Raw genomic sequence first — 144,179 nt, 5'->3', positions numbered from 1 at the left:
ACCGGTTCTTAATATGAGCGGCCGCTCCATTGCTATCGTAAGTGAGGCAAGAGTAGATTGATGTGTTGTCTTCGAGGTGTGACTTAACTCATGACTCGGCGCATGCCGAGTCATGAGTTAGATTGTCACAAATAGCGGCATAGCTCCGCGCGTAAAGATGCAGTTTTGGACCATAGGCTGAAAATCCCCAATGTGCTTTGGAGCGGGCACAACTTCAAACATGTTTCGTACATTCCTTCGTACAGTTGGCTAGCACCGGCAAAACTCTCCAGAAGTCCTTGCCCCCCCCCCCTCTTTTTTTTCGTTCTCTTTGTTTGTTCTTCCGTGGGGAGGGGCTGCTCTGCCACCGCACAAGTAATGACTTTGGTGTTTGTTTACCATCGCCACATGCCCGGCCGGTTATGTTTACACCGCGCAGGGATGCCGCCGGTGTCTAAACCTCCTCGCAACAATTGCTTTACTCCGGCACTTCACATTGTGTCATCTTAACGTGGATTAAGCGCGAAGGCTACAAGATTGAGCGGATAGCTTTGACAGGTGGCCACGCCGTTGAAGTGCTCGTGCAGCCGAGCTGCCGTTCAACTTGAGGAGTTCGCGCATGTAGCTTTTGCAATTAGTCCATGTTGAAATGACATGAAGTATAGGTGGTGGTGTTGTATAACTCAGATACTAAAAAGCGTAACCCGCCCCCCACTTAAATTATTCAGCTGCATCTATCCATCCATTCAAAACATCCAACGTAAATGTACTTCGTTGACTTCAGTTTAGTTGCAGCATCTAGTGCGGGAACATTTCTAGCCGCAAGCCCTCAACGCGATGATCACACTTCGTATGTCCGGCAAGGCTCTGACAATGCTGCTGGTGCCGCTGGTTCCATTAGCTCTGCACACCATCGATTGATATGATTTTGAATAGGCAACTGTTGACCACTCCGTGCTGATATTGCCGTCACACGGTGCTCTTTTGCGGCTTGCGCGCTTTCTCAAACAGCTTGTCTCGCTTGCGAAATATTGCTAACAAGCCTGCACAGCCATCTCAGCAAGACGCTGCTGGCTCCACGTGCAGAACTGAAATATGCAAACATTGGGATGTGGAGCTGGCAGTGCTGAATGAAGCCACCGTCTCGGAACGCTCATATCAACTGAGTCTTGGTGCAGAAATATTTCGGCTCGGCTACCGGGCGCGAGCTTTAAATAAAGTAAGAGAATAAATGCCTGATGTCTTTTTGGTGGAAGTAAATATTGGAGAACCAACCTGTTGCAGAAATCGTGCCCCTGGGATGCTGTTGCAGCAGCCCCCAGTTTGCTATAAATATGAGTAATAAATTAGAATGGTGTACCTTGCACCTACAACGCTGCATATGTGTAAACAACTGGCCTGTTGCTCGACTTGGAGGGGGAGGCATCTTGGACTTGCACAGCATTGACTCACTTGTACCGTTTCCTGGCTTTTGTTCACAACGGTGATGCTTGAATGCTGCATAGCAAACGAGAGAGTATATTAATGTCGGCTATGCTCTACTCTGCTGCACCCTATACAGTAATTCTAATCTAAGCAAGGCAAGTCCTCAAAAGAGATTTATCATGTTGCATTAAAAATACCTTGATTACCAGTGCCAATCACAGCATCTGTTGCAGCCGCTGTTGCTCTCTTGCCGCTAAATACTTCCTCATCTATTAATTAAAAAGCATTAAGCTTTACATCACTGCCTGCCCATTCCATTTTTTTGTTTCTAGGTCTAATACTGCTTATGCTTTACTTACCAGAACGGGCGGTATCTTTGTTGACACACAAACAAAAGCAAAGGGCCTTTACTTATGTCTTAACATTTTGGAGCTAAGAAGCGCTTGGTATCCTTTTAATTGTTCCTGGAGAAATAGATTATCCTCCCGGAGCTTTTTGCATTTATTCTTCCTGAAGTTGTCTTTTTTTGTGGATGTTGGAGCTCGTTGCTTATAGGTTATTACCTGAGGCGTTGGAGTCAGACGAGCTCTGAACCCTTTTTCGCTGGAAATTATTTAAAAGGAAAATGTTTACATTACATAAATTTATATCTGTGAGACTTCCAATACCAAGCTAAAATACATATGATTCCTGCATTGCTTCAAACCCCCAATTTGTTTTTTATGAGTTTGACTTATATGCTGCTTCAATATTTTAACGTAGCTGTCCTCTTTGGCAGCTGATTGGTTGGTTTTCTCTTCTTGGCTTCCTATGTGTTAATCAAATACATACAGGAGTAAGTTTCACTGCCGTTACCAACTTCCTCTGAACTATGGTGAGAATCGGCCAAATCATGGCACCTGTTTCCTTCTCTGAACCAGTCTCCTCATCAGAACTCTCTTTAACTGTAACCTTTGGAACCGGGACTCTTTTTAGTGAATCCTCCACTTCTTCTTTCCTAACCAGAAGTAGTATGAAAATGAGAATATCAACTTCGAATAACGGATAAATTACCAAATTTTTCTGTACTCACTTCCGAGTGCCAAGATCTGCACTGGGTAGAAAGCAGTATTGCCGTCCACAACACAGTCTCGCCAGGGGGCGTTGTAGATAGCCTTTTTGTCAAAGTCATTGGTGTCCACAAAGCTAAACCCTTCAATGTCACTAATATCACATGTCACATGTGGGGATCATGGTCTTCCAGAAATCTAACATGCGCATAAATGGCAGATTGCGACTTAAAAGAACACAAGTACAGGACAGGGACTAGCGGTGAGACAAGCTTACATTTATTTTATAGTATCAGAACTCCCCTCTAGCAAACTTTGGCTGGGAAAGAGAAAGCAAGGGCAAAAGATAAAAAAACGGTTGTAGTATACATTATGCGGCTCCCCCCCCCTTACCTCTCCCCCCTTACCCCCCCTCCTGCCCCCAACCCCACCCTTCTTTCAATGCCTTGGAACTCTGTGCGTCTTCACATTTTGCGTGGCCACGGTTCGGTCTGGGAACGCTTGGGCCAGCCATTCAACTTCCTGAGAACGCAGCCTCCCCTTTTTTTCTAGCCCAGTTACCGCCTTTGTGCAATTCCTCTTGGCAGCTTCCCTCTCCTAACGACGGCCAGGATACTCTTTGACAAGCGCAGGGTTGCTGGGGACATTTAAGCAAAATGCTAATTACAAACTTAAAAAAAAAAAATAAGACTGTCTCGTTTTTTGCTTTGCGCTCCATGGTCCGAAGGTCGGCGAGGGGTGTGACTGAGTGGTTTTGCACAGGGAACGGAGGTGGGAGGGCAGAGAAAGATAGGAGGCGAGGCTTGGCAGGCCGCCTGCAGTGTGTCTCTTGACACCAAACGCACTGGTGGAGGAGATGGTAGGAGGATGGCCATGAAGGGGGAGAGGGAGGACAAGGCTATTTCCATGACTCTGCCTTCTTATGCTCGGGGGAGGCATTAAAAAAGAGGAAAAAGTCCTTGGTCACGTCATTCGAGGCGCCGTTGAGCATCTCGATCTTGCCCAGCAAGTCTATTTTGAGATCTGCACCTACGCATAGCTTGATGATGAGCTGCTGTGCCACTCCCGGTATCCTTGCTTGAAAGCTCGAATGATCTCCTGGTCAAGCTGTTAGAGAACTGCTGTTGCGTTTGGTGGCAGAAAGCACAGCTCAATGTTTCTGAGGGTGGTGCCACAGTGATGTGCAGGGCAATTGTCCAGGAGCAAACAAATCTTTTGGCCATTTTGTGCGAGTTTGTCGTCCCAGTTGCGCAGCCACTTATCAAGCAAAATCCTCATCATCCATGCCTTGACATTGAACGTGTATGTCACGGGCAAAGGGCCGCATCCTCATAGACACACGAGGGACTTGGACTTTCCGATGACGAGCGGACACAGTTTTGACCAGCCGTCCATGTTGGCTGTCAACAATACCATGATGCGAGTTTTGTTCAACTCTCCGCCATGACACGTCTCATTCCAGTGCGCTAGGATCCTGCTTGGCAGCGTTATCCAAGACAAACCAGTCTCGTCTGTGCTGAAAATATCACTTTGCTTGTATTTCGCCGTAATGGCCGGCTAATTGTCGTCGATCCACTTTTTGACACCGTCAGTGTCCACTGCACATTTTTCCCCAGCCACAACTTTCCCAACAATTGAATACCGATGTTTAAACCACTGCACTCCTCCTCCTGAAAGCCCTTCACTCTCAGGAGGAATGCAAAATCTCTAGCCTTGCTTTGCAACATCGGTCCAAAGACTGGCAGGTTCCGTGCACGGATGTTGAAAAACCATTGGTACAGTGCTTTTCCCAGCTTGTCGTACACCGGCTTGCGGGTGCGCCTGTTGTCCGCTCGCCGTGTCTACCAAAACATCTCGTCACTCACTCTGCCAGATGTGGCCGATGTGTTCATCCTCAGGTTTGGCCCAACGCGTGGTCCAGATACCCGACACTGGCATAGCAAGTGCAGCACATTTCAGCCATCCCATCTCTTGTGCTCATTCCAAACTGCACTCTGTAAAGAATGCCAGTCTCTCAAGGCATCGGGCCGTGGGTCATGTTTATACAAGGCGTCGCTGCAAGCCAAGCACTCCGGCACCCCTGGACCACCCCTGGGCCTCGCCAATCCTTACAGGTGCTAACCACTTATGTTGAGATCCGCTAACTTTGCAACGACCGCATGAGGGACTGATCTCTCAATCCAGCCTTTGTCAGCTATCTCTGCAAACCACTTGTATTCTTGGTAACTGGTTAGAATTTGCATTGCATACTACACTGCACCTTGCACAATGAAGGCTTGTACTGCTTGCCATGTATGGTATACCCACACGTACAGATACGGCTGTATTGTATTCTGTCTACTGCTGCGAGATGTCCTGGCACAAAGTGTCAATGGCTGCGGGAAGGTGACTTGGTCTTTCCAAGAAGATTGATTCCTATGTGCTGTCAGGTGTTGTTTGGAAGCAAAGCTCCCTCACTTGTTTTAATGCCATAGATCACGTCTGGTTGAAGATTTTTTTTGTCCTTTTATTCTCAAGCAAAATGGCTGGCAATACTCATGGTTCCCATAATTGTGTGCAGCGCTCATTGGTTGCACTGGCATTTGCGAAATCGTCTATTCAAAGTAATATGAAAATACTTCTTATATTTTGATTTATAGCACCTATCGTACCTCCTCATGATTATACGAGGTCTGTTAGAAAAGTATCCGACCTTTGGCCGAAGAGAAAAACTGGCGTAACTGGAGCGCTTTTATAATATATTTTATATTGTATTGTATATATATTGGGTGATTTCAGATAAGATCGACCAAAGGATGGCAGTCGACATTTTCAAATCAACTGATGTTTTTATATGTTATTGTCTAGTGTCTGGTATGAACGAATCCAAACTTAGTTTTGACTAGAAAAAATACTTGGGGACAGGAAAAATCGTAAGGCATGAGGTGGTGGACAGTTGCATTAACGCGCACTGATGGAGGGGGCCCGTTTGAGAGTGAATAACTAAAGCGATAACATTAGGAGAACTCTAATACGTTTTAGGCACAAACTATGGGTATAACTTGCTTGTAATATAAAGTAATCATATTTATTTAAAATTTATTTATTTTTCTAAAAATTGACAAACATGCCTGCTCGAACGACAAATGGCAAACTTTGGAGGTCTGTATCTCATGAAATAATTTAATCATTATGATATAATTTGCAGATATTATTCTACTAATATATAGCTAATATTTAAAAAATAACTAAGGTATCTGTGTGATACAATAGTTAGGATATATTTAGTCAAACATGGAAAAAAAATCAAACAAAGAAAAATTCCGATGCGAATAAAAAAAAAAACACCACCCTCGATTTTTTTTAAATTTAGGTAACCTGTTATACTCTATTTCGGCATTCATTTCCATTAAAAACATGTTGCATCATTTTATTGAGAAAGAAGATACAACTCCCCAAAGTAGGGTCCTTTTTCAAAGCCTGCACTTAGCAGTGTTTTATACAAGAACTGACTCTGAGTTCCAGTTTCATGAAACCAACACACATTTTTTTTATATTTTTATTCAGATGAGGCCAATGATAACTAAAGAAATCGTTCACACACTTAAATTAAGGAGAAACTACTGTGTACAAAGAGGTATCATATTACGGACTAGTGATCCGAGAAAAGATCATGCAGCCATCGGCCACTAGGAACTTTGTTTACTTTATTCTCCTGCGACACTATATGCTATTCCCTCTTCCGCTCTACCTTCATCTCTCTCTCTCTCTCTCTCATATATATCCCTGATATATATCCAGAACAAAAACATGTTCAAGCATTCCCTTTCTGCGTGGTAGTGTTCTGTGGCTAGCAAAAATCATTTCCTCGCTAAGCTCACGATTATGGCAAAATAGTTGCCGGAAACCGCAGACGACACTCGTCGCTAGTTCTGGCAAAACGGCCGATACAATCTTTTTTTCGCATTTCCCCGCTCGCTGTCAAGGACAAGGGGGTTCGCTTCAACCAGCAAAACATGGCCGCCGACGCCTGTTTACTGAGCAGTCATGCCTGTCGCCATCTCACTCGCTGGCGTCACGGGCGATAATATCAGGCACAAAGGGGCACACCAACCGGCAGCATTATCCCCAAATACTCGAGCCTCGCGTAAATACATAGAGTGTAAACGCTGTCGCCATGTTATCGTAGTAAGACCGCCCCCCCCTCCCCTCCCCCAACGGGGGACTGCAGTACGCGACGGCGTACTAACACAACGGCGACGATATCGACATCGCGGGCTCCGAATTTTCCCATAGTTCTACTCCACGGGCATTTCTCGAAACGCTTGATATTGTGTACGCCCGCCTGGAAGGATTTCAGGCGCGTAGTTAAGATAAGGCGGTTCTCCGCGGCAAAAGAAAGCAATTTCACAAAAGCTTAAAAGCGGTGGCGACGCGTGTGCGGTGAACGCTTGTAGTTTTGGTGTAGACAGGGTGTGTGTGTTCTCGTTGTTGACACCAGCCGGCGATAAGGCACTGCAGGCGGTAGCTCAGTACAGCAAGGGCTAATCCGAGTGACCATCAACGTAACCCCACCGCCAACCCCTCGCGAACCGGTCGCCGACATGGCTCAGGCTGTGTCATGAACCACGTGGTAGAAGCTCAGGTGCTTTCATATCAGCGCGTGGAGGGACGACAGTGCGATTCCGGGAAGTCTTTTTCGAAGGCCGCAGACCACAATTTTTTGTCTGGAGACTTTCCCTCTTTCTTCCTTTGACGTGGATCAAGCTTTGCCGACAGCCTCAGTTGTGACCTCTCTTTTCAAATGTATGTTTGCAGTGAGTGAGCTCCTCAGCCTCGGACTTGTCACTTGTGCACCCAGTAGTTCTTTCACTTGGCAATTATATGCCATCAGTTGGGGTTTAATTTCTATTATTTATGTATACATTATGAGGACGTCCTGGAGCTCTGAACGAGTGTTTTGTGCAGATTACTTTTGCAAACACAAAAAGACTATACCAAAGCAGCGGAATTTTCGAAGTGTTGGCGAGTTGGACCTAAACTCGTTGAAGCAAATTCTTCCGCCTGACTGTTCCACCAAAGTGAGTGCGACGGACTACCTGTGCTACCATTGCTTCATGCACATCACTAAGGAGATCTCGATGCGAAGCTCAGAGCAGTGCCCTGACATATTTGTGCCAGCTGAAGAAGCAATTGAAGATCTAAATCGCAGCATACTACCTACAGATGTGTCGCCGCTGAGACAACCAAGCGTCGTAAGAAGTCGGGACAGGGCTGCCTATGTCAAGAGAAAGCAGACAGAACTGGAGCAGGTTGCTGTCAAGAATATACGCTCAAGGCTACGTATTGCGTACGACAGGGACGCACCATCGGGGTCGTCCGAACAACTGCTTACACTCCTGCCGTCAACACTGACGAAGAATGAGGTTCAAAAGATGATTCCACAGGCCTCAATGTACCTCATCAGTAAATCCCGAAAACTCAAGGAAAAGCATGGCGTGTGGTATGAGCCGGATCCTTACACGAGGTGCAAGGTGAGCCCTGAGAACCTGTCTGCTGCCCTAGAGTACTTCACGAAAGACGAGCTACAATGTTCGCGCCAAAGTCCCAACCAGAAGGACGTCATCTCTGTCATGCTCAACGGAGAGAAAACGTTCGTGCCAAAGCGCTTCATGACACGCTCAATACGAGAGGCCTTCCGTATATGCAAAGACAAGCATCCCGATTCCGGCGTTGGGCTAACGAAATTTTATTCGTTGCGCCCTAGATGGGTCCAATGTATTCCACACCAGGAAGTGTGCGTTTGTGTGCGCTGCGCCAATTATTATCTTTGTATTGCCGCTCTAGAGAACGTTACAGGCTCAACATTCAACACTGGTGGAATGAACTCGGCATTTCTGTGCGACCCAGCAACAGAACTGTGCTTCAAGGAGACTGTGATCACTGCCCAAAAGGCCAGTTTCTTACACTCCAGGAACTTGATATCCCGGAGGATGAAGAGATTGTGCTTGCAACATGGGAGTCCGGCGACCTTGTGAAAAAAACTTTGGAACCTGAGACTTTCCTAAAAGTCATCCAAGTGACGGTTGGAAGTTGGGTACTTCACAACCATATCCGGCAAACGCAAGGTTAAGCGATCTACGATGAAAAACAGTGCATGCAACGCGGGAGCATTGTCTTTCATTTTGACTTTGCTGAAAACTGGACCATCGTGCTTCCTGACGAAGTGCAAGCATATCACTGGAAAAAGAAAAACAAGTTTCGATATTTACATGTGTAGTGACGACAAGAAAATCTACAAACAGCTTTGCCATCATCAGTGAGGACCTGTGTCACGACGCCGCTCACGCTTGCTTGGCTCTAGAAAAAGTGAAGGAGTGGGTTGAAGACAACGTTGCGGTATACTCGTACGTGACGTACGTAAGTGACGGCGCCGCCAGTCATTTCAAGAATCGCTACCAGCTTCACCAATTTGCAAAGGACGATTGCCCACAAGCCCAGTGGTTATTTTCTGCATCTGGACATGGGAAAAATGCATGTGACGGAGTTGGCGGGCTCGTGAAGCACCAGGCCACGCTGAACTCTAGCAGTGGTTAGTGTAATGTGCTCACCAAAATGGAGTCGACTGTCCAGACACACTGCCAATATGCGCAGGTTGGTAACCTGCTGAAGAGGGACACCACCAAGGCAGAGACTGTGGGACTGAGAAGATGAAGGTCATTGTGAAGTGACAGTCATGGAGCAGCATTTGGATAGATTGAAGGGCAGGAGGTTCTCTAAGGACCAACGGTAACAATGGTCATGGTCGGATTGAAGGGAGGTGTATGAAACTGACGTTTAGATGGGCGAAGTAGGGGCCAGATCATCAGCATAGAGGAAAGGTGTGGACGATAGGTGGGTCGTGATGTCATCTATGAATATTATGAAAAGGGTAGGACCAAGTACACTTCCTTGAGGTTCACCAGATGCCACAAGACAGGGATCTGATAGTGCTCCCGCAAAGCGAACCGACTGAAAACGTCCAGTGACGAAACTGGACAGCCAGCTCAAGAGGCACCGGTCCACGCCAACACGGCAGGCTTTTGCACAAACAGATGGTGGTTGATCCGGTCAAATGCCTTGGAGAGATCCATCTGAACTATCTCGCATAGTGTGTGGGTCGAGATGGGCACTCGCAGTGTGTACCAGGGAGGCAAGGGCGGTTTCACAGGAGCAGCCGTGCCGGAAACCATGTTGGGATGGACTCAGGAGTACTGAGGACTCAAGATGAAAGAGGAGCTGCTTGTTGATAACCTGTTCCAATGGGCAGCAGGCAACAGAGGTTGAGGCCACAGCACGGTAGAGTCTGGATTTTCAGAGGGTAGGTGGGTTGCCTTCAGGATGGGGGGTCACATGTGACAACTTCCAAGCAGTGGGGACAGACCCCGAGTCAAGAAAACGCTGGAACATCCGGAGAGGTACTGCAGGACAGGCCAAGGAGGCCATCTTGAAAATCAAAGGATGGAGATTGTCGGGGCCAGCGCACTGATGAACACGAAGTAGGAAGAGGGCGTGTGACAGTTCATCTTCTGTGAGGGTAATATTGCTGAGTGTCGTGTTACAAGAGGAGGAGGTGGACACCATAGAATAGGCATCTCCAGGGCTTGAGCAGCCAGCTGACCAAAGGGAGGAGAAATGGCAGTTGAAAAGACAGGCTATATCATGTGGTGAGGATGCAGGGGCACCAGATGAAATGCAACAAGGATCCGTAGAGGAGTGCATACGCTGAGAGTTAATATAACTCCAGAAGAGTTTTGGGTCTTTCATCGCTCGGGCCGATATCCCTTCTACATATGACCTATGGGCCAGGTGGACAACTTTCTTGATAGTTTTTTGTAGCCTCTTAGCCTCGAAGTAGCTGCGGCTGCACTGTCGATGTCTGGCGTGGCGGAAAAGCCTTCGCTTTTGTGTGTGAGAGCAATTATATCGGGGCTGATCCAGGGAGGAGTGCGTTTGCGTTTTACATTATTTGACTTTTTTTTTTGCTTTGGGTGTTCGTGGTTTTGTAATAACCCAGAACTACAAACTCTCTTTCTTTATTTAGGCCAGAAGTCTGGGAGGCTGGAGCAAAAGGCGACCATAGCTACCTGACAAGGCTCCAGTCTCCACTACAGCACTACAGCAGCAAAGCAAAATTATATGTATTTACAGACATGCAACAAATGGTGCACCTGTAACAATCGCGTAATGTCAAACTAAAAAAAAAAAAAAAAAAAGGAAGAAAAATCTGTATAGTCGAACCTTGTTACCATGAATTTGGGGGTGCACGAGAAAAAAGTTGTAGCGAAAATTTTGTTGTTGAGAAATTCTCCAAAAAAATGTCATACCTGAACTGGTAAAGTACAACAATCTGTACAAACGTACAAACCATGTGTGCATAGCCTTGTCGAGCTCTTCGTGCGCCAACTGTGTCAATCTCTTTCGCTTGAACGATGTCCCCGATGCAAGAGCCTTTTCGATTGCATCTTTTGACTTTAGGATCGTCGGCAAAGAACTCGGAGAAATTCCTAACTTTTCTGCAATGACAGCTTTCTTCTGTCCTCTTGCAACTTCGGCCAAGATGCAAGCTTTATTTTCTAAAGATAAAAACTTGCGCGTTTTGTTTGGCGGTGCCATGTCCAAAAAGCCCACGTACGTCGCCCAAGGATCATCGACCAGGACCTTCTTGACGGTTGGCTGTATCTGAGAGACGTCATCCTTGCGTCACCTACGGCACAACAGTCGTGCTACAAGAGCAGGCGGTCAGGGAGGACGGCCCTTACAGGCGTTCAGCAGTGGCAGCAGACCGGTTGTCGTAACAAGCTAAACCGTCGCTTTCATCATTACAGGTTGATGTAATTTTCTTGCAAAACCATTTTTAAGGTTCGTAGCTGCTGCCACTGCTGAGCCGTTCTTTTTTGTGTGCGCCTCTGTGTCATGGAGGACGAGGGTCCTTGTTTATCATGTCACAAAACTTTACCAGTGAATGGTGTTTTTGCGAGATGTTCGGAATGTGGTCACGGTTACCATTTTGGGAATTGTGCTGGTACGGATGAAAAGACTTATAAAGCCAAAAATTGGAAGTGTTCGACATGCCGGAAACCAAAAGTCAGATACACCCAAAATCCCCAAAAGGGCAAGAAGGATCAGGAACCTGATGTCGCTACACTGTTAACCGAAATCAACGTGAAACTCACAAGCCTGGCGACAATTACGGAAAAGGTTGACACACTAATGATCATGAAAGAAACCATCGTAAACATCGAAAAATCAGTTCAGCACATGTCAGACCAATATGATGAAGTCCTTAAGCATATTAAAGAACAGGACAACGAAATAGCTGAAATAAAAAGTAGACTTGAAAACGTAGAGAGAAACAATGGTGGCCCTGACGTCCAACAACTAAGAATAAGTGTAAACAACCTAGAACAATACAGTCGTCGACAGAATCTGGAAATACATGGCTTACCGCGGAAAGAACACGAGAACCTTCTACACACTGTAAATGAACTCGCGGCCAAACTGGAACTTCCTGAACTCGCTGAAAGTGATGTCGAGGGCATGCACCGCTTGCCAGCTCGTGCTGATAAGATCCCTGTCGTGTTAATACGTTTCAACTCACGAGCAACAAAGGAAAAGTGGATTAAAAAGAACTCAAGCTTGCGGGAAAGGCAGTCTAGCATACGCTTGTTTGACAATCTAACAGCAGCAAACAAGAAACTGTTGTGGCTAACAAAGGCAGAGGCGCAAGAAAAGGACTATCAGTTCACATGGCAAAAAGACGGAAGTGTGTTTGTTCGTAGGAGACAGGGCGACCGAGCTATCAAGATCGAAAATGAAGACGATCTTCAGAAGATAAACTAGAAATAAAATAGCTACAGATAGCATATATCGGTTTTCCGTTTGAAATGATTGATAACAAAACAGAATGTTCATATTATGACTCTGCTTCCTTTAATCATTTTGTGAGAAATACTTCCACCAATGAAAGAGGACTATCTCTTTTCCACTTAAATGCACGAAGCCTGAAGAACAAACAAGATGAGCTAGATATTTCCTTGAATCAGTTGAACGTTATGTTTGATGTTCTGGCGTTCACCGAAACTTGGTATACCTGCAAAGATGACGCTGTTTTGTTTGATGGCTATCAGACTGAAAGTATGTATCGTAAACACAAAAGAGGAGGGGGGGTTTCTTTGTATATACGGCACAACCTTATCTACACTGTTTTATCTAAATATTGCTCAATCTGCTGCGATTATGAGTCTATGGTCATTAAATACGAACAGATAATTATAGCTGTGATTTATCGGCCGCCATCTGGTTGTACTGCAAATTTTTTGGGTTTTGTTGAGAGTCTATTGGATTACGCTACGTCTCTAGGTCTCCAGTTAACGTTAATTGGCGATTTCAATATTGATATACTGTCTTTAAGCCCAACGTGTATAAACCTTATGGCGATTGTACAATGCTATGGCTTTCATAACATAATTGATATACCTACAAGAGTTACGCTGGAAACAGCTACTGTAATCGATTTGTGTATTACGAATTGTAATCCTAATGAACTCACAGGAGGGGTGTTAACGTGGAATGTAAGCGACCATCTGCCAACATTTTGTTTATTTAAGAGACTTAGGAAAAGCCCCATGTATTTCCCTTGTATAACTTACCGACCTATCAGCAAGGAAAACCTTGACATGTTTTACTCCTCGGTGTCTAATATCAATTGGGACTTTGTATAAATGAAAGTGATCCAGACATATCATACAATCTTTTTATTAGCAAGCTCATATCTTTATATGACAATGCCTTCCCGCTAAGAACTTTGAAAAAACATAAGAAGTCAAGAAAGCCTTGGGTGACTCCTACGCTATATAAGAGAATAAAATATCGAGACTCCATATATGATAAATTTATTAAGCTAAGAGATAAAGATATCATTGTCAAGTTCAAAAAAGTTCGAAACAAACTAAACTCGGACCTAAAAAAGGCACGTCGCGAATATTATATAAATAAATTTATGAGCATCCTAGGTGACCCTAAGAAAATCTGGAGCACTGTAGGAACTTTGATTTCCAGGCCTAGTGATCCACCTCCTACTGAACTGAAAATTGACGGCAAAAGCTACGGAGGTAAACAGCTCTCAGACTTGTTTAATACTCATTTTCTAACATCAGGAGCATGCTCGTCTTCCCCAACCAATGCAGCTAATGTCATTTCATATATACGTAATAACGTAACTAGCTCAATTTTCTTTTCTCCTACGGACGAGGAAGAAATAAGTCCCCTGATTGCTTGCCTTAAAAACAGTACAGCCCCAGGTGAAGACGGTCTCAAAGCTGAACCAATTAAATGCATTTCCAGTCTAATATTAACTCCGCTAACACACATATGCAACACGTCACTGTTAACTGGTCGCTTTCCAGACAGAATGAAAGTAGCACGCGTTTGCGTTGTACTTAAGGGTGGTGTACGGAATGACCTCAATAATTACAGGCCGATTTCTGTACTTCCTATTTTTTCGAAAATTTTAGAACAAATAATTAATAATCGCCTGACTAGTTTTTTCACAAAACATAATATAATCTCCGAGCAGCAGTTTGGGTTTCAAAAAAATAAATCGACGGAAATGGCACTTGTAAATATTAAAGATAAAATTATTACAAACATTGAAAATAATCAGTTTACCATCGGAATATTTCTTGACTTCCGAAAAGCCTTTGATTCAATTAAACATCAAATACTACTAACAAAGCTAAACATGTATGGTGTAAGGGGCATAGCGAACAAATTAATTAATAGTTACTTAAGTTCTCGATTACAATTCACCACTTATAACGGCGTCAAATCAGACATCCATCAAATAGCATATGGCGTCCCGCAAGGATCAATTTTAGGACCATTACTATTTCTTATTTACATCAATGATATCGTTAATATTTCGCATCGCTCAGAAATGGTATTATTCGCAGACGACTCGAATGTATTTTTTTCCGATAGTAACCTCCAGTATCTCGAAAGCACAGCTAATGATTGGTTAATGGATTTATCACTGTGGCTAGTTGCAAACCAGCTTGAATTGAATATTTTAAAAACTAAATATATTGTTTTTAGGACAAGAAATAAGATGCTTAACTACGACTTAGATATAAAATTTAACTCCTACAAATTAGAGAAGGTTGAGTCATTAAAGTTCCTGGGTGTGTGGTTTCATGAACACTTGTACTGGACAACTCATGTGTCCAAGTTGTCTATAACACTCTCCAGATCAATTGGCACAATACACAAATTAAGATATTTATTACCAACATGGCTTAAGTGCCAATTATACTATGCACTTGTTCACTCTCATTTACATTACTGCTCATTGGTTTGGGGTACGACTACTAAAAATAACCTTGAAAAACTACTAGTGCTCCAGAAAAAAGCGATCCGTTCTATCGAGTGTCTAAGTTATAACGATCACACATCTGCTTATTTTAAAAAACATCGCTTGCTTACTATACAACAGTTAATAATGTTCAACCTTACAAAAGCCATCTTTCATTATCTCAGAACTGACACGGAGTCGTTTCACACCCAATTTCCCTTAAAAGAAACTAACTACAACTTAAGACGTGTGGATTATGCTAGAGGTCACACACGTACGAGCTATGGTGAACAAACATTAACACAGCAAATTCCCCAACTTCTAAACATGCATCCTCAAATTCTGGAAATAGCTGAAGAAGTAAATTCAATAGATACGTTCAAAAAAAGAATAAAGGATTATATTTTGAAGCTTGAATAATATATTGGATACAAATGTGTAAACAACCTTGTTTTTTTGTGTGTGTTTTTTTTTGTTTTGTTTTTGTCTTTTATTGTTTTTATCTGTGTTGCCGCTCTGAAACCTGTATGGGGCTCGGGACCTTGGTCAGGTGCTATTAAGCACCTTTTGTCCCTGCCACCCCACTTCAAAATGGTTAATAAATGTAAATGAAATGAATGAAATGAAAAATGTCCAAAAAGCCCACGTACTGTATTGACAAAAGGACAACTGACGAAACAAAAAAAACGACTGAGCTTCGGCTTTGGATAGCATGCAGCAGAAGATTATCAAGGCAAGAGCTAGGGTGCAACCAACATTGATGCAACAGCAAAGGAAGGCCGGAAAGGCCAGCCTTATCGCCGTTGCCATTGAGTAATGGTGGCCTGCACGCCCGGTCAACATTGCGCCCTCTGCGCTCAAGTTCCGCGGGTTCCGGTTACTAGTGGCAGTTTCTGGTGGTTGAACACATGATTTAAACTTCATAGTAGACATATTTTATGTGCCAAAATGCACCAAATTGCTCGGAGGTTCGTTTTTCATACGGAAAATTGAACTTTCAAACTTCGAATTGCTTTGTAAAATTTAGTTCAAGTGGAACGGCACAAGAAATTGTGTATGCTGTAGTGAGAATTTTTATTCTCACTACAGCTATTTTTATTCTCACTATTTTATTTAAACCGCACCATCAGCAACGTGCAGACCGCAAAGATAGGAGAGCGCACGAAAAGTCCAAAGGAACAAAGAAAAACGCGACGCGATATAGAAAAATAATAAAAATGCCAACCGCGACAAATCAACGTACCGAACACAAGTCCGTAAAAAAAATCAAGAAATTCAAAGTAGAAAATCAGGACAAACCGTCTGGCCGAGAAGATCACCGACGACGGACGACAGAATCCCCGTTGGGCGCCAGATGTGGTGTTCGACTTCCGCCATACGCCGCAGGTGATCAACCAGATGACTCGTTCCTTGGGGTCAACGAGGGTTTATTACCATGCTCTTCGGGGATCCAGATCTGGCCAACACTCAGGGCAGCAACTGCCTTCGGCCGCACGGGTCATCCCTTTTTAGCCTGTGGGCACCGGGAGCCGCCCCCTTGCTAGTCGCCGGCGGTTGGCCGCCGTGTGGCGGGCCAAGCGCCCCACAAGGTTAAAAACAATTGTATGGTGCTTCAAATATCTCAAGCTGATTCAGCCAGTGTAAAAAAGGCACTCTTTGGGGTCGTACCTGAGATGGTCTACACACAGCTGTCGTGCCTCAAGGTGCTGAACCTCCACCTAGAGTCGTCCCTTGTTGGCTTCTAGCCGCAGGATCTGTTGCTACATATGGGCAATCATGACATCCTTCAGCCCAAACCTTTCACATGTCCTAGACATCATTAAAAGGCTACTAATTGCAGCCTCCTGCTCCATCATTAAAAAACACAAACATTGTGGTATTTTTGCTTATCTCTTGTCCGGAGAAAGAGGCCAAGTCATGGCAGAAACTCTTTAATTCCGAAGCCTGACGTTTGGCGGATTCTGCTGCCATGGCTGAACTTTTTTTTCCATGCGTCCCGTCCCGTATCTTGTGCCTTGTACCGTGATCACACCCTGCACGCCTGCCGCATCTCTGACCAAGTGATCCACATGTCCAAATCCCCACTATATATATATTGATTTATGCAGCTTTTCTGCTATATTTCTTATGCTCTACCATTATATATGTCAGATTTGCACGGCCTTCTCAATTAACCTGCCTGTAATAGCACATGGAAGAATTTGGCTCTGATCATCAGCTATTCTCCATTAGACCTGGGTTTAAGGACTTTTGCCTATATTTTTAACATTGTTGATTGAGACTTCCTTTTTATATTTTGTGACCCTTGAACTTGAAGAAGGCACACAGAGGGCAGATTATCCTGCACATGCTTTAGTTAACTCTGCCTGTATGCATGTGTATGCCTTTCTCACTACAAGGGTCTCGAAAATAAGAATTTTTATAGTATTTGCTGGAATACTCTTTATTTATACACTGACTTGTGTTTACAAGCAATGCAATGCGTCCCCCAGTTCTGTGTGTGCGCAAGGAATGTGGTCAAGAAGCATGGCGCCCCAGATCACTGAATCCCTGTGATCTGTTTTCATCTTCAAATTCATTCCCTGAGCTCTTTGTTCTGCTTGTATTAGTAATATTATGCCTTCCTTCAAGTGTCGCCTCTAGTAGTTGCCTCAGAAAAGTGAACAAGGTGCTTTACACTGTAAAACTTTACATGAATGTTGCAAATCTTTACATGCTGGGCAGACAATGAACCTGTGGGCAGTATTGGGTTTCAGTGTATACAGTATTCCTACATAAATCTCTTGACAACCGATCTTCAAGTCGCATTCCGCCACCCTTATCTTTTCCTTTTTGAAACCCTTTCCTGGTGGTTGGCTAGCCTCCAAACTGCGACTGCCCCGGAACCAGGAGGCCCACCCCTATATATAGAGGCAGGCCCCCTGGCGTCGACCCTCGCCCTTTTCTAGGTATTTGTGAGGTGGAGGTGGTAAGGGCTGTCAGCGGGGTTGTGCTGAGTGGAAACCCACCTAACCCAGGATTTTTTTTATTATGAAGAAAAGTGTGGAAGCAAGTGCTTCACAACAAAAAAAGTTTGCCCATGGCCATTGGTGAGGGCGGCCACCACGGCCATGATGTCACATCTGATGAGGGTAGCCGGGGGTGCGAAAGACACTGCAAGGAGCACCGTCTAAAGTTCTCGGCAATAGATGGAGGTCAGAATGGCCAACACCATGGCCACATTGCCCTCGGGGAGGCAGATGTAGAGTCCTGTGCAACTTGCATCGGTGTATGCGCTTTTGACGACAGGCACAATGTTCGAGGGAACAGTCATGGAAATCCTATGACCATGGCCATTTCCTGGCACATAGTGAGGGTAGACCGCTGTGAAGAGGACGAGCCATCGGAGACTTGTGTGACATCAGTAGTCGCCAAAAGGTGGAAAGGACGGAGCGCATGGTATAATGGCTGCCGTAGAATAAAAAAATAAAATCCCCAAACTCCCATGATGCATTGGTAAACCTTCAAACCTCAGGGATGCATAGGACCTGGAGGGTGGCAAGGAGGTCTTGGTGTCAAGGTGGTATGTAGCTAGATCGTTTGGCTATCGGCATCAAGCGTAAACTTAAAAAACTTAATAGTCTGCTGGAGGATGGTCTGGGAATTTTTCTCATTAAGACGTAGTCCACAGTCTTTGTGATCCGTGCTGATCCCGAGAAGGAAAGTCGCCGACGGGTAGGCGTACCCATTGAGGGCTGCACCCCACCCCGCCAGGGCCACGTGGTAAAGAAGGTGGATCCTTTCGAAGATCCGCAACTTGGCCTGGCGGAGAGGCCCAGGCTTCGACAGTCCCACATTTCAAGAAAGTGCTTGAGGAGTTGAAGCGCTGTAACTTCACGGCGCCCAATGTGAGTGGAGTGTCTTGCCGTGCCTTGCACATGGGTGAACGCCTCTGCGACATCCCATCTAGTGGGTGGGTTGGCGACAGTAAAAACTTTTTGGCGCCCGGCGTTGGAGGTCATGACGTCGCTGATGGCGTCAGGGTGGTGACCGTGTACAGTTGACTTAAAGCATATACTTGATGCTGGTCGTAGCCGAGGGGTGTGAAGTCATGGAGCCGAGGGTCGGGGACCCCGGCGGCGGCCTGCTGGGTGCCTTGAGAAGGCTCAAATTCCACCATGCTGACAGGCAGCAGGACATCTGACTTCTCTCTTAGATTGCGGACAGAGGCTGAAAGGCCTTGGTCAGGGCTACAGCTAACCTTGCCAAGTGTATTTTATGTGGTATGTGCACTGGGCCTCGACGGCGGTGTGAGAGGAAGGGGCATTCACTTATTCTCCTTGGAGGGTAGGGCCTTCTTTCCTGCATCTCTTCTGCTTGTCTTGGTGTGCTAAATGTAACATTGTCGTGAAAAACTGGCCCTTTTGGGCCAGTTTTTCACGACAACGCTACAGATTGACTCAAAACTTGCAACACAGGCATGTCGTATGCTTCCTTCATAAAATAGCAGACGCACACAATTCAAGCTCGTGTTTGATTCCGTCACTCGTGGGATCTGATTTCTAGCAGAAGATCCACCTTTTGTTTGGTTCTGCTTGGTGGAAATGACTTCAGTTAGTGGACGAGGCCCAGTCTCCTCTCGTTCCTTGCCCAAGTGATGCAAGACGGGAGTGCATTCTGGTGCACACTTGATTCTCTAGGTGCAGCGAGTGCACACATTTCTGAAGTGCTGGCGCCGAAATCAACTCGTGGAGTGCTGGCTGAAGCAAACTCGCTCTGTGTTGCGAGGGGGGACGTATCGGCTCGAGCGCATTGAAACGAACTCGCTCTTAGTTAGTTTTCAGTCTTGCACTGTGCACGAGCATGTGGCTTCGTCTTGCATCTTGTTCGCATGCACAAGTTGCTTTGACGGCGCTGTAGAAACTATGCTAGCCTTGACAACGAAAACCGAAAAGCTTGACACAGAGTCTAGACACTGCTGCAAAAGACCGCCGAGCCAGAAAACCTAAACCGAGCCGCCAGGTTTTTTTGGCGCATTGCATTGCGATTTCGTACAATTTGTCCCTTTTTGGTGCAACAAACATATAGACAAATCGGAATTTTTCAAAGTGGCCTAATTGGCAAGACAGAACTTCTACTGGATGTGTTCTGTTGTAGTGCACAAAAGTATATCCCCCGACACGCCTGTCCAAAATATACTTACAATGGCTAGTGACGCCTCATAAAAGTCATGCAGTGACCCACTGCTTGGCCAGTTAAGCCACACGCAGTGCCATGCATGGTACAGGACAGCATCGGTGAGCCAGCCGGTGCGGTGAGCCAGGGCCCACCTGTTGTGTTGCACTGCTGTCTTGGAAAAGGTGAAAGCCAACTCTTCGTTGCCATGGTCCGAGAACCTGTGGCGACCATCAGCCTCAAATAACACTATACTCTTTGGGCGTTTCAATGCACCCAAGAAGCATTGCTGTGATTGCAACGACAGAAGGTTTCAGTTGTGCATAAAATTATGAACCATACCTTAGTCTCTTCCTCTGCGAAATTTGTTATAGAGAGAGCTGATTGGTTATTTTTTTATGTCTCTTTCATTACCTTCTCATGAAGGTGTCGCTTCCGGTCTTTAGTTTGAGAGCTGTTGAGGCTCCATGATGTTTGGTGGGGGAGAGGTCATTTGTGTTGGCGGCCATTGCGGAAAGGGGTGTTTGCGGTGCGAAGGAGGCACATGATGACGTTAAGAGTTCCATTTAGGTTAGTAGCTGCTCAATGCATTGTTCTAAGGTTGTGGTGCGTTTTTCAGTGGCTTCCAATTGGTGGCGTAGGAGCAACCGAGGTAGTGTGCATGGGCAGTGTGGGGAATTGGTAAAAAGCACTGAGTGGGGAGAAGGGGGGGCAACAGTAGCTGGTCGGCTCACCTAATGTTTGGTTGTGCGTTGGAGGTTCCGCTTCTCTGGTGAGGAATCGACTGCTTGGTGCTTGGGTGGGTTGTGGAAGGTCTGCTGCTTGGGGGATGCTCGTTCGCGGACATGCAGAGGTAGTGGCGGTGGACGGAGTCTTTTTCCAACAATCCTTGTTGGCCGTGGGGTGATACAGGCTGCAGAGTTGGCACGTGGGTGCACAGTCATGGTCAGGTGTGGGGTTTTTAGTGTGGCACTGGCTACATACAGGAGTATCACAAGTGGGAAAAACATCCTGTCTTTGTCCAAGTTCACCACACAGAGAGCAGCATTGCACAGTTTGTCGACATGAGCAGCATTGTGTGAAGAGGCTGTAAGCTTTTATCTAAGATGGTACATGCGGTCCTTCGAAAGTTACGCCTGCAGAGGTGGAGGTGCCAGCATTCGTGCATGCAGTATTATATGGGGTCCGTTGGGTGCGAGAATGTAGGGCAGTTGTTCCGTGGTGGTGCCCTGGTCCAATCCGTGAATCAAGCCACGGGCCATCCCTCTAAGTGACTTTAGGTATGGTAGAACTTCGTGGGTTGTTCTGCAACTGATGCTTGTTCGTTATCCTTACAATCTTCCCATAACACGACACAAGTGCATTAAGCACTTCAAGAGATGGGAGACCTGTAAACGAGTTCACATTGTCTTTTGTGAGGAGGGACGAAAAGCTTCCTCCGAAGTCGCCGCTCGAAACTTGTGTTCCTCTGTCTTGATTGCTGACGGGCTCAACTCCAGCAGTGTGTGCATACATGCCAGCCACCACCTCTGCCATTTCCCTTTCATTGGCAGAAAAAAGGCCATCTTCTTCATTCAGAAGGGGCCCCTCGCAAGGTTCACTGTTTTTCTAAGGAGACAAAAACATCATAAACATCTCATTGAATGGCACAAAGCGACTAGTTTGCTGTTTTTATCTATGCTGCTCTCACCATCCGGCTTCAATAACTAAAAGGTGCACTTGGTTGAAAGTCTCAAACAACTGAAGCTGCAGTTAGTACCAAACTGCATATTTCGAGCACTTGAAGCGCGGAGATACAAGTGGATAATATGTGAATTGGTAGCGAGCACGTTACCACATTATGTCTATGAGATAGTTTTACCTAGTGCCCCTAGATATGCTTTGCAAAGTAGCGACAACTCATCATACCAGGCCCTCTTCACCTTGCATTGGCCTGTACCCACATTCCGTTTCAAGTTGGGAAGAAAACGGCAACGATTTGGAGAAACGAGAGGGGGGATCCAGTGCACCAAAGGCACCGAGGGACTCGCCGCCTCCCTGGGTACGGGCCTGGATTTCGCAGTTTTGTTTGGAAAACTGTCATCTTCTTTCCAGTGACTTTCTTAGATTTGAAGTGGAGTTGGACAAGGGGCCTCCCGCTGTGATAGCGAAACGGGTAAAGCTAAAGGGAACAGTGTGCCCCAAGATGCCCGTTGCACAGTCGGAAGTGTGTGCCCGGAAGTGTCTTTCCTTGCCACGTAGAGCTGCCATTTTTCCCATGCAGTCTGAAACATCACATCAGACACTTCTGTCGCGCAAGCATTTTCCATTCAATGCTTCTGATCCACAGGTGCTTTTGCTGAGCTGTGATCCAGAAGAGAGCATGCTGTCCTCAAGTGAGATGAAAAAAGGCCAAACAATTGCCTGAATTCGCCGAGAAAGAGCAATGAATGGAGATAAAATTATTACATGCTGAATGCAACAATTTTGTTAGGAGCTCAACACGAAGAGAGCGAAGGGGGGATTTTACAAGTTTACAAGTATCAATGGCTAGGAGGACCCAATACATCCAAACAGAAAAAATTCTGAAAATATGGTATGAGCAATCTTATTGGTTGAGACCCGAAACAGGGTTTACGAGTGGCCCTGCCCGGTGGCATGATATTATGCCCTCTTCAGTAACACCCTTTCACAGTATCTTCCACTTCAGGCCCTATTCCTGCCTTACTGCTCTTCCTTAGTATGATTTGCCTCTTAGTTCTTGCCAGTTTATTTGTCAACGAATGCCTGCTGCAAACGTTAGCTAGCCTACAAATGACACAAACTGGTAACTATTGCCAGGGGAACAGGGAAGTCTCAAAGAGGAAGGTGCTAACAATGCGCCAGGTGAATTTTGCCTACCTCGGACTCACAGAAAAGAAAGAACCTAAAGTTGAAACTTCAAATGCATTTTCCTCAGTTTCACTTTTTGGCAGGAAATGTGGTACGAGGAAATGTATCATTGGACATTTTGAAAGTGCAAAGATTTCATTCAGTGGTGTCCTTGACTGAAATTTCCTGAGGAACAAGTTAAGGTACTCATAATCTGAAAAAGCTAAATTCTTCATGACAAAAACTGAATATTTTAAAACTCAGAAATTTGTTAAAATCGTTTGCTTTTTTTGGATGTTATTGTTTTTCTCTAGAATTGCATTTTCTACAATTAATTTTTACCTTAACTTGCACTGTGGGTATTTTACTTCACATTATACAAAACATTTTGTGGATTGCAATTTTTATTTTTCTTAAGTACATTTCCTAATAAAGTAACTTTTTTCTGAAGCTTGTTAAGCATAGTATGTTGTAGAATTGGCCTATAAGACTAAAACTTTAGATGTCACCAATTCTAGTGAGGTTCAATTCACCCTGAAAGTTTGAATCACTTTGAGACAATGGTTCAAAAGTTGACCCTCCCAGGCCATGTCCCCCCTTAACAGAATCAAAGAGAAGGTTGTGCACATTACAAAACTCATTCATACAGAATACAGAGGTCTGCCTAATTGAGAGGACTGGTACAACAGGTTAGCAACATGTAAGGCATACAAGATTTGGTAACACCAGCTGAACCTAGACTAGAAAAACAAAATGAAGGGACGAAAGATACACATAGCGATGTGCATTTTGCCGCTTATGTTTTTTGTCGTAACACTAACTTGCAACAACGTATGCTTCTCTTTGTAAATAGTTCAAGAAGCAAACAGATATCACAATCATTCTGAGATGGTTTTACCAGCTGTGGGAGGTGCCGTCAACCACTCCACAACACTCGCCGAGCTCAAACGAAGAGACTGTTGAGCAAGCCTAGACGACCTGGACTGGTTCAGCTTTTCCAAACGGGCAGCCTTGCGTGCATCAAAGGCTGACGAATTCGGCAGGTTCACGCTTGGGACTGCACCTTTCTTTAACCGCCGTGTTTTGCATTACACGCCTGTAGAAAAATTAGCCTGAATCACTGACGCACATATGAAGTTCGCTTGAAATAAGCAATAAAAGAATATTGCTGTTTAGATTACAAAGTGCACTCACTCATCCCACAATTAATAGCATAAATCAGCCTTTCAATGGACAGAGGTGAAGCTTCCGACACCTCTATTTATGATGCATTCATACTAAAATTCTATGTGAACGTTTTGCAACATGCTAGAGATTTTTTATATGCAGAGCTTAGCAGGGGTATAAACTTAATGGCTTGTTCCCCTTGCTCAGTTGTAAATAGAAAAGAAGCAGTTCTAGATTTTTAGCATTTGGTTTCGAAATCTCATGAAATTTGGGATGCATTCATAAAAACTTGTTTTCTCGTCCGTCCATCAGCTGATCTTATGTATCCGTTTTACAACGTGGTAGCGCTTGCGTATCGCTCGCCTGTGCCTTTTTACTTCCTTAACGTCTTGTGTTAAGCCGGATGAGGAAAGACCTTGAACGTTTTGTCTTGTAGTTTTATCAGTCACTTGCTTTTATTGCTTGCTGGCTGCTCCATTTCTTAATCACTCGGGGATACAGTGCAGCGCGGGGCTACGCACGGCGATCGCGTGCTTCAGCGCGGACACAGAAACAAAGAGCACTTACCCGGGAAAAAGAAGTCATCATCTATGAAGTGTTTTGAACACACCACCACAGAACCAGTCACTTTCTTGCCGATCCGTAACTTGTGGATCCAAACGCTCCGTCGCGGTATTCAATGGGCAGGGAATTTGTGGTAGGATGTTGTCACATCTTCCCATCTCGCTGATACGCAACCGGGGACAGAACAAAACTGTTTAGACGCCCTTAGCTTGTCTTGTTTCGCTCGAGGTGCCATAAATATTGCAATGAATCCACCAAGCCTCGAGAAAAACACTGCCCAACTGATAAGAAACTAAGACGCCGCCTCCGTGGGTAGGGGGGCAGCGATAGAACCTACTTTCACAGCTTCAGCGTTTTGCCGCTTGGTGGCGTCGATTTCGCTGGAGTCGCGAAAACCGCTGTTCATTAATTTTTTCGCAAAATAATGTTTCGTTGAACTTTTAAGTTAAAAAAATGTTTCACTTCCATCCACGCGACTACCACAAAGGAATAAATCTAACAATTGGTAAAACAAAACAGAAAACATGCCTTCTTAAGCTTCCAGAGGATGTGTACTGCGATCGCATATGGGATCTTTTTTGCCTCCTGAAACGTCTGGCGAACTAGGTGCTCTGAATATGCCTCGGCGTAACACAGTTTTCGCGCCAATTTTTTTAAATTCAATTGGTGTAAAACTGTGTAACAGAAAGATGTTTGAATGAACGAACAAATAAATATTACGACAAAATTGATTAAAATAAAAAAAAATGCTAATTTAAGGTTTTATTGTGCATTCAGCGGCAATATTAAGTTTTCCCTTAGGTTTTTCTGCTAAACTTAGCTCCCAACCCACAATGGCAGACGCACACAAACTTGCAGTTTTGTGGTCCTTAAAATGCTATTGTTCTAAAAAAAATATTAACTTTTGACGTGCCTGGGAATGTCCCATGTTGCCGAATCTTTGTATCATTGCTTCCTTCACGCAGTTCAGCAAAGTCTCGTATACGCCCACGTCGAAGCTTGCATTGCCACGTACGCGATTGGGTGCGCCTCACCACTCACCACCGCTTGGAGCTTGTAAAACTGGCCGGGGTTGGAGAACTCCCGCAGATGGTACTTGAAGTTGCCATCTCCAAGCATGTACTTGACGTTCTGCAGTGCGTCCAGTCGTTCTTGGCAAAAAATACAAGCATCCAGATTTCTCCTCAAGCTGAAGGAAGGGGCTGAAGTCCTTCGTCACCTGTAGCTGCTGTTAAAAGTGTGTTGCCTTTCAACACAGAAAACTGGCAGTTCCTGGACATCAAGTTTGTGTTCTCGGTCACCGTTTCGCTCTTGACGGCCTCCTGGTCATCAAGGCTCTGGTCGTTAAATCTTTCTCCAACAGGCAGAATGGCATTATCGTTGCATAGGTACTTTGGCTCTGTCTAATTTTTGTTCTCGCCTCCATCGTGAATCGAAATGCAAGAACCTTAACCACTGACACGTCGGTTTCCGGGCAGCAGCTGTATGGCATGGCTGGATATTCTAAATCTATTGTCATTACTCTATTCTCAAAAGTGAAGTGTGCAATTTGACATTTTTTTCCAAATTTCTTTTTGCTGAGCTTGCAGCAGCTACTGTGGTTCAATGATATTTTACCTTGCGGCTCCTGGGATTTGTTTCTTTAAGTAAAACTAAGACGACGTCCATTGACGACTTGGATATTGTAGAAGCGGCCACTTGGAGTGGTCATTAGATGCCACGAACGGAGGCGTCCCCAAGTTATGGCACATTGCAACCGATGGTGATTTGATCAGTTTGACGTCTCAAACACAGTGTGAAGCCTGGGGCACTAGGACTGCTCTTGCTGTCGGTACTCGCCAGGGGTGAGTCGGAGCTCGTCCAGGACGGTGGCCTTGATTGTGTCGTAGTTAGCTATTTCCTCCTCAGATAACCTCGTAAAAAGATATTGAACTCTTTCTGACAAGGCCGACATAATCAAAGGCACTCGGCTCTCATTTGGCACTCCGTAGGCTGCGAACATCTTTTCAACACCGTTGAACCCAACCAGAACTTCTGCTGCGTCAGGTGGCAGTTTCTGATTTTTGAGAAGTTTCGTGCATTGCGAAACAGTCCAGCCTGCTTATTCCAGTTGCCACAGCAGGTGCGCCACCAACACTCGGTCCACACTTTGCCGCGATTCTTTCCTCGCTCCCAAGTTTGAGCCTCGACATGGCAATTTTGTGTTCATGCTCCATGTGCCGTATGGCTTCCACACGCACCTGGTCAGCGCGCTTGTTGGCGGACCGACTTTCCAACCCTTCAGCTCCTCCGTCGGTCCCTTTGTCCTTTTCTGCAGTTTTCGCTTTATCCCAAGATTTCTTCATCATTTCCTGCCAACTGACTCCTACGTCTATGCACACACCAAAGAAACGTGAAGGTTCCACTCACCGCCACAGTAGAGTCTTTCTTCGACTGGATGGCACAAGGTGACAGTGGACTCCCTTGACGCTAGTTGGTCTCTGATGTGTGGGTTCTCTGCGGTAGCTGATTTGTTGCCGCTCGATGCTGTTTTTTTTTTCTGTTTTTTTATGTCGTCGAAACCAATCCTGTCGACTGCGCCAGTACGAGTTTTTTTGCTGGGTCACCTAGTGCCGTCCGGGTTATCCGGTGTGGGAAGCTGGGTGGGTCCTATCGGAGAGGAAGTAGCTTCCCTTGGCCGTCGACGACTAATTCAGTTAAACTTAGCAGTTACTTTTCAATAAACAATTAAATACTTTTATAGCGAATGAAAATACAAAGAGAAACAATAGTGCGAAAAGGTAACTTCCCTGTACGGGGTTGGGAAGGAGGTGCTCGGGTACCTGCTTATCCAAGCTCAGGAGTTGGCTGGCTCGTTTGATTACATCCTGATTACTGAGTTCCACGACTTGACTCGATTGTGGAGCATCAGCTCTCGAGCCCCAGCAGAAACTAAACTCATTTGCTGCTTTTCCGCTCAAAATCACTCGTGGGTCCATCCCCTTTTAATGGACCGGCGAATCCTCAACACGTCGTCGGACAGGTGTTTCCCATTGGCCGAAAGACCACAACCAATCGGCTCATTTTCTCATCATGGGGCAATTGCTTACGTTCCCGCATGAGACCCCGCGTTCTGCAATATTGCGACCAAACGTCAGCGGGTTCGTATGCAAAAACACTACATCAGGCGAGTCAGGCAGCCAACCCCGGTGTGGATAGCGTCGACCAACTGAGCCATACGCGGTGTGACGTTGCCATTTTGCCATGACCTTCAACACGCAGGCAAGAAAGGCTACACCGATGTGAATGGTGCCAGCCAGAATCACCGCGTTTTCCTGACCCGAAACGCACGCTCCGATTCTCTCGACAGAAACGAGTGTCCAGAACCTCGCGTCATTAAATATGCCTGTCTTTCGGGATCGCCTATCATGGGAAGTGCTTATGCCATCGCCTTCCTACCAGCCACGGCCCTAAGGTGCTAACGACCCAGCTGTGGAGCCCTCGTCGATCCTTACAGAGAGCTTCATTAAAGGGGGTCAGATACTTTGTCTGGACAGTTCAGAGTGGTTTTTGAGGTTTCAATTTGAGACATCGGCTGCTGTGCAAAATAAAGCCTTTCAGCGAGAAATTCATTGGCTAATGTAGGATCTGTGTCTTTATTAGCCATTCAGAAAGTCTAACCCTCTCTCACTATGTCTCGAAGCACTTTACATTTTTGTGGCCACAAGATAACAAACACCAGATAATGTGAATGGTAAGGTGGCCCGTACAAGAATGTCAAATAAAAATCATAATTGAAATTTATGAATAAAGTTTGGATCTGAAATTGGGTGTGAACAAATGTCAAGTTTTAATCAGGGTGGAACATTTTTTGTTTGTTTTGTTTACAGGCTTGTTTCTTTGTGTCCAATTTTAGATCCACTTTCAATCCCAATCCTCTTCCGATGGAGCTTGGGGTCCTCTCTCAACGGAGCAGTGGTCGACACTGAGCAAGAAACAATCGCTTCGGCCGCAGGCAAAATATGAATTTGTTAGCTCTTGGCGTTTGTTTTATCTTAATTACAAAAGCGCAAAGGACAAGGACAGGACAAAGAATGAGCAGGACAAGCGCTTACTAAGAACTGATTGTATAATGCATGATAAGAGAAAGACAAAAATCAGAGGAGATTTAATAAATTAAAATGCCAATTGTATTCCCACGTAAAATGATTAAAAATTATTTGAGAAAAATTAGGACTGATAGAAAAATAAAAATAAAGAGAAGTAGCCAGATTAAGAAAAAAGGGTTGAGGTACCCTATCTCTTTCCCGGACAATGAAATTGATGGTGTGCTAATGCACGTGTCTCCTTTTTTGATGATAGTTTTTGCCTCGAAAATTTCTCTGGCTCTTTTGCTCCGAAAGCGTTTGAGTACTTGCGTTTGATTGAATAGAGGAGTGTATTTACGGTTTCTGGCATGTATGGCCAAGCCTCCTGACGGTGACGCATGTAGGGAAAGCTCATGCTCTCGAGCGAACTTAATTGCCGATCTACCTTATTACATGCTTGGGCTGATGTCTTTTGTTGTTGAAAGAAGCCAACAGCCTTCTGCAGTACCTGTCAGCACTACGCCAAGTAATAAAATGTGCTTGCTTGTCGACTCTGCATTCACGCCAAATGTTTCGCGCCTTATACTCACAGCGCGACACTGTTAGAGATAGTCGGTTTCTCCTGCGTGTGTCTAACGATCATATCGCAACAACTTATTTCACGTATTTCGCGAGCTGTAAGAAAGCTGAAAGGATGCCTTACCTCGCTTTTTGTGGATACTCTTGTAATCGGCCCATTTCTTTTTCACATCGGCCACGTCTCGTCTTACGCCCGAAATGGCATATAAATCCTTGGTGATTTGCAGCCAGGCCCGCTGCTTGGCGGCAGAGCCATGCGGGCCATCGCCCTTTGCGTCTATCGCAGTCCTTCGTGCCTCGTACCCGTGTACTAGAGTTTCCAGTTCAGCCTCCGTAAAGTTCGGCATTTGTTGCTTTTTGCCCTCTGACTGCGTCGCCATCGTTCGCATAGACCACCCTCTGCACTACTGCCGTCGATGAGGCAACTACACGTGGGGTGGGCAAGGCGTCTCCTGTCGTCGTCAGGGCAACGCTTCGCTCTCGCAGCTCTCGTCGTTTGCGAGCCTCACGAGATACCGGAAGTTTCTCTCTTTCCCTCACTTAATTTTGACGTAGCCAGTCCGTTCGTAACTAATTCGTAAGAACCCGTTCGAGAATGCCGATTCCGGCACATCTTAAGAACTTCTTGAGTTACGAACTTCTTAGAAAAGGTGTCTTAAGAGAAGACATTTTTAGTGAATCTGGCCTGTGATACTCTTCGAAAAGGGAACTAATGATGTCGTCCAAGACGGAATGGGCGAAGATTCGTGCGTCATGCAGGTGACCTGGGGACCCAACGTGCATGTGTAAACACCATGCTGCTATTGCAGCAGCCCTTCAGCACAACGGAATGAAACTCTTTTCTGTTGAAGTATGCTGCCTGCTCATCTTTGGGGGCCTTAATGGGCACATGACAGCCGTTGACTGCAACCCACAACACCTGGAAATTTTCATTTGCATTCAAAGTGGCCAGCCACCGGCATCCTGCGTCGGCCACTGCATCATGGATGGTGCACATCGTGCCCACACTGACACAACCTCTGCAACTATGAAGTGAAGGGTGCTTTTACGCACTCCAAACCGGTCCGCGACACAGCAGTAGGATTCCTGGTTTTCCAGGAGCCATAGCGTCATTAGGACTTTAGAGGCAGTAGGTATCTTGGCTGCAATGGTCTTGTTCAGGTTGGAGTCAGTCAACTGAACCAGCACCTGGAATGTGTGGAACGGAACTTTTAACAAACGAAAAAGAAACCATAACACACTGTATGAAAGTGCTAGGCGATATGTTATTTGGCTATCTCTTTTAGCTAAAAGAAAATGTCCAGGTTTTTGGATATGCATGCATCTGACCTACAAGTGTGAATAATTGTTCCTCCATGGCATGCAGGAGGGGAAGTTAAAATGCCCAACCTATAATAATTTAACTGAAACAACCCCCCCGCCCCTTTCCCGAAATAAATTACGGGCCGTAATACTCTATACAACTTCCTTTTTACTGGCTCAATAATTAGCAAAAGTTTCAAGATGCCAGCAGTTTGACATCGGTGTATTCATATTTCTTCCTATAATCAATTTTTCTTGATTTTTTTGTTTTTTTCTTTCAATTTTCAAAAATTACTGTTTGCTAACTGCTATGATTTTATTAATTTAAAGGCTGGCACATGTGCCCCTTCCTACTGGCTGTCTTCCTGCAATAGAAAATATTAGTTTTAAATTTTAATACTTGAACCAAAATTTATCGCGCCTTTTTTGCAATTATTTTATTTTTTCCTGGAGCCTAAAAAGGAATCCTGACTACAGAAATAACTGCATTCATTCGGAACGTAGTGCGGTTACCTTGAACGTTGATCTGTACATCCTGAAGTGTTCCTTGAACTGTGTGTCCTTATAGCGTGGAACAACTTTGTCAACAAATCCTTCGATTCTCCGAATCCTTCCGGAGCCTGAAAGCTCGGCGGGATCTGCGGAAGCGTATGTTATTAGAATGTATCTTGTTGCACTATGTATGCAGACATACCTTCAGGGATGACTTGCTTGAGGGTGCCAAGCACCTGTTTCACTCTTCTTCGCTTAGCTTTTCTTTGCTGATAAAAAAAACTTGTTCAAGTGTCGTCAAGTTAAACATGAACGAGCAGGCTGTTTCCGTTCTGCCATGACGTAGCATGCGCTATTTTTGCAGCGCGCGCGTGAAATTTTGTTGGAAGCGGAAATAAGACAGCATTATTGCAAAACTTGGTCGTGCCGTAGCACGAGCGGCACCCTAATGGCCTTATTGAGCCGTTAGTAGGCACTCCGAGAGCTCTGACTCAAGTCACTCCGTTCGGAGGCAAGGGAGGCGCTACTGAATGCTCCCATTCAGACTACCGGAACCAAAACCAGAACTTGAAGCGCCAACTGGTTCTCATGATACATTGGGTGACACCCCACCGACAGGAGCGCTTCAATTCGGCAAAAAAGTCTATTGTGTCGTTTTGGGACTGTGGCCAGTGTCTGTTTTCTCTCTGGATCTTGCCAAAGTGAGGCTTGTTGCCTTACTACATATCTTCATGGCACACTCAATGCTCTGTCAGTCGTACTGCTTGAATGCTCTGCTATGCTATGCCGCTTCAATACTTCGCCCGAATTAACACTTGTCTGTCGCTGAACAAGATTGTAACACACGGGTTTTCTTCCTCCGTGGTTGTATGCCCGCAAGCATTAACTCCCAACCTTTTTTTTCATATATGCATGTTTTATTACACTGGCTGCTTTTATTTATACCAGTTTTAGGCTATTTTGCATGTACCAAGTTTTGTGAAATTAAAGGGATATGAGTTGGTTTGAAGCTATTTGTTTGTCGCATATAATATTATTTTATATTGTGCTACTTCGATCAACACTGGAGGTGGGCTAGGGCTTTGGGACTTCTGCAATACATTCTTTTTTAAGGCCATGGACCAGAGAATGGAGTATACCGGACGGTCTCAAATAATAAGGGCCTTATCCTGATGCCTTTAGTATTGTTCACAGTTCCCTTCTCTGCAGTTGATAAAAAGACATGGGACCTGTTTGTAGTTATCTAAAAAATAGATTTCACAAACTAGTTCAGAGGTGCCCTCTCAGCCTGAAGCAGTGCATAGGAATTAGAATGGAAGCTTTAAAGCCATTTTCAAAATGAATTGTGCACGAAATCCTGTTGCCCATAAGACATTTTTTTGGGAATTTGAAGTCCATGAACTTGTCCATGCTAGTGATAGACTATTGCTGCAGTCTATTTATTTCAGTTCCATCAATTTCCAGCTGGTAATGTCATCACTGTAATATGCTGAAGTTCTAAAAGCACTGTACATTAGGCAGATACAGGATCCATGATCCAGAGCACAACAAACAATGCTACTGGTTCTCACGACCAGCGATTTATACGCACACCCCCAGCATTCCCCTAACATGCCCCCAGGCTGAGTCCAACACCCCTAAGAATTGTCTACACAAAGTAGACAAACCTATGCTGTACACTTCTCCGGAGCCCTTTCCAAGAATTGGTAACACCTCAGATTGGCAATCATGGATAAACCCTTGGTCTCAATCCTAGCAGTGGTACAGCTCTGGAAGGCAGACACTGCAGATGCCTGTTCTGCTGCAGCTCGCTAGCCAGTCAGTCGAAGAAGGTTTAAGCAACTACAAGTTGGGACGTTGCCAGTACAGCAACATTTTCTTTCTGCACGCTCTCTTTGCTGGCACTTGTAGAACAAGCCACCAGGATTGAGATGATCTGCGCGAGTGCTTGGCGGCTCCTATGACGCTTTTTGCTACACTTTCATTCCGGCCACTATTCCTCAGCAGTTCTCACTGGCACAGTCTTCGGAAGGTAATTAAAAGAGCATACGTGAGCTATGCCAGAGTTGGAGGTGCAGTTCAGCCTCTGAGAAATATTTCTTGAGACATTCACCACATATCTTGATGAAAGCCAGTGTTGGAGGCAATCTCCTGTTAAGGAACCACACTTGATCATGCAGATGCTTGCTTCCCAGAGGTGGAATGTGTAGCACTCTATGGTAGAACCCGATCCTGCCCATCAAGTAGGCCTTTGGCACATTCTCTCTACTGTATAGCATTGCAGGTGCTTGAAGTTCTGTAGACTGCTTGCCTGATAGGGTAAGAAAGACTAGGCAGTGAATCCAAGCCACTCTTGAACCAATGTACAGAAAAGGAAATTCAAACATGGTGATATTCAAACATGCTGTATGCAAAGACATTTTGTTGATTAGTATGCTTGTTCAGAGGTGCGTCCTGATGATCCATTGAGTGGGAGACTCAACCTATGAAAGCTATTCATTCGCACCTGTAGCTTATGCGTTTGTAAGCTCAGGAAGATTGTGAGGAGCTCTCACTGTGGCTCTTGTAACTTTTTCATCAAGGAAATAATGTATAAATCTTTCCTTCGAGTTCCTTCCAGTAGACAGCTTACGACACATCAACTCTTTAACAGTCCATTTGCAGATCAGCTGGTGACAAATGATCACAAGGAAAAAAAACTCGTACACAAAAGACACAAAGGGTGACAATGACAAGTTGAAAATTTCTGGCCGGCGAAATAGCTGATGTTTCAATGGGTTCACCGGTCCCGTACATTCCCTGACGCTTGTTTCAATCGGGAACGGCTGCCAGTGGGTACGCCACATTATCATATATAGCAGACGCATTAGGTTATTTTTAATTCTATTTACTCGACCTTCGGCGCATCTTCTAGCTTCCAGTTTTTGCTGGCACAACATGCATGTGAGTCCAGCTCGTTAGGCTTACGACACAGACGGTGCGGCTGTGTCGAACTCTGATTCCAAGCTGGTTTGCAGCTGTCGTCCGACTCAGAGTCTGAGAAGGGTTCAAAATCTGAAGCCGAAGAGCCATTGCTCTAATCTCTGCGACCTCCGGAGCAGCTGGCACGCGCAGCCATCTCGAAAGTTATCACGTGCACAGAGCGTCCAGTTTCGCAATTTCAAAAACCCCTTCAAAACAAACATGACGGGAGATATGCGGTCGTAGTTCCCTACAACCCTATGAGATGGCAGCACGTCCCCGCGAGCGCGCCCATTCATGTAGAGGTGGGAATTTTTGAATAAGCAGTCGCGGACGTACAGGTACGTCAGCAACCATGCGGGACGCTCCCGCGCGGACGTACAGGTACGTCAGTGACCATGAAAGGGTTAATGAAATAAGTTACTTTCATTATTTGCACTTTATATCGTAGTTAGAGCACCCATTTCCTGCAAACACTGGGTTCCCAGGCAGATATTAAATTTTGGTTTTTGATTGCTCTTATCACTTTCCTGCATTAATAGTATCAATGATTGCGAAATGGTGGCCTTTATGTTATCAACAATGATGCCTCAGTGGCATGCAGGTTTCCTTCCTTAAAGTAGTCGGAAGACGTGATGGCTGGTGACGACAGCACCACTGATTCTTTAGGCCACTTCATGTTGCTGTGATGAGAAAATATACTCGGCGTAAGTGCAGTGATCAGGGGTGGAACGGCTGCGCCATTTGCGCCATTTTGCGCCAGACGCATATATCTGCGCCATTCTGCGCCATGTTGCAGAAACTGCGCCACAACCAATACCACAACCAATGCGCCAGTATGCGCTAAATCGCAAAACGTGCCCCCAAAAAATTTTATTTTTTGTCCTGGTTTCGGTTTTTATCGACTCGATTGGCAACAATGAGCACGTTTAGCTTGGTCTGCCTTGTAATCCTTTGTTCTGTTTATTCTCCCTGTGTATCCCGAGTTGGAAGCGCGTGAAAGAACTCGGATTCTAAGCGCCACACGACCTGCGACTGGATTGTGATTCTTCAACCATAAGCGGTCGGCCTAGGTGAGGTCGAGTCGTTCAGCGTCAGATTGCCTGAAGCTCTGTGGCCCGGGATCCAAACGTTAGCCTTCATCGTTGTTGGAACCGCATTCTCTCAAGATAAATTTTGATTTGATAGAGCTGCACGCGGTCTGATCCGAAACCTTGCTGGCCAGCAGCCCTCACGCGAGCGCTTCAGATATGATAACTCCGTTAATCATAGTCTGCTGCTTCGATATTGAGTTGCACAACTCGAAATTTGTTTCCCTGTTCCTCCGCGCTACTGCACGCCCGTCGCTTACGCATGCCACGTGGTTCGCAGATATACTTACTATGTTGAGCACGTGTGGGTTGTGCGATAAGCAGTGCTGGTTTGCATTTTGAGCAGCTGAAAGCCACTCGGAAATATCAAGGACGCTATCTTCAGAAACATATGGTACTTGCTTTTTGGTTCTCATTAAGGCTCACAAAGTTTCAAGTTTTCGCATCTGTTACACTGTTATCCCATCTACCTAGGTCCCTAACCACTCATGTTCATCCATGCTGCTTAGCACAATTGAAATTGCTCCCGTGCTTGTCTAAGGCACAAGCTGAAGTGCAATGAAAACTGAACTGAGCTGCTCCTAGCCTGCTCCAGAACGCAGTTTTAGCTGCTCCCAACCTGCTCCTAAACAGCTGTTTCAGCTGCTCCCGTGGCTGCTCCCAAGCGCAGTTCATGAGTTCCACCCCTGAGTGATTTATTTGGGTTTAGTTATCTGTACGTCTAAACATACATATGATGAAGGATGCATTTCGGGCCTCATATTTACATACACTATTGGCATTAAAAAAGTTGGGTCTTGATCTAGTCCAGACAGTGGCTGGTTTGAATATTGCTGCCCACAGAGTTGAGGAGGCAACGCTTGGTCACGGTCTTCTAGAAGATTCCCGGTCATTCTCGCAGCAGACGTAACTTTCCCTCTGCTTTGTTATTCTCGAAAGTGCCAGTTCATCCTCGCCCGAGCGTGCGACGCTCGAACCTTCTTTGCCGAGTAGATAAGCAGCTGCCCGCGACCTTGTCGAGTCAGTCTCCATCTTGCTCGCGCTCTGTTTCCCCGCCGAATCGCCGCCTGCTTTTCTGCTGCCTCAACGCTCTTTCGTTACTTATTTTTTATTGGCACAAGTTCGCCCATTAAATCTTTATTTCCAGTTTACTCTTTGCCTTCTCGTCGCCTTAATTCGTGACAATATGGTAATTATTTTTCATGTTAATGCTAAAAAAGTTGTTAAATGGGTTTGCCCATATCAGACATGTGGCACCTGAAGCTGTATTTACTTTTGTTGATATATCATTCATACCTCATAATTTGGTAAGACTTGGACTTTTTTATGTGCGTTGTTGCGATGCAGCCCTTCGTGCTTTGAAGTTTGATGCGTGACTTTTTCAACGTTTCTGCTGTCCAATCTCCATGGCACTGGTCACTGTCAGCAGCCTGGAAAAGAACCATTGGAAGAGTTTGTATTTCAAGAAGACATTATTTATATTTTTAGGCTACTTAGTAGCAGTAAGGATTGCAGCACCTATATCTTTTCTGCAAAAATTTGTATGTTACGACCAGGTTGGTATCGTACAGAGTCGTTGTATTTCTAACATATTGAAAAGTTCAAAGGTGCTGATATATGCTATATATTATCCACAGTGCAGTAAAGGGCTAAACTTTGTATTAAAACCAGGTTCGACCTAAAAATCCAGTTCGACAAAAGTTTGCGACATCCCTAATTTTGAGTTGTCGTCTGGCAGGTCCCATCTTGAATGTCATTTGAAAATTTGAATGTCATTTGGCGCAAATGCCAGTTTAGATGCCATCTGACAGGGGTATTGAACAGTTTAATAGGTAGCCGTGCTAGTTAAAACCATGTTGCTTTATGCAGCTTTGGAGTCGCTAAGGCACTAAACAGTAAATGTGTTGCTCCAAATTACTTTATTTCACACACTGTATCACAGTTTCACACACTTTCACACGCCATGCGCCATCATCCACGAGAGGCTGTTCGTTACTGCCGACAATCGAACATCAAATGCCGTGCATGTGTACCCTGAAAATAAAGGAATAGGTATTACAACATCGCATCAGCTTCGTCAGCAGGTTTCAGTCCACTTTGCAGCCAAAAGGCTGACAGCCACCGATCACCAAATCAGCACTTGGAACAAGCAGGCCCAATTCATACCATCTGGCTATAGGTGAGAGTGCCTCAGTTAAATATTGTCCAACCATTTAACTGACCCCAGATGAGTTTTGACATGCAGAGATAACTGCATCAATGCACAAGGTGTCTCTGCTGCCCCTTGAAGAACATAAAGGCAGACTGCTAGGTTGCATGATCCACAGAGAACTGAAAGACCAACAAGAAAAAAGGGTGCAGTCCGAGGCGGGAAGTGCTACGATAGAGTTTATGGCGAGCTAGTCGTCTGCTTCTTGCAGAGAAGGTAGAAGGGGTGTCAACAGTGATGTCATAAAGCCGAGGTCTGATTGGAGGATGCTAACGTGGGGAACCATTGCTCTGTCATCTGCTAGCTGTATAGTGGCTGCACCGCCTTGGCTATCCGAGATCCACCAATTTTGTATGAACTAGGACTTGCCTTTCATCAAACGATAGAGGAAATGGCTCAAAGGTTACGTTGGTCTGATCAAAAGAAATTGCCTCTACCTGTTACGCGCCCTCACAGGGGGTTCCAAAATGGGTCTTCGGCACAGCAGTGCCAACACCACCCAAAGCAGAGTAGGCCGCGGCAGCTCTCTCCCTCAGTGGGTAATTTGTCCGTCCTTTGTTTTCATCTGCATATTAATTTCGTGAATCCCATCACACTAAATGAGTTGTGCAAAGAGGAGTGGCACAAGGCGGAGAACTGGAGGTGTGGTGGCTGGAAACGCTATGGCAGTGCGATCGGTGCAGCTTGTGTTGCAGGTCAAAGCAAGGCCTACTACTCCGTCCCCGCTTGTTCACTCACGTTTCTCCCCCCAGCTAAGAGACACTCACAAAAACAGTTAGCGTACTCGGATGTGTGCTTGCGATCCAAACATACGTGCAAGCAGCGACCGAGTAAGAAGCTTTGATCTGCACACAAAAGTGGCACCGATAGAAGGGTCATATTGTTTCCTGCCATAACATCTCCGGTCCCCCATCATTTGCTGCTTGAAACAACTAATTTGATGTGAGGGGATTCACGAAGTAATATGCAACTAAAAATAAAAAAGGGACAAGACAACTTACCCGCCAAACTAAAGACCTGCCGTGGCCTGCTCTGCTTTGGGTGTTGTCGTCACTGCTGTGCCAAAGACCTGCCTTGGAACCCCCTGTGAAGGCAAATAAAGGGGCCCTGCGAGGACTTCTTTCACCAGTTTTTAATTTGCACTGAACCTAAGCGCACTGAACGTAGTAACTAAATGAAACTTTTTTTTTCTCGAATTTTGCTTTATTCTAGAAGTTATAGGCAAATTAAAATTACAAAAAAAAAAAAAGCAAAAACCAACCTCCTTCATGACGTCCTTGGTTGCTTGAGTGGCCGTGAACTAGACGAGGGGTAGTGAGCTCAGTGAGCGGTCACGGCTGCCGCACTCCGTGTCGACGGCGTGAAAGGGCACCACTAAAGCATGTTCTGGATAGGCTGTATACAGCGGGCAGCCAGAGCGGCTCTCATTGCATTTGCTGCGCAATTAAACACTAATTTGGCATGAACTTCTCATCAAAGTCTATCGTCTCGATATGCGTCATCTCTTTAGACTTTGCGTCCTTCAGGTCCTCTGTCCAGATGACAAAGTGGCACCACTTGTGGCCAGTCACCGCCATTTGACCTTGCACTTGGAAGGAGTATGGATGCTTCCTCTTCAGTCGCACCTCAAGTCCAACAACTTCGCAGCAGAAGTTCTGCTTGGCAGCTTCCAGGACCGTCTTTCCCTTCTGCGATAGGGGACACTTTACCTCCCTCAAGAAGGCCCTCGTCACCAGCTACCGTGATGATTCTGTCGGGAATGAAATTGTATTGTGGGTGTAAATGTAGTCCGGTTTCTCATAATTCAACTTCAATGTCAGCTACCGTCAAGAGCTGCACATAGGGGGCCACAGCGTCTGGCTCGTGCTCCCTCCCGTATGCCATCGCCTCACTCACAGCCCCCGGCTTAGGGTAAAACATCTGCTTGAGCAAGTAATCTGGCTTTTTTCAGCGCACTGCAGCTGCAAACTGCGATGCGGTTACACGACCCACTCTTTCTTGGTGCCACATTGGGTTGTCAGCCTGCCCTACAGTGTCTGCAGTGATCTGTCTCCTCTTGACACAAGAACACCGAAAGCGAAGCCATGTGCACCTGCACGGTGTCTGAAGCAGAAGTTGCCCAGAAGTCCTCGCCGTCGCAGATCGGCAACGGTGGCTTGGGCGGCACTGCCTGGCAGGCACCACCAGCGTACCTCAGCCAGAGCATGTTGGGAGCTGCCGCAGTAAGTCTCGCTTTCAGCTTTTCAAGGTTTCTGGATGCGGATGAGGATGAGGTGGCAGAAACTGACTCGCAGGGGTTAAACAATCGCTTTCGCTTGACAGATCCGGGCTTGTTGATGACAAACTTGCGGAACGTGAGGTCGTTTAGGGGCATCAGAGCGGCAGGCTTCTTTGCTGAAAAGACAGTTATTGCTCTTGTTAATTCAGACTGCATTGAAATATGAATTAATTCGGCTTTTATTGTAGTATTTAATCTGCATGAGTAACATTTTCAATGAACTATCACCAGGGCTTGAGTGCAGCTCTTTGCATTTGCTTGAATGCCACAGCTCTGCATTTGCTTCACAAGCAACCAAATGATATGACTGTATTTTACACTAACGCCTGCCTTAGTTCGAACAATCTGTACGATGACAGCCAATTCTATCAAATGTCAAACGCGATTCTTGTATAACTGCTTGATAGACCCCATGTCGTGATTCTCAGGCTTCACCACACATGTTTAACACAGGTGTATACACCTGTGGTCTAGTGGTAGTGAATACAAACCTTCTGATGGCACAATCCAAGCACAGGGGACGTCGGTGCAGGAGGTCTGGTGCTTGCTGCAGCTTTCTTCCGCAGAGAGAAACACAGCCGCAACATGCTGGCATCTCTGGCTCCGGCTACAAGTAAAGAGAAATATATATTGGCATAAACATATTTCTGCCACTTTACTTGGCACAGATGCGTCAACAGACCTATTACTTGACTCATCTTGTAAGTTGTAAACAGCACTCATAAAACAAGCAACGTATACCTGTAGTAATCAGCTGATCCAAGACTTACTGTAAGCTTTTTTCCAGTAGGTAGGGGCAAATGATTTATGGGGGGGGTGGGCTTTGGCGCCTCGCTTTGCACGGTTTTCCGGTGCGTGGTTCACAGCGAGGGAGGGAGGGAGGGAAGGCGGAGTTGGCGTACTACAGTGCTACGCACTTCGAGTAGGCGTGCAACATGGGGACAACTGAACCTGAGCCTAACCCAAACCCCGCCCCACCCCTCCTCTCTTCCCCTGTGAACTTCTCAGCCGAAAACTAAATAAAATATTTTTATTTACCCCGCCCCACTCATTTTAAGACACCCTCGAGACAAACCACGCGAGGCGGCAAACCCACAAGGATCACAGCCCGACAAGTACTGCAGCTACGGCACTTCGCGCAAAGCTTTTGCTGTTATTCTTTTAGATGCGCATCTTTGTAGCCGAAATTTCGAACTAAAAGAAGACTTAGCATCTTGATCAATAACATCCTTCACATTGAAAATCGAAGGCGTTTCTAGTCAGAATCCGGCTTCCATAAATCGGCAGCTCGATGCAGTTGATTTTAGCCGCACACGCATTAAGTGTTGATATTACGACCGCTATCGCCCACCGTTAAAACACAGAAAACGGAGGAAAATAAACGAAACATTCAACTCACCCTGCGACGCACTCGCATCTGGCACCCTCGATGATGCCAGTCTCCCTACTGAACCACGCTGTTGCGGTGTACGGAACTTTCTTCATTGAAGGAAGAACGACGGCTCGCACAAGGCACATGTTCGAGTCCTTGCACCAGTTCCACATCTTGTGTTGAACGTAACCTTCTTCCTTGAAGGACCATCCCCGATACGCTTGTCTCAATGAACTGTCCTTTTGGAGGTACCGTATTTACCCGAAAATAGGTCGACCACGAAAATAGGTCGACCCCTATTTATCGAGCCCACCGAGAATAAAAAAAAATAATTCAAATATAGGTCGACCTTTTTTTTTTTTTTTTTTTAAGGAACAGGGGAATTTTAGGGCAAAAGAAACAAACCTTTATTTACAGCACTCAGCTAAATCACAGGGCGATGTCAAAAAAGCTTAGTCAGCTTAGTCAGCAAATTGGCTACAAAACCTCACTGACACCGTCGTAAAATGAATGACGACAAGAAGAAACGAAAGAAGGTGGAGACGGGCGAGCGACGAAAGATCAAACACAAAGACACGAGCAACGCTGCCAGCCCCGTGAGCAACACGCGACCCGCCGAAAAAAAAAACAACTAAAGTACCTCAGTTTTTTTTTCTTTTGTTTTCCCGTTTTTTTTGTGTTTTTTTTTGTTTGTGCGTTTGCGAGGGAGAGGAATGGAGCGCATAGGAGGGCAAAGTGCGAAGTGCTTGGCGCATCGCGTTCCTCTACCTCCCCTTCCCCCTTGCCCAGCGAGGGGAACCCTACAGGTGTGATGGCGAAACTCGACGCCCGAGGAATGTGCGCGAGAGCCGTAGCCGGCGGACACGGGCTGTCGCTGTCGGCTGCTGCTGTTCGGTTTTTGTGCATCAAAAGCTTTTTGAAACAAGAAGCCGCGCGGCTCTACCGGGACACCGGGACACCGGCTAGGTGAACGATAGCTCCATACCCTCGGTAGGGTTTCAAATTATGGTTGCGAATTAGGTCGAAATTCTTTGGTCACGATTATAGGTCGACCCTTAATTTTTGACAACATTTCCGAAAAAAAAAGGTCGACCTATATTCGAATAAATACGGTAGCTCCATACGCGGTCCTGGGTAAGGTTCGCACGATCCGGGGGATGACGTACCCAGTGGTCCGCGTGAAACGCGAACAGGATGTTCTCATTCTGAAACATCACGACACAAAAAGCTTCAAAGAGCAGCGACTGTATGTAAAAAGAAAATGAACCGGTAGCACACAAGAAGCCTAACGTGCACACAGTGTTGCCATCTTTTTTTTGTGCGCGCAGCTAAATTGAGGCCAGTAAGTCACTAAACAGTCGGTAGATTTGCCAGGAAGTCGCTAAAATAGACCAGTGTCTGGGCCAATTCCAGGGCGCCGCTATGTTTATCTACGCTTGCGCCACCACGCGGAAAGAACTGGCAGGCAGGAGGGGGGGCTGTGTTGGCGGCGTTGCTTTGGGGAGCTGAATGCGGCAGGCTGTCCTTTTCTAAACTGTACAACAATGCACATAATTCTACAGGACAAAGTTATGGTTTGCACGCAAGTAGAGATGATTGATGGTACATATTTAACATTCAACCTGAGCCCCCACTCGCTTTCCTGCTGTACCTGCTGTTCGTTCGTTCACAATCGACTAAACCGAAACGAAGGTACCATTCATAGTTAGCGTACTTACACGACGTAAACGACCTGCCGACTCATCACGGAGAAGTGACCACCTCTGTTGTATCCATCACGCATGCCAAACGTATGCATAGAAAAAATTTGTTTCTACACTGGCACTCACTCTTGAGTTCTTGCTCGGAGTGAAGCTTTTCTTCTGAGTGCGGCTGTCCATTCTTGCCGAGAAGCTGCATCGGACGGAAATTTGTGGAAGCCGTAGACGTCGCATCTGCACTCGCTTCTTAGGCAATTGTGTGACGGGCAGTGGGTGTCCAAAAGAACCCTGTGCTTCCTCTGGTTGTTCGTACAACCAACAATGGCACAGTGCCGTCCGGACGAATTGCCCTGATACATTACACAGTGGTAAAGAAGACCAACGCCGGCAACGTGCTAGTACTGCTAGTACTGGGAAAGGTCGCGGTCTATCGCCCCCCTCCCCACACACACACACAAACACACACACGCTGCGAGCGTCCGGGTTCGAAACTACTGATTGCTGTTGTGGTAGGGGTCGCTACTATTAGGTTGTATATATATGAGAGAGTAAAGAGGCAGACGAAGTTACTTGTTTCGTTCCACCCGGACCAGGCGCGTGTGTTTGTTCGTTCCTCTCTGGCCTCGACGGTCGCCGGTCTCTACAGTTGCCAGTTCTAAAAGATGCATGGTACTTACTTGAAGTGGGAGCTGAAATTCTACGAGGTACCAGGAAACACTATCGGGCAACGAAGCAGGGCGCCTGTGGGGGCGGAGTCTAGGAACGCTACTGATTAATATTGTGACAGGTGATCAGTTATGATAACAGGCGAAACTTTGACTCGTTTGTTCAGAAGTTTGCGGTGATATTTTATTAGCTTTCGTTACAGCACACCAAAGATCTTAGGCAGTGAAATTCACATCACGCAGGCTCGTGGGTCATAGTCAAATGAGTACAGTCGACGACGAGGTGTTATGAGTTACAAAGCTTCACAAGGAAAATGCGCGTGAGAAAGAGTTTTGGAGGCAGTCCAAAACACCGATCCAGCAGACGCACATACGTACGTTTATTCCAGACGCCATGAACCCGACGGCGCAATATCAAAGAGGACCGCTGCCATTGCCACCCGGTTTTCTCTGCACTTTGCGTGACAATGGCACTGCAACGGAGAACACTCGCCTCGGCGTTAACAATCCGCGAAATAGGTTAATTTCCCACTCTTGAAGCCATTGCAAATGATAAATGAAATTACCTCGACTTTGTGGAACATCTGACGACACAACGGTGCCGAGCGCCTGCTCAGCATCGTCGTTGTTAGTGAAGGCCTGCTTATTTGTAGTTGAGACGATGATTTCACATCTCACATCTTTTGTGCCACTTGTATTGCTTGCAATAACTTTGAAGGGCAGGGGAATCTTCTCACGAGGACGTTGAAGACACGCAACACCAGAGCCATCAAAGCAATCATACAAACCGTCGCCATGTTTGCTTTTTCTTTGTCACTCGCGGCGCGGTCAACTCGTCGCGAGATGTTTTCTGGCTCGGCTAGATGTAAACCAACAGCGGCAAAGTGGCGTATGGACAAATGGCTCTCACATTACGGGCACTATACTCACATTCCGCGGTAAACAGGATCGATGCCGGCGAAACGGCAGTCGACACACCAACGAAGAAGCCCGCGGCGGGAAGCAGCGGTGCAGGCCAACGCAGCACCCCCCTCGCCGTGACCGTATGGGTTGAAGAATATTGTTCTCTTTTGCTCCTTGCGGTCGAGGCTAAAAAGAGCACTTCCAGACAAAGGTCTATATTCGCTGAGTTCCAAAGGCTTATTAAACCCTTTAAAGTAAGCGAACCTCAACTAATCATGTCTTAGGTATTTTGAGAGGTTAAACTTACACTGAAAAACAACTAGGACGGTTTTTATTTGTAATGTTTTATTTGGGAAACGACTAGGCGGTAAGTACGAAAGTATGAAAGAAACGGATACTTGCTAATTTGAACATGGAAATAATGACTGCTTTGTCTTCAAGAACAGTTCAACTGAACAGTCTAGAAGAAGAAGAGTTCTTCCTTGATGGTGACTGCATTCAAGTGACCTAAATCTGCCGATGTCGACGGTTCGTTGCCAGGTTTGTAGGCTTCAGCTGTGCCAATTCGCCGAACAACTTCTTTTAGAAGTTTGTAGTCGAACGCGAAAGCCAAGAGCGCAGCTGCCAGCCAACAGTGGCTGCGCTCTTGACTGGCAGTAGCAACATTTGGCGGAGAGCACGTAGGTACGTGGGCGCGGGAGAGATGGTCTGCAGTGTTGACAGTGTGGACATTCTTTTAAGCGCGCCGCTAAATTGAGCATATATCCAAAGCAGACTCAGCTACAGAAGCAAAATTGTTTAGCCCGCAAGCATATCTAAAATTGTTTGATGACGGTTGAACACCAAAGTCACTAAAAAAGTCACTAGCCGCTAAATTACCCCGCAGGGTGCACCTGTGAAAGCAGCTGTTTGGAGAGTTGCGTCTCCACAGACCCCAACCCTAGCAAAAATTCCCATAGAGAATTCCCATAGCCTATCGGTTTATTGACACCTATGGGTGTATCGGCCTATAGGTGTATGGGCCTATAGGTGTATGGGCCTATAGGTGTATGGGCCTATAGGTGTATGGGTCTATAGGTGTATGGGCCTATAGGTGTATGGGCCTATTGGTGCATTGGCATATAGGCCATCTGCATGAGCACAAAGGGTATGGTGTGCCTTTATACATTTTATTATGCAAAAAAGGGTCTTGGGGTACACTTGCTCCTGTTATGAAGGCATCTTGACGCTGAACACTGTCACAAACTGAGTCTTGAATGTGCCAGAGCATAGTAGCATACTTCTTGCTTGAAATCCTGAAATGAGCAGCAGAACAAACAAAAAGAGTTAATCGGCGGCATGACAAAGGTGGAGGATGATGTCACCACAGAAAAGGATTAAGGCTAAAGCCATTCGATAGATGACTCAAGCATGTAAACTCAGATCAATTCGGGAAAGTCAGGGGGTCGAAGTTTGCCTTAACAGTACCATCCAGTCCACTTTCATAACTTCAAAACTAGTCACATGCTGTCACGCGTTTTATAAAGATGGCTATTTTTTAACCATTTTGACTGCAAAGGCATAGTGGCTCTGCATGAACCAAATACTATGGAAGTGTAACTTCTCAAATGAAATTAAGTATGATCAATGTAATCAATTTATAGTGGGACCACTTCAGTCCACTGCTAGACCAGTAAGACATTTTCTAAAGAAACGGATTGAAGGTAGCATTAAGGAATTTAGTAAGTGTGCTCTGTTGACATAAGCTACACTTTCTCGGACCACACCCGGAGTGAGTGACAACTTTTCTCTATGCGACGCACTGTTCCAAACGTAAGAACAGGTAAAGCAAGCACAACTAGTTAAAAAAATAGCTTAACAAGCAAAAGTGAGCCGAGAAAATAGGAAGCTTTAGAATAACGAGCGCTAATTTATCTCGCGTTACGGACGGCAAAAGCGTTTCTGCCTAGCACCCAAAACGCAAGCATCTCACACTTAAAACGCCACCAAGATGTTGCGATAGCTTTTATTTTGAAGTTAGAATGTTATATCTTTAAAATTAAACAAGCTTATCGTCTGGAATAACATTTTTATAGTTGTTTTATACTCAATGCCGCATGTTTCAGTCACTGCCAAGCTGCTCTGTTGTACTTCCGAGGCCACGACGATCCACAACCCCGGCATGTTTACATTTCTGCCGCGATCGCAAGTACACGCGCTTTGATAGCTTTGAGCTCTGAATCCAACGGTATATTACATTTTCTGTACGCTATGACTATACCAATCGCGGTCGCCAAGTGCGACTCACGCAGTCCCAAGCGGGCGGCGGGCGTCGAAGACGCGATCAGCGGAATGTTGTGGGCGCCGCCATTTGCGGTATCCACGATATTTCCGAGAAATAACGGGCCCCAAAGCCCAAGCCCCAATGCTCGTTTTGGGTCTGCGCATTCGCACTAGCGACGACGTTATTTATTCGAGGTTGCGGACGTCATTCTGAAACTCCCTAATGTTCAAACTTCAACGCGTCTACAATGCAAACAAAGATCAAAAGCATGCTTACCAACTGTGTTCAGGTGCTCGCTAGACTGTCGCGTCGTGGATCTTCCAAGCTCTTCTTGACCATAATCAACATAAGAGGAGACTTCACAGATAGGTAAACTTGAATAAATGAGCACATTTCCATGTATAAAAGCATTTTCGTCCCCTGAAACACACCCGACGCACGACAAGACAATGGCGGATGGCGGGGTAAAAAAAAGTCTGGCGTCGCTAGCGATGGCGGTGCTGTAACTAGTACGAGCTCGATACGAATAGATAACTGGGCAAGTTGGTGAGAATTCATGTTGAGAGACAACGCGACCGGGATGAGGACAAAAAGGCGAAGAGAACACAGGACAGACGCTGTCCTGTGTTCTCTTCGTCTTTTTGTCCTCGTCCCAGCCGTGCTGTTTTTCAACAATATGAGCTCCTTACAAAATCGAAACCGAAACTGGCCGAATCGCGATGGTGGGGTGCCATAAAAATGTCTTTACAAACTTAGGAATAAAAGAAGGTGAATACAACTATTGTTATAAGCACATTAAATAAATCGGTAAATCATGACTAGTACCGACTTGCCATTTGTTTTGGGTGAAATGGAGTAGGAAGTAGATTTCTTCGTTTCAACCCATCAAGATATTTTCTTTATTTTTCGTAGAGATTACTTTTATTTACACTTTCCTTACAGTATTTTATTAGTAAATTATTTTGACGCACCAGGCTCCCAAGTTTTATTTAGAATATTGCCCTAAAATTCATTCAGAAAAGCAAGCATCTCAATATGCTATTTTCCTCTAAATTGTGACTGTACGTGAGTCTCTTATTCTAGCATTATTTCAAGCTACAAAACTATATGAATTTTTATAACCCATTGATTTACAATGATGGTGTGTTATGTAACCTGGGCTTAAACCATTTTTGCCATTCGAAAATATTGAGGAAAAAAAAGCGTAACATTGTTGCATAATTAACTTGACTGATGTACTTTTATGCATGCTGTTCTTGTGTGGACACATTTTTTTGCATTTGGAATAGATATTTGCATCACACAGCCCAGGTTACATAACACATGCATCAAAAGGGCCGGTGTATTTCTGACACGGACTATTCTGACAGACATATGTCTAATTTATTCCTATTGCTCAAATATAGACATGCACAATTGGTACATTCCTATTTGAATGATTCAAGGTTTCCACTAGTCAAGGAAGCATTCCTATTTGGCCAACAAAACTTTTGGTTTGACTGATGAAGATTCCTAACCGTCCGATAAAGTCCTTATGGGACCAGTCTAAGTTTCTATGGGACCAATAGGAATGCCTATTGGACCGATCGAAATTTCTATAGGCCCAATAGGCATTCCAATGGGACCGGTACACACTCCTATGGGACCGATACACACTCCTATGGGACCGATACACACTCTTATGGGACTGACACACACTCCTATGGGACCGATACACATTCCTATGGGACCAATAAAACTTCCTATGGGACCTATACACACTCCTATGGGACCGATACGCACTCCTATGGGACCGATACACATTTCCTATGGGACCAATAGAACTTCCTATGGGACCGATACAGATTTTTATGGGACCGATACAGATTTCTATGGGACCAATAGAAATTCCTATCGGACCGATAGAAATTTCTATTGGTCCGATACAAATCTCTATAGGAATTTTTGCTAGGGAAGCCATGCGGGTTCGCCCACCCACGTTTGGCTGTGCGTGACTTTCCCGTGTCTGGGGAAAAGGGCATCCTGGTGTTTGAACCGAGCCCAGGGTAGGTTTGGACCCTTCGGGGCCCCCTGGGTGAGGCAATACACCACTTCGGCCCCCGCTTCTCCTTGTAAGGCCCGGCCAGGATGATTCAGTCTAGTCGCCACTCCTTCTACTATCCCCTCCCTTGTAGGCTTTTATTTTTTATTATCACCGATCCACTCTGGGCGGTTGCGCCTGCACAAAACCGCTCAGAGTGAGGCGTCGCACTTTGTTTTCCAAACAAAACAGTTAATCAACGCTCGACTTGTCATCTTCGTCCTCATCTTTTTCTTGCTGTAACCCTAATGACCCCCTACCAACTTGCCTAACTTTCCAGTTTGTTTTGTAGTCTTACTTTTGAGTAAATAAACATGTAAACCCTTATTTGTTGTAATTTTTTTTTACTATACAATAGTGTCAATGAGAGGCACCCTTCATTTCCCCTCTTCCCTGACAGCATTGAGGCAGTCTACCTACTACCTTTTGGGGTCTCTTGACTCCATGTGCATACTCACAGTGAACGTGGTGCCACATTTACTAATAATAATATTTATTTTGTCCCGGGAGAGCCACGGCACTACACAAAGGGAAGTAGCCCGTACCACAGAGGCCCACGGTGATGCGTCTAGTGATGACGTCATGATAATTTACAAATGGCAGTGACTAAGAAATGAGGGGAAATTAATGATGATGGTGACAACGGTCTTCTTGAGCTGTCAGCCTCCCAGTCTTTGGTTCGGCCCTGCCGGTGCGAGTCGTCGATATACTACTAAATGTAGCAGGCCCTTGCATCCACCAAGATGTCTTATAGCCCTTCCCTGAACTAGTTACCAGGACAGCAATTCTAGGTTCTAGGAGGGCTTTAATTTTCACTTCAATGAACTCAATAGTATGCTTGGCAGTAGGCTCACAACAAACAAGTTTAAAAAGAAAGTTGACATACTCGCCTTATGCCCATGAAAATAGCTGGTAGCTAGATGATGGAACTGTTCTCGAATCATCCGCAGGACTCAACCTGGTAAACGGTGTCTTCGTGACTTTCCACAGTAGCCCCACACCCAGCTTACGAAGATCCGGTATGCCGTATACCTCAGTTTTCTGAGAGGGAGTGAGTAACATTAGCACGGAAATTTCTGGGTCAGCAAATGTAAACTTCATAAATACTTTGGTTGCTAGTAGCCTCCCAAAGTGCTCACATAACCACCAAAGTCATATCATCTACACGCATACCGGTTTCCATTGCACGTCTCCATTTCTGTTGGAGTGAAGTGCACCATGATCTGCACGTGAACCTCCATCCGGTCTCTTTGAAGGCATAACCTGTCGTTGCTCGTCACACACCTGTCTTGTAGTAGTGGGGACGTTCTCGCAATCTCCCCACAGCACAGGTCTTCATCCGGCAGCATCGGTTTCCAACTGCCACAAGAGCACCTGTAAGTGGTAATCAGCCCAAGCCACAAGCGCTCAAACGAGTGGAGCACACGCGTGTGCTCGCGGATGAAATGCATGTTCACGAAACCGAAACTACATGCGCGAATGATGTCTTAAACAACGCTTTTACAGCTCGAGAATGGAAATTGAGGTTACGAGGCCTTAACAATCTTTTGTCCCTGCGCTTGTGCCCTCTGTCCATAGGGAGTTTTCGTAGATAGTTTTCAGAGGCCCGCTACCACTCCGGGCGCGCGCGAGAGCATGCTTGGAAGTAGCGGCGCAATTTCGCGCCACGGAAGCGTCGCTTGAAAACACGGTCTACTAAAACCGTCTATTGTCAGACCCCAAGATATAACAAAAAGTGCCTCCAATTAAAAGGCATAACAGCAATCAGTTTTTCTTGACGTGCTAGCAACAAAAGCTGCCTTACCATTCCGCTTCGGAAGCGGCATCTGGGTCCACATGGCGGCGGATCATGACTGCAGCCGCCGCTGGCAGTTCCCTCGGAGGCGATGCCGGCGGATCATACGAGAATGGGTTATTGTCATCGTTCTCAAAATCTAGCAGCATATCCTCATTATTGCTTGATTCAGATGAGCTTGATGAGTCCATTTTTATCCATGGCACAAGCACAAAACAGTGACCTGCTGCCAGGCTGGCCAGGCTCAAACTGCACACGTGCGAGTGTTTATACCATATGTGACGTCACGTCAGAATGGCGGACCAGTCGAGTGGCAAGTTAGTTTCGGTATCGGTTTCAGTGTATTTTAACGATTATAAATTATGTATACAGTTTTAATGATTTAACCGCTGCTAAGGCTAAATTTTTAGTACCCTTTCCGAAAATATGTTTCGATAAAAACGCTCAAATTGACAGCGGAGCTGCCCTTTAGGGCACGAAAGCAACTATTGAGATATGCATACCGTATTTATTACAACATAGGTAGACCTTTTTTTCGAAAATGCTACCCAAAAATATGAGTAGACTTATCATTGTGGCCTGGAGCGGCTAGACTAGGTGCCCTGGGAGCATCAACACGATTTAGAGCGGTGCCATCTCTTCCATAGGAAGAGGTCACATACGGAACTATCTGCTGCACCGCCGCATTGTTTCGTTCCTGTTTTGCTTCCTTCTATGGCTGCTGGCGCTATTTCTTGGCGACGTTTTGTAATTGCTGTTGAGTTACGACAATGCTGCGTCGGATGAGCTAGTTTGTAGACATGAAGCATCCAATGATACTGTTTTCTGAGAATTTGACGTCAATGAGAAGCTGATTAGAACATGGCAGAAGAGCGGGGCACACTTTTTACTTATTGCAAACCATGACCTAAACACACCGGCAAACCATTGAACGACGAGTAATTTTCTGAATGTTCCGATTGTGGTGGAGCTTATGGCTCCGAGTATGGAGATTTAGCCGAGTATGCGGCTAATAATGGTGCGCCGTGTTCAGTGTTGCCTTTGCTTTTTTCTTAAAAGTATGGATCAACCTATAGTATATGATTTTTTTTGTTGTTCTCGTTAAATTCAATTTTTAGGGAGGTGTCCTTTATTCATGCTCGACATATTTTCGGGTAAATACGGTACATATACGAGCAGGTTAGCAAACAGTCCTTGCAAAAAAATTCCCGACAAGATGCGAACAGAACATACCTAGTAGGGCCTTTACAATGGTCGGATCCAGTGCTTCCTTTGCCTTGATGTCCTTATGAGCATTACTTTTACGCCCATGAAGGGACTTTCCCTTGCATGTGTCATTTGGGAAGAGCACCTTTAAAAGGCTGCGAGCAAATTTGCAGCCTGAAGACTTCGCAGCCTTGCGTAGCACTTTCAGAGTCGATGACTCAACCAGTACACCACATTCAGTGACAGTAGTGAAGAAGAGGGAAAAGAAATTGTTAAAGTAACACGAGAGAAAATGGTCCAGTACAGGATCCAAGAGAGAAATGAAACCCAATGTTCTTACCCGCATAAATGAACTACACATTGTAGAAAGCTCAAACCCCGTGTGAATGTGACGCTATTGTGCTGGTGATAGATTGTGGAAGGTTAAAACAACACTCTACTTGAAACAAGCTTTTAAAAAAACACGGCTTTCAGTTAAATTTAATATTTAGAAACTGGCGGAATGGCATTGTGAACTCGACTGATTTACTTCAGTACAAACGCATGTAAGAAAAAGGTAATAAGGTATATTTTTTTGGATTCGTTTTCACCAAAAATAAATATTGTAAGAGCTTCCATCCCTAAATACTGACTTGCATTGTCTCGTGTGTGTGTTTCAATTTGTTTGATTTCTTCTTTAGACTCGCACAGTCTCGGATGGAAATACAAGTAAACTCTCCTTGATGAGGAGAGTTCACCCTGCTATTTTTGTTGCTTAATTAGCAAACAACTCATTCAAGAAATGAACAATTACTGCAGCTTTTAAATGGTAGCGATAATGGAGATATAAACGAAACGATTGACCCATGTCTTGAACAGCCGCAGACAAATGGCGTAACCGTCTCAAGCGTGTGAGTGCTGTCCACGCGCGACGTTACCATGAAGTGTTGTGCTTCGGCAGGGAGAAGATAACGAAGAACATTCGAGATTGGAGAGCGATGGAAATTGGCACCTGTACCCGCCTTGGTGAGGAGCGAGTAACAAAGTAATAAATCGCTCGTTCTTTTCAGAAGAAAAAAAAACTTAAACATTGGGCCAACCGCACATGCTTGCCATATATAGTCTGACTACAATATAGAACCTATGGTTTAAAAATCTAATTGGTTTCTACCAGACATTTTTACCAAGCAAATAAAGTAGATGATACACGCCACTAGATACCGCATTTGATCACATAATGCTATTTTTTCTCGCCCACGCGCAATGAATTCACCGGCAATTTTTCATTGTGTGATGAGAGCGTTCAAATTTGTTTGTGCACCATTTTGAACAATAAACAGCTTATCACGTGAAGGTGCGTTTCCTTTATTCGCATGAGCAAGGCGCCAGGCAGCCACCAGCCAAGGCAGGATCGCAAGAAGAAACGAAAATTCCGCCATTTTGCGATGGTGTCTGGCTGCTCTGGCAGCACGGCTTCGACCTCGGTTCGATATGCCAGTTTCACGTGTGGTTTTAAGTTTGAAGTGGTGGTGTATGCTATTGAACATGGGGGTCGCGCTGCGGGAAGATATTTTGGTGGTAACGAAGTGCGTGTGTGGTTCTGGACGGCACTGAGGACCATCTGCTTTGGGACAACAGGTATGACGATGTGGCCCATTGTGAACAAGAATGAGTATATAGTATGTATCTAATGGATGTTCTTTGCTAAAACAGTCAACAAAGAAAACCGAGATGACAAAGTAAGGTTCCATTTGATGCAGGAGCAATGTTATGATATTCGGCCAATTTCCTACCCATTTCACCGTTCAGAGATATTTGCCCCCACATAATGAAAACACCCCCAAATTTGCGTAAACTTTTCTGGGAAAAAAATGTGCGCTCATTATTCGACTAAATACTCACAACTTAGCTGTTTTTTAATTGCATCTATGCTTGAAAAAGTGAGCTTGGTATTTCTTCAGGCAGCTGCACTGCATTGTATGAACAAAGCCAATAAACAAAGGCAGCTCAGAGATGAGTTTATCGGCAAAAATACACTTACAAAAAAAACTACCTAAGCCTATGATGTGGAAAGGTGCCGATAAGTTAGCAAATTAAAAAATCTAGCAGCTTGTGTTTACACCTATTATTCCCTCCTTTCATTGACATTATTGCATTGACAACATTAGAGCAGACATATTAGTGGCCTGGGCACCTCAATTCCACTACTCGAGTCAATCCAAGCCGTTGGGACACGGGTGGCGGCAGCGAGAGCCTCTCGCTAGTGGTGGCGCGCGTGCAAGAGGTGAAGTAAACTGCCACCGTCTGGCGTTTGGGTGCAGAGGGTCACGTGGTGCGCCGCCGGCACATTTCTGGTTGCCGGTTTCGCCGCCTCGGTTTCGCCGGCGATTGACCACCCGAATTCACCGTAAGAGTGTGAGATGTGCTGTATTGTAAACTCACAGGATCACTACCATTAAAACAATACACAGACTCGCTCTCACATCAAGCAAAGAACACTAAGCACACAAAAAGACATGGCCACATAGAAATAGAGAAAAAAAATCCTCAGACACCCTTTATAAAGATAACACAGCCTAGTGAGAAGAAGAGGGTTGTCACAAAGTGAGAATTTGAGCTATAATTAAGCGCATCTAAAAAGGTTGACAAGAGCATAGGTAAACAAGCACTATTTTAGCCAAATGTAGCCAAAGCTGGTGAGACCTTTGGCTACATTTAGCCGAAGGTAGCCAAATCTCTTAGCTACCCTAGCAAAACGACAGCTGCCACCTTGAGGCTTCCAAAATGTTCCTTCTATGCTACCTCGAAGCAGCAAAGAGAAAAAATGACATAAACAAAACTTTGAAAAAATAAGGTGGAAGTAATTGACAAAACAAAAAAATTAGTACTAGTTACTTGCAAGAATGAAGAGTACCAAATAATCTTATTTGGAAGCAATTGCAAGGTACTTGGTATGTTAAAATTGCTTTCAAGGTAATTGTATGATACTCTTTAGTTTACAAGTAACTTAAGATGAATAAGGTTGTCACGCAGATGCTAATTAACCCTCTCATGCATAAAGAAAAACTGTAGGGTATAAATTTTTAATTTCTTTCAGAGTTTGCTCAAGGACATCTAACGTCAAAGAAAAAAAAATATTTAAAAAAATTGAAAGACTTAGTTTGGGTAATACCATGTGTCCTCATATGAGGACAGCATGCAATAAATTATAAAGCATATATAAAATGTCTACATGTGGTATGTACTACAGAACAGAGACTATGTTTATTGAGTTTTCAAAAGAGGAAAAAGAAAGCTGCTGGTGAGATAATAAAGCTCTTAAAGGCCTAGATTTACCTTAGTTAGGTCATAAATATTACACAAAACGAAGCATTAAAAGGTTTGAAAAGCGGTGCTTTTCGAATCCCTCTTTCACAAAGCTTTGCAACATTCAAGCTTTTCTGTGAAAAGGCACGTTAGTCTTAATGCGATTGATTGTGCGTTCAACATGGATTCGAACCGACGCAATCCTTCCTGTTTTAGTGACTTCCTTCTCGCTCAACTGGAGTTTACCTCAAGTGAACGCAGGCACATTGGGCGTAACTCCCTTAGCTTCCATCTCGAGATCGAGAGAGAAACCTCGGTCAGCCATGACCTGGTCCCCATGTCTAAAGAGGGAAATAATCCCGGAGTCCCTCACAATGTGCTTGTCAGATGCTCGCTCACCATGGACCTTAGACACAAACATCAATCACCGTTCCGTAGGGAGCAATAGCAATGAAAAACTTCACTGTATTGTTGTTTTTGTATGCGCTATACGTCTGTGCTCGCGCGAGCACTTTTTTTGGTCACTGCAAGAACACTTCAGTGCAATCCAAGGTGCAAGTAGTGCCTGCAAAACCTTTCTCCTCAAAGGACTTGGGAGCATTCCTTGCAATTTATTCCGGGCAAGCCACACGACAACACTCCTTAGAATTCGGCCAAGTGTTGCAAGCATTGCACGAAAAATGTTTGCTGCAGTAGAAGTACAAACACCGAAGCTTCTGGAGAGGTTGCCATACACAAGGCCAAGCCGCAGCTTCATGAGTGTAAGCAACAGCTGCTGCTCAGCTGGCATCACAAAGTTGCTCGATGCAAACTGGCGTACAACCCCATGGAGAAATAGTGCAACTGGTCTCTGCTGCATTGCACGAGGACAGCTCAGCAGAGGTTGGGTGCACGATTTCTCCACGGGGTGCGGTGCCATCGGGGCCGAAAAGCGCTCCGATTGGAAACCGGAACTTAAAATTGCGTCGAAGTTGTGCTGTTATTCAGAAAGCTGTAAAAGTGAAGCACGTACCTTCAATTGCACTCCAATATTTTTATTTACTGTTTTTCGATGATCCTCATCAAGATTCTAATTGAAACCACGCCCTCGACTCAAGATTAAAAAATTAATTACGTGAGAATAATTAACAACCTAATTATTCCAAACTTTAATAATTTTCCTAAATAGGCCCTTGCCCTAGGGCCAAAATGACACAAGTCCGTTTTTGGTGAGATACATAGTGTTTGCAATATCGAATTCGTCCACCTTTCGTGAAACACCGTGTATATTTACAAATATAGACCACCCTTTTTGAGGGTAGAGAAGAGAGGAGGAGGAGGGTACGGTGGGGGCTCTGTTCGGGTTCGGTAGTGATGCTGACGCTGACACCGCTATATGCGGGAACGGTCACCTCGGAGCTGCGCTCTAAAAGGTTAAGGAACTGAGTGTTTGCTGCAGAGATAGTGCGTATCGGCCGTCGTACATTACAGCGCTCCCTACATTTGCTCGGCTGGATTAGCACAGACCTAGCGAGCGCCAAAGGTGCTGCATGTGGCCCGTTGTCTGCTACTGGAGCTTACTGCACCTGTGCCAAGCTCCCTTCGCCCCAGCAAGCATCATGGCGTGGATTGCCTTGTGTCACTCTGTTCCCCTTCTCCTCAACATTGGACAGCACTATACAGAGTGGCCCACCTTTGGAGGGAACACTCGAAAGCGTGACTGGCACTCCAAGTCATGATGGTTGCTTGGGTGAGGGGCAGCCTGGTGCAGGCGCAACAAGCTCCAGTAGCAGACAACAGGCCGCACGCAGCGCCCCTGGCACTGACCACATGTTGGCCACTTGTTTGCATGTTCCTCTAACAGTAGTTTGTACTTTACTCACCAATAACTGCTCCTTGCTCTCGGACAAAATGCTGAAGCCTCGTTTTCCATCCGGAGGGCAGCTTTTTCGTCCTGGAGTGTCGCGTTTCCCTCCTTGAGGGTAGTATTGTCTGCCTGGAGTGCCTCCATCTCCATGGGTTGCTTTGACTGTGGCCTCTTCGCCTGCAACAATGTCCTCCGTTAGACCAATGCAATTCTTACTTGCCTCCAATCGAGCATGTGCCAGCTGAGAGCGGATTTAGGTAAAGGTGCGGTTGTGGACAGTCATGGTAGTCTGTGGTAATATGGAGAAGCAGAACAATTTCTGCTTGGGTGTTCAGCATATCGCAAGACTCGTGCCATGTCCTTAGAACGAGCTAGTGTCCTTATAACGAGATATCAGAACCTGGTACAGATTCTCATTCAGAAATTAAGGCTTATTAAATAAGCAGGTTATAGAATTCATTTTAGGCGTTTCATGTGGTATCCACATATGCTGGCTGGAAAAATGAATCTCTCAGAAAGTCATCTATGCGCTGCTTTTATTTTGGACAGTGGTGGCAATGCTGCCACCACTGGTTCTCTTGTGGGTGCCTTTGCTGCGGCTGCCCTTTTTAACTCCTTCTTCAGCCTGCTCCTCTTGTCTTGCAGGTATGTTGCGACGTAGGAATTCATCTTGGCCATTCCTTTCTTCACAACTTCCTCTGGCCCTTCACCAATAAAGAGGCCAAAGGCGACTGAAAAACGAAAGTAGAATAGAATGCAGAACTATTACTCTCATACACGATTATAATGAACTGGCATAAGGAAAATTATGCCCTATATTGAACCAAAACTCGCCGATCGATATGCATGCAAACCATATCTCGAATAACGAACCATACATCGGATATATCCAACTCTTGAGTTGCGGGCCGCGCTCTCCTGATGCATGCAGCAGGCTTCCCCGCTATACACCCGCAAATCGCGGTGTACTATGTACGCTCCTGATGCATGCAGCAGGCTTCCCTGCTGTACACCCGTGGATAGTGATTTGCTGTGCGCGCTCCTGATATCATGCAGCAGGCTTCCCCGCAGGTAGCAGTGGCGCGCAGGCGCATGCGACGCCCACGCACAAGCACATGGTGCCGAAAGCACCATGTAAAACAGGGCAGCATAGTCAGACTCGTTCATTGAATAGGCCTATTCACCAATGTTTGCAAACAAGCTCGCTGCCGCCCACTATCGGCGGACCCCCGCGCGCTTCCGGTTTTCCTCTTCTTTTCCTCTTGTCACACATCCTTTTGTTATTCGTATTACGTTCTACAAAGTACGTAGGTTCTTACAAACCTATCACACGTACCTCTCCGAAGGAAAATCTTATTTTCCGATCGCTGTGTGTTACTGAAGAAGAAATAAATACACTACCGGAAGTCTACTGGGGCACCAAATACTGTGGCGCCCTCATGGTACCAACTCCCACCGAATGCGGTGAATAACGTTTGGGTCACAGGAATGTTTAGGGTCTTCCTGCGACTGGGTCGAAGCAACGCTTGCCAATTTGAAACCAGATCTCCGCGAGCTCAACAAAGCGCGGAGCAGGTTGGCCTTTGTGTAGGTGCTGCACAGTATCGATGGGTGAGCTGACAGACGTCGAAATTACCGCCGAGTTTGTCGGCAAGCGGCTTGTGCACAAGACCAAAAACTCGGTCTTGTAAGCATTAAGAACATCGCATTGCACCACTCTCGACCTCGAGCAAAGCAGCGTCTCATGGCGGCTCTGCTGTGGACTTGAGCACGCAGAACCGGATAGGGTAGATACCGTGGAGAGTGCCTTTGCAAGGTAGCTTAATAAACACGCTGTGCTGACTAAGTTCTCAAGACCCCAGTAAATGAATTAATGGTTTTAAATAAGAGTTCTAATCAAAGATGAGCCACGCAGTAGCTATAGAGATTGGAGAAAGCTCGTTGTGCCGTCTGGACTCCATTTACATTATTTTGTATATTTTAGGAGTTTCAAAGTGTTTGTTATAAATAAGTTCCACAGTAGTGCATGGTTTTAAAAAAATTTCACTTGAAACCTTTTCTTACATCAAATTAAGCAATGAATGACACATGAGCAAGATGCTTGCTGGATGCAGTTTCCAGCAGCACATATAGCTTTACATCAATTCTTGCTTTACGTTGGAAAGAGTTCTACAATCACAAGAGCAACGTGGCATTTGTCAAAGCAAAGAAATTAAAGAAGTCAATCGCAAATTGGTTGCAGTTACAAGTATGAATAAAGCTGATAGTAACTTTGGATGAAAGTGCAAAGTCATGCAACCTGCTGCCAACTCAGAGATCGGTTCATTCTTCAGAAAAGTTGTTTCTTCAAAACACTCTTAACAGACTGCATGGTTATTTTGTACAAGTGAACATCCCCCCCCCCCCCCTCTATCGTCTGCTTTTACAAGGGCAACCATGATTATTCAGAATATTTTGATAGTGAAAAGCAAGCTTGTACTTACCCCAAACTGCCTCCAGCTTCTTGGGAGTCATGGGTAGCTTAGCATCCTCCTGGACCCTGCTTCAGAAAACGCCGGGAGCAGTTCCCTGTCATGCTTCGGGCAAGGAGCTCATCTTCAGTCGACATTGCCAGGCAGGCATTTCTGACAAATTTTGAGTCAGTGTTAGATTTATCAGCGCAGTGGTTAAACGGCACTACCGTCATGGACACACCACTGCCCAGGTCAACCTGCATAAAAATTGAGAATTGCAATGGTTGAGGTTAGCAGTACAAAAAGCTATCACTGTAGAGCTTGACTAATACGTTTTACCGGATGCTAGATCACAGAATCCGCGTCCCATTATAGGGTCAAAAAGCTAGGTGTAGTAATTTTCCAGCTGTACTTTCAAGAAGCTCATGCAGCCATCTATTTCACAGCATCCTTGTTCATTCTAGCTAGAATATACACTCACCGAATCCACATCCGCACTGACGGTTTGTTAATTGTTTAAATTAGGTTAGATTCTTATAATGGCAGCCTTTAAAACTGCAATTATAAAAAGTTGACTAATAATTTTTGGTTAACGAGTGAAAATATTGTCACGGTTCTATATCCACCCATCTAATGTCCACCAGTCGCACCAACAGACTGCGGAGATGGCATCCAGATTGCACTGAGCCCTTATCTAAAAATAAAACATTGATTAAAAAATGTACACCTGTATACCGTACAACACCGAGCATGTGCCCATATCACAACAAAGGCCTAACCCCTACTTTCGGAATGCTCCCAAATTAAGCAGATGACATTGAATTTTATTTTAAGCAATGTTTAAAACAAAAAATCAAAGGATACAGCAAGCGCACAAGTTCCGTGGCGGCCTTGCCATGGTAGCACCGGTCGTAGAAGTAATGGCTAGCAGCACTTATTTCCCCGACCGGTATGAGCCACAGCACAGGCTTTACTGGGAACAATGAGATGAGCCAAAAAAGGTAGCACAGAAATAGGAGGCAAAAAAAGCGAGCAGACGCTGGGATCGCTGCTGTTGCAGCATCTCAACTTGCGACTGCTGTGGGTTCCGCCGACTGCAGAGATAGCTACAGTAGAACAAGCGCCTGCCGGCCCCACGTCAGTTGCTGCAACACCGCCAGTATTGCGGCTAACTACTAATGTGCCTGTGATGATGTCATTAAGAGGAAAACAGGAGCTCAGAAATAAAGACGTGGCAGGACCCCAGCTCCAGGTTTTCACATCACTCAGCGGAGAAGATATACAAAAAAAGAGGATAAAGAATCATTCTCACACGTATCACCATACATCACCATTAGGTAAAATATCAAGTTTAAAAATGAGAAAAATTAAATATTGGAGTACCAACTGCAGGTCACGAAAGGTTTAAAATATAGGTTACTAGGTTATACTTGAATGTCTTGAATGACCTATTATTTTCCATCATTTGAGTTATGGTGGGTTGTGCATTTAGGGTGTCTGGAATCAGATATGAGAGTTTATAGAAGCCATAATTAGTATGGACCTTGCTTTTTATGTAATGGCTATGTCGTAAACTGTAACTTCATTCTCCCCAGTTTATAAAGCGCCGGGAAATGGTTCCACCACAGTCAGCTTTCACGTATGTACTACTCATGCTCTACAGGGAACCGGTCCCGTCCTTGAGGGGCTAGGACATTTCAGTGCGCTGTTGGTTGAAGACAGGTTAGTTATATAAATGGTGAATGTGTACTTTGTACCTACACCCGAAGGCAGAAATTTAATCGGTCATCGATTCACGCTTTAAAGGGATACGGAAACAAATATTGAAATATTCAAATTTAGTTCGGAAATGAGTCAAGCATGATGGTTAATAACCGTAAATGATAATCGCAATTTTGTATCTTGAACGACTGGCTCTATTTTTTGTTCCAAACGGTGCACTCGAGCAAGCGCTCGAAGAGAAGCGAGCAGAGAGCGCGATGCGTCATGGGATGTCTGGTGCAAACAAAAACAAAGAAAATATTTCCCGCGTTCGTGGAGTAGCAAGGCAGGGTGGTTATGTATGAGCTTTGCCCTTGGTGACGTTGTCAGCGTTATGCTGGTGTCAATAGCGTCAGCGCGTTACAACCGAGCCGTTCGAAGTACCCGTGGAGTGACGAGCGTGTGGCTGGCCCAAGGAGCACGTAGCTTCCACAACACTGTCAGCTTAGGGCTGAACGGGGTGGGGAAAGCAACTTTTGTTCGAGTTTTGAGGGACGGGCTGATCTTCTAGGGGGAGAATGGCTGTTTCCGGTTGCACGAACGAGGGTTTAAGAAAGAGGAGAGTCCTTCCTTTCCGTTTTCTTGGACCGTTTGGTACAATGCGCGATTTGTGAGTTGAGGAGGAAAGCTAAAAAGGAAAATGTCGAAATTCCAAAAGGTGGCGCTGCTTTGAAGGAATCTGCTATGTCACAACTATGAGCAGATTCCACAACGTTGCTAGACTGCCTCCCAAATAGGCCCCGCATGCATCCACCAGGTGCACATTGAAAGATTGTTTATTTAGCTTTAAAATTAGTTTTCTTGAGCCTTTCAACGGAAGACTGGTGTTTGTGAGGTGAGGATGCAACATGCAACACATTCAAGCTAGAAATTGAGCGCTGGAATTTCGTTTCCTACCCCTTTAAACAGCTGCAGTGCGGATAAAAGCTGCACTTCCACACCGATTACAAAACGGGTCGGTTCCAATAGCCCAGATCCCAAAACACAATTAGACTCTACGCCCCGCATGCAGGATTTTTACCTACCGGCGGAATCTTCCGATACCTCCCATTGGGACTCCAATTGCTGACGACAGCACCAAATTTCCCCTAACAAGCGTTGGGTTTCTCCAAAAGCAATAATAAATAGACAAAACAATACACGCGCCGTCGTCATGGCAACCGCTTGGTTAGGGGAAAGGGTGTGAGAAGTGTGGTCCCTCCTCTTCCTCTCTCTCACCCTCGGCAACGGAAGGATGCAAGTTCTTTCGGAGTTCAGAGCAGCCTCCAATCTTTGAACGAATTTGCATCCTATACATAGTTCCCACATGACGTCACTTCCTCGACTTCCGGCCGCCATTGACCGGTACTGAGAAGCAGACGCGGACGCTGCTGCTGCCGCATGTGCGCCGCTGAACGACTGGACAACGTCGGTTTGCATGCCCAGGCGGCTCGATCGGCTTGATGGCGAAAGCCAATGACCAATAGTTTTGTACCTCATACTTTCAGGAGCTTGTGGGCCCTACACGGGCTCGCTATGAGGCGAAGATTAGTATGTGCAACGGCGTCGATCCCTACACACTACGCGTGGAAACGAATACGACATCGGATGTGGACTTGCTTCCAGCCACTACACACGTGGACATTATTAACTATCTGGTCTTATCGACAAGCTACATTTCCCTGCTACAAATGAAGGCGTACAAGTCCTTAGAGGCCCACAATTACTTCACAAGCGGATGGGTGAAGAGCCTCACAACAATGCAGCTACCATCCAAGCGGATCGTCGTTCTGAGCGAGGCAAGTTGATCGTCGTTCCTTAATCTGCCTGCGTATGTGCGTCTGTGTATATTTGTTCGTGGCAAATTATAATATTTGTTCCTGTGCTGTAAAATTTCTCGCTAAAGGGTGAACCGCATGTAAGCAATTTAGCGAGCGACGAGGCAAGCGTAGGTGACAGGAACGAGGGTCAGCAACGAGTGACTGAGAGTTCTCACGATCGCTCGTCGCGTCGCTTGGTTCTGGGATTTCTCGAAATTGTCGCTCATCGCCCCGGTCGCTTGCTCCCATCACTTTCATAGGGTTTGCCTCAACGCGCGAGTGACCTACCGACAGTGAAGCGGGTTGTCATTGCTTGTTTCGTCGCTCGCTAAATTGCTTACATGCAGTTCAGCCTTAACGCACCGCCCGATCCCCACAAGTTGACGAGATCCATTTACTGTTGCACATGTGGTCAGATCTGAGTTGCACTTCCGCTTGAGAGCAAAAGACCGAGCGACGCGACAGGCGACAGTGAAAAATCTCCGTCGCTCGTCTCGTCACTCGCTACATCCCTTGCGTGCAGTTCAGCCTTTAATTGCAGGAAATGTAATTGTGAACACAAACTGACAAGTTCGCTGTAAAGACATAGACAAAATGTAAATTCAGTATATCAAAATAATACATGCGTATCGAGGAGTTTTTAATCTGTCACTTCATTCTTAGGTCAACCACTCTCAACGGCTGCAAGAGGCACCACTGAAGGCCTGGTTGCTGGCCGACGCCGACGGAAGCGTTATCACAGCGCACTGCACCTGCATGGCAGGAGCAGGCGAAGCCTGCGTGCACCTTGGAGCAACACTGTTCGCTGTTGAGACAGCAGTGCGTCTCAGGAATTCAAGAATGTGCACGGAGGAGAAGAACGTCCAGCTTCCTGCACACAGCCCGGGGACGCAGTACAAAAGGCTTCGGGACATTGACTTCTCATCTTCTAAAAGCAAAAATAAACAAATAGATGGGGTTCACCAGAGGCTGAATGCTGAAGTCGTGCCACTATTGCACCCAGTTGTGCCACCTGCTCCTACAGAGGAAGAGCTCAGAATCTTCCATTCCAGACTTTCGGATGCTGGAGCTGTACCTGCACTCTTCATGTTCCACCTGCAGTACAGTGGCAGGTTTGAGCCACCTTGCAGGAGAGAACCAAGCCTTCTTTGCAACTTGTTATGTGCAGAAGCACGATCGGTGGACTTGCCAGCTCTCGTTTCCCGTGCCGACAAGGTGCTGGCCGAACTTGTCGTCAGTGAAGAAATGGTAACGAATGTAGAAAAGAGCACACGGGCACAGTCCAAATGTGCAAGGTGGTATTCATATCGTGCAGGTAGGATTACTGCATCAGTAATGAAAAGTGTCTGTTCAACTAGTGTGACCCAGCCCTCAATAAGCCTTTTGAAAAAGATCTGCTATCCTGAACAGAATACCTTCACGAGTGCAGCTACAGCATGGGGTCTCAAGCACGAGAATGATGCAGTCGCTAGCTATGTTGATTTCATGTTAGAAAATCACACCGACTTCACTCATCGCAAAACGGGTTTATTTGAGCACGCAGCACCCCACATCGCTGCCAGCCTCGATAGTCTTGTTTGCTGTGCATGCTGCGGCAAGGGAGTTGTTGAAGTTGAATGTCATCATTCCTTAGCCATCAACACGATACAGCAGGCAGTAAATGACTCAGACTTCTGCCTAAAGGATGTCGACGGCAACCTGCGCCTAGAAAGGAAGCACCCTTTTTTCTATCAGGTACAGACACAGATGGCTGTATGTGGCGTTACTTACGCGGATTTTGTTGTGTGGAGTCTACTGTCAAAGCCGCACATTGAAAGAGTGCTGAAGGATGACACATCTTTTGACAGTGTCATTCCAACTGCGATAGTCTTTTTCAGATGTGTAATCTTGCCTGAATTGTTTTCTCAGCACTTCACAAGAAAATGTACTCCAAAGTCGAAAGCGAGCGTGAGCAGCTTTTGCTACTGTCAGGGACCCGAGGTGGGAAAGATGCTTGCGTGCAATGGCCATCACTGCAAATATGGTTGGTTCCATTACAGTTGTCTAGGCATAAAGCGTACTCCAAAACAAAGCAAGTAGTTTTGTGAAGATTGCGTTACTGCAAACAGTAGTCAACAGTGAATTTCATACCCTGCAGAGTGAACAGCAACCTCTGTACATTTATTGGAGGACGTTCGGTGAACTGTAGAGCTTGAGTGGCCTCGGTGCCCTCTCGTTAATAAAATGTTACAGTATCCACATCCTAACAACATTGTTTCCTTTCAAAATACAGAATCACCGATTCTAATGTGTCAGATGAAACCATTTACAAAATGTATTGATGTGACCAAGACAGTAGAATGCTCCATTGTCCCAGAGCAAAACCAGATGAACAACACAAAAAAAAAAAAAAAAAAAAGAAAATTGCACGAACCCCAGAACTCTTGCTCGGACACGAACAAACAACCCTGCATCAGCAACAGATCGACAAATCGACAGTATGCAAATTGAGCGTGTTTCTGACCGGGAAAGGGTGACAAAATGCTGACCCAAGCTATTACTCAGTTTCATCTTTTTTCTATATTAGCAAGCTTCTATCATTTGATGTACAAATGAAGGATGCCAACTTGCAAGAAAACCTTCATGTGGGTATTTTGGGGTATTCAGGAACCACAGATGGACAGAGGTTTGTAAGGGCGCAACAGACTCACAATTTTATTGAGAGGCGTAAACTGGTCTCCTGGTCTGCAAATGACAAAGTCAATTAGCTGAACAGCTTTCATGATGATGTACTTGTTGCGTACTAAGCCAATAACCCTTTCAACACGAATTCGAACGTTCGCAAGTTTTCGAGTACTTTCAATTTCTAGGGCCGACAGTTGCTTTTTGCCTTTAGTGAAGGCAGGAACATGCAGCTCTGCACAGTACAGGCTCAGAGTATCGGCAATATCAAATCCCCTGTCGGCGAGAACCACATCCGCTTGGGATAGGAGGTCGAGAAGGCCACAGTTTTCTATTATGTGTTTATCGCTCGTTCCACCCCAGGCTTCCGATATGTACAGTAAAACCTCGTAACAAAGTTGAAGGAGCGGTCGTAATTATTTCGTGATAACCATTAGTTTGTTATAGCCAATGTCCATTTCTTCCCACTATTAGCAAGCAAGGGGAATTATGATTGCTTTGTTATATCCGTTAGTTTGTTATATCCCGTTTTGTTATAACGAGGTTTTACTGTATGTGATAACACCTTGAGGAGATAATCCAATTAAAAGTTTCCCCGTGTTACTGTTTTTGTACTGGGACCATGTCTCACTTCTTGCAAGTAAAGAGGATGGTCGCTCTATTTTTATCTCGAAGCAGTCGATGACTGCCACCTTTGGCCCGAAGGAGTCAAAGAATGCCTGTGGCATTGTGCTCTGTATGTCTCTCCTAGACGGCCACACAATTTGGTACTTCAGTCTTCAGAATTCTGCGTGCAGCCGCTTTTCGAAGATTCTGCTTACCGTTGAATCTGAAACGCCAAACCTGTGAGCAAGATCTTGCACAGGAAAGTTCCATTTGAGCTTCAATAAAAACACGAGGAATTCCTGCAATTTCTCCAAGCCATTTTGTGCAGTGTGTTTCACGACAGACTCTACAAACTGGAAGACTGCAAATAGTACTGAAAAGCTACCAAGATAAAAAAGAACTTTTGCGTTGTCTTCACGAAGCGATGCTTCTGTCACTTCCAGCTGTTGCTTTTGCTTCGTAAGTGTGCGGAGCTCCGAAGCAAGTCTTCGGATGTCCATGTCAACTGCTCGTGGGTCCTCTTCTGTCAGGTCCGTTTGCATGGCAGCTTCTGCCATAAAACGGAAAAAAAAAACAGTAATTTAGTGCATCAAATTATATGCGAAAGGAATGTCATTAAACTAATCATAAATGGTAAATTTTTGGCACAAACCTCTGTTCGAGGCTGCTGAATCCACGGAACAGCTTGGAGGGGGAGAACCCCAATCAAGCTCGGGGTCCATGCTGCGGTCTAGAGGCGATGCATGATCTTGAAGAGACTGGCAGGGGGGTCTACTCGCCTCTGACTGGACCGCCTTCTGGCGTTTCTTCGAACGCTGGTACTGAGCTGATATCTCACCCAAAGGCTGCTCGCCGCGTTCATAACCAAGGTGCTGGGTCGGCGCCCAGTCAGGATTAGCGTGGTCCATGAGACTCGATGGTTTGCCTGGGAATGAAGAAACGTGAACTCTCGTCGACGAACGACGAAATTGTCCGTCGCGTCGCTCGTTTCTAGGTTTCCAGAAAGCATCACCCATCGCTGCTGCTCATCGCGACGTGCATCGCTTGCATGGCTACGACGAGCCGAGCGACAGCGGGTCCTGTTGCGTCGCTCACATGTGATTCACTGATCCCAGCATCTGAACTAAACTCGACGTGTCCGCAGCCAACACCACAGAATTACGGAAACGCGGCTACAGCGATAAAAACAAATACAAAAGCAGCGGTTGCAACTTGCTCGTCAACTGTAAGGAGTTTCGATCGTCAAGCATTGGAACGTCGCGGCGTAAACATTACCTTGGCTGCTGCCCCGCAGGGGGCACCTGTGAAAGCAGGTGTTTGGAGAGTGGCGTCTCCACGGACCCCGACCCCCGCAGGGGGCACCTGCACCTTAGGTGCTAGGTGCTTGGTGAGTAGCGTCACCACGGACCCCAGCCACGTGGGCCACCATACCCGCACGCAGGGGGCACCTACTTTTGTAGGTGCTTGGTGAGTGGCGTCACTACGAACCCCGAGCCATGTGGGTTCGCCCACCCACGTCTGGCTGTGCGTGGCGTACCCGTGTCCGGGGAAAAGGGGACCCTGGTGGTTGAGCTGAGCCCGGGGTATGTTTGGACCCTTCGGGGCCCCCCGGGCGAGGCAATACACTGCTTTGACCCCTGCTTCTCGTAGACCGGTGACCTGGCTTGGCCCGACCAGGATGATTCAGTCAGTCGCCTCTTCTACCCTCTTCCTTCTTTCACTTTTCCTCCCACCTGATGTACAGGGGGAACAGCGCACTTGCAGAACAGTCATTCAAATCAACATACACACAAAAGAAAGAAACACTTACTCAGCGCTGACTGACAACTCTCTATATTTACACTTTCTCTTCTATTTGTGCTATATGCAAGGGCCAGGGAGAATAACTGGTCTTTTTTCTTTTCTTTCGATATGATGCTAAATAGTGAACTAAATTGAAATTAATGTAAAGCTAGGTAGTAACGCATGTGCCGTTATGTTTCGCAATGTTCTCTGCCTCGATAATTTCTCTTGTGAGCTTGTTATGGTGCTTGCCAAGCACGCCGCAGTTACTCAGCTGCACTGAGCACCCAGTCTCGACAGTGAATGCCTAGATGACCGGAGCTTTTGTTGGTGAATGTGTTGTTATGCTCTCGAAGGCGATCGTTCAGACACCTTCCGGTTTGACCTATGTACAGCTTTCCACAAGAGAGGGGAAAGGAGTAGACCACCTTTTCTGTACAAGGGACAAAGGTGTTCTTGCGCTTCTTTTTGCAGCCAACTGTTGTTATTGGTGGAGTATTTACCTTGCATAAGCTGTGAAGTTTGTTAGGAGCTGAGAAGATGACTTCCAAGTTTACTCGGTTAGCTATTTTCTTTAGTCCGTGAGAAAAATTATGAATATATGGCACAATGACGGGCTTCTTTGTTTTGTCTCTTTGCTTTTGTTGTGTGCTTAGGTCTTGCCTGCTTTCGTTGATGTGCTTTTCGGCCACTGATGTTAATAACGAGTTTGGGTATCCTGCGCGCTTTAGTCTTCCCCAGCTTCCCCAGCTCCCCAGCTTGCATTCAAACCCCCAGCTTTCATTCAAACACTGCTAACGCTTGCTTAGGTTTACGCTTAATAGCCCCAAAGAATATATTTTTCTTTTTTGCTCACTAGGGACAAGCACGTGCGCTATCTCGCTCTGAGGGAGTTTTTTTCCCTCAAGTACACGGCTGCGCTACGGCAAAGCACCTTCAATGATGGGCTTGTGTCACCCCTTGTCTCGTTTGGTTATTTTTTCTACGTGATATATCGTAACTCTTCATCGCTATGCAATTTTAATATTTAAACACAAGCCCATCACGCCTTAAACATTATTAAAATTTTCTCCTGAGTGGCCAAACAAAAATCCAGACCTCCCGCGCTGTATTTTTGTACTGAATGCCTAAAAATAAATTCTGAATGATGAAAGTAAAACTATATTCCGAACATATGCTTATGGGGTTACCTCGAACGTCGAACGGTACATCCTGAAATGCTCCTTGAATTGGGTATCCCCGTAGCGAGGGACAACATCGGAGACAAATCCCTCAATCCCCCGGATACGGTCGGAGTCCGACGGTCCAGCGGGATCTGCGGAAGTGTGTAGAGAGACACTGTCACGATAATTTCAGCCATTATCATGCATGCTTAACTTCACATATGACTTCTTTGAGGGCTCCAAGCACCTCGGTAACTCTTCATCGCTTGGTTCGTCTCTGCACCTCCATGAATTCTACAAAATCATCCTCCAAAACAACTTGGAGAAGCGCGTTGTCGGCGTCAACGTCTGCTGCCATAGCGCGTTTTTTTTTTTTTTTTTTTTTTTTGTTAGGGGCAGGATGTTTGCGCACGAATTTGACGGAAACGGAAATGCGCAAACACTGGGCCGCGCGGCGGCGCCCTTATTTCCCATCTAGTAGGCGCTCCGAGGACTCTGACTCGAGTTACTCTGTTCGGAGACGAAGGAGCCGTTACTGAACGCGCCCATTGGCTCCACAAATTCACGCCGAGCATGCAAGCACGCGGGTGGTCATGCGTCACCTTGATTGATGCAAAGTCGACCGAACATGATGCAGCTGAAAGCACGGACGGCACGCACGGCACGGACGAACGACGCACAGACGAGCAGAGGCCATGCAGAATGATGCTGAGGTGACGGCGTGCAGGCCACGACGGTGCAGGCAGGCAGGCAGGCCATACCAGGCGCCATTCATCACGTGGTTTTTGTGACGTAGTTCATTAACACTATTTGGTATTTTTAAGACCTTTAAATAGCTAAAGCATAACAATTAAAAAAAATAAATACTTTTGGGATAAAGAGCTCTAATTAATATTAACCAAATGACAGAGAAGCACCACGTAGCAGAGGGCATTAAACACACCATCTGGGCCGCAAATCGCCTTCTGTGTCCTCTTTTCACGCTTACTATATTAGTCTATGGGCGCTCCCCAAACCTCGGCAGTGCGCCTCTTAGGCCCGTGTCCCACTAGAGCGACATACAGAAACAAAAGACAACGACAAGCCTCAAACCAGAGTCTTTCGTGATTTGAGAGGCTTTGTAGAATAAAGGAGGCTATGCTCAAACACGAGCATCATGCACCCGAGAGTGTCTTTATTGGACTTCTTCCAAAACCGACGCACCCCATTGCGGCGAAATACCACGCAGTGCACTCTGGGAACTAGTTGGCCTCTCAGTTTCGGTTTCGACTGAGCAGATTCATCTCATGGTATCACGCCGCGACCAAACGCACTGCTTGCGTTTTCGATTATCTGACTTTTTTACGAATGTACAATATACTCATTCTGCAGCGATACAAAACGAAGGCCGGGGCACTTTCCTTGGTTCCCTAAACACCGGATATTACGAGTGCGTATGCAAACATAGTAAGACGTGGCTTAGTCACCTCATCTTTGAGTTCAATTTCAATAATCCCGTCTAGTACCAGTGAACTACAAGTGAAATTCGGTCACTCGGAGCATTACACGTATTTTGTTTGCCAAACGTCCGCTTCTTGTTACTTCATTGGGCGAAAAGCAAGCCGCATCCTCGCAGGAGTATCAAAGTTGAGCCCGGCGTTGACGCATGAACTTTTAAGCAAATGCAATAAATTCGACCTCACTACTGCACCAAAGCTACTATGATGTCTTCCTCGTGTCATCATATATCTCCCACTCAAATTTTATGCTGATAGAAGATTAAGTTTTCGCAAATGCTGAGATCGGTTAGCTACGACGGAGGCCCTAACAAGCGTCCTCTACTCCTCGCTAAGCCTTTTTGGACGAGCTTTTACTGACGCCCAAGAGCTGTGCCTGAACGGTGTGTCTGAAATTATCTCGGCATACTCAGGCAGGAAGAAAGCAAACACATAACAAATATTATGGCCATTAGCAACCGTTAAATGCACTTTAAATATTTTAATTGGTTTGGCGCACCGCATACGGGTTCATGCCCGTCCGGCGTACTTCTGGCGAATGGTGCGACATTTTTCACACAAGTGCTCGACTTTTGCTTTCTTAAAACGGTTTGTATGTGGAAATGTGCCTATACGATTGCAGGATAACTTTACGCGCATACGCGATGTTAAATATTAGTAAAATGCAAGTTGGTGGGGACTTCGCTTGGTGCAGTGCTGCGGGTCAGTACAGATAAGAGATAAGAAGTGTGTGATAATTGAGCTTTTCAATGGGGCCTCCGAGTTTTACCTCGCATAATTGCAAAAAGTAATATTTCGTCTATGGACGCATGAAACAAACAAACTTTCTGGTCAACAACACTAATATAAAGGCGCGAGCTCTATGTATGCATACTTATTGGTTGCTACAGCTTGTTTATTCGTACAAAAGCAAGATCCCCGACCTTCGCAGCATCGACATTCTGAGCACTGGCTCGTCCACATACCTCGAAACGCTAACAGAAAGGCTGTACAAAAATACAACAAGCATGTGTTAAGACAAGCTATACGTCTCGGGCTTGTGCTAAAGCTTTGAGGTCTGGCCATTTAGGTTAGTTTAGAGACCACAAATGACGCTCTCGGGACCAGAAAACATGAGATAACGGCCGTTAGTAGTCCACGCTGTGTGTAATCTCTTGTCGACGTGTCGATCGAAACCGAAACCATGCCACTCTCCTCCCTGGCCAACTAGTTCCCAGAGTGCAACGCGCGCCGTGTTGCATGCATGGCTTTATGGAAGTAGTCTACCGAACGACTAAACGCCTGCCAAAGGTACCATCGCGAGCATGCTGCATGGGTTTGAGGCTTGTCGCTGTCTTTTGTCTCTGTCTGTCGCTCTAGTGGGACACGGGCATTAGTACGCTGAAAGCTATCACCGCTATCTTTGCTGGCTCAGCGTGTGCGGTGCGGAGAAGCTCGCCGCACGCGCCGAGCAGGCAAAGATAGCGGTGACAGCTTTCGCTGCACTGAGAGGCGCACTGCCGAAGCTTGGGGAGCATCGAGCGAGGGGCATGAACACATCGGAGTAAGGCTCACCATAGAGTAATATACATAAGGTAAAGAGCGGACACTGCCATAGGCCCCAGCGGCCCAGATAGACCAGTGACCCCCGCAGGGGGCGCCTGTGAAAGCAGGTGTTTGGAGAGTGGCGTCTCCATGAACCCCGAGCCATGCGGGTTCGCCCGCCCACGTCTGACTGTGCGTGGCTTTCCCGTGTCTGGGGAAAAGGGCATCCTGGTGGTTGAGCCGAGCCCGGGGTAGGTTTGGACCCTTCGGGGCTTCCCGGGCGAGGCAATACACCACTTCGGCCCCCGCTTCTCATAGACGGGAGTCCTGGTAAGGCCCGGCCAGGATGATTCAGTCTAGTCGCCACTCCTTCTACTATCCCCTCCCTTCTTTCACCTTTGTCTTCTCCTTCTTTTCACTCTTCTCATTTCTCTTCTTTCCCTTTCAACTCCTTTGGTGGCAAGGGCTAACCTTGGGTGGTGACAGATACTCTCGTCCAGATCCACACTTGGTTATAGTTTCTGGGTAGCGCTAATAGAGTAATGCTTCCAGCAAAGCCATATTTGTTATGGGGTGTTACCTATTCCCTCGTTGGGCTCCGTGGTGGGCGGCGCGCCACAGATTCCGAAAACCCTTTGCCTTTTTATGGCGCCCCTCTCTTCTCAACCCCGAGCAGAGCGACCCCCGAAAAGGGTTCGCCCCGCTCCCCTTATTTTTGAAAAAGGTAATGAACCTGAAAAATATCCTCGATTTCTTGTAGTACACTCCGCAAGTGACACTGTGCATTTGTCAAAAGTTTCTCCCTTTGTGATTGCAAAGCATCTAGAACAAGTGGTTGGAAAATGTTACAAGGCAAAGAAGCTTGCTGGAGACCTCCTTGTTGAGGTAGAAAACAAGCCACAGAGCACAGCACTCTTGAAGATGACAAGCCTGGGAGACTACCCGGTTACTGTCACCCCCCACCGTACCCTGAATACTGTTCGCGGTGTCATCTCAGAAGATGACCTTCTCGAATGCAGTTAAGACGAGATACTCGAAGATCTTCGCAAGAGTGCTGTCGTTGCTGTTCGACGAATCACCTTAAAACGTGACGGACAAGAAAAACCAACCCGCCATCTGATACTCACATTTGAGCTCCATGCCCTTCCATCCACCGTGAAGGCAGGGTACTTGAACTGTAGAGTCCGCCCTTTCATCCCAAATGCTCAGCGGTGTTTCCGCTGCCAACGTTTCGTACATGGTTCCCGAAACTGCCGCGGCCGAGAAACGTGTGGAAAGTGCGGTGGTACTGACCATGTAGCAGACATCTGCGAAAATGAAGTCAAATGTGTGAACTGTAGCGGAGCTCACCCTGCTTTTTCTCGCTCCTGTCCAAAATGGAAAGAGGAAAAAGATGTCCTCACTTTTAAAGTAAAACATAACCTTAGCTACCAAGCAGCCAAAGAACAGCTTGCCTTTCAGGCAAGGGGTTCTTATGCCCAGGCAGTGTTGAGGGGACCCCCACTGTCTACGGCATCTGTGGAGACACAGACTTCTTCAGAAGACCTGTCCTCTCCACATGGGTCCCCTTCCGAACCTCTGAAGGTGACGCACACTCAGTCACCTGCATGTTCTAAGGGTGCTGTACCCTCCAAGGAGGGTACCACTCCCTCCAAGGTACCAGAGGTGCCATCAGCGGCTCTAGCTGGCCCTTCTGGCAGGGGTCGAGGGCTCTCTCCTCGTGCTTCCTGCAGCCACCTGAAGCCCAGGCGGACAGAACAACCTCCTCCTCCGCCCAAGGGCCCAACACTCTCGCCGGATGAAAAAATGGACGAGAGCCTACCGCTCTCTGAAGACGACCAGTCTCTCCCTGAAACAGAGTCTCTTCCTCTGGTCTCCTCTGAGGTTGTAGGACGACCAAAGGACACTTCTAAGAAAAAAACAATCCCACATGTTGAGGCACCAAAAGCCCCGTAAATTTATAGCTTTCTCTGGTATATATATAAATATATGTATATATATTGATCTGACTTCCTTTTAAAATATCAATGTCCGTTTTTCTTCAGTGGAACTGTAGAGGCCTCCTTCCTAACTATGACGATGTGAGCCAGCTACTAGACGATCACGGCCCCATTGCATTTTGCTTGCAGGAAACACACCTAAAAGCGAGCCACACTAATATATTAAAGTACTTCCAGGTGTTTCGCAAGGACCGGTTACAAGCCGTTCATTCATCTGGATGCGTTGCCGTTGTAGTGCAACGCGCAACCCTATGTAGCGAAGTGACTCTGCACACTTCCCTGGAGGCTGTGGCAGGCCGCATTTTGTTAGATCGTTTAATTACAGTTTGTTCCTTATACCTACCCCCCAGTTATCAGCTAAAGATTGAAGAGCTTGAAGACCTTGTTAGCCAGCTCCCACCACCTTTTCTGCTTTTGGGAGATTTTAATGCACACAATCCTTTGTGGGGGAGTGGCAGACGAGATCCCAGAGGGGCTCTTATTGAACGCTTTCTTCTTTCCTCGGGATTGTGCCTAGTTAACACAAATGAAGCCACATATTTTAGTTCAGCAACTCAGACTTTCACTTCCATTGACCTATCTATTTGTCACCCATCATTATTCCCATTGTTTTCATGGAAGGTCATTCCGAATCCTCACGGAAGTGACCACTTTCCCATCATTTTAGAATTTAGCCATCTTCCCATGACAGTCCCTACGCGATCTCCTCGATAGAAATTTGAAAACGCCGACTGGTCAACTTTCAAAGAATCGTCACTTTTGGCATGCACATCACTTGACGATCTCGATATTGATAGAGCCACTGAACATATCACTCACCACATTTTACAGGCTGCCATTCTTTCCATCCCCATGATGTCCTCGCATCTACCTAGGAGACCTAAGCCCTGGTGGAACAAAGATTGCCGTTTGGCCAAAAAAGAACAAAATCGAGCTTGGGGTATTTTTAGGCGCTACCCTACAGCACACAATCTTATTGAATTTAAAAGAAAAAGGGCCCAGGCGAGGTGGATTCGAAGACAAGCAAAGAAAAAAGGTTTTAGAGGGTACACTTCCTCAATTAACAGCACTATACCTGCGAAGGAAGTCTGGGATCGCGTACATAAAATTGACGGCTCATACCGGGCATTGACTGTCCCACTCCTGAGTCGAAATGGAATGTGTCCTGCAAGTCTTGAGGAACAGGCCAACATCCTTGGCGAGCATTTCGAGTATGTCTCCAGTTCCCAACATTATACTCAGACGTTTCAGCGACACAAGACAAATGCAGAAAAAAAAGCTGTTAACACATCAGGTGGCATGCACGAACCCTATAATACTCTACATTATATGAGCTTCAAATGGCACTTCTTTGTCCCAAACAAACTGCCCCTCGACCAGATGGTTTTCATCATAAAATGCTTGAACATCTTCATCCATCCACTATGGAGCTAATTTTATACCTTTTTAATAGAGTTTGGCTCGAGGGCCACTTTCCATCCTCTTGGAAGATTGCTATCGTACCAGTGCTGAAGCCCGGAAAAGATCCCTCTTGTGCGTCTAGCTTCAGACCATTACATCTAACTAGCTGTCTTTCCAAGACACTAGAAAGGATGATTAACAAGAGACTGATGTTTTTCCTAGAAGGAAACAACTGCCTTGATAAGTTCCAGTGTGGCTTTCGTTCAGCACGGTCCACTGTCGATCATCTCGTCCGCTTTGGGACCTTCGTACGTGAGGCGTTTGTCAACAGGCAACAATGTCTCTCCGTCTTCTTTGATTTGGAGAAGGCATACGGCACGGTCTGGCATTACGGCATACTGCAGGATTTGTTCGATCTTGGTTTCCGTGGCCGAATGTTGAGTGCTATACAGAGTTACCTGCAGCAGCGTACTTTCCGCGTAAGGCTGCGAAAAACTCTCTCTAAGGAATTTTTTACAGGAAAATGGAGTCCCTCAGGGGGGTGTGCTGAGTGTCACTCTTTTTATCGTCAAACTTAATTCCATTGGCCGTGCAATTCCTCCTTAGGTACAGTATTCTTTATATGTTGATGATCTCCAGATCTCCGTTTCATCCTGTAATTGCTCAATTTGTGAACGTTGCGTCCAACTTGCGGTCAATAATTTGGTCAGATGGGCCGATACAAATGGTTTTAAATTTTCTCCCGAAAAAACAGCTTGTGTCAACTTTTCTCGTTGACGTGGTGCTCTTCAGGAACCATCTTTGAACATGTATGGTTCTCCTATTGTTGTAAAAAATGAGCACAAGTTTTTGGGCCTTGTGTTTGATTCCAAGTTGACTTTCGTTCCACACATTAAGAGCTTAAAACTCGAGTGCCTTAAATCTCTAAACATCCTTAAGATCTTGTCACATGCATCATGGGGCTCTGACCGACTGTGTCTGCTGCGTATCTATCACTCAGTCATTCGCTCCCAGCTTGATTATGGTTGTATTGTCTATAACTCTGCTCGGACATCAGTTCTAAAGATGTTAGATCCTATTCATCATCAAGGACTGCGACTGGCTACTGGTGCATTTCATACCTCCCCAGTGCTTAGCCTTTACGCGGAAGCAAATGAATTGTCCCTTGAGTGTAGGAGGTTTTCCCTGGGTTTTATGTACTCTGTCAGGGTTCGCTCGGTCGCGGAGCACCCCGTTCGAGATAATATTGAGACGATCAAGTTCCGACGCACATTTGAAAACAAACCTTCCACAGTTCCCCCTTTTTCTATGAGGAATAATACTGCAGCACAATCCGTTGGGATGGATGCAAAGCCTCAGTTAGTCCAATACCCTCCAGATATAGCTCCATGGAACAACTGCCAGATACACTGCGACCTTACACTGACCAAGTATAACAAAAAGAATGTTCCACAGGAAGTCATAAGGCAGGACTTCTTTGAGCTTCAGACCAAATATCACGAGTATGCCAGTTTTTATACAGACGGGACAAAAAAAGACTCCGTAGTAGGCTGTGCTATGGTGGGACCATCAGTAAATCAGGTGAGGAGAATAAATTCAAAAGCCTCTATACTAACAGCAGAGCTTTATGGTTTGTTGTTAGCTGTTGATTACATAATCAAAAAACGCCTTTCTCACGCTGTAATCTACACCGACTCTTTAAGCTCTCTGAAGGCTGTCGCATCAATGAACTGTGTAAAAAAACCCACTGGTTTCCGAGTTAAAGTACAAGATAATCCTGGCTGCAACGAAAAATTTTGACATAGTCTTATGCTGGGTTCCTAGCCATGTTGGCATTCCTGGAAATGAAGCAGCTGATAGTGCAGCCAGCTCTGCTAATGATAGAGAAATTGACACACACCAAATACCCTACAAAGATTACCACAATTCTCTGAAACGTTGCATCAAAGCAAAGTGGCAGCTGCAGTGGAACGGCGAAACCAGCAACAAACTACATGCAATCAAACCTCTTCTAGGCGAGTGGGAGAGCGCCCGACATCGGGAGCGCTTTTATGAAGTCGTACTGTGTAGGTTACGAATCGGTCATACTCGTCTCACACATGGACACCTCTTGAGCGGGGAGGATGCCCCTGAATGTGTGCACTGTAACCTACCTCTAAGTATTATGCACATACTCATCGAATGCCCTATGTATGACCAATGCCGATATAAACGCTACTCACTGCTTTATAAAGAACACATTCCACTACACCTTGCCCTACTACTAGGTGACGAACCGCTCATTCCATACAGGTGTGTTTTTAATTTCCTCACGGATATCGGCCTTCTACACCGACTGTGATTTTACGTTCTATCCTAAATTCATTGTCATATTGTTTACACTTATACACATTCATGTTCATGATTTTATCATATATTTCGCTACTATAGCTCTTTCCTCTTCCCGAATTGCAATAGTCCAAGCTTGGCACAATATAGCCTTAGTTGCTGATGCGCCATAAACCCCCAATCAATCAATCAATTAGACCAGTGACAGCTAGCGCTCCTAGCAGGCGGCATTAAGCATAAGCTCGTTCCGGTCAAGTTAGGTAGTTTCGGTTTTGGTTTGGGCATTTCTGCTCCGGTTCTCCGGTACCCTACTCCTTCTCTTTCCTTCTCGCCTCCCTCTTCGCTAGGCTCTCAGGAGCTACTTGGCTCCCGGAGCCGCTTCTTTTTTTTTAATGTTGACGCAGTTTTATTTTAATTTTTACGATAGAATATGTTCAAAATGTACTGTTAAACATTGAAGTTACACTGTCTCCACATTGACTCCTGACTGGTGGAGCACTTTGGTGTCAACAACAGAAAATGAATCGAAAACATTTTATTAGACCACATTCATATATACACGATTTACTTCAGGCACTCTGTATGTTTTATCAGAAAAAGATACTCACAAAAATAAATGAATATGAAGGAGTTCGGCATATCATACACTTTGTAATCGATTTTTAGCGGAACCAAGTTAACAAAAACCTTCCACTGGGAAAATGCTGAGTGATCCTTTCGCTTTCACGATGACTCGGGCACAGGAAGTAAGTTCAGAAATAAATAAGACATCGCTATCATTACCAGTTATTAGAGTATAATAAGAGTACAAATTCTCAATTCCCGGCTAATATAAAACACACGAATTGGCATAGCCTGAAACACACTGTGGGAGATTCATTACCAAACAATGAGAACTCTATTAAGAATCTGACAAGATTCAACGTCCCTAAACGTTCCCCAAAACACATTTGATCAAAAAGGAGGTATGGCACAAAAAAAAAAAAAAAAAATTGAATCATAAAGCGGCTAAAAAAACTATAGATAAAGGATACAAAAGTGGATGCATTTTCTTTCGAATCTATATCCTCTATACATTATTTTTTATAGATATTCTGTAGAAAGTGGATAAATCGTTTTGCAATGGGGTCGTGATACACATTTGCTGGAAATAAGGGAAATAAATGTTTGGAGTGCAAGGTGCACCGCTCAATTAGTAAGCGCTTTGTTTTTGATTTCGCAACCACCTCGGTTAATACATTATTAACCCTAAAACTTGTCTAGTGGCTTACCAGCAACTGAAGAGTGCAACCAGACTTTGTCCAAGTCTGGTTGCATGTTTGACGCCAACACGCTTGTGTTGGCTTCGAACATACCAACACAAGCGTATTTTGCAAAACATTAAAGAAAAAAAAAAACATTTGTGGCACTTTGAGCAAAGTTAAACTACTCAGTCCTGAAAGTGTGTGATTCAAGGCAGCACAAACTCCTCGAACATGCGCCACACTCTATATTACGGCAAGAAAGTGATTTTCTAGTTGCTGAATGAAATTAAAGGCAACCGGTGATAATATTACTATGTTCCCGAATAGTTTTTCAGGCACATGGTATGCTTTCAGCACCAGAAATTGCTGGTGAGGCCTGGTCAACTTGTCAGACTCATCCCTCAGCAGCTGAGAACAGCCACAACTGTGGCTTGTCTGTTCAAGGAAATGCTTGATCAGATACCCCCAACGTAGTGAGTGAACGAGTCATCAATTATGTTAGAGCTGATGTCTGATGTCAGGTCAGAAATATCCTCTAGTGGCGGGAAGTTATCAATTGGAAGACATTCCACATTGTCTGCAATTGAACTTTCGTGGGGCAAAAATATTGACAACTCCTTGAGGAGGTCAGCCTTGTCATCCTCTACGTTTCCATTGTTCGACAGTTTGAACAGTTTCTTTATCCGTTAGCGTTTTAGTCCTGAGGTTAACTGATACACATTTAGGTTTGTATTTCAGCCCAGCATTTGTCATATAGCTCCAAAGATGTTCTCAAGTGGGTCTTGCTGCAGGCGTCGTGTAACTAAGAACTTAAAGCCATAGCTGTTTGAAATCTCCTCCCAGAGCATGAAAACACTCTTTATGGAAACTTACCACCTGATGATGGTTTGTGGCTACCTCCTACTTGGAACTTCCATGCTGAAATCCATCAGACTTGCTGGTGAAGGAAATCGAGTATCTCAGATTCTCCTTTCAGAATGGCATGACGCCACTTTTGTCCTGTCTTCTTGAATTGTGAGCTATTTAGACAATCAATAAGTCTGTTAATCCTGTTGTAGAAATAAGCTGTAGCCGTGGCTGCCTCAGGAAGCTCCTTGGCATAAACAAGGGATAAGACGGCGAGACAGACTAAAGCATTCAGTACCTGTGCAGCATGCTCTACTTTTATGTTATTCTAAGGGTTTTGAAAAATGTGTCTCTCAGTAAGTAAAAATGTGGGGAGGCAGAAGCTCGTCAAGCAACAACTGAGTTGCTTTTTTGTCTGTCTCCCCTCTCCTAATGGAGAGAAATAAAAAGTTTGAGTTTAAAAGTTTCGGAGCCAATCACAGCCTCATCTCATGGGTAGAACGATAAAGTTCTACAATATATGCGACTACTCAATGACCTCATTTTCAATGCAAAATTTGTGTGCTTAGAGATTATTCCTGGTTGTTTTGATAAGGAGCGGAATATCAAAGTTAAAGTAAACCTGTTCGTTGTCAACTTCAAAAATTGCTTATCAACATACACACCAAACTGGTTGGCCAAGCTTACGTTTGAAGCCCCCTGACCACAGACCAAAGGCTTTACTGTGAAGCCAACAGTCTTAAGCTCCCGCAAGGAGAGGAATGAGGAGACTGCATATATAAGAAGGTGTTGAAGTGTGCACAACAGTGTATGCAAGGGGCTGAACCCAGCTCCTGGAAATTCCAGAGAACACAACAACTAAGGCTCTATCTGCAACACCGTTCAACACTGTCATCTGTAAATCCATAGACAATGACGTGCGCATGGTCATAAGTCCAGTTCTTTTACAAAAAAATCTCATCGAAAATGGAGGTGCACACACGATTCCAGCCCGACGGAAACAACAGAGCGAGAAGCTCAAGCTGCAACCTTCTTTGATGCAAAGCCGACCGAACACACTGCAGCAGAAAGCACAGACGGACGCCACACATGGCACGGACGAACGACGTACGGACGAGCACAGGCCATGCAGCATGATGCTGAGGCGACGGCGTGCAGGCAAGCGCGGGCAGGCGGCCCACGGCAGGCCATGGCAAGCGCCATTCATCACATGGTTTTTGTGACGTATTAGACTAAAACGTTTTAGTCGTTTTGAGTAAATTACATAATTCTAAAGCATAGCAATTTAAAAAATAAATACTTCTCACAGAAAGAGTTCTAACTAAATTTAACCAAATTACAGAAAAGTGCCACGTAGCGGAGGGCATTAAAGGGATGCTGAACCGAAATCTGGATTCCCCAAAACACGTGGCAAAAGCGTGCAACGGGATGTTACAAACACCAAAACATCACTCATACAGCAATATCTCGAACGGATGACAGTATTTCTCAAAAAAAAAAGGCGCGTTTGGCAGAAATGTTTACGTCATGTTTCTCCGAGAAGGAGAGGGAACGGCTCGCGTCTTCTCTACCTCGCGGCCTTGAGGGAGCAAAGCGAAGAGAGGAGGAAACTAGGTATCTTGACGGTCGCGCGCCTCGTTGGCCTGGTTCAATCTCGACCTCTTTTTCCAAAAATATGGTGTTCCATTTGAGATATCCTTACTAGTAGTGTTGTAGTGATTGTAGCGTCCCGCCTACATCTCCTGCATTGTTTTTTTTTAAATCCAAATTTCGGTTCACCATCCTTTTAAACTCGCTATCTGGGCCGCGAATCGGCTTCTGTGTCCTCTCTTTACGTTTACTATATTACTCTATGGGCTCACTTTCAGGCGGCGCAGCCTCTACCGCGAGCCACGCGCTCCTGTGTTCTTATTTCATTTTTCCCCGATAGTACATGACAAGCGCCGACTTCATAAAAATTCAGTTGTAAGTCAGCGCTTATCGTGTACATTCCTCTCACTCGTTCTTCGTCTAATTTTTGCGCTTTTTTGATTGGAACGCTACAAGGGGTTTACTTTAAAGACATTTCGTTTAACACCTCAACTGCAACGGCTCGCATAGGCGAAAACACCGTGTTCAAGCCAAGCCTCTCCAGCATGCAACAAGTGCTGTACGCTTTCTTCTGGTAAGATATACTGAGTAGCCAGTACGAAGCCGCGACCGCAGTCAGGGCCCTCTTGGGCATCTTCTACTCCGAAAAGCCGCACCCTGTCAATGTGGAGGGCCAGTTGTTCCGCCGCCTCCACATTTTCACCTCTGTAAACCACACACGGTGTCGCCGGGATGCCTTCTTCATGCAGATGCAAAAACAGAACTGATTCAATCACAGTACAAAAAAGAGGCAGGCACCAATTCTACCGATTATGATTTGATTTTACTACTAAAATTCACTACCTAGCACAGGGATCCTCAAAGTGAAGGTTGCAAAGTCTCAGAGAGCTGTTGATGGCCTATGTGCACTACTTCAAATCGGTATTATTCTATCACCTTTTTTCTATCTCGGTAAATTTTCTTCACATATACGAAGAATATTTACCGAGAGTCGGCGCTTCGGCGGCAGCTGTGATGAGCCTCTGCTACGGGTGCCGTGGCTGGAGGTCACAGCATCCGTAGGATTACTTAGTCTACAGTCCATGACTTGTTGCATTATGGATATATCAGAAAGTGTACCCTAATAATCGCGAAATGAAAAAAAAAAACAAAAAAAAAACTTTCAATTAAAACATTTAGAAATAAAACTCGCTGCTTTTTCCCGCTATATTGTGAATGCATTAGTAGGTTGCGCAATCAGGTGCCAAGACTTTTATAAATATCTTCCCTCCAGTTCCTTAAGTTCGCAAATTATTTTAGAACGAGGCCACAAAATAGTATTTGCAGTTAGGCAGGCTCAGGGCCATATTGTCGCGAATAACAATTGATGAGGCGATAAACACTGAAGAAACTAAACGTTTAATGGGGCGAACTTGTGCCCAAAAATAAAAAGGGAACAGATGAAAGCAGAGCGTCTGGGGCGTCGAAGTCCGCGTGACAGCAGAGTCGAACGCTGGGGCTAAACTGACTGTGGCTCGCCACGCGGAGCCCCTTATGTACATGCGTGAGCTTCTGGAATAATCGGCGTAGAATGTTCAATGCGTAGAACAAACAACGCGATTCTCGAATTTACCAGAAAACTAAATTGCAGGAATAATAAAAGTTGGTAAAACATATAAAATAGCGCAACAGAAAACAAGGACAAGAAGTAAACAGGACAGGCGCTAACTTTCAACTAGTTTTATTCTGGAAAATCGAACACATATATACACGACAGGCAAAGCAGCACCACGTAAAAGTTGATTAATTTTTCACCCGATCATTCAAAAACTGAAATTCATTACAATGAAGAACAATAGAAGTTCCGCTGACACATGCCGTCCCACTTTTTTTGATAAAGAAAGCTTCCAACAGCTCTCGAGCGACCGTCTCTCGGCTTCTTCCTAGTATCCGCATCTAGCCGCGCAAACTACAGAGTTTTGGTGGCATTGCACCCTTCTTCGAGTGCCCAGGACAGCCGAGAAAAAGGCAAACAGCCCCGGATGGTTTGATCGTGCTGGGCGACACCAGCATTCCAGCTCAAATATCCTCTGCCCTCAAGAAAGGACCGAAATTCAGCACCGAGCCAAAGATTCCAGCCCATGAGCTTCTTGCTCTTAATCGCCGAATGTCCAACAAGGCGGAGCAGGATGACCGTGAATGATGTCTTCTTGATGGTGCTGACTGTCTTCTGCGAACGATGACCAGGAGTTCTCGCCGAGGCAGGGAATCGACTGACAGTGTGGTGACTTTTTTCAGGGAAAAAGGTCTTCGACTCTTACAAGCGGACAAAGAGGGCGGCTTCGTCGTTATGCCGTATGATATTTTCAAGGAATGTGCACAGGGGTGGAACGGCTGCGCCATTTGCGCCATTTTGTGCCAGACGCATTTGTCTGCGCCATCCTGCGCCATTTTGCGGAAACTGCGCCACTGCCGATAGCTTGCGCCATTATGCGCCAAATCGCACAACGTGCGCCCAAAAAAATTGTATTTTGTCTTGGTTTCGGTTTCTATCGACTCGACTGGCAACAATGAGCACGTTTAGCTTGGTCGGCCCTGCAATCCTTTGTTCTGTTTATTCTCCCTATGTATCTCGATTCGGAAGCGCGCCTAAAAACTCGGGGATCGGATTCCAAGCGCTACACCACCTGCATGCGACTGGATTGTTATTCTTCAACCATCAGCGATTAAGCAAGTCGGCCGAGGTGAGGTCGAGTCGTTAAGCGTCAGATTGCCTGAGGCTCTGCGGCCCGGGATCCAGAAGTCAGCCAGTGGAAAAAAAAAATGAGCAAAAGATTCCGTTTAGTACTTAATCGTTATAAGTTGGAACCGCATTCCCGCAAGATAAATTGTGATTTGATAGAACTGGAAACGCTGTCCGATCCGAAATTTTGCCGTCCAGCAGCTCTCACGCGAGCGGTAGATCTGTTTGGCGTACTTTAACCTTGCTCTTGTTAATCGCTTTGAATACAATAACTCTGTTAATCGTAGTCTGCTGCTTCGATATTGAGTTGCACAATAGGATAAACTCGAAATTTGTTGCCCTGTTCCTCCACGCAGCGGCACGTCCGTTGTTTACGCACGTCACGTGGTTCGCACATATAATTACTATGTCGAGCACGTGAGTTGTGCGATAAGCAGTGCTGGTTTGCATCTTGAGCAGCTGAAAGCCACTCAGAAAATATCAAGTACATTATCTTCAGAAACGTATGGTACTTGCGTTTTGGCTCTCATTAAGGCTCACAAAGTTCCAAGTTTTCGCATCTGTTACACTGTTATGTGTTATCCCATCTACCTAGGTTCCTAACCTCTCATGTTCATCTGTGCTGCTAAGCACTATTGAAATTGCTCCCGTGCTCGTCTAAGACACAAGCTGAAGTGCAATGAAAACTGATCTGAGCTGCTCCTAGCCTGCTCCAGAATGTAGTTTTAGCTGCTCCCAACCTGCTCCAAAACAGCGGTTTCAGCTGCTCCCGTGACTGCTCCCAAATACATTTGATGAGTTCCACCCCTGTGTGCAGAAAAGGCCGTCATGAAGAACTTTGCCCTGGCTGATGTCAAACCGCTAAAGGTAAAGAAGACTGCTGTTTCTTTGTGTAAGAGCCTAGAGCTGCAAAAACTGGCAAAAGCTGTCGGCGATTCGAAAAACGTTACTTTAAAGGTTTTTTTTAATGTAAAGACGCATAAGGAGGGTTTTCCGTTCCGAAGTATTGTTAGTGAGAAAGGTACTTGGCAACAGGAGGTCAGCAAATATCTGCTAAAACACCTTAATGGGCTTACTATGAATGACCCCTTCGCGACCAGGAACTCGTTGGACGTGATTGAAGAATTAAGAAGTAACAATTCTGTTGGTTACGCTTTTTCTATTGATGTAGAGGATTTGTTTTATTCAGTGCCGCATGAAGAAATGTACCGCTCTGTCATCGGGTGTATCGAAGCAAGTGGCGTGGTGGCTTTCCAGAATGCTTCTGGTATTCCTCTGGACAGCTTCATGGCATTACTGGAATTTTATCTGAGTAGCACGTTTGTGTCGTTCGATGACAAGCTGTTTATCCAGCGCAAAAACATTTGTATTGGGTCATGCGTCGCTCCGGTGATTTGTAACATTTTTTTGTCCGCTGTTGATCGTGAATTGAATCGTGTTTTAGACGCCGACAATGTTCTTAAGGTTTTTAGATACGTGGACGATTTTCTTGTACTTTTAAAAACTAACACCCCTGTGACGCACTGTGATACAGTACAAAGTATTCTGTCAGCTTTTGAACAACATGGGAAAGGTCTATTTTTTACTCATGAGCTTCCTGACAACAATCATTTGCAGTTTTTAGATATTAGCATCACCATCAATGAACGACGTGTGTGCTGGATGTATCGACCTCGCGCGCGGAAAGAATTACTTCCTTTTGATTCAGCGCATTCAAAGACTGTTAAGAGAGCTATTGCAACTTCGTGCCTGGAGTCTGCACTGCTGAAGTCTTGTGACCATCAGGCGGATGCTAGTTTTAAATATCAAATTTCTAGACTGGAATTAGCTGGCTTCCCGTGTTCGGTCTTGGTTTCTGTGGCGGAGACCGCCTTACAAGAAATGAAGGGGTTGAAAAGAAAGGTCCCAACGAGGCAGAGAACAAAAAGACCAGAGGTCATTACGTACATACGCAAGGTTGCCCACAATCTGAAAAAAGTTGCAACCAAGTACGATGTTCCAGTTGTATTCTCTGCCCCAAAGAAGTTGGCTGGGTTGTGCGGCCGCATCTCTGATGAGGAGGCAAAAGCACCGTGTGATAAAAAACACGTCACCCCTTACGTGGACTGCACAGTGGGTGTGGTCTACGAAATCCCACTGAGTTGTGGAAAGGTATACATTGGCCAGACGGGGCGGTGCATCTATGACCGAGCACGGGAGCACGCTTTATCAGTAAAAAATAAATATGGCTCGCATTTGCCTATACATTGCAACACATGTGGCTGTGTTCCGCGACTTCAGCAGGTGCGGATACTAGGAAGAAGCCGAGAGACGGTCGCTCGAGAGCTATTGGAAGCTTTCTTTATCAAAAAAAGTGGGATGGCATGTGTCAGCGACACTTCTATTGTTCTTCATTGTAATGAATTTCAGTTTTTGAATGATTGGGTGAAAAATTAATCAACTTTTACGTGGTGCTGCTTTGCCTGTCGTGTGTATATATGTGTTCGATTTTCCAGAATAAAACTAGTTGAAAGTTAGCGCCTGTCCTGTTTACTTCTTGTCCTTGTTTTCTGTTGCGCTATTTTATATGTTTTACTAAGATAAACCAACTAGCCCAACAACGTACCTTACTAATAAAAGTTGCGTCGCTCCCAGGAATCGAACCCTGGCTTTTCGCATCGGAGGCAGACACGATAACCGTTGGGCCACGCGCGCGCTGCCTACTTGGCCAGCTTTGCGCGCGGCATTACTCCTCTCTTTAAAAAGAGCATCGTCCCGATGCAACACAAAACAAAACAAAGCAAATAAAAAGAACGGTAAACTAAAAAGTCATTTGGAACACATTAGGTCCACAGTCTTAATGAGCGTAGTACGGCTTCAGGCGCAGGATGTGGACGACATCAGGTCGTGGTGGGCGGCGTGATGATGTTCTTGTTCCGTCGGGCATCTCCTCCCTCTCTCTTACGGAGACTGTACGGCGATCGATGCACAGGGCGCGCGTCGTCCTCAATAAAGATGCGGTGCTTCGCAACGGTGGTTTGGCGCACCTTCGACGACCTCGCAAAGCAGTCGCGGTATTCGGCGAGAAGATTAATCAGCTGTCGTCGTTTCGGGTCCGGAAGCTTAGGGTCAATGTCGAGCTGCGCTGGCGACGTGCTGTCTTGCTGAGGTCGCGATGATTCGTCAGTAATGGCGGCGACTTCGGCGCAGTTTCGGAGTTCCTCGACCTGGCCCACGGCTGCACCTTTTGTGAGGTGTTGCGCTTCATTTCGGAAGTTCGTCACGAGGACCACAGTGCGACCATCCTGAAATTCAGCAACTCCTCTTGCGACGCCTATTCCTCTTCCAAGGAGCAACTGGAGGCTTCCTTCGAGCAGAACCTCGCCGCAGAAAGCTTTGGTGATCCCGACGGGTACAAAAACACTCGACCGCGGCGGTAAGTTCACGTGGCTTGCGAGGACTCGGACCGCAGATGACGTCGTTTTGGGTTCCTCCGGTGGTGAAACAGGTTTTCGTAGCGTCAACCGGTTTGCTCCGAGGTCAATGACGGCGCCATACTCGCAGAGGAAGTCCATTCCGAGGATAACTTCCCTCGAAGAGTCTTGCAGAACAACGAACTTCACAGGGCACGTCTCACCGTGGATCTCGACGCGCGCAGTGCGTCGCCTGACTGGTGTGATGAGGTGCCCACCGGCGTTTCGTATTTGAGGGCCTCCCCACGGCGTTGTCACTTTTTGCAGGCGGCGAGAGAGCCTCCCACTCAAGACTGAGTAGTCTGCTCCGGTGTCCATGAGTGCCGATGCGTCGCGGCCGTCGATAATAACGTTTAGTTTGTTGGACACCGATGCAGGGACGTCGTTGTGATGCGTAGCATCGAGAGAGTGGGAGCGCTCCGGCGTTTTGGAGGCTCTTTACTATGGTCGTCTTCGGCAACGCCACCTCCAGGCGTTGCCGCACTTAGTTTTCCCGACGAGAGAGAGGGGACAGGCTGTCCCGACGAGAGCGGGACAGCCTGTCCCGCTCTCGTCGGGTCGTTCGGCGCAAACCCTCGTAGGCTCATTTGACGATAGAGGCACCTCCTATAAACGTTGTCGGCGTCACCGCAGTGGTAGCACAGCGGCCACCTGTCGGCCATCCGCCGCACGTCCGTCTTCCTCGGCGAAGGTTGCTCCGGACGGACGTACTGGACCTGTCCTTCCTGACGCTGAGGAGACTGCGGCATCAGAGGATATCGTCAGGGTGGTGCCGTGGACTGGCGGTTAGCTTGCGGCGGTCGTCGGGCCATGGCAGCGTAGCTCAACGTCGGTTCCTCTGGCGTCATCGTGTTGATGGAAATTTCAGGCTGGACGGCTCGGTGAACCTCCTCCCGGACAACCTCGGCGAGTGATATTGAGGACGGGCTATCCGCAGCGGGGAGCATCTTGCGGAGCTCTTCCCGCACAACTTCACGGATGATGTCGCGAATGCCGGGGACGCTAGGGCTGATGTCATGGCCGAATGCAGAAGAAGCAGCGATGCTCGAGTGCCGATGGTAGCGACTGGCTCTTGCGAGGAGGGCACGTTCTATGCTCGTGGCTTCCTTGAAGAAATCTTCGACGGTGGCTGGAGGGTTGCGGACAAAACCACCGAAGATGTCATCCTTTACGCCTCGCATCAGGATCCGCAGCTTCTTTTCATCGGTGGCTTGAGGGTCGGCACGAGCGACCAGGTGCAAAACATCCTCAACAAAACTGGTGATCGTCTCGTTTGCGCCCTGGGTCCTCATTTAAGAAGGTCCTCGGCCTTCTCCCGTCGATATTGGTTGGTGAACGTCTCTCTCAACGCATCCTTGCAGGCGGTTCATGGGGTCAGCGAAGTCTCGCGATTCTCGAACCAGTGCCTGGCCGTTCTTTCGAGCGCAAAGTAAAGACTCTGAAGGCAGTGTTCGTCCGTCCATCCGTTGTGCTGGGCCGCTCGCTCGTACTGTTGTAGCCAGTCCTCGACGTCTTCATAAGGCTCACCGTGGAAAGACGCGTGCGCAGGGACAGCGACGGGAAGGACAACGACGGGAGGAGTGATCATCGTCGCGGTCTCCTTTGATTTCTGCGGCAGGGGTCTGAGTTCCGGGAGTAGGCCTTGGTTACGGCGACTTGGTCTGGTCTTCTGCGAACGGTAGCCTCCTGGGGCTGAGCATGTCACTTGGCTGGCGTGTTTTCGGAGGAGTACGGTCCACGGGCATAGAATGCAAATACCCCGCACCTCCACTAAAATGTCACGAATAACAATTGATGAGGCGATAAAGACTGAATAAACTAAACGTTTAATGGGGCGAACTTGTGCCCAAAAATTACACCATCTTCCCAAGGGGAACCATGGGGTGATGCAGAGCATGGGGGATCGTTATTAACGGGGTTAGTAACGTTGTTAACTTGCGTGTTATTACGTTGTTAAACTTGCATTGGTTACCACACATCGCGTGAACGTTGTTGGAAACTCCGCGATGCTCCGCATCCCCCCATGGTTCCCCTCGGGAAGATTGTGTAATTTTTTAACGTGCATCACGCAGTAGAGATCACACGAACGCGTGCCGGTACGAAACTCATCTAGATCGAAACGGGCGGGGGCGGCGAGGATCGAACCCAGGAGGTTCCCAGCGCAAGCTTTCGCTCCACGCTCCGAGCTAAAACGCGTCAGCCCACTCGGCCACTTCCTCCCCGTGAACGCGCGCAGCGCGGTAACGCTGCTGATATTCACACTTGAAGGAGAGGAGACTAGAGGAGGAGAGTTCCGCATGCGCGCGGTGTGAGTAGAAGCGAACGCACGCGAAGTGCACGCAGCTGGTAGAGGCAACGAGCTTGAGTTTTACCTTAGAGCTGTAAACCGGAACCCACTGCCTGCAGCGGAAATGGCACCTCCCCGGTTGCCGCCATCTTGCCTGTTTGCCACATTAGTGATCACGTGACGTTAAGATGGCTGCGCCCAACGGTGGGGCAGATCAGATTGGCCAGATCGCGGTCAGCAGATGGACACTCTGAAACTGCGTTCGATTATTCGAATGGCGCCGAGTTATTCCGGCGGATCAAGTCACGTGACAAGACAGATTCAGCAACTCTGGACGCGGGTAGGTTTCGGACGCAACAGGTGCGAGAACTTCACCCTGGAGTGAGATAGAAGCTGCGTTCGATTTACTTGCAGCTCCTGCACCGGTGCAGAAAAGTGTGGGGCGGTGTACTTCCTGTCGTATCTCAATGCATATACCGGAAGTAGACTGCCCTACACTTTTCTGCACCGGCGCAGGAGGTGCAAGTAAATCGAACGCAGCTTTTATCTCACTCTTAGATGAAGTTCTTGTACCCGTTGCATTCGAAAACCTACCCGCGTCCAGCGTTGCTGCATCTGTCTCGTCACGTAACTTGATCCGCCGGATTAACTCGGCGCCATTCGTGTAAGATTCGAACGCAGCCCCAGAGTGCCCGTCTGCTGACCGCGATCTGGCCAATCTGATCTGCCCTACCTTTGGGCGCAGCCATCTTAACGTCACGTGATCACTAATGTGGCAAACAGGCAAGGTGGCGGCAACCGGGGGGTGCCATTTTTGACCGCTGGTTTACCGCTCTAAGTTTACTCAAGCTCGTTGGGTAGAGGGCAGAGAGAGTAACGTGCAGCTGTTGGAGAGAGGGAAGGAGGAGAGTTGCGCATGCGTAGTGTGAGTGCGGACTACGGCGCCGCGGGACATGGACCCGAGCAAGAGATGCTCCGCATCTAAAATAAAAAGGGAACAGATGAAAGCAGAGCGTCGCGCGCGTCGAAGTCGGCGTGAGAGCAGAGTCGAACGCCGGGGTGAAACTGACTGCGGCTCGCCACGCGGAGCCCCTTATGTACGTGGGTGAGCTTCTGGAATAATCGGCGTAGAATGTTCAACGCGTAAAGCCATTCGGACCTCTAACAAGCAACATGATTCTCGAATTTACCAGAAAGCTAAATTGCAGGAATAATAAAAGATGCGTCGCTTCAAGAAATTAAACCCTGGCTTTTCGCGTGGGATGCAGGCACGATAACCGTTGGGGCCATGATCGCGCTACCTACTGGGCCACCTACCTACTTGGCCTACCTACTTGGCCAGGAGACTGGGGTCCCTCAAGGGGGAGCCCTCAGCGTTACTCTCTTTTTGGTTAAGATGAACTCAATAGCCCGTTCCCTACCTTCCTCTGTGCAATACTCACTCTATGTTGATGACCTTCAAATCTCTGTTTCATCGTGCAATTTTTCTATTTGTGAACGGAGGCTTCAAGTTGCCATCAACAATCTCCTAAAGTGGGCGGATGAAAACGGCTTTAGTTTCTCTCCGGAAGAGACGGTTACTGTCTGTTACTCCCGTATACGGGGAGTCCCTGCGGTTCCTTCTTTATATATGCGGCAGACCCCTATCCCGGTGAAAGTAGATCACAAGTTTCTGAACCTCACTTTCGACCGTAAGCTTTCGTTTGTGCCTCATATAAAAAGTCTGAAGTTAAAATGCCAGAAATCACTGAACCTCCTTAAAGTCTTGTCCCACAAAACACGGGGCTCTGACCGTCTATGTCTTTTGCGAATCTATCGCTCGGTAATCCGCTCACGCCTGGACTATGGCAGCTTTGTGTACGGATCTGCTAGGCCATCAGCTCTTAAGGCACTTGATCCCATCCATCATCAGGGACTTCGCTTGGCAATAGGTGCCTTCAGAACGTCGCCTGTGCTCAGTCTCTACGCTGAGGGAAATGAGATGTCCCTCGACAGACGGCGATTCTCCTTAGGATTTATGTATTCATTAAGGATACGATCCGTCGCTCAGCATCCAGCCCGTGAGGCAGTGGAGGGCACGAAATATCAAAGGACATTCGAAAACAAGCCTAGCATTATCCCTTCATTCGCGATGAGAAATAGGAATGTGGCAGAGTCGGTTGGGATAGACAGTAAGCTTCCAGTTGCCGCAGTTCCAAAAACGGTGGCACCATGGGATTTCAGCTGCATACGTTGCGATTTGTCACTAACAAAGTTTAATAAAAAGGATACCCCATCCGAGGTCATGCGACAAGAATTTTACGAACTCCAGAAGCAGCATGATTCTCATTCACACTATTACACAGACGTCACAAAAACGGAATCATTTGTTGGCTGTGCCATGATCGGCCCATCAGTAAGAAGTGCTCGTAGGCTAAATTCGTTCGCGACAGTTTTCACTGCTGAACTGTGCGGCCTTCTGCTTGCAATAGATCACATCATCCAAACACGTAACTCCCGGTCAGGTGTATATACAGATTCGTTGAGTGCGTTACGGGCTCTGATTTCACTTGAAACCCTAAAGAATGCACTCATTGTTTTATTACGAAGAAAAATAGTAGCAGCTACCAGGAAGGAATGTGATGTTCTATTCTGCTGGGTGCCGAGCCATGTCGGAATCCCAGGGAATGAAGAGGTAGATTGTGCTGCAGGCACTTGTGGCACTCGTACTGTGGACATTAGTGGTATCCCATTTAGAGATTACTGTGCCCTAGTCAAATGCCATCTTAAAGCTCAATGGCAAACAGAATGGAGCCTACAGGTGTCCAACAAGCTGCACATGGTTAAGCCTTTTCTTGGTGAATGGGAGAGTGCTAGGCACAGAGACAGGTTCTATGAGGTAGTCCTCTGTCGCCTACGCATTGGGCACACGCGGCTGACGCATGGACACCTTTTGCGTGGGGAGGACCCTCCGGAATGTGAGCATTGCCAACAAACTTTGAGTGTCTTGCATATCCTTCAAGGTATATGTACATGGGTAGCGAAGCTTCCACAGAAGCCCACATGTCGAAAAAATGGCGGCCCATGGGGCTGCTTTAGCGCCATCTATGAGTCGCGGGGACGCTTCCGGCGGAACAAAAAATAAACTGGAAATGACGACACTTCCGAAAAAAAAAAAACGTGACGTCATGCGTGCGTGTGGTTTGGCACGAAAATTAAGCAAAAAGAATTCCAGAGACTACAGGTAAAATGAACGACATATACACTAAAAAGTCTCAAACATAGCTCTGTGTTAGAGCTTTGTTTGATACTTTTTAGTGTGTGTGTCGTTCTTTTTACCTGGGGCTCTAAACTCGTCGAGCACGAAGTTCGGGCCAAAGTTGACGGAGCGCACCGATTGGCCTATCATGACGATGACTTCACGCTTTTTTCGCCGACGTCCAATCGGCGCGCTCCACGAACTTTCGACTCCAACTTTGTGTTTCACGAGTTTAGGGCCCCAGGGGCCCTAAACTCGTCAAATACAAAGTTGGGGCCAAAGTTCACGGAGCGCGCCGATTGGACTATACCGGCGATGACTACGCGCTTTTTCCGCCGGCGTCCAATCAGCGCGCTCCGCGAACTTTCGGCTCCAACTTTGTGTTCGACGAGTTTAGGGCCCATGCAGTCTCGGGTTTTTCTTTGGATGTTAAATCTATTCTGGATTGTTTACGCCCTTATTTGCCCCTGCTCTTATATTTGGTTCGAAATGTTTTTCTCTGCAGCCGACTTTGTTAGCCTACCTGCGATGAGAGTGGTTTCATTTCATCACACCATTGTGTCTTCGTACTGTGGTTAAACTCGAGCCACAGTGTTTTGCTCTTTGTTCCTTCAGGATCCCTCGGAAATATGTGGGAAACCTTAAAGCGAATGATGTAATTAAAAAAAAAAAAGTGAATCAAATTTCTGGAGTGTGTTGCTTATGAAATACACTACAGTAACTCTAATGCAAGTCCAACGTCGCATTAACAGTCGCGTTTTATTTGTTCTTCACTTACAATCATTCAATAAGATTACACACTAGAATCATAAATCGGTATTCACTATTTTGAAAGTGTGATGGTGGAAGAAAACTAGTAGATCGGTACATAAGGCGCATTCTAACATAATGAGACAATGTACAATCGGCTGGATGTTGTGAGGACATTGACAGTTTACCGGCAGCAACTCAGAGGCTCCACAGTGTTCTGAGGACAGCTGTAATCACCACGGTAATACACAGAAAAAAACTACACTTGTCTACGCAGTCCTTGGGCACTGTACCATAATGCTGAAAATATTTTAACTTGCATCTGCTGGTGCTGCTACACTGCAACGAGACGATTGTTTGGTGCAGGTCAGGGAGGCCTATGGAGTAAACCATCTTGGAGCCCTGTGGTATGCTGCACTTCATAAGCCAGTGTTGCTTCATAGCTTTAAATGCTATATATGTGAATCAGTTAGAAGACTGCGTTACTCTCCAAGAAAACAAAGAAAATTAAAGGTTCGAATAAAACATGCCTAGGCTGCTTTAAAAAGTTCTCTGGGTGGTCTCACGTGCGTAGCATGTGCACTTGCTGCCTAGCTTTACACTTTGCTGCTGTATTCATCACCGGCCAAACCGACCCACATTGCTCATTCTAAGCTGGGCTTCAACGAGTGCAGCAACAGCAGGAGATACATGAGCGCGGACACTCTCAACGACTTCGGCAACAGTCATCTGACGTTGTCGTTGCAGCCTTCTTTGCAGCCTCTTGTTGCGCTCTTGAAGCTGTCGCATTTTGGCTCTCAGGGCGTTCACCTTCTTGTCAATGCTGCCTTTTTCCGGGTGCTGCAATTTGACAAATGAACCAGATCAGGTCTCCAAGAAAAACTTTCATTCGCCACCAATTTAATAAATGTGTAATCTATTCACACTCAAAAATACTCCTCAATGATTTGAAGTGTCTTTAAACAAGAAGAGCAACTATGACAGACTACACATATGCAATTCAAGATAAGGAAAGCAGCAGTACATCTTTATGTCGGCCTAGGCGCTTCATGTTGGCCAGAGATCTGATAGTCCAAAAAGACAAGGGCGCACAAAGAAACATTCATGTCAGAATAGGCATCCAAACTGTGAAATGCATTTTTAAAGCTTGACCATACCTTACTTATGCTTATTGCACTGTAACAGTGAAGCGCTCGCACAAAAAAAGTCAACTAATGTTTGGCAGACAGGAAAAGGGACCATGACAGGCTCAGCATCACACACATATGACCAAGGCAGCTTTTCGATACCTGTAAAAAACAGTCTTACGTGAGGTTTTGCGGAAAGACTTGTGATTCAATGAAACCGGTTGAGCTGTTTTGATTTGGATGGTGTTAACATCTGCATGTGGAACATGTTTTTTTTTGCATTTTTGAGTGATTGACAATGACAGTATATACCATGAAACACAAAAATGTTGTGAACTTTGAACAAACTTTGATTTGTAGCTGCCAGCTACCCGCTCTTGTGTTATGTGACCCCTTGCGCCATCAACTCTCAAGATAAAGTTTAGTATCCGCTGGTGTTTTTTTGAGCCTTTGCTTTTTATTTTTGCGGTTTGACCTTTTATAATTTCACAAAAAAAAAACTGCAAAAGAAAAAAGTTTGCATCATAGAAACCTCTCACATTTGCTAGAAGACCCAGCAGCACAGCCAGAGAGGTAGTCCCTAGGCGACGGTGAAGAAACCAAAATCTCCATGTCAGCCACGTCCCCACTGGACTCTTGAGCAGGAGCAGCACCTTGACGTAAAGCGTAGCTGTGATCAACTGCAAAAAAAATGAAAGGTTTTTACAAAAACTGTAAGTAAGAAAGCAAGGTCAACAAAGTGGAAATTCGGGCGAGTTGGTTTTTCATCTTAACTTGCAGAAACAGTGCCTCTCTGTGTACTTTTACAACGCCTGTCTGTATACTCCTTGTTTCTTGTTTTTCGTCAAGTTGTGCTGCTTCTACCAGTTAAAAAAGCAAGCTCACAAAACAAAGTTGGAATAAAAGGATAGTACAAACAATATTCGGCAACCACTTATTATGGGCGCCTAGTGGACTGTTACCTAACAAGGTGCACGAGTATGTGTGGTCCAATGAAGCCGCAGAAATCCGCTCTGCAAATTTATTGTGAATTTAGCGAAGGAGAAGAGGTTGAAGTACTCCCTTATTCCCCTATTTGAACGCATAAAAAGGAAATTCACCTTCGTTTTTATGACAGGTTTGTTTCAGAAGAATGGTCGTCAGGGTGACCACAGGAACTCCGTGAGTCTGAGCCGCCAGAGTATGTGCAGCTCGATGAGGCTGGCGAACTCCTCTTTGCAAATTTAGCGTGAAGTTAGTCATTGAATAGTAGATGAGCTCCTTCTTATGTGTTTATTATAACACACAAAGAAAATCGCCTTGTTCCCGCAAAAGTTCCATTTCGCAAAACTGGTCGTCAGGGTGACCACAGGAGCTCCGTGACTCTGAACTGCCGAAGTATATGTAGCTCAGTGAGGGTGGCGAACTCGCCTCTGCAGATATACGGTGAATTCGCCTATTTTAACACAAAATGTAAATCACTTTCTTTTATGGGCAGCTTTATTTTGGAAGACTGGGTGTCGGCATGGCAAAAGATGCTCTGTGGACTGATATTGACGTTGATTATGCCACCTCAAATAAAACGTGTCATTATAAACGGGCCTGAGATTAACTTCTAGCAGTACCTCTGACCATGTTCTATCAGCTTTTTCCAGCTAATCTCACCTAGTTCTATTGAAAAATGCTCAGGTCATGAAGACCATGAGGTAATGCAGTGGTGCTGGCAGTTGCTGCCACTTTATGTTAGTTACAATGAAAAAGCTCACCATGCACAACTGCTGAACCTGGATAGCTTTTGCTGGAAATTTCGCCATGTGTTGTCTCTGCAAATAATATAAAAATGTTATGAGCCCTCAGAAGCAATATTTCAGCCCCATGTGGTAACTATTTTTCTAAGAACGGGTTAACCATGCTTAGTCACAAAGTGCACGGAAGGTTTATTGGTCTGCTTAGCTTTTGTGGGAAGCACACTTGGCAACGGATTGTGACGGAGGTGTCCAGGCTGCAGGAAAGCTGACTCCTCAAAATGTAAGGAGCAAACTACTATGTCTCGTAGCTGCCATGGAGTCTTCCCCTGTAAACTTCGGTTGTTGCAGAAGTGAGCCCAGGCTTCGCGCCTGCAGATAAGGCATGGTGCTATGTGGGAGCCGTGAATACTTACGAGAAGAAAACGTAGCCAAAATGTCCACAAACCGAAGCAAATCAGAGCAAGGACATTAACAAATGCATGACATCAATGCTCCATGTACATCATGAGGAGTTAAAACATCAGTCTTAGGCACAGATGCCGTACTAAATATCTGTGTTGTACCACTGATAACCACGCCGATGATCACGACACTAGGCTCCTCAGAGCCAGGCCGGTACAGGTAAATTTGAATATCGTGGGCAGTTTTATAATGACAGCACACAACGCTGCGAAGTCAACATTCCTACTATAGCATATTACGCCTCCGGGTGTACTTTCTTGTGCACATCAGACAACCATAACAGTTTTAGGTAAAACTAAGAAGAGTTAAGAGGAAGACCGAACAATGGGGCATGGCATCACACAGCAGGCATGTTACTGACAGCAGCTAAGTCTCACCTTCGAGAGTCGAGGGGAAACCGGTGCAGCGAGATGCCAGCCGTGCGGGTGTTGCTTTCACACACTTCCACGGAGCACCGTTTCCTTGCGTATCGCGCTGTGCTCATCGTCGCACGTTGAGCCCCTTGGACGCAGTAGTGTCCAAGGTCCAAGCGCACGAGTGCCAAGTTCCCGCGCAAGTAACATGGCTAATCACGCCCGAGCAAACAAAACTTTCCAAACGGTGTTAACTGCCGCTAAAACAATTAAAAGCGAAGAGCACGTGGAGGAGGAGGAGGAATAAAACGTCTTTATTTGCCTGCAGAGCTACGTCAAGCCTAGCCGGTGCGGCCCACACCATCCGACGCCCCAGCGCAGGGGGCCCGAGGTCGGACCTGCCTGCGCAGTAGACGCCGGGCCTGCTGGACGACCGCTACCTGGAGGTCCAGGCTACTAGCCATCACCCCGGCTTTGATGTCCGGCGGAAGCCCACTCGACGTGGCCGCCTCCGCCGGCCGAGTTTCGCAGTCCCACAACACGTGCTCCGCAGTTGCCCGCGCACCACACAGCACGCACTTATCACTTGAGTACACCTCAGGCGCCACATAGCGCCCCACCACAGGAGTAACCACGCACTCCACCTGCAACTGCCGCAACAGCACGGCATCCTCCCTAACCAAATCCCCGTGGGGCAGCGGGAACACCCGCCGTTCCTCCCTCCTGGTCCTTAGCACTTCCCCAAAGCCGCTGGGCGAATACTCCGCGGCGCCCCCGAAGGCCCGGCCAAGCAGTTCTCGGGCCCTTCGGTCAGCATCCACGTTGCCCGCTTCGTGAGCGGGGCACCACACAATGTCCACCGCGCCCGTCGGACGCAGCAGCCTCTTGGCCACCACCCCAACGCGTCCACGCGCAAAGTTCCTTATCGCACTCATAGAGTCACTCATGACCACTTTGGTCCCTGGCAGGGAGGCCGCCAAATTAATGGCCGTCTCCTCCACCTCACAAATATTACTAGTTCTAACACTCACAGCGGAGAGCACCTCCCCACTTCCCGCCTTCACAGCCACAGCCACCCCCACTACCCCTCGAAGGGCAGCGTCAACGTATACAGTACTATCTTGTCGCCCGTACAACCTGAAGAGGGCCTGCGCTCTGGCCTCCCTTCGTCCCTTATCACGCACAGGATGCATGTGCTTCGGCACAGGCCTAACCCTGACATTTTTCATCACCTCTCCCGTCAGTCCCCCGCCGTCAGACGCATCCTCCGCCAGCAGACCGACACGCCTCAACACCCCCCTGCCAGCCGCAGTGCGCTCCAGCCTTTGAATCTGCGAAGCCCTGTGCGCCTCGACAATCTCCCCTATCGTATTGTGCGCACCCAACATCTCCAGCTTCGTGCTAGTGAAGGCATACAGCCCCAACGCAGATTTGTAAGCCCTGTGACCATGGCATCCAGCTTGTTCTTCTCCCCCGCCCTCCAGCGAAGGTAGGGCGCCACGTACATGATGTGACTCAATACAAAAGCCTGAACCATCCTCATCACACCGGCCTCGCGGATACCCTTCCTCCTGCTGGTCACCCTCTGGATCATGCGCAGAGCAGACGCTACCTTACCCTGAATTTTCCCGAGCATGACCGAATTACCCGCCTTCTCCTGAACAAATAGCCCCAGAACCCGCAAAGCGTCCACCCTCGGGACGGGTCCCCCGCCGGCGATCAGCCGCATCTCATCCCATCTACAACGCCCAGCATAACACACTAGCAACTCCGACTTTTCGGGAGCACACTCCAACCCCGAACCCATCAGCGCCTCCTCAATAATCTCAATCCCTCGCTGCAGCGTACCCTGCACCACCTCCTTCCTCCGATTGGTGCACCACAGCGTAAGATCATCCGCATATATAGAGTGCGGAATCCCCTCCTCACAGAGACCGCAGGCGGCCCCCACCATCACTAAATTGAACAAGACCGGAGAGATGACGGAGCCCTGTGGGGTGCCGACACTACCCAGCTCCCCCTCACCAACATCCAAGTCCCCCGCCAGCAGCCGAGCCGTCCGGCCCGACAGGAAGTCCTTAACGTAGTTATAGCTCCGTCTGCCGAGCCCCGCATCCGCCACGCCGCGAAGGATGGCAGAATGCCGGACTCTATCAAACGCGTTGCGCAAGTCCAGACCCAGAACCGCGCCCGGCCGCCTCGGCTCAATCACCTCGTGGTACAACACCAACATCGCGTCCTGCGCCCCCAGGCCCTCCCTGAACCCGAACATCGAGCTCGGGAAGACCCCCTTGTCCTCCAAAAAGGATTGCCACCTCCGCAGTAACATGTGGTCCAGAACCTTCCCCACACAGGAAGTGAGCGAGATCGGCCTAAGGTTTTGGAGCCCCGGTGGCTTCCCACGCTTCGGAATAAGAACCATCTTGGCTTTCTTCCATTTCGCAGGCAGCTTCCCTTCCCTCCAGCACCTGTTGAAGAAATCAAGCAGGGCCTCCAAACACTCCTCAGACAAGTTACCAAGCATCTTATTATCCACCCGGTCCAGCCCGGGCGCCGACCTCCGATTAATCCGCAGCAAGGCAGCCCTAACCTCCCACAGCTCGAAATCCTTATCCAACTCGGCATTGTCAACCCCCGTGTACTCCGGGTGGACCTCCCTGCCGCAACTCGGAAGGAACGTATCCAACAACTGCCTTTTAACCCCTTCCTCACCAAGCTCCCTGACAGCCCGACCGACAACCTCCCCCATTCTCCTACACTAGAAGCTCCTCGTCCTGGACTCGTCCAGCAGGTGCCGCAGCAGCTTCCACGTGTCTCCACTATGCATCTTGCCCTCCGCCCTATAGCACACATCGTCCCACTGCTGCCTGGACAGGGCCTCACAGTGCCTCCGAATATCTTCATTCAACTGCGCCACCCGCTTCCGCAGCGCACGATTCTTCCGCTCCCGCCAACGGCTCCGCAGAGAGTCCCGGGCTTCGACAAGCGCACCTAACCTGCTATCCACCAGCCCCACATCCTCCGACTCCACCACCACGGGCCGCTCAGCCGACCTGGCAGCGTCCACCAAACTCGCGGACCATTCCCCCAAATCGCTTATCTCCCCCTCCGGACCCAGCCGCCTGAAGGCATCCCAGTTCACCAACCCCTGGGGTCTAAACTCCTTCCTCCGAACTGCCAGGGGAACCGAGAGCTCCACTAAACGGTGATCGCTACCCAGATCCTCCAGCGCGTTCCGCCACTCCGCCCCGGGAGCGTCCACGAAGGCTAGGTCCGGGGTGGTATCCCTCTCAATCGCGTTCCGCGCGGGCCGCGTCGGCACCCCCGGATCCGTGACGAGGATCAGCCCCACCTCCTCCGCGTCTTGGAACAAATTCCTCCCCTTGACCGTGGTAGCCGCGTGGCCCAAGAACTCGTGCCTAGCGTTAAAGTCCCCGGAAACGACTAAGCCCCTGCCATCGGCCCAACGCGCACATCCATGCAGCAGATTCCTGAAACTCTGTCTGCCGAAACGCAGATTACTGTACACGTTGCACAGACAGACCCCCAATCTACCCACTAACACCTCGGTCAACACCCTCTCGACGTTCTCGTCCCCCTTAAGCTCGTGCACTAGGACCGGAAGACTCCGCCGCACGAACGTGCAGACCCCCCTGCGGCGGCCCGCAGGACCCCCACTAGACCGGTACGTGACGTAGCCGGGGAGACTCACATCCTCCTGTACCACCTCCTGAACCATTATCACATCCGGCTTAACCCCCTACCCCTATAATGTACTGCTGTAACCTGGCCCTCTTACTCCTAAAACCGTTACAGTTCCAGACCCAGATATTTAAGCTTGATGCCATTGTCCCTCTGAATTTCGCTGTAAAGTACCCTGCATCACCGTTAGCACCTTCATGATCGAATCCATCTTCTCGTTAAGCTGTTTCACCCCGTCTTCCACCAGACCGACATGGCCCTCAATCTCCTCAAACCTGTCCTCAACACCCTCCCCCCTACATCTGCGAGCCTCCACACTCCTGCGCTTGGCGGGAGGGGCAGAGTCCTCCGGTCCCGAGGGAGGAGCCGAACTGTCCAGCCGACGAACCAAGCCCTCGACCAGTGCCTTCAGCTCCTCCACGGTCTTCACTAACTTCTTGTTCTCCCTTCTCAGCTCCACGACCTCAGCAGCTTGCCTACGATTCTCCTCACGCAACTTGGCAACCTCTCCCCGATCAGACTGCACCGCCTGGGCCCACGTGATCTGACCACTTGTGCTCCTGCTGCGACTACGTGCCGCCGGCCTCTCAGACTCGCGAGACCTTACCAGCCTAGGGTATTCTTCCGCAGAACCCCGCGGGGGAGGAGACGGCCGATCCCCGGACAGACCCCGCTCCGCTCTCTCCCACAGCCGCCTACGAACGATGTACGGCGTACGAAACCGATTCTTACACACCTTATCCCCGGTAACATGCGGACCCCCACACAAGCCACATCTGGGACTACACGTATGTCCCGGGTCCGGAGTTCCGCCACATCCCAAGCACCGTCTGACGCCGGGGGTTGGGCACACATCAGTTCGATGACCGACACGGCCACACGTCTTGCACACCTCATAGTGCTTCCTATACAGGGAGCACCGCAACACACTCCCGCCGTAGAACACCTGATACGGCACTAAGTCACCCCCAAAGATCACCACGACCGTTGCCGAAGAGCCGATACGCTCCGCCGCTCGCACCGTCGGGTTCCTGGGCCCGATGAGAAGTCGCTCAATCTCCTCCGCCGTATGGTGCACCGGGACGCCACGGATCACCCCCTTGACGGTGTCAAAGGGAGCCGTGACGTAAGCCCACACTTCGTAGGACCTCCCCGCCACGCAGATACACGTCACCGCAGCATACTTGACCGCCCTGGCGTCGCTCCCCGTACTGATGACCACCACATTTTGCTGCACGTTCGGGCACTGCGTATCCAACGAGGCCGCCTCCTCCGAGATCCCAGCCGCCGCCCGGATTGCGTCCGCCACGACGACGATCGACGTCTTCCTCAAATCCAGGCCACCTCGCGGCCTCACCACCACCTTGTTCTCGCCCTCCAGTCCCACTCTCGGCATCCTCCCCATGCGCTTGACCTTCTCGATGACCTTCCGGGCCACGTAGGAACTAGGCCTGGGCTCCTTCTCCACCTGAGTACCCCCGCGTGCCCGAGCGCGCATCCAGCCTGCACAAAAATCAGGGTCGACATCCTCCCCGACCATCGAGACGACCGTCGGACCGCCATTCTTGGCCACATCCACCGTAGAACCGCCGAGAGGATCCTCCATGTCGACGTGCTCGAGTTAGGCCTAGCGGCCCCACCCGGCCGGCGAACACGCAAACTCCCACAAAATCGACACTCACTCACTGCCGATACCTCCCTGTGACCGGGAAGACTTGCTCGTTCGATTGGCACCGAAAATTCCGAGGTGTCGATGATTTGGACGCAATAAATCGATCAGCAACACGGGGCCGATGTGAAGCACGTCTTCCGTAGGTAACAGCAGACAGCGCCCCCAAGAGCACGTGGACGCCCAAACACAAGCAAGCAGTCGGACGTTGCCTGTCTTTCCGCGCGCCACAATGTCTACAAAGAACTGTGAATATCGCTATTGCTAGCCGGCCTTTTTGCTAGTGGCGTACAGAGGACGCTAATAAGAAGTATGCATATTATTAGCAAAAACAAAGACAGTTTTGAATTTTGTAGCGCGCTAAATATGACTGATAATATCTAATAATTATATTTAGCTTGTTTAAAAATACAAATGATTATGCCTCTAGTCACAAGCTAATTAATTTCAATGATGTTTGTCCCCACCTCTCCTAGTCGCGCTTCAATCGCATCCTTCACGTGACCCTCCGGGCCGATGTCGCTGGCGATTTGTTTTGAACCGCTTTTTGGCCGAAGCTTCTCTACCCATGTGCATATACCTTGTATCCTTCTCGAATGCCCTGCGCATGATGATAAACGCCGCCATTACTTCTCCCAGCTCTACAAAGAGCATATTCCTCTACACCTATGTGTGCTGCTTGGAAATGAGCCACTACTCCCACCCACTCAGGTTTTTAAGTTTTTAAAAAGTATTTATCTTTTACACAAATTGTAGCATTATATATAATATAAGGTCCTAGTCCTATTTTATACATTTTTGAAATTACCAGCTACTAAAGCTCTTTTTTCTTCAAAACCCTCTTCTGCAATAGTATCATTTCTTGGCGCATCATAGCCTTAGTTGCTTTTGCGCCACAAAACCCCAATCTACTACTACTACTACGTTCGGGGCCTCCGAATGCGATCGCGAACGCGACCAGTGACCACCGTTTTATGTGTGCTGTGAAGTGCCATGGACAATTAACAAGAAACTTACCTCAAATACGTTTTTTACTGGTCAGGTCCTCGCAGAAAAATTGAAATGGGACTCTTAAAATATGTGTTCGAGGAAAGTTTCTACTGAATACATTAAGCCACTGATGTTTGACGGGCGGGCAATTTTTGAGTCAAAACTTGGGTTTGAAACTCCCTGTAGTATATATTACTCTATGGTTCAAGCCCGTCTTCTTTTTCAATGATAGTGCATGCAAGCGGTGGGCGTAGTTTGCCTGTTTTCGTTTTGGCTGATCTTTTACGTGAGCGGCTGGCGTCGTTTAAGGTTGTTTTCTTTTTGTCTTGGCTTGTACGCGAGCTAGGGCGTGGTTTGAGTTTGTTTTATGCACTTTTGCCGCGCCATTGAAAATTGTCGCGTTAAGAATGGATTGGGCTTAATTGCTACGAATACGGGCAACCGACAACTTAAAATAAAATTTGGAAACTCGCTGTACAAGTTTGCCGATACAATATCCGAACAGAACGAGCCCCGCATTATTGTAGTGTCGTTATTGACGGAACCTTGCTGGTATATGCTTTACGCAATCAATTTCCACGGTTCCTAAAACAAAGCTCGCGGTTCGCGAGGCTTTGTTTTCCCGTCTCCATGAGTACCAGCAGGGGCGTCTCGATTAAAAGTCTCCCGCGGTCGCTCGATCGTTTATAGTGAACGATATTTTATCAAAAACTCTAGGACCATGGATTTTTAAGGTGGCGCTTTATTCACTGCCTCTTCTAGCCAGCTCATGATGGGTCTCGCTAGCGCCAGCTCAGTCTATGTGTTCATTAATCACCGGAATGCACGACTACCAACATGCCACTTCTCGCTATCATGTTCTGTCCAGATAGCGGGTTGCTTTGTAGACAATTCTGGATGGTGTAGTGTGGCAAAATACACAGTGTATCATTTGACTGGAAAATATAAAACAAGTTATCAAAAGAACAGCCCACTCAATTTTGATCATGAGCACTTCACATGCATATATAAAGGAACTTCTGCAGTTGCATCTCCACTACCTCAATTCATTGTACAGGCCAGCAAACATGTCTAATACACATGTCTGCAAGCGAAAACATCAACTGGCACAACATAAACAACACAAGTGAAAATGACAAAACATGGCAACAAAAATGGCAAATGAAAATAACCTGAACATTTAAAATGATACAAAGGTAGGACAACTTGACATATTGCCGCGCGCGCAGCTGGCCAAGTAGGCAGCGCGCGCGTGGCCTAACGGTTATCGCGCTTGCCTCCCACGCAGAAGGCCAGGCTTCGATTCCTGGCCGCGGCTACTCATTTTTGTTGACAGTGTAATTTGATGTTCTGGTGAAATCGAGAACCGTCTTGGCTGATTCGAGGTTCGATTGGCTGATTCGAGGAAACCCACGTGGGTGCATAGGGATTCCGCAAGGCGAGCAGAGTCAGTTTGGGCCCCAGCGTTCTACTCTGCTGCTGCGCCTACTTCGACGCCCGCGACGCCCTGTTATTATCTTTTGTACCCTTTTATTTTTGGCACAAGTTTGCCACATTAAACGTTTATTTATTACTGTTTATTTCTTGTTTATTGGTCACCACCCGTGACAATATTCAAACCCACCTTTCAGCGTCCTGAAAGGTAAAGGTGTCGCTCGGCAGAATTAAAAACGATCTGTAGAATAAGAAAAACACAAGGAAATAAAACAGGCGATCATGTTTCTCTTGTAGTCAAATGTTGATTCTAACATAGGCACATGGCTGTGTACTTCCGATTTGCCCCACAATGTTTGATAAAAAAATTCCCATCTACATCGTTACAGGGATGCACGAAGACAAACAGATCTACTTCCTAGCAGTCGCAGCACTAGCAAACTTCCTTGCCTCCAAGGCCTTCTTTTGTTTTTGATGCTGGCACCTGCTTAACTCCTTAAGGAAAATTCGAATCCGCATCACAACCAACCTTCTAATCAAATGCGTCTTGAACGGAGGACAGTCTGGGAAGTGAACAGCTGCGGCTGCTTTTGTAATTTTTTCAACGAGGTTGTCGGTGCGGCCTTTCGGTTCATGAAGCACATCTTCATTCCGGCGGAACACTGTCTCGCAGACATGGTAAAGAGAAACAAGTTTCTTACTGTGAACAGTCAAGGCATCCTCCTTGAAACACTTTGACAGCGTTAAACCCACCGCTTTGTCATTGTTTCCTGGGTCTACTGTAGCGTTTCTGCAAGCTGAACAACAAGCTGACCAACAAACAAATGCTTTCTCAGTGCTTAGCATCACGAGATCCTGATCTGGGTGAGCTTTCCTCGTGCCTGCCACCACCTCATGCAGCTCTTGAGGAACGGAAGATCGGTAGTTTGCCAAGAAGGGTGCCCCATCGTCGATGGAGTAGCTGCTGTGTGCTGGTGCCTTCAAGTATTGAGACACGCTGATGATCCGAAGAGCAGCCTTGCACTGGTATGGGGTTGGAGTGGGATTCTTTCCCCTTACCACAGAGAACAGATTTTCTCAGCTGTCTTGAGTGAAGCGGCTAGTAAGTACAAATGCATACCTATCTTCATGCAGAAGGGTGTTCTGTAGGGCCAAGATGCTGCTCGTGCTGAGCAGCACGCCTGTGTTGTAGAACCAGATTGGACGAACTGAACAACTGTTGATTGAACGTTACATTTTACAAAGATAATTTCGAGCAGAAGACGTGTTAGCCGTGTCCTTCCTTTAGGAGGCGGCGAACTTTTTCCCTAACGCGGTCGTGCGGCAACAGTTCCAAACATAAAAGCAGGTAGAACAAGCAAAGTTGGCTATAAGAACACTTTAGCAAAGAAGGTTAACCGTGAAAATATTATGAACTTGCTTCAGGAATCTGAGGACAAAGAGAAAAATTGCGCTCACCACAGCTGCCACGGGACGGAGTTGGGGGTTAACCCCAGCTTGTTGCAGTTCCCCCAGGCTTTTCTTGGACACATTGATTAAAACAAGAAATGCCAAATGTTCCTAAACATGATGAAAACATCACATTTTCACATCCTCCTACTCGCATCCCACACATGTGCTCCCAGAAAAACAAACACCTATTGGTGCCAGTAGCACGGTTGCCGTTGGGCAGACTTTGAAAGAAGCCAAAAGTCATGCTAAAAGTAGCCATACCATTTAATCTTAGCACCAAATTTGTAGCCAAAATGAACAGAAGCAATATTATGAATGCTGTTTTTATTAGTAAATTCGAACAATCAGGGATAGCATTTTGAATCAACACAGGGAACAGAATAAATACAACAAAAAGTTTGGCACCTTTGCTTTGTCACAGGTGTGTCGCAAATAAATAAATTATTAAATGTTCGGTGGGCCTGTACATAGTTTATCTAGAATAGATAGTGTTCTTGCCAGAGTAATTTTGACACATTCTAGTCAACAACTCAGTTGGGATGTTAAATGTCGCAGTTGTTTTTCCCTGAAGCTGTAGACCAAACTTGACTCGTAGGATCGCCATGAGTAGGTTCAGCTTCATTTTGTTGCGGATCTCTGTTTTTGTCAGGTTTATACAAGAGAACACGCGCTCAGCATCAGCATTAGGAACTGGAAGAGACAAAATTTTCAATGCACCTCGCGCCAGGTGTGGAAAAGGGCATTCGCCGCAAGTGTCCTTGTACAATGCCGCTGCATGCCAGAAACTCAAACATGATGTGCGATCAAATGCACCGATAACAGTTTGCAGTTGCCGTATTTCCGACTCCAGCTCGATGGAGGAACATTTAAAAAAAATGCAGCGGCAGTTTCAGTATGCCTTCACGGCTCTTCGCACTCTCTACATTATCAGGATTGATGGCGTGCAGCCTCCGAAGTGTAGACGAGGCATTTGGAAGCCGCTGCTGGAGTTGTATCGCCATCTGCCTCAAGAACTGGAAGCAGCGATCCCTCACGACCCCTTGGTCTTCAGTAGAGACTAGAGAAAGTTTCTCCCTGAAGACGTCGCCCAGATCCGCCGTCTCTGGTTGCAAAAAGATAGACCTCATCTTCACCAGGTCTAGAGACAGCAGGCTTTCCGTTGTGTTGTGCCTCAAGACTGATGGGTGCAAAATTCGTCTTAGGACTTCCAAATAGAAGTTTTCTAGCTCTTGAAAGACAACCAATGTGTCGGGCGCGTTGGTCTGGAACATTTTGTTCACCCGTCTGACGCTACGGAGAACTGAGGCAAGGAACACAAGGTAGGCATGATTTTTTCTGTCCCGATACATCTCTCGCAAACTGCGCACGTTGTAACCTGCTTTGTTCTGCTTTCTCAAAAAAACTCTTGGAGGGCCTGATATTGCTCCAAAATTCTTTCGATGCAGTCTGCAATAGCAAGCCACCTTGTCTGCGAAAGTGATAAAAACTTGGGCGGTGGCTCTACACTTTCATCGTCCACCGACATGCTGGCATGAAGTTTCTTATAACTATCTTGCCGGCAGCTGCTGTGTGCAAAGTAGTTGCGAGTTTCTCGCACTAAGTGCTCCCCGCAGAGGGCACCTGTGAAAACAGGTGTTTGGAGAGTGGAGTCTCCACGGACCCCGCGCCTCGCAGGGGGCACCTGCACATTATGTGCTAGGTGCTTGGTGAGTAGCGTCACCATGGACCCCAGCCACATTGGCAACATTACCACCCTGAGTAAAAACTGGGTAGGACCCGCCCACGTCTAGCTGTGCGTGGCGAGCCCGTGTCCAGGGAAAAGGGCATCCTGATGGTTGAGCCGAGCCCGGGGTAGGTTTGGACCCTTCGGGGCCCCCCGGGCGAGGCAACACACCACTTTAGCCCCTGCTTCCTGTAGACGGGAGCCCTGGTAAGGCCCGGCCAGGATGATTCTGTCTAGTCGCCTTTTCTTCTACTATCCCCTCCAATCTTTTACCTTTACCTTTCCTGCTTCTTTTATTTCTCTCTCATTTCTCTTACTCCTTTTTCACCCCTCTTTGGCGGCAAGGGCTAACCTTGGGTGGCAATAGACCTCTGTCTTGACCCACACTTGGGTATAGTTTCCCGGCAGCACTTGTCTTGAACTGCGTCCGACTTAGCCGGCTATCCACCAAAGCCCGCCAATTTTCTTTTGCCACCAAGAGGCCACGCCAAGTTAAGCAAAGCCAAGCCGCTCTTGTAATGGCTGCAGTGCGTGGTTGCAGAAGTGATCAACCGTGAAACCGAGCAGTGGGCATGCGTAGTGATGCTGGGGTTGAGGAATTGCCCAGCCCCGGACATGCTTCGTCTATCTGATGCACTGATGTCAACAAAAACGCCATCGTCTGTTATCCACTTTCGGACAGTGTATTGTGAAAGTGGATAGGCCTAAGAACGGTTGCGTCGCTCTCCGTGCTCAGTGAGCTTCGTAGGGCGCTTCCTTTTCGGCAAAAGGCGTGCCAAAAGCGCCCTAAAAACGGTTTGCTATTTAAAGAGGTTGGACTGTGGTGCGCTCATGACCAGCCATGGGTGTGCCTCCATCAGTAAAGACGTGCCACAGGATCCTGCCATGTCATATTAGTACCTAAAATAACATTTGAACGAATTGTGTAAATGCAAAAATTTTACCCTGTGTAAGGAACGCTGCCCCCCAAATATGTGTCAATTTTTCGGGAAAACAACCGTGTTCATTATGCGAGTAAATACGGTAGGTAGATTGTTAGGACTGTAATGTGTAATTGTGAGGCGGCATTCACAAAACCTTTGGAAGGAAGGCACAACAGAGATTTGAGTGTGTTTCAGCCCTTGTTTTGTGCAATTTGTTTTCTTTGTGAAATGCTTTTGGATTTGCCTGTATATATTTGCCATGTAAAATTGCGGGAAATAAACTTGCAGTTAGATAACTTGCAATTCCTTTGGAGCAGTGCAGTACAGGTAATTTATTCAAAGGCACATGTGGAATATGCAAGGTCACAGTATTTATCACAGTAAAATGATGCAACTCTAAATAATACTTTGCTGTTGAACACTGCAAACATAATCAAAAACCTGCACTTAACATATTGCACACTTTTACATCAGTGGTGTCTTGCTTGTTCATTGAAGTCTTTGTCATATTGCACACACCTTAGCTGTGTTCAAACCTGGCAACATATTATGCACCTGGACAGAAGATTTCTGGAACACAAGTTGTAACTTAACAAGCGCTCATACAAAAAAAAAATTCACAAACACTTATGAATTTGTCTTTTGTGTTCCTCTTATTTAAAATATGCCTAACATATACTGAGGGAGCATCCAGTAGGTACAAGTTATTGTGAGAACAGCTTAAAACATGAACAAAGTAGTGACTGGACAAACCAGGGGAATGTTGAACTGAAGGTTTCATTTGTGATAAAAGCAACACAGCCTTCACTTCTGCTCAGGAAGGATGTGCATAGGCAAAGAACAAAGTTTTGTAATGCAGTGTCCAGACCATATTCTTTTATAAAATGACACAGGGTGGAAGTAAACACAGGCTAGGTGTTTACGGCACAGCCTGTGTTTACTTCCACCCTTTGTCAGATGGCGTTCTAAAGATCCTTTTCACTAGGCTCCTTTATAAAATCGGCTAATCTGCTCACGATGTTGAGTGCGCACGTGCTCTACGGCGTGCGCTGGTTCTTCGATTTTAAAAAGGAGCTTAGTGAAAAGGATCTTTAAAATGCCGTCCGACAGGGGTATTAACATGTTCAGGTCACGCGAAAGGGAACCTCGTTTGTTTGGTATGCTTATTTTATATATTGAGATAGTTGGTCCTTGTTTCTGAACAGTGTCGTTAAGAGCCACATTTGCCGTTAGAGGTAGATGTTGCTGTTAACCACATTTGGATGATATTGGTGTGCTACTCGGACACAAGGACCAACTATCTCAACAGATAAAAAAGCATGCCAAATAAAAAAGAAGGGTCCTATTTGCGCGAGTCAAACATCTTTAGTTCTCCTAGGTAGCAGAGCGGCCATTTTAGACCTGAGCTAGTGTCAGTTTACTTTCACACTTTTTTATTGTATTAAAAAGTGTGGTCTTATAACACTGTAACAGAAAACCTTGTTCTGTGCCTGTGCACATCATACCCTATTAGAAGTGTCATTCCTGCTGTTTTCTTCCAAAACTTTGAGGTAATAGTTAACGCTTCTATTGTCAAGTATGAATGTAACTAAAGGTTATAGAATGAAGGTGAAATGAAACCACGGTTTGGCAGCAGGTATTTTTCCATGACTGTGCCAAAAGTAAATGCTATATGAAATTGCAAACAAACATATAAAAGACTCGAATGAAAGAAATTGTGAACCTATACAGTTGCCAACCTAGTGCTCACACTCGTCAAAGTAACCTTGTTGCTGAAATTTATAAATTATTTTATGTATTTCAAACTTTGCTGAAGCCTGCAGGTGCTGAGTCACCAATGCTAATTCATGGCTGATGCTCAGTGCAAATACCATGATGGCAGGATTACTGCTGTCCATGTGTGGCCTTGTGCATGAATTTGCCATTGCGCTCGAAGTTTGTCCGAGTACCCTCAGGAGCTCGGATTCCTCTCGCGTCCGGATGTGCTGGGCGCTAGACCTGGCACGCCGCTTGGGAGCCGGTGGTCTTGGCCCTTCAGGAGACACGTGTCACGATCTTTCTCGAACGTGGACGAAGGGGGCCGAAGCACCCGCCGAGAAGAGACGACACGCAGCCTGGTTGTGAGGGTGGACGATGTCTGGCCGGAGCGCGTGCGCTCAACGGCGTTTATTGGTGCGGTGAACAATGTTGCCCGCCGAGCCTGGCGGCCGCAGATGGGCGGACTGGAGGGGGGCACCACTAACTTGTTACACTCCTCCCCCCCAGTTTGTTTTTCCTAAAAACAAAATACACGAATAAACACACACGGCCGACACCATCTCGGTGTCTGGTCATGCAAAGTCCCGGCCTGTCGACGATGAAGGTCACCCCGGCGAGTAGCGGTCAGGTTGCCTCCGCTGCCGTGCACTCCGCCTGGGTACTGGTGTCGACGGGCCAGGTGTGGCAACGCCGGGCGCTGCCTGAACCGGTTGCGCTCCACCCGGTGGAGCTGCAGGGACCGGATTTGTAAGTGGCACTGGTGCCACAGGAGTGGCGACGCTTGTCGCCTCCGGGGTGGGTGGTGCTCCGCTGGCCGCTACTGGTGCTGTTGTTGGCGACCGTCGTGCCGGCGAAGGTGCCCACCCCTGGCTGGAACAGGGACTGGAAGTCGGTCAGGAGGCTCGGGACGTCCTTCACCACGTGCAGCGCAGCTTCTTGGTACTCCGGCAGCCGAACACCCAGCGAGTGAATCCAGTTCCGGCCCAGCAGCGTCGGCGACGACCCCTTGGTTAAGTAAAGGGGAAGGATTGCCTCCCTGTCGCCAAGGCGAACGCTGACTTGGGCCCGACCCTGGACCTGGGAAAGCTGCCCGGAGTAGCTGCGCAGCATGACGTCAGACACCTCGATGGACACGCCGGGAAAGGTCCGCTTGAACAGCTTCCCGGGCATGACCGACACGCTGGCCCCTGTGTCCAGCTCCATGGTGATGGGGCGGCCGCAGATTTCGACGGACACCAAGTAACGTGGCACGGACGATGGAGGCTTACTCGTCTGCCACACGTCGAAAATCTGCGGGTCCTCGGCCACGACGTGGACCCTGGTTGAAGAGGTACCCGGACCTTGTGCCGCTCGTCCCCGCCGCGTTCTCTTGCGACGACCACCCTGGCCGCGGGCTTGGCTGGAACCCGGGCTTGAACCAGGCTGCTGCTGCTGCTGCTGGCCGCCGCTCGTCCTCCCCCCTCGGCAGACACGTGCGAGGTGCCCAGTTCTCCCGCACGTAAAGCATTGTGCATGGACGAACTGGCACCATGAGGGGGAGTGGGCAGCACCGCAGCGGCTGCAGGCACCGCTCCCCCTCACGGTGCCAGTTCGTCCAAGCACAGTGCTTTACGTGCGGGAGAACTGGGCACCTCGCACGTGTCTGCCGAGGGGGGAGGACGAGCGGCGGCCAGCAGCAGCAGCAGCAGCCTGGTTCAAGCCCGGGTTCCAGCCAAGCCCGCGGCCAGGGTGGTCGTCGCAAGAGAACGCGGCGGGGACGAGCGGCACAAGGTCCGGGTACCTCTTGGAGGAGTGTAACAAGTTAGTGGCGCCCCCCTCCAGTCCGCCCGTCTGCGGCCGCCAGGCTCGGCGGGCAAAATTGGGCGCGTTAAGTCCGCACTCCGGAGCGCGAGAGTATGGCGCTCCGTTCACTAAACGGACAGGAGCGCCGCCGGGGACTGACACTCGAGCGCGCTCTTCGTGCACCTAGTATTTTTCGGAGTGCGAGTGACCTCTTCGCGCTCCGTGACGTCACTACCGTTATGCTCGTTTCGGTTTGGGTTTGGGGGTTTTGGCTTGCTTCGACTAGTTTCGACTACGTGCATTTGGCAAAATGAAAATTAGCGCGCCGACTGGCGGAGACGACGAGAATATTGCAATAAACTAATATAACAGCGACAAAAGCGAAACCCGGCGAAACGGCGGGATTCTGCAGAAACTGAAACCACAGAAAGGAAACTGATCGGGTTGTCTCGTCATCTCCTTCTCCTACAAATCCCTTACTCGTACCTCCGAGATCTTTCAAGATGAGCCAAGGAATGGAGCATGTTTTTTACATGATAGACGGCACCGAATATGGTAAGTAGAACGATTTCGTTCCATTTCCCGGGGTTCGGTTTTGGTCACCGCGAGATCTAATTCACCTCTCGCGGAGCCAGCTGTACGTTTCATATTTCGCACGCGCTAGCAGACGAATTCGTCTGCTAGCGCGTGCGAAGAAAAGATTTTTTGTGCTGCGAAGCGTCATCTGCAGACGGAAATGAAACAAGTCACCGTACGTAGTCTGCTAAATGACCGACAAAAAGTTGATCGTCTGCGGCGGCGAGGTTTGGGATCTGTTCGAAGCGATTTTGACAACCCGTGCTTAACTTGTTTTGCTCCAGTGCACGCTGAAATTCACCGGTGGATAAAGAAATTGGCTCAAGACTAGCACATCAGCGCGAGACCCCTTGCCATTTGTGTATATACTGTGACACCACGTCCAATCGACAGCAGAGAAAGCTCGCTCTCACCTTGACCAAAATCGAACCACTGTTACGAGCTACTGAGACGAGATCCGCGAACCCTTGGCCGTGTGGAGATTTGTCTTATTGAGGAATACATTGCCCCAAGGGTAAGCTGAGAGCATCAATTATTTTTTAAGAGTAGAAGTACATACTCAGAGAATGTACTTCAAGTAAAGTACACGTTTTCTAAACCTGCTTGTAGTACTTTTAAGTACAATGTACTTAAAGTACTTCCCAACACTGGTTGGATCCTAGATTACCAAAGGATTGAGGGGAACAAAAGTGCTCGCGCGAGAAGCTAAACCAGGCGCTTCAGTATGTAACGTGGTCGACCCTTTCTGATCCTTATCCACATTTCCCAGAATATAAGACAAGGTATTTGATCAGCATTTAAATTGCCCGCTTATGTTGGTGCCCCGAATCAGCACTTCCCACTGCACTATAGCGCTTTTGATTGCAGCCTTCAAGTTCTGAAAGATAGGAAAACCAGCTATTGCTCGTTCGTGCTGTTTGTGTTCTGTACAGTCATATACAGATGATCTAACTTGATTGTCATGACACTGCAGCTTTCCTGCCAAGTGATGAACACTTGCAGTGTGCCGAAGTGGATGAGGAGAATGCTCCGGAAGATCTTCAACTTGGCGAACGTGAGTAATATGAGAATGCTGAAGTACACTCACAGCAAATGGTTTATGTAAAGATGCAAGAAGAAATATGATTAAGTAGACTAGAAAATTATTCTTGTACAACACTGTATATATATATATATAAATATTCCTGATTCTTTTTGGTTTCCCCTTCATAATCTCTATATTTTTTTTCATTTGTTTAGAACAACCCAGTGAAGAGCCTGGACCAGGTGCCTGGAGGCGGGAGGAGACGCTGGCCCTAATTGTTGCCTACACTACCCACAAAGTGGACTTTAATAACCCAAAAAAAAAGAAGAAACATGTCTGGCGGGAAATCAGTGAAGAATTAGCTGAGAAGGGGATCCAAAGAACTGCAGAGGAATGCGAAACAAAGTGGAAGGGGCTCAAAAGGACCTATGTCAAAAGGAAGCAAGAAAAACGAGCAAGTGGCAGGGGACGCCGAGACTGGGAGTTTTTTGATGCAATGGACGAGGCCCTCCGAGAAAGTCGCGACTTCACTGCACCATTTATTACGCTACCTCCTGCGCCCACTCCAGTACCAAGCATCGTAGGTAAGGTTTGCCGTCAGCCTGGGTTTGTAGATATGAAGAGAGCTAGTCATGCTCATGCAACATTCTTGCCCAAGGTGATTCACTTTACAATGCTAACAGGCTCTACAAAGGAGATAGTGAAAGAAATAGTCTGCCTCTATCCTTGAAATTACACTGCAAAAGAAACTTCCAATTCACTGTCATTGCATGAGAGTATACCTGCATCTTGCTTTTGTCAGTGTGCTTGTGTCAAGTGTGTAATATTCAGACAGTATTGTTGATGGTCCTTTTTAAAGGGGTAGTCCCATTGTTCATTAATTGTCAGGGTCATTAATTGGACTCGCAGTTGACTCGGCATGCCAAAGTGTAGGCTAAACTGGCAACTCAAGTTTTTCGTCAGAATAACTGTTTAATAATTCTATTAAATTTTCAATTTTGGTCCTCACATTTTTTTTTTTTTTTCAACTGAAACACTCTTGGCATACTGAAAAAGTGACGTCGCAGCAGGCACAAGCTCACTCTATGGACAGTAGAACTTGTTCCCAAGCCAAGTTAATATTTGCCATTAAGAACAGCTTTACTGAAATTAGAGATATAAATAGCATACTGGGTAAGAAAAGCCAGCATATTCAGGTGATTATAATGCAATTAATGCAAAGGTGCAAGCGAGCTGGACAAGAATGACAATAATAATCCTTGGAGAGGGGAACAAAGGGGCAAAGGACAAACACAAATCTCCAAACACAGATAGGTGACTGGTGCGCGATCAAAAAAAATCTGCCTGGTCCTGTTATCGAACCAGGGACCTCTCCGTTTCCAGTGGAGCGCTTCACCAACCGAGCTACCTAGGAGTTTTGCGTCAGTAAAGCAAACAAGTTTTATCATGCTGCAGCTGCCACCAGTCTAACATCAACAAAATGAACGGCCTGCATGTTAAGGTTATGATGATAATGCAATTGAATGCAAAGATGCAAGCGAGCTGGACAAAAATGACAATAATAATTCCTGGAGAAGGGGAACAAAGTACAAAAACAAATCTTTAACGCGCAACCAGGACCAGGCTGATTTTTTCGGTCGTGCACCAGTCACCTAGCTGTGTTACAGATTTGTTTGTCCTGTGCCCCCTTTGTTCCCGTTATCCAGGAATTATTATTGTCATAGTTAGTATGTGTTGCTACTAAAATCTTGCTGAGCACCCCTTCAAGTCATGCAATAAGCCTCTGGTGAAGGTTCAAGATCCTCCTTTAAATTATTCCATAGTGTTTTTAGGAGATTCTAGTGGGCTTGAACAGCTTTGGTATCTGTCTCCCTAATGATGGCATAAATGTGTGTTCTCAGATTCAGGTGCCTCGACATCTGCAGCTGTGCAGCCTCCCCCAGCCCCAGTTCCAGTTCCAGTGAGCAGGGGCAACACACAAGGTGAGGCAGGGGGCGACAACGAAAACAAGCAGAAGAGGCGCAGACCAGTGACGATGCTGAGCGAAATGCTACAGAAGATGGAGGAGTGGGAAATCGAAGACCGGAGACGGTACAACCAGCAGCTAAAAATGCAGCGTCTCAAGCTAAAACTGCTGAAACGTTTAGTGAACAGCCAACACGGAAGCTCCCAACAGTAAGCGTGCGAGTGAAAGGCATGAACGCATGCTAAGGGTTTGTGATGCCTTAAGGTTGGTAGTTTTATAAAACAATGAGCACCTTGCATACATCCATAATTTATCCTGCAGCAAGTTCACTGTGATACTCATTTTTCTGGAATGGTGAAGTGCAATCCTGTAGTGATGAAGTGCAATACTTTATTTACAAGCATTTATTCAGAACTTACATACTCAAGTACAATGGTCAGTATTATGAAATATGTTATAAAACACATGGATTAAAAAACTTATGTACTCAAGTACATTGGTCAGTGTTATGAAACATGTTTTGAAATACATGGATTAAAAACAATTTAAAAAGTCGAACTCTGAACAAATTGCATCTTTCTTCTCAGCAGCAAATGGATCAATTTCATCATCATGCACCCTGGCTGGCTGATTAGGGCTTCTGTCACCTTTGCCGTCATCAAAGCTAGCTGGGTGCTTGAGGATAAACTTGTGCGACATACACGGCATGACACACATGCATGACACATGCACCATTTTTAAGATTAGGCTATCCCCGCCCATGTCTAGGTACCTCATGCGCCCGAACTTTCCGTTTAGTCATCTAAAGGCACCCTCGATAACTGAGGGTGCTGCGCTAGGACTGGTATTAAATATCAACTGCTGGCGAACGAGTCAACCATCATCCCTATATGGTTTTATTAATAACACTTTTAGAGGACATGCAGTCTCCTGGGGAGGGAGATAGCTAGGGGAACACTGTCATTAAGCATTAGAAGGAAAGTATGGTATTCCCACAGCTCTCAAAGTGCTCAAGCCTCCATTAAATGGGGGCTTGAGCATAAGCATGAATGCAGGATCAACATTTCATTGGGTTTTAAAATGGCCCCCCAAATGAACTACTCATAAGATGAAATTATCCTCTGCAATATATGTCGGACCTTGACTCGGCGATTGACATAACGGAACAGTTTATAGCGTGCATTTTTCCCTACAACACAAGCAGGTCGAAAAGTGACGGAAATCTCGCGTCTTGGCGATCCCAACCATAGGAAATAGAACATACAACTTGCTAGCTCACACACTAGCTTGTGCGATAGATCTGGAAGCACGAAAAAGAAGGCGAGGAACGAGATTGTGTTTTCGCACGCGTTATCTAGAGAAACGTCTCTTCGCAAAACTGTTAATAGCTGATGTGTATACTTTAATCGTCGCTCGCTAAATTGCTTACATACAGTTCAACCTTTAATTTCAAATGTTGATAGCTTTGGTTATGAATTTGCAACTGAATGAAAGAAGCATGCTTTTTTGTTTTGGTTTGTGGAAACATTTTAGTTAACTGTCATTCTTATTGCAATGCCTTTCATCAGCAGCCTATTTCTGGCCCAGTTCCATCATGGTGATGATGACAATGATGCAACGGTAACACTGAGGTGTAATTTTATATTATTTAACTACACGCTGACAGCAAGATCTCATGCACAGCACAGGATGTTTTGTTGAGCAGGAAGGTACATCATGCAAGCATATCCCTGAATTTGCTGTAAGGAAGCTCTCAAAAGTGAGTAGGTGTGCTTCAAGAACATGGTGCACATTTAATTTTTTCTGGACTAACCAAGTGCAATACTGTATACATTTTTTTGCCAACATCGATAACCCGTGTACTTGGATAGAAACACAAGTGTAATCAACTATTAATATGAAGTACATGGATAAAAATTTGTTCACAGCCGTGAGCAAATCGCATCTCTTTTCTGAGCAGCGGAGGGCTCAATTTCCTCGTTGTGCACCCTTGGCGGCCGACGAGGGTTTTCGTCGTCCTTGTCGTCATCAAAGCCAGCTGGGTGTTTCAGAATGAAATTGTGTAGCATGCATGCCGCACATACCATTTTTGGGATTAGATCGTCACGACCCATGTCGAGGAACTTCAGGCGCCGGAACTTCCCCTTTAGGCGCCCGAAGGCCCTTTCAATGACCGAGCGTGCTGCGCTCAGTATGTTATTGAATTTTACTTGCTGGGGAGTAAGTCTGCCATCATCTCTATATGGTTTCATAAGGAATATTTTCAGTGGATATGCCGAGTCACCAAGAACATGCTTGTCTTCAGGAAGGCAGACGAGAAAGTCCTCGAGGCCAGACATGGCGTACACACGGCCATCGTGCATCCTGCTTGGTTTCCCTACACAGATGTGTGAGAAACACATGTCTTGATCACAACAGGCTTGCAAGATAACTGAGTGCACGTCATGCCTGTTGTAGAAGGCAGATTGGTCATCTTTTGGTGCTTTAATGTTTATGTGGCACCCATCCACAGCACCAACTACACCTGGAAATCTCCAGCGTGCCCTGAAGCTTCTTTCGACCCCATCAATGTCAGTGGGCCAGACAACCTCTCCTTGGGCACAATCTGTCCAAAGACAGATCATCTGCTCCACGACAAAGAATAATGTGCCTTTATTCACACCGAAGCGATCAGCAACACCCCTGTAAGACTCCTGGTTGCCAAGGAGCCAAAGCGTCATCAACATCTTTGTCTTCAACGGGATCCTGAAGGTGTTTTCGCTCACTTTCCGTCGCGTAACATCATACAGGAGCTGTATAAAGGAATACCAACACTTGAACCAAAACAGAGTAAAAATTTTTGCTATTTTATTCCTTCTTCGTGACTTGCAGACATGCCATCACACTGCGGTCGGAGATAGTTTCATGCGGGCACGTAGAAGATACGAGAGGAGAAACACCGACACTTGAACCAAAACAGAGTAAAAATTTTTGCTGTTTTATTCCTTCTTCGTGACTTGCAGACATGCCATCACGCTGGGGTCGGAGATAGTTTCATGCGGGCACGTAGAAGATACGAGAGGAGAAATACCGACACTTGAACCAAAACAGAGTAAAAATTTTTGCTATTTTATTCCTTCTTCGTGACTTGCAGACATGCCATCACACTGGGGTCGGTTCATGCGGGCACGTAGAAGGTACGAGAGGAGAAATACCGACACTTGAACCAAAACAGAGTAAAAACTTTTGCTATTTTATTCCTTCTTCGTGACTTGCAGACATGCCATCACACTGGGGTCGGAGATAGTTTCATGCGGGCACGTAGAAGGTACGAGAGGAGAAATACCGACACTTGAAACAAAACAGAGTACAAATTTTCGCTATTTTATTTCTTTCTCGTGACTCTCAGACATGCCCTCACACTGGTGTCAGAGATACTTTCATGCAGGTCTGTAGAAGAGATGAAAGGAGGGATACCAACACTTGAACCAAAACAGAGTAGAAATTTTTGTTATTTTAGTCCCTCTTCATAATTTGCCGGCATGCCATCACACTGGGGTCAGAGATAGTTAGGTTCCTAGAAGGGACAAAATATTGTAAAGTGGCAGTGAAGTAAAGGATGCACACCTCCAGATAGTGCCTACTGAGGCCTCTTCCCGACTGTTGAGAGTTGCTTTCAGTAAATGTTTGATGCAATTTACCAAGTGAAGCAGCATCAGTTAAATATAAAGGCGAAAATTGAAGAGGGGCAGATACAACTCAGTTAAGTACTTATCTTTAAACTTGCCCCAGTACATGCAATGCATGTTAGATCATAAGTGTTAAGCTGTACAACGTACAGCCTTGGCAAACTGTTTCTCTGTGGCCATCAGTAGGTAGTAGATATTGACATTTGGATGGCTTAACTTTCGACGAGTTTTGCAGTTGACCAGCTCCGCTTCTGGCATGTCGTAAAACCCTTGCCAGCTAACCAGTCCCTTCTTGCAAAGCATGCAAGTCGTTTTGTTGCCAATCTTTCTGCACAGGTAACCGGTAACATAATAAATGATGCAATCCACAACTTCAGCACGCTTGTAGTCATGCTCAAAGACATCTTCGCACTCCCAGGTTCCATCTTCGATGAGCCCATCAAGTCTCTTCTTCAGGCTGTCTAGTCGGCACGTTTGCTGCATACCAACCTGGAAAACTTCTTTTACATCAGCAAAAGAAATGTATGGGCACTGCCCTTCAGTGGTTACAGAGCAGTTTCCGAATTTTGGGAGGTTTCAGCAGGGTATAGACAGAAAGCGTGCGATATAGCTGCATAAATGTGGGAAATGTTGGATGTTTGTTCTGTCCTCCCGCTTGCCGAATTGTTCCGAAAAAACATTCCAGGCGATCTTGATTCATTTTGGCCGTTAACACGTATCCAAAGTTACATTCTGTCAAGAGGTAATCCGACAGCTCACCGTCTGACTTCATTGTCACTCTGAGGCCTTGTGCAGTCGACGGAGTCAGGAAAAAGTCCTTGTGAACGTCCCCATTGATTACTTCCTGTTCCCATGAGTCAAGCCACCGCATGGAGTCTTCAATGACTTGGAAGTCATTTCCACCTTGTCGATCGCACGCCCTCAGCTTTAAATCGACGATTTAATGCGTCAAATATAGATTATTCATAAGCAAAGTGAAGTGCACAGTTGGCTCCACGTCATGCAAACGGGGTGCTCCCCGCTTGGAGTAAAATTGAAGCCCCCTGGTGACGGACTCGCTAAACAGCTGGGTTGCAAGTTTCACTCTCATTTTCAGCATGTTTGATGGGTTGATGTGGCTGTATGTAAGCTTCGAGCACACCCTTGCATCAGCTGCATGCTTCACATCTGCTACATAAAGAGCATCGTAGCATGACCAAGATACAAATTTTTTATCGATATGGAACATCTTGCTGTAAAGGCGGTTTCTTATACACTTGAAGAGGTGTGGTGCATCAGAGAGCATGAACACTCTTCTCGAGCTGTCGTATGGGTGCTCAAATGAGTTGGTGACATGTCCCAAAACACCACTAATTCCGAAGTTCTTCCACATTGTACGGTCGGTTGTTGCACCATCGCAAACAATTCCATCGATATGTACGCCTGCTTCCTCAAGCTTGAGAATATACTGCAAGACTAACTGTGAGAACACAGTTCCTTTTGTTGGTCCCTTTGAAGCAAAAACTGCAATGGGCTGCAAATAGTCATCAGCAAATGGAGCAAAAGCGAACACAAGACCGTGGTCTGCAAGCTCCTTGCAGTCAGGATCAGGCTGCCCATGGTCAATGAACCCTGAGTATGTCATTGTCTTTGAATTGACGGCCAGCTCCTTTCTCACTTGAATTTTGTCAAGGACAAGCATTCCTCTCCGCTCCATAGGACGCTTGCTTGCCATCTTAGTTGCAAATGCTTTGAAAAACTTTTCATCTAGACCATGCACACTTGAGTCCCATCATGCTGATATATTTTTTGACTGTAGAAACACACGGCAAAGGGAGGATGTCGTTATTTCTTAAGAAGGCATATGTAGCAGGACTACGAATGTGAAGGAGAAGACACGGCAACAACCAACTGTCTGTGTACCTACGGTTCTTCTTTGTTGTGCTTTGTTGCCGAAACACACTCTCTGATGAGAAGCAAGTGCACAGATGGGATGTTTTGCTCCTGAAGCCGGACCTGAATTTCTTCATTTTGTAGCGACTTCATTTTGTTTTTTGCTTGCTGCAGTTCATTCAAGAGCATCTTGTTTCTTTTCCAAAGTCGAGCCTTTGACCTGTTCAGCGTCCTCCTGGCCCAGCGAAGTGTTTCAATCTTGTCCCTTTGGTCAGACATTTGCGGTACTCTGATGCGTTGTACCACCCCCCTTTTCTTCCTGGCCAGCTGACGGGAAGTGTGGATGCACAAGGTGTTGGCAAGGCTGCTGCAAGCCTTGCATACAGTCCCTTCTTGCAATGTCAGAGAACACCTAGAATGCCTCCAGTCACCTTGCGGGTCAACATAGGCGCATTCTGGGTGCGCTCCGGGGTACTCCTTGATACTGGGTCCCCCCCGAACAAATCCGGATTGCCTCCACAGTACGCAAAATTGGTTCTATGTCGGCAATGGTTGACACGGTTTGAACAACCCCGACAGAGTCACAATCCAGTAATTTCCCCAGCAGGAGCACATTGACGCTCGCGTCGCTCTTGATGTGCACCGCTTTGGAAATGCAGAGGGTCGACACCGGCGAGCCTTGGCTGACCACGATCTTGCAGTACACCACATCACATACACCTTCCATGTCGACACGATGGACGGCCCATGAGGCTTCAGGAAGAGTCACAGAGTTTGCATTCTCAAAAAGCAGGTCAAAGGTAGACTGAGCCGGTGCTGCTGCTCCATCATGGACCTCTGTTGACGAGCTGGCCTGGACGTCTTCAGAGCTCACTATGCCCGAGGATGATACACCGCCACCAGTCGAAATGCGACAAGACTTCCCCGAAGCTGCGCTGCTTGCGGCACTTGCAGCTTTATGTTTCCCCTGCTTTCGAGGAGGCCTCACGCTCCTGGAAAGGTACGCGGGGCAGTCATCAAGAATAGACGGAACGGTGTCCTTAGTTAACGTCGCCCTCCTGTTACCTTGCATCAAAACATGGTTTTCGTATTTCGCACACCACGTCTTTACAAGAAAATGTGGCGCAAAATGTCGCTCGCACACACGGTCTTGCCTCGATAGGACCCGGTCTTGCCGTGGAATTGCCCGCCTCCAAGTCGCGAGCTTCTCGGCATCGCCGGGTGGCTTGAACAGTGAAAACTTGCTCTTGCAGGACTTGTATCCAGTGTTGCAGTTTGGCACGAAGCATTTCCCCATGCTAAGTATATAAGTGTCACTAGCACAGAGACATTTTAACGCACTTACCAAGAAGCGGATACAAAGTAATCGAGAAAATTGCAGCGAGGCACGAAACAACGAGCAAAGAGGCAAGCGCGGTCATAGTTTCGTCGCCGGGTGCAAGATGCCTCCGAGCTTAGCGGTCTCTGTAGACCGCGGGTAAAAACCACCCAACGCGGTGATTGTTGAGAGAACAATGGCGTTTATTGGCGCGCTTTTAGTTGCCACTGCCAAGGGCTGGCGGCGCTGCTTGTCGGTAATGCTTCTGACGATGCCGCCGGCCACATCTCCCTTTCTTTAATAAAAGAAAAAACAAATCTGGAGCTAAAGCTTTGCTCAGTCACACTCTATGTAGCGACGTGGCTTGCGGGGCTGTCTTGAGCTTCTCCGTAGTGCCGTGGGTTGGGGTCCCGAAGGCTGTGGCGTCGTCGTTGTGGGGCTATGAGAGCGGATGTGCTCCCTGTTGCGACGAAGCTGTTGCCCATCTTCGTTTGCCACGATGTACGATCTGGGTGCAGGGTCGTCTGTCACTACTACTGCTGGCGACCACTGAGAGGTCCGACTGTCAAACACTGAGACCGTCGACCCAGGGTGCAAACGCTCTAGACTTCTTGTACCTTGGTTGTAGTAGGTCTGTTGGTGCTGGCATATCTCCTTAAGTCTTGCAGTCACCTGCTGGGGTGGCACTGTCTCAGGCTCTAAAAGCTTGCGGTGCGTAGGCAGCAGTGTCCTTGTCCTTCTTCCCATCAGGCGCTGGACTGGGGATTGCAGGAGCCTGTCTCTTGGCATGTTCCTCCATTCCAACAGGGCGCTGTAGAATTCTGCCGTATCGTAGGGAGTCTTGCTCAGAAGCTTCTTTGCCTCTTGGACAGCTCGCTCGGCCATTCCGTTTGAACGGGGGTAGTGTGGACTTGACGTCGCGTGGATGATGTCACAGCGCTCCATGAATTCGGCAAACTTGTGGCTGTTAAACGGTGGCCCATTATCACTGATCAGCTTGTGGGGAAGACCATGCGTAACAAAGACCTCTTGGCAGAACTTTATGACAGCATCTGCCGTTTTGTGTTTCAAGCGTCGAAGTTCAAAATAAAACGAATAAAAGTCCACGATGATCACATACTCTTCTCCTGCTTGGTGGAAAAGGTCCATGCCAACTGTCTGCCAGGGCAGTTTTGGGACATCATGGCTCATCATTGGCAGCCGTTGGTTCCTGGGCTTGTGTTGTCTGCAGAGCGCACATCTTTCCGCTTTCTCTTGGATGTCTGCTGACATTCCAGGCCAAAACATGACGTCTCTGGCACGTTGTTTCATCTTTTCTGTACCCCCATGGGCTGCATGCAGGAGGTCTAGGACTTCATTCCTCATTGTGCTGGGAATGATCAGCCTGTTTGATCGGAAGAGGAGGTCGTCTTCCGAATGGATCTCATCACGGTACGGCCAGTAGGCTCGGATTTGTTCGGGGATCGCATTTTTGTCTTCTGGCCACTTCGTGCTTGCATACTCTCTCAGGGTACGGAGATTCTCATCTTGGTTTGTTGCCCGCTTGATCTGCTGTAGTCTTTCTGCAGAGACTGTCAGCTCTTGGATGACGTTCACTTGGAAGTGTTCTTCCTCTGGTACCTTCTCTTTCGGAGACAGGGCGTCTGCGATGAACATCTCGTTTCCCGGCTTGTACTTTATCTCAAGTGAGTACTTCTGGAGAGTCAGGCGCATTCTTTGCAGACGTAGCGGACACTGGTGAAGTGGTTTCCTAAAGATCGCCTCGAGAGGGCGGTGGTCACTTTCCACCAGGATGCACGGCTGAGCGAAGACGTAGTCGTGGAAGCGAGTGCATCCATGCACAATGGCTAACATCTCCTTTTCAATTTGTGCATACCTCTCTTGCACTTCAGTCAGTGAGCGAGAAGAGTAGGCCAGGGGGTGTTCATTCTGCAGGATGACAGCTCCTACTCCTCGTTGGCTAGCATCTACCTGCAACACAAGGGGTTGCGTCTTGTCATAGTATGCCAGGACCGGGGCCTGTGATAGGGCTGTCCGAAGACGCTCAAAGCTTTCTTGTTGGGAGTCGGTCCAGACCCAAGCGTTGTCCTTCAGCAGATCTCGTAGAGGTGCACTTAACTCCGACTTGTTCGGGATAAACCTGGCAACGAAGTTCACCATTCCCAGGAATGTCCTCAGTTCCTTTGGGTTCTCTGGGACCTGAACTGCAAGGATGTCTTCTGCTCTGTTCGAGTCAATCGAAAGTCCTTTGTTTGTTAGTACAAAGCCGAGGTAGCGTACCTCCGTTTTGAAGAAGTGGCACTTGGCCAGGTTCAGCTTGAGGTTCACCTCTTGGCACCCCCCGCAGGGGGCGCCTGCACCTTAGGTGCTAGGTGCTTGGTGAGTAGCGTCACCACGGACCCCAGCCACGTTGGCTACATAACGGACCCTGAGTAACAAGTGGGTAAGACCCACCCACGTCTGGCTGTGCGTGGCGAGCCCGTGTCCAGGGAAAAGGGCATCCTGGTGGTTGAGCTGAGCCCGGGGTAGGTTTGGACCCTTCGGGGCCCCCCGGGCGAGGCAACACACCACTTTGGCCCCTGCTTCCTGTAGACGGGAGTCCTGGTAAGGCCCGGCCAGGATGATTCAGTCTAGTCGCCTTTTCTTCTACTATCCCCTCCAATCTTTTACCTTTACCTTTCCTGCTCCCTTTATTTCTCTCTCATTTCTCTTCCTCCTTTTCACCCCTCTTTGGCGGCAAGGGCTAACCTTGGGTGGCAATAGACCTCTGTCTTGACCCACACTTGGGTATAGTTTCCCGGCAGCACTGTTAGCGTAACGTCTCCAGCCAAGCCCTTCTTGTTATGGTGCGTTACCTAACCCCTTGTTGGGCTCGGTGGTGGGCGGTGCACCGCGGATTCTGAACATTCTTTGCCCCTCTTATGGCACCCCTCCGTTCTAAACCCTCTGATCGGCCCCTGAAAAGGGGTCGGACCGAAGTAAAACTGAATGATAAGTCTTCACCGGTACAGAACACTTTTAGCCGATTCCTTGTTATGCACTCTGAACAAGACGAAAAACCTCTTGCGAAGTTGTCACCTTTTCTGATCGCAAAAACCCTAGAAACCCTTGTAGGCAAAAACTTCAAAGCAAAGAAGCTAGTATCTGGTGACTTGCTTGTTGAAGTGGAAAATGGCACACAGAGTGCTGCCCTCTTGTACCTAAACAAGATTTATGAGTATAGAGTCTCCGTCACTCCACATCGAACTCTAAATAATTGCCAAGGAGTAATTTCCGAGGATGATTTGCTAGAGTCAAGTAACGAGGAGATTTTGGAAGGCCTTTCCAGTCAAGGAGTAACGGCAGTACGACGAATCCTGCTTCGTAAAGACGGAAACGAGCGACCAACAAAACATATTGTACTTACATTCTCTTCCACTGTGCTGCCTCAAAGTATCAAGGCGGGCTACCTCCACTGTAAGGTGCGCCCATACGTCCCGAACCCGAGACGCTGCTTCAAGTGTCAACGGTTTGGTCATGGCTCTGCCACCTGCCGCGGAAAGACAACCTGCGCAAAGTGTGCATGCACAGACCACCCAACAGATACGTGTGGCAGCTCAACCCCTAAGTGCATCAACTGCACTGGTTCCCATCCTGCTTACTCGCGATCATGTCCAAAGTTTAAAGAGGAGAAAGAAATTTTAACCTTAAAAACAAAGGAAAACTTGAGCTACCATGAGGCACGAAAACGCTTTTCGTTCCTTCAAGGAGGAACATACGCCGAGGCGGCCGTCAGGGGGACTAGGTCGCTGTCAAAGGCATCAGTGGGTACCCAGTATAGTCTTCGAGACACTGAGTGCCCACCCAGTCCCCTCACCCCTACAGAGACTTCTGTGGGATCTCAGACGCCTGAGGCCCCACAGAAGCTCACGAAGTCCAAGGCGTTTCCGCAACGCCTGGCCCCGAAGGTTCGGGTGGTGCTTGACCCCACCCGTTCCCAAGTCCGAAAGGGATCCCCTCCTTCCTCTGCACAGGGGGTGGAGGAGGCCATGGAGGTCAATGTCCCATTCACCGAGGGTAGCATGGAAACTGCCACCCCTGTGCCTTCATGCTCGAAGGCAGGCAATGTTTCCTCTGCACCCCAAAAAAAATCAGCGCAGGCATCCCAGGTGCCTGCCGGCTCGTCAGGCAGAGGCCGGGCACAGCCCACTCGCCTGACCGACAATGCGAGAAAGCCGGGTCACTCTGACGAGGCAGTCTCGTTGAGGGGCCCAGAGGTATCAACGGAAGAGAAAATGGAAGAGGCCGGTCTAGCTTCAGACGACGACTTGCTTCCTTCGGGAGCGGAGTCCTTGTCGTCTTCCGCGGGTGAGCCCGCAGAACGACAGAAAGACAATGCTAGAAAGAAAAGAAATATTCCTCGGATTTTAGCTCCGAAAGAAAATTAGCTGAACTATATATAGGTATCTTTTTTACTTTTTTATACGTTTTTAGGAGATTTCACTAAAAGGCAGCCACACCGATATTTTTACGCACTTTTGCCCACAACTTTTTATCGATTTTAAATAATTTTTATGGGTCATCTTTCTTTTATGCAATGGAACTGTCGAGGTCTCCTACGCAACATTGATGACATTAGTTTTTTTCTTAGTGAGCTACGACCGATAGCTCTGGCTTTGCAGGAGACTCATTTGAATTCCAGTCATACAAATGTTTTACGGTCCTATCACACTTTTCGTAAAGACCGCCCATCATCTCATTCAGCCGGTGGTGTGGCAGTTGTTGTGCAGAGAGGGGTGGCATGTGCCGAGGTGCCCCTGGACACTCCGCTCGAGGCAGTGGCTGTGAGGGTTCTGATCGACCGGTTAATCACCGTTGTTTCATTGTACCTTCCGCCACAGATCACAGTGCACATGCGTGAACTTCAAAAGCTCATTGCCCAACTACCACAACCCTTTTTAATATTAGGCGATTTTAATGCTCATCACACCATGTGGGGCAGTGCACGAGTTGACTCACGTGGAGAACTCATAGAACGACTTTTATTGTCATCGAATCTTTGTCTTTTAAACACGAAATCTCCAACCTTTTTTAGTGATGCTCATAACTCCTTCACCTGCATCGATTTATCTTTATCATCGCCCTCTCTGCTTCCTTGTTTTTCTTGGAAGGTTTTAGAAAACCCATTCGGGAGCGACCACTTCCCGATTGTCGTAGAGAGCCTAGCTGCTGTTAGTACGCTTTTAGAATGTACGCCGAGATGGCGCCTTGACAAAGCGGATTGGGAACTCTTTTGCTCATCTGCAACATTTGATATTTCTTTATTATCAGTCTTGTCTCCAGATGATGCTACAGCCTATGTTACTAAGAAGATAATTGAGGCTGCAGAACAATCTATTCCTCGCACCTCTGGGAAATTACCAAAAAAGTGCAGGCCCTGGTGGACTGAAGAATGTTCCACGACAATGAAGAAACAAGACAAAGCTTGGGGCATATTTCGACGGTACCCCACCGTAAATAACAAGATTGAATTTAAAAGGCGAAAAGCTCAAGCCCGCTGGACTAGAAGGCAAGCAAAAAAGAAATCGTGGACGAAATATGTCTCCTCACTGAACAGCTTTGTCCCCGCAAAGGAGGTGTGGGACCGTTATCGCAAAATCAAAGGGGATTACCGCTGTTTTATTATCCCTCCATTGTTCAAGAATGTCCCCACATCACTGAAAGACTTAGGCAATACTCTTGGCGTTCACTTCCAGAGCGTTTCGAGTTCTGAAAACTACAGTGCCACATTTAAACAGTTTAAAATGAAAGCAGAATGCGAGCGAATAGTTATGTCGGGGGCAACCTCTACACCATACAACCAGCCCTTTACGCTCCGTGAACTGGAGTTGGCTCTTGACATCAGGAAACAGTCTGCCCCAGGCCCTGATTTCATCCACTATGAGATGCTTCGTAGGCTGCCCCTACAACATCTGCTTAGTTTTTTCAACCTTCTCTGGGAAAAAGCTTACTTCCCTGAATCCTGGAAAAGAGCACATGTTATACCCCTCTTGAAAGCTGGCAAAGACCCCTCTCTTTGCTCGAGCTACCGCCCGATTGCCCTTACGAGCTGCCTTGGTAAGACGTACGAAAGACTTATCAACAAACGGCTGGTGTTTTTTCTTGAAGAACAAAACTTATTTGATAACAATCAGTGTGGTTTCCGCCAAGGCCGGTCTACTCTAGATCACCTCGTGCGCCTCGAGACGAGAATCCGGGAGGCTTTTGTAAAGAGGCAGCACTGTGTGTCTGTATTTTTTGACCTGGAGAAGGCGTACGACACGACCTGGAGATATGGAATCATGCGAGACCTTTATGCCTGCGGAGTACGGGGCCGCATGTTGCGTTGTATAAAAGCTTTTCTGACTGGGCGGACCTTTCAGGTTCGACTAGGTACCACATTATCAGACACATTTGTTCAAGAAAATGGGGTTCCTCAGGGGGGCATCCTGAGTGTCACATTATTTGTTTTAAAGATTAACACCCTAGCTCAAATACTGCCACCTTCCATTGAACACTCATTGTATGTCGACGACCTACAGATATCATTTTCCTCTTGTAATCTGTCCAGCTGTGAACGCCAGCTGCAGCTAGCAATTAATAAGATCAGTAAGTGGGCCGACGAAAATGGCTTCAGGTTTTCATCCGGAAAAACGGTGTGCGTTCCATTTTCTCTTCGACGAGGGCTGTCTCTTGAGCCAGTGTTGGAATTGAACAGAGCACCTATACCAGTTAAAGCCGAGCATAAGTTTCTGGGAGTCATATTTGATAAGAAATTGAATTTTATCTCTCACTTAAAGGAATTGAAACAAAAGTGCCTGAAATCCCTAAACATCTTGAAAATTTTGTCACATAAAACTTGGGGTTCTGACAGACTATGCCTGCTACGCTTGTATAACGCTTTGGTACGATCCCGTCTTGATTATGGTGCCGTTGTGTACAACTCAGCGCGACCATCTTCCCTGAAGATGTTGGACCCAATACACCACCTTGGCTTGCGCCTTGCTACGGGTGCATTTCGGACATCGCCTGTTTTAAGCTTGTACGCGGACTCTCACCAGATGCCCCTTTCCAAACGACGGCAGTACCTGGGCTTGAGCTATACTTCCAGGATTTTGTCTAATCCTCACCATCCAACCTTTTTTGCTCTCCAGCAATCTCAATTTGCTCGCCTTTTTGAAAATAAACCAAGCATTGTGCGGCCATTGAGCTTTCGTGTTCACAGTGATCAGTCATCTCTCGGTCTCGACCTTCATGGCATTAACCTTCTCCAAGAAGCCGAGAGTATTCCCCCTTGGAAAATGCTTCCAGTATCATGCGACTGGTCATTCACACGGTATAGCAAGCATAATGTCTCCCCTCTGCTTATTCAACAAGAATTTCTTGGCTTACAGAATAAATATGACGACTATACTCAATTTTATACAGATGGCTCCAAGACCTTTTCTGCAGTGGGATCGGCTGTTTATTCTGAGGTTTTCATACAGGCCCAGCGGCTTAGCTGCATGGCTAGTATTTTTACTGCGGAGCTATATGGTGTTCTCCTTGCAATTGAGTATATCACCACCAGCAAAACAATGAAGGCAATTCTTTTTGTAGACTCCCAAAGTGTCATCGTTGCTCTTTGCTCTGTAAGAGATACAAAAAACATGCTCGCTAAGCTAATACGCTATAAAATCAATTGCTGCTTAGAGCGTGGGTTTGTTATCAAATTCTGCTGGATCCCAAGCCATGTTGGGATCAAAGGCAATGAGAAAGCAGACCAGCTGGCTACCTCCGCAAGCAATCTCCTAGAAATCCGACGGGGGATACCCTTTCAAGATATCAAACCCCTCCTTAGGAAAGCTCTCCTCGATGCTTGGCAATCTGAGTGGAACCTAGAGAGTGCAAATAAGCTGCATGCTATTAAGCCAGTTTTGGGGTTGTGGGAGAATTCATCTCGTAAAAACCGTTTTCATGAGGTTCTCTTGTGCCGTCTTAGAATCGGCCACACCTTCCTGACTCACGGACATCTTCTTTGTGGAGAAGACGCTCCAAGCTGCGAGCATTGCGGTGAACCTTTGACAATTTTGCATATTTTGTGTTCTTGTCCAGGCTTTGAGCAGAACCGGCTTGCCTGTTTTCCAGAGCTTTTTACATATCAGATTCCTTTCCATCCAACACTTTTGTTAGGCGAGCATCCCATCGTTCCATTCAATCGGGTCCTCAACTTTTTGCAAGCAAGTGGCCTTCTACACAAAATTTAAGTACTGCATTTTCTGTTCACCATAAATATATAAAACATCAGCTTCATGTATGCTCTCAATTACCATTACTGTGAGTCGCATTAGTCTTGTAGTCTGGCGCAGCATGGCCTTCGTCGCTTTTGCGCCATTAAACCATTAATCATCATCATCATCATCATCACCTCTTGGCACCGTTGCAGGACATTTTGAAGACGTCTGTCGTGCTCTTCTTTTGTTGAACCCCACACCAGTATGTCGTCCATGACCACCTCGACGCCGTCGAGACCCTGGAGCACCTGGTGCATTGCTCTCTGGAAGACTTCTGGTGCAGTGGCGATTCCGAACGGCATCCGGAGGAATCTGTATCTTCCGTAGGGCGTGCTCATGGTGCACAAATACAAGCTGGGCTTGTCAAGTCGAATCTGCCAAAATCCTGTGGCAGCGTCTAATGTAGAAAAGTACTTGGCACCCTCGATGTTTGTGACTATGTCCTCCAGCGTCAGCATGTGGTAGTGCTCTCTCTTGAGCACTTTGTTGAGGTCAACTGGGTCCGAGCATATTCTAATCTTGTCTTTCTTGACCACAACTACCATCTGGCTGGCCCATTCAGTCGGTTCGGTGATGGGGTTATCACTCCATTTGCTTCCATTCGGTCGAGTTCAGCCTTGACCTTGTCACGGAGGGCCAGTGCGACGCTACGGGCTGGTTTAACTACACCTTGCGATCCCTGGTGCACTTTCATGTGGTACACCACCCCACGTAGTTCACCTAGGCCCTTGAAAGTCTCTTCGAACGGTTGTGCCGCTTTCGTAGAGTTGGCCCTCTTCTGTCACTGTGGCCACAATTTTGATGAAGCCTAGCTCCTGGGACAGTTCACCACTGAGGGTTGTTTGAACCGGTTCTTGCACAACGAAAAACTGTGCCCGAGCAGCTCTGTGTTTGCTGGACACTTGCAGGGTCACCTTTCCAGCAGCTTTCTTTTTCTGGCCGAAAAATGTGTTCAGTAGTGCGTTGTTTGGCTCTAACTCCTTGCGTGTTATCGCCTTCAGTTGCTTGAGTGAAATCACCGAACAGTTTGCTCCTGTATCCAAGTTGCAGACCACAGGCTTGCCCTCAATGTCGATCTCGGCTTTCCAAACTCCACCTTTTTGCGTGTAGCTCGACGAGACGGCATGCAAAAAGTAGCTTTCTTTGCATTCCAGGCTGTCAACTTTTCGAGTCTTCACCTGTCCGGCGCCTCTCTTGTTCGGCTTCTTTGATCGGCAGACGCTCGCGAAATGGCCGAGTTTGCCACACTGCTTGCATTTCTTGCCTTCTGCGGGGCAGGCTTGGTTCTTGTGGTACGCGTAACTGCACTTCGCGCACGCTTTGTCCTTCTGTACGAAGTTGACCTCTTCAGTGCCGTCCTGGCGCTTGTCGGCGTTGCCGCGGCCAGCTTGGGTCGTTTTTTGTATCTCTTCTACCTGCTCCTTGCTTTTCTCTCGCGTGCGACAAATTTCCACGAGCTTGCGAAAATCGGGGTTCTCGTTGATCAGATGGCTTTGCAACCGCTTGTCCTTTATGCCTAGGATGATGCGGCTTTTCAACATCCTCTCTTCGAGCTGCCCGTACTCGCAGTTCCGGATGAGCGTACGAAGCTCAGTCAGCCATTCATCGAAGCGTTTTCCCGACTTTTGGTCTCTCGTGCCGAAAACGAAGTCGTGGTACGCGAGGTTAACGACGGGCTTGCAGTGTTGGTCAAATTTTTCGAAGAGCTTGTCTACGTCGTCGCGATCCGCTTCCGTTTCGAAATTGAACGTGCGGAAGATCCTCCGTCCCTCTTCACCGATTATGACCAAAAACGTTGCCGCTTGAATTTCTTTTGGCTTCGTTGCGAGCCCGGTCGCAGTCGCGTAGAGCTTGTACTCACTCGCCCAAAGTTTCCATGCCACCCAAAGATCCTGCGACGTATCCAGGGGCTTCGGGGCTGGTAGCAGGGATTTTACGTTACCCGCTGTCGCTGCTGTAGCCATTGCAGCGGCAGGGTTGCGCGGCTGGCGCGGCTGTTCGGCGAAGGCTGACCGTTAGGCCTTTCCACATTAAGCCTACTTCGCCGGGTTCTTTGTGTCTTCTGACACCATGTAGACCGCGGGTAGAAACCACCCAACGCAGTGATTGCTGAGAGAACAATGCCGTTTATTGGCGCACTTTTGGTTGCCACTGCCGAGGGCTGGCGGCGCTGCTTGTCGGTAATGCTTCTGACGATGCCGCTGGCCACAGTCTCTACCGGGCTCCAGAGCTGTATATGGGGAGAGTTTGGCCAGTCTATGATCTCGCCGCCGTAACGCTCTCCTCCCAAGTGAGCCAATCAGCACGCGGCGTAGAGCGAGAGGCATGAGCGCATGCGCGTGAACTCCCGGCTGCTCCCACATGAGTGTGGAGGGCCGCCATCTTCGATCATTCTCCCGGTGGAATGCGTGGGATCGGTATCTAAATCTCGATTATTGCCTTTTATATCGCTGGCTCTGGCAAGAAAATGACATTCTGTTATTCCTCGGTGGGTTAAAAGCTAATAAATGAAGATTTTTCGGCGTATGGCCACAAACTTTTATTCAGGCGAAAAAGAAGTCGGCCCGTAGCAGACGACACGTAGCCTCAGCAGTGCTCTTCTCCGACAGCGTTGCTAAAAAATGGCGGTCGTCTCCTCTCCGCTCCCTTCTTTCTCTCTCGCTCCTTCGGCGCTCTCCTCCCTTTCATTTCCTTTTCTCCTCTCCGGCGCCTTCATCGCCACACCCACTGGCCAAACTCTCCCAATATACGGCTCTGCCGGGCTCAAGTTGACCTCGCCATCTGGTGGAAGCGCGCCGAAATGGGTACGCTACCGGGGACACACGTCGCGGTTGCGCGCTCCCTGTCGTTCGGCCACCTCTTCTTCTTACACCGTGCTTCGGACACTAGGCTCAGCGGCGCCACCATAATAATAGCTCACGTTTGAACAATGCAGCCGCCACTCCCAGGGGTACCCAATATTTCTTCCTTCAGTCGCTAGATGGCGCCCCAAGGCTATGGCTATAACCGTGACACCGGTTATTTACAGGTTGGTAATGCAGATTATAAAGAACAGACTGGAGGAATGGGTAGATTGCGAGGGCATACTGGGGGAGTTACAGAACGGGTTTCGGAAACAAAGAAGGTTGGAGGACAATTTATTTTCTCTAACACAGTGTATAGAAATAGCGCAAAAAGAAAACAGACAGCTCTGGCTGGCATTTCTGGATATCAAGGGTGCCTATGACAATGTGAACCAAAGAAACCTGTGGGACATAATGGAGAACTTAAACCTAGATGAAGGACTAACAGCACTATTAAGGAACATTTACAAAGATAACAAGGTGATTATAACATGGGAAGGAAAGGCGACAGGGAAAATAGAGATAAGACGAGGCCTTAGGCAGGGGTGCCTGTTATCGCCTTTGCTGTTTATGTTGTATCTGAGAGGATTGGAGGATAGACTAGAGAAGAGTGGGCTTGGATTCGACCTTTCTTACAGTAAGCTAGGCCAAAAAATTCAGCAATCCTTACCGGGATTGATGTATCCGGATGATATCATACTAATGGCTAACAACAGGACAGAGTTGCAGGAATTAATGAGCATCTGTGGTAAGGAAGGAGAGGAATTAGGTTTAGAATTCAGTAGCGAAAAATCAGCAGTTATGATCTTTAACGAGGATCAAGTTGAGAGGCTGAAGATACAGAATACTATTACAGTTGAGAGAGCTAGTAAATACAAGTATCTAGGAGTATGGATATGTGATGGTGCAGAATATCTCGGAGAGCATGAAAAGTATATAATAGGTAAGAGCAACAGAAATGCAGCTGTAATGAAAAATAGAGCACTTTGGAATTACAACAGGTACGAGGTGGTGAGAGAGATTTGGAAAGGGGTCATGGTGCCTGGCTTGACTTTTGGAAACGCAGTGCTATGCATGAAATCCGAAGTGCATGCGGGACTAGAAATAAAACAGCGCGGAGTAGGTAGACTGGCTTTGGGGGCACATTGCAACACGCCAAACCAGGGAGTACAAAGAGACATGGGATGGGCGTCATTTGAGAGCAGGGAAGCGGTGAGCAAGATAGAATTTGAGGATAGGTTGAGGCAAATGGATGGGGAGCAATGGGCACGAAAGGTTTTCAGCTATTTATACATGAGGAGTGTAGACACAAAGTGGAGACAGCGCACTAGGAAATTAAGAGGAAAGTTTTTGGGCTATAGCGAAGATACTGAAGAGCAAGTCTCAGTTAAGAAGAAAGTTAAGGCCACAGAAAAAGATTGGTTGCTAGAGGGAATGCAGACAAAGACGGCTCTGGAAAGCTATAGATTAAACAAAAGAGTTATTGCCAAAGAAAGCATTTATGACAATTCTAGGGGAAGCTCATTGCTGTTTGAGGCGAGGACGGGTGTTCTGCGAACCAGAACATACAGAGGGAAGTACCAGGAAATTGATACAGTGTGCACTGCTTGTGGAGAGGAGGACGAGACGGCTGAGCACTTGATACTCTACCGTAAAGGGCTTCACCCTATGCCTACCGAAGACAACATAGATTTAATAAAGTCATTGGGTTTTAGAGACAGCGAAGGGAGAGTGGATTTCAAGACTGTAGAGATTACCAAGCAAAGATTAAGTGAATGGTGGCAGAAATCGAGAGAAAACTAGGTATTTTCTTATTCACTGATGGCAAGGGGGTTTCATAGCCTCACTTTCTTTGCACTGCGGAGTGAATATAGATTTCACATTTAAATATTCTAAGCTTAAATGGTAAAACAAAATGGCTAGGTGGCGTAAGCTACCGCCCGATCCAAATGGCTCAGCCGTATTCATCCATCCATGCGCCGGCCTGACATGGTTGTGTCGCGTTCGTAGCGTTGCATTGGCGTCGCAGGTGTTTCGAGTGTACGGTGGAGATTTAGAGAAGGATAGAAAGCGTGCGAGAAATATTTCTCATGGTGACTCAAGAAACGATAGAGAAGCTTCAATAACACGCATTTTCCGCCGAGAAAGCGGTTGATTTCCCCGCCAACGAGTCGGGTTTGCGTCGGAAGTACGGCCGTGCGGTGTCTATGAGATAACTTTACAGGTGAACGTCACTTGTTTAAATTTTACGCTGTAATAACATTGTGCCTTCTCCTCCTAAAAGGAAAATTACTAATCAAAATGAACCACTGTTCTTGTGAGTCCTGTTAGACAACGTCGGGATACTATTTTTCGGTCGCTGAACCACCGGCAGACTACCGTTCTTGGACTATAGGCTACGAGTGGGATAGCTTTTCGGGCTCGTCCATGTCGAAGAAATATTAACGTGTCGGGGATCGTGCGGGCATAGGCTGATGATTCCGGGAAGAGATAAGACCCCCGCGTACAGTTGTGACTACAGGTCCTTGCTGGGCTGGAGTCGCGGACCGATGCGAGCATTGTGCCGACGATCTTAATTTTATTAGTACTGCTGAACACGCTTCCTGCATCAGCCTGCCTCAGCAGTAGGGAACTAAAACGCCAGGGCACGACCTGAACAAAGGCCTCGTAGATTTATTACCAGGTATTTTTGTCCCACAAAAGGTCTGTTCACACGATGCATCTTTTAGGCGCGCAACAGTTTCGCAAAATGTGCTTGTTCACACGTACCGCTTCACGTGCAACAATGATGACGTTTAGACTCGCGAAAATAGTTTCGGTGTTGACCATAAAGTGGCGCCTCAGTTGGAAGCCAACATCATCATCATTAGCCATTCAGCGTCGTTGATCCGTTGCTGTGGCAACGCGCGTCGTGTCCTCCATCTCCCGCCAGATTCTAAAAACCGAAGCACCTTCTGCCTGCGATTCCGTCGTGCTTAAAGTGGCATGTTGGCATGAAAGCGTAGAGTTACGACGAGGATGCCCCTCCCAAGAAGAAGAGACCGTGGGAAAAGAGTACCTACATAAACGCGAGCGGACGGGAGCGCATCACTCGCTCACAAGGGACCTCCAGAAGGACGCAAATGAGTTCAGGCGATACCTGAGGATGACGCCTGATGTGCTCCATCGGCTGGCAGACAGAATCAGGGCGGATATTCAAAGGCAGAATACCGTCATGAGGGAGTCTATCTCTGCGGAGGAGTGGCTTGAAGTTACGCTCCGTCACCTTGCAAGTGGTAAGTCGTCGGATCATTTGAACCGAATTACCGTAAATTAATTAAGCCATGTTTCAATAAAAGTGCTTTGTTATAAAAATACCTTTGCCGATGGTGGGTACCATACAGTGGGTGCAAATCATAGTAATAAATCTAGTCATATTTAGTAGCTCAGGAGAGCCGCGGAAATGCAACAGCCCGAGCCCATGTTCCGCGTCAGAAACTACAACTAAAATTAGTGTTGTCGCAAAGGCAGAAAATTATTGTCTTACCAGAGCGCAAGCGGCGCTCAAACGCTGTGCTATCATTAGAGAGTTTTAGCAGACCGTTTTCTTGCCCTGATAACGATACCTCCTCTCCCTTCCGGTTGCCTAGGGCATGCGTCGTATCAGGCATCGTTTTCATGGCTAGAAAACAATCTGCTGAAACTCTCTATTATCCGATATCCTTATCTGAATGTGTCCCTAAGTGGCTGGAAATTCATATACTATTAAAAATATATATCATTTCTGGAATCTGCCTTATAATGTTGCTCAACTAATTGGTTCTTTTTTTACTTTGTAGGTGATTCCCTCAGGTCGTTACACTACCCATATATGGAGGGGCATAGCACTGTCCACAGCATCGTGTACAGCACATGTACTGCACTGTACAACCACTTGAGAGAGCGGTAAGAAGTGATATTTTGATGATCTTTTATCTGAGTGGGCGCACAACGCACCTAAGAACACCAACCATCGTCCTTAATTTTTTTTTTTTTTTTTTCAGGCACACAATTTTTTTGCGGTCCCCTGCCGAGTGGCGAGCAGTAGCTACCAGGTTTGAGGGTATGTGGAACTACCCCCACTGCTTGGGAGCAATTGACGGCAAGCACATCAACATGTTTGCCCCTCCAAACAGCAGCTCCTTGTACTACGATTACATGGGGAACTTCAGTTTGGTTCTCCTTGCTGTAATGGATGCTGACCTAAAGGTGTTTCTTCGTCGTCATGTGATGACAGTCCTTTTCTTAATTTTAGCTCAGTCTAACGGCTCAATTGTGTTTTGCAAACTTGGTAGTGATAATAGGGTATTTTCTCGGGCACCATGTCAACATGTCATTGGCAGACGAGAATATGTTATTTCCCATGTGTTTGTATTTTTATTTGTTTCAGTTCTAAAGCCCTCTGGTCAAACTCTTTACACCAGGAGAGCTTATGCTGAGCCAGTGAGTTCACAATAAGCTCTGACGGAGCATTAATACAAGTGACTAAGCATCCGAAATGACACATCAGCATTATTTTGAATGCTTTAATTGTCAGAGTTCAAAATGAATGCTGACGAACCAGCAGTGTCCAGTTCATGCATTGTAGTTACATATGCCTAATGCTATTAGCACAAGCGTTTTAAGTCTCTTAAGATTGAAAACTGATCATCCAAACTCCCACAGTGATAGAAAATGCAAATTTATGTCAACAATCCAAGGTTTCCCAGAAGTTGAATTTGGTGCTTGTCAATATGGGAAAAACTACCAATGCCATGTTTATGCTACTAGTGTCAGGCAGTATACATACCCCTGTGTTCTGCTCTTGGGAACACCTTCAACCAGCGCCCTCATTGGCTGCCAGAGGGCCACCATTAGTGTGGATACTGTAGCTTGCTCTTAAGCCGGACAGTCGAAAAAAAATATCTAGCAAACACGGGGGTAGGATGCCACAACGACTATGACCCTTGTGTCCTCCGCCTTCTTCACCAGCACATGTACAACCAACCACCAAAACCTTGATAAGTCACAAAATGGGCTGCAGGCTGGTACGACATACTTTGACCCCTTGTTGGGACCGCTTTCGATGCGTGTGCCGTACACGACATGAACCATTCCGGTCAGGGAGGCGCTTTATGCACCTCAAAATGGCACAGATGGCATCCGCTTAGGTGACCATTGTAATCCAGGCGGCCAGTGAATTTTGGGGTCTACACCTAGTTTGCACAAAGCAAGCTTTGTATCCGTTATCAAAATTTGTAATTCCTGGCACAGCTGGCATAAAGACAAGAAACGTTTTGTTTATCCTGATACCAACACCTGGCTTTCTATTGTTTCCTTCCAGGCCATATATGTTGATATGGGCACGAATGGCACGACCCACAATTCCACCACCTTTAAGAACAGTATCTTCTTCCAAAGACTAATCACTGATGCGCTCAACCTCCCTGCTCCTGAACCTCTGCCAGGTGATGTGTTTCGTCCCTCCATAATAACTTTTGGCAGTTGACCTTCCACTTTGTAAAAACACTAGGCTGATTCGACTTACCTGCACCACCCTGCACCGGTGCAGAAAAGTGTGCCATAGTGTAAGAAGTCAGGAGCATTATACTTCCAGTATGTAGATAGACTGCACTCACAAATCGAGTATGGTGGTATGTAGCTGGTGTAGGAGGTGTAGCTCTTTCTCTTTTATACTTTCCGGTGCTCATTGCGCACAACTGTATGTATTTGTTGCTGACGCAGCATTCCCGATAAGTAACAACCTCATGCGTCCCTACCCTGGGAAGACACCAGATCCCCAGAAGATTTATAACTACAGGCAGGGTGTACAGGTTACAGACAGAATGGTCTATGTCACTCGCAATGTCACATGGTAATGCTGCAGCAAGTCTAATTTTTACGCAGGCACTTTAGGGCACGGAGAGTTTCAGAGAATTTGTTCGGGGTACTCGCACAGAGGTTTCGGATCCTTCTCCGACCCATTCAGGCTCTCCCCAACAATGTGATAACATTGGTGCTGGCCTGCTGTGCACTGCACAACATGCTTCGCAATGAAGCTAGCTGTAGACCGAGACATCCAGCCAGGGAAGCTGTCAAACGTGGGTGCCTTCTTATCGCCCTTGGACAACCATGGAATCAACCCATCGGTGACTGCCAGCGCTGTCATATAGACGAGTTCTGCAGGCATTCGAATCAAGAAGGAGCTAGGGCCTGGCAGTCGGACTATATTAATGAGCACTAACGCCGTAGTAACACGCTGGATGTAAATTATTGAGAGTTCAGTGTCCATTGTTGTACACAAAGCATTTTATTTTCCTTTTACTCAGTCATTCCTTGTACGTCCAGCTCACTGTCCTTGGTTAGCATGCAGAAGCGTGCTATCCATGCAAACATGTGAATCCTATATGGCTCTGGAATATTTTAATTTGAAGTAACCCACACAATATTACTAGAAAGCTATAGGCCCTGGAGTGCATTCTTTAAACACATGTTCAACAGTACAGGAATGTTTTACCTCGAAAATGACCTGCATAATCCTCATCCTCACCATGTCCCTCCTACATTCATCAAGGCCGGCGATTGCGGTTGCCACAGACTCCCCAAAAGCATGGTCTCCGTCTTCATGGTTGGCGCTAGACGACAACAGCTCCAGCACATGTTGGAACACTTGTTCTCTAATGGACTGGGGCTGACCGTTCCTTTTCCTCTTCGAGACTGGCCGTCGCACGTCAGCTGGCGTGGTGTCCTCGACGATCACCTCCTCCGTCAGCATCATAGGGGGCGTTGACGTCTGAGACTGTTCAAAATATAGAAATAAATATTTTACCATCCTGTATTACAATACTCTTCAGTTCAGCCCGATATGATGCTCAACCATCAGATGGAGCGAAACCAAAGCTGAAATCACGAGCAAGTAGCCTTGTGTCACCGTTGCACTGCACAAGAATGTCTGCACAGTAGGTGCAGCTTGTTTTTGTAGCTTCCACCTCATCTATTAAACTGAGAAAAGGCACATTGCCTCCACGTAAATAAGCAGCATTAACACTTGAGCAACTGTGCGGTTTTATATATGCTGCTGTCTAGCACCTAGATGTTGATTTAACTGCCCCATTGTTGTACTCATTTTACTGGCATAATGTAGCTTGTTTCCTTCATAAGATGTGCAGTACTGTTTACATGGTGGTTAAAGTACCACACTCCCAGGCGTGCCGCGTAAGAAGCGCTCTCCCGCCAAACCGAAATCAAAATCTGGTCTCGGCGCGGGTGGCGCAGCTGAGCATTGAGTGAGGGCTCCCCTCCGAGCGACATGGAATGGCCAAAGCGCGCGCAGCGCCCCTTTCAGCCACCGCATCTGCCACGCGCTCCCAGTGGGTCTTTCATATTGCCGGAGAGTGTACCTCCGTTGCCCCTCGCTGTCGCCGCCACTCGTCTCGTCGCTCGCTAAATCGCTCATAGCTCATATGCAGTTCATCCTTCACTGTCCCCCGCAGGGGGCGCCTGTGAAAGCAGGTGTTTGGAGAGTGGCGTCTCAACGGACCCCGAGCCATGCGGGTTCGCCCGCCCACGTCTGGCTGTGCGTGGCTTTCCAGTGTCCGGAGAAAAGGGCATCCTAGTGGTTGAGCCGAGCCCGGGGTAGGTTTGGACCCTTGGGGGCCCCCCGGGTGAGGCAATACACCACTTCGGCCCCCGCTTCTCGTAGACGGGAGTCCTGCTAAGGCCCGGCCAGGATGATTCAGCCTAGTCGCCATTTCTTCTACTATCCCCTCTCTCTTTTCTCCCCTCCCCGCTCCCTCACTTTCACCTTTGGTGGCAAGGGCCCACCTTGTGTGGTGGCAGATTACCTTATCCTAACCACACTTGGGTATAGCACCTGGGCAAGTGCTAGTAGATCAGCGGTTCCAGCAAAGCCCATTTTGTTATGGGCTGCTTACTACTCCCTAAGTTGGGCTCGATGGTGGGCGGCACACCGCAGGTGCCGAAATCCTTTTCCCATTCATATGGGTACCAAAACTAAATCTTTCCTTGATCGGGCTCCGAAAAGGGTCCGGACCGAAGAGACAACATCAACAAACCCTACTTTACCAGTCATTAATTTTCCTAAATTTATAGTAATGCACTGGGAGAACGAAGATCAACCACTTGCAAAGCTTTCCCCGTTCTTGGTCGCAAAGACCATAGAAACTGTGATTGGAAAATCTCTTAAAGCCAAAAAACTTCCATCTGGCAACCTGCTTGTGGAGGTCACAAATGCTGAGCAAAGCAAAGTACTTCTTGCGCTCAATCAAGTAAGAGATTACATAGTATCCGTGACCCCACATTGCTCACTGAACAGCACGCACTGCAGGCGTGTCATCTCTGAAGATGATTTCCTTGGAGTATGTACCGACGAGATACTTGAGGGACTTCAAGATCAAGAGGTGGTCGCTCTGCGACGTATCACTATCCGTCGCGACAGTGGAGAACGGGACACAAAACACATTGTGCTAACGTTCAACTCGACAAAACTCCCTTCCACAGTTAAAGCCGGGTATCTCAACTGCAAAGTTCGCCCCCTACGTCCCCGATCCAAGGCGTTGCTTCCGCTGCCAGCGCTTTGGACATAAGTCACTAATCTGCAGAGGAAAACCCACCTGTGCAAAATGTCCAAGCACTGACCACCCTTCCGACAACTGTGGCAACAATACCCATTTTTGCGTCAACTGCCAGGGAACACACCCAGCATTTTCTCGCAGCTGTCCCCTGTGAAAGAGAGAGAAGGAAATTTTCTCACTAAAGGACAAAGAAAATATTTCTTACCCAGAGGCACGGAAAAGATATTCTTTTATTTCTCAAGGCTCTTATGCCGAGGCCACGCGCAGGGGACCGGCACGGTCGACGGCATCAACGGGATCGCAGAAGTCAACGGACGACCTGCGTCTCCCCCCTCAGTCCCCCTCAACCCCATCCGGAGTGGCACAAACCACTTCAAGCCCAAAACAAAATGTGGATCCTATCGCTTCGGGGTCCACTCAAGCACAAGGTTCTTTAATCCCTGCGCCATCCAAAACCCAGGTGCCTCGAGGTCGGGGACTTCCTTCTCATTCCTCTGAAGGCGCCCGAAAACCTGGTGAGCCGTCGGGGTCACAGGCCCTTAGGGGTCAGCCCGAGGCGGCCCCAGATGAGCTGATGGACGAGAGTGGGCCCAAGTCCAAGGACGACAGGCCCCACTCAAGCTCGGAGTCTTTACCTTCGACCTCCTGTGATAACACAGGGAGGCCGAAGGATACATCTAAAAAGAAAAATACACCCCGCATCAAAATTGATTCTAAGGTCTAGATGTATGGTCTTTCTTCTAACTCATGCATGATGGCAGCCTTCCTGCAGTGGAACCGTCGAGGATTGCTTCAGAATTACGACGACGTGTACTCTCTGTCAGACCAGCATCACCCCATAGCATTTTGTCTTCAGTAAACACACTTTTACAATAGTCATTCTAATATCATAAGGCGCTTTCAGGTTTTTCACAGGGACAGACCTCTTCTATCTCACAGTTCTGGTGGAGTTGCTATAGTTGTCCAGCCGTCTACTCCATCTGTAGAAGTCCCTCTGAATACCACTCTAGAAGCCGTGGCAGTTCGTGTTCTGTCGGACCGTTTAATAACCGTCTGTTCGCTTTACATTCCCCCAAGCTATCCTGTATCCCGCGAAGAGCTTGAATCACTTTACGACCAATTACCCCAACCTGCCCTAATTCTCGGTGATTTCAACGCTCGTAATCCTCTTTG

At 47.0% G+C, this 144,179-nt stretch overlaps 4 protein-coding genes, 1 long non-coding RNA gene and 3 pseudogenes across 5 annotated transcripts; 3 read left to right on the top strand and 5 right to left on the bottom strand.

Moving 5' to 3' along the window:
- Positions 1-1,858: 1,858 nt before the first annotated feature.
- Positions 1,859-20,486, bottom strand: LOC121835814 (annotated as a pseudogene).
- A 24,844-nt stretch (positions 20,487-45,330) lies between these two features.
- On the bottom strand, positions 45,331-46,960 carry LOC120846528. Its single transcript, XR_005717048.3, has 2 exons — positions 46,717-46,960; positions 45,331-45,472 (listed from the first exon to the last, which is right to left on the bottom strand). It is a non-coding gene; the product is annotated as an uncharacterized LOC120846528 (long non-coding RNA).
- Positions 46,961-62,199: 15,239 nt separating this feature from the next.
- LOC115324557 lies at positions 62,200-65,634 on the top strand. The gene is made up of 3 exons (XM_040218314.2): positions 62,200-62,644; positions 63,329-64,399; positions 65,515-65,634. The coding sequence occupies exons 1-3, from the start codon at positions 62,399-62,401 to the stop codon at positions 65,632-65,634; spliced, it is 1,437 nt and encodes a 478-aa protein (XP_040074248.2). The 5' UTR covers positions 62,200-62,398.
- A 16,566-nt stretch (positions 65,635-82,200) lies between these two features.
- On the top strand, positions 82,201-86,500 carry LOC120846523 (annotated as a pseudogene).
- Positions 86,501-97,765: 11,265 nt separating this feature from the next.
- Positions 97,766-99,764, bottom strand: LOC120846527 (annotated as a pseudogene).
- A 1,492-nt stretch (positions 99,765-101,256) lies between these two features.
- LOC115311544 lies at positions 101,257-103,496 on the bottom strand. Its single transcript, XM_040218313.2, has one exon. It carries the CDS (start codon positions 102,730-102,732, stop codon positions 101,257-101,259), a length of 1,476 nt encoding a protein of 491 aa, XP_040074247.1. The 5' UTR covers positions 102,733-103,496.
- Positions 103,497-113,288: 9,792 nt separating this feature from the next.
- LOC115319975 (trihelix transcription factor GT-4) lies at positions 113,289-116,670 on the top strand. Its single transcript, XM_040218317.3, has 4 exons — positions 113,289-113,412; positions 114,407-114,487; positions 114,673-115,041; positions 116,359-116,670. Exons 1-4 carry the CDS (start codon positions 113,361-113,363, stop codon positions 116,634-116,636), a joined length of 780 nt encoding a protein of 259 aa, XP_040074251.1. The 5' UTR covers positions 113,289-113,360; the 3' UTR covers positions 116,637-116,670.
- An 846-nt stretch (positions 116,671-117,516) lies between these two features.
- Positions 117,517-120,574, bottom strand: LOC8039682 (putative nuclease HARBI1). The gene is made up of 2 exons (XM_042290320.1): positions 120,242-120,574; positions 117,517-119,215 (listed from the first exon to the last, which is right to left on the bottom strand). Exons 1-2 carry the CDS (start codon positions 120,572-120,574, stop codon positions 118,346-118,348), a joined length of 1,203 nt encoding a protein of 400 aa, XP_042146254.1. The 3' UTR covers positions 117,517-118,345.
- Positions 120,575-144,179: the final 23,605 nt, after the last annotated feature.

This window comes from Ixodes scapularis, unplaced genomic scaffold, assembly GCF_016920785.2.
Source record: "Ixodes scapularis isolate PalLabHiFi unplaced genomic scaffold, ASM1692078v2 PGA_scaffold1__304_contigs__length_218370807, whole genome shotgun sequence".
Taxonomy (NCBI): domain Eukaryota; kingdom Metazoa; phylum Arthropoda; class Arachnida; order Ixodida; family Ixodidae; genus Ixodes; species Ixodes scapularis.
This window is presented reverse-complemented; position numbering and strand designations above follow the sequence as displayed.

Excerpts from the sequence above, each read along its gene's own strand:
- LOC115324557 (XM_040218314.2), top strand. The coding sequence starts at position 62,399 with ATGTGCAACGGCGTCGATCCCTACACACTACGCGTGGAAACGAATACG. Across the intron at positions 62,645-63,328 it reads GGATCGTCGTTCTGAGCGAG|GTCAACCACTCTCAACGGCT; the intron begins GCAAGTTGATCG and ends CTTCATTCTTAG. Across the intron at positions 64,400-65,514 it reads AGCACCCTTTTTTCTATCAG|GGCCGACAGTTGCTTTTTGC; the intron begins GTACAGACACAG and ends TTCAATTTCTAG.
- LOC115319975 (XM_040218317.3), top strand. The coding sequence starts at position 113,361 with ATGAGCCAAGGAATGGAGCATGTTTTTTACATGATAGACGGCACCGAA. Across the intron at positions 114,488-114,672 it reads AGATCTTCAACTTGGCGAAC|AACAACCCAGTGAAGAGCCT; the intron begins GTGAGTAATATG and ends TCATTTGTTTAG. Across the intron at positions 115,042-116,358 it reads TCCAGTACCAAGCATCGTAG|ATTCAGGTGCCTCGACATCT; the intron begins GTAAGGTTTGCC and ends GTGTGTTCTCAG.
- LOC115311544 (XM_040218313.2), bottom strand. The coding sequence starts at position 102,732 with ATGGAGGATCCTCTCGGCGGTTCTACGGTGGATGTGGCCAAGAATGGC.
- LOC8039682 (XM_042290320.1), bottom strand. The coding sequence starts at position 120,574 with ATGCAGCAAACGTGCCGACTAGACAGCCTGAAGAAGAGACTTGATGGG. Across the intron at positions 119,216-120,241 it reads AGAAACAGTTTGCCAAGGCT|CTCCTGTATGATGTTACGCG; the intron begins GTACGTTGTACA and ends TCCTTTATACAG.